The following is a 144179-nucleotide window of genomic DNA, read 5'->3' on the forward strand; positions in this document are numbered from 1 at the left end:
TTTTACAGACGCAAATTAATTATTTTTTTTCAAAAGTGCCGTGAGAAATCATTATCATAAAACATAATACTTAAAATGAAAATCGATGTTTTGTACAAAAACATTTACATACATAAATATCTAAGTTGGTTCTTCATAGGCTGTTTGTTGTTCTGACACTTTATTATGATTTTTTGTATTGCCATTTTGTGTCCCGATAGAGCAAATTGTTTTAAAATACATGGGAGTTTAATACTTATTTTTGAAGATAAATCATATATATGATATTACTTAGTATGCAATGATACGGTCTAACAGACGCCTTGCTCTATAAATTTTGCTCATTCATTAGTAAAATTTGCAATAATTTACAATTAGTAATAACTAATGATAAATACATTTGCCGGTATGATTTAAGATTGTATATTAACATTACAAAACTACATCAACTAAAAGAGATTGTACTAATATTACTATACAGGAGTATGTACAATTTACCGGGTCTTATTACAGGTTCATATTTTATATTTCCATTCATATTGCACTTAAATTTAATTGCTTGGTGATTGTTGTGCACTCGTACTCCAATGATATCTTTAATTGTTAATCATTAATAAAATAAATTTCTAGTTTCATTGATTCTATTGATTTTATTTGAGAACAAACTTTATAGATTGTACAATATCGATAAACATCAAAATTAATAATTATCTACAAAGCCTTCACAATAACACATTACGAGTACGAGTTAAACAAATTAAATCTATTTTCACTGGTTCGACCATTACCAATAATAAAATAACCCGACGAAATAAATAATTTAAAGATAACTCTATAAAATATTAAGTACTTAAATAATAAAATCAACTATCACATTTATCGAACGAAGCTTCTCTTCAATTATTTTGTACAGTAAACTACGCATCTATCGATGTATTTACAGTCATTAAATAGTGATGTACTTTACGATTCTAAAGTGAAGATAAAACGTTAACGTCACTAATGTCCGTTTGAATAGTGTTGCACAGCAGTCTATGTTTATCGATATCGCTAAATCGATTTAGTAATCGAGCACGCGTCGATCATAATTGCCACTGGGAGCGATCGCGCGCGAGGCCTCGTTTCATTTGGACGCATTCACGACAAGATTTGTAGCAGCCTCCTCGCTCGCGCCTATGCTCATAGCTTTCTTCTTCAATATACCCAAATCAGTCACGTTTTCTAGAAAACTCTTGTGCGCAGAAAGTACCTTTGCACTTTCAACGTCTTTCTTCAACTCCTCCATATCCCGCTTCAGTTTTGCTCGTCTGTTTTGGAACCACGTTATGACTTGGGCGTTCGAGAGCCCTAATGAGCTTGCGATTTCGTCTCTGTCGGCTGGAGAGAGATATTTTTGGTAAAGAAACCGTTTCTCTAGTTCAAAGATTTGGTGGTTCGTAAATGCTGTTCTGGATTTTCGCTTCTTCTTCGGCTGTGGCCTGTTGTTGAAGAGGTTCAGGTGATTCGACTGGCCGTCTGTAACAAGAGAGAAATGCAAAGTTAATCATGATACTAACCAATCAATGGGAGTATTGACTTCAAAGTTATAACAGCTTAGCCACTGGTATGGTGTTAAGTTTTCTCAATGTGACGAACTATAGTTACTTAAGCAATAACTTTTTTGACTCAATACAATAGATAAAGTACACTTAAAAATGATCAATTCTAAAAAGAGTTGTTAACTAACAGTCATCTCATCAATGATTATGACAATTTGTGTCTTAATGACATTAATAAAGATTTATCAATCTGATCGCTTTGAATTTTTTTTATCATATACGACTATTCAATGCTTTCAAGTGTCATCACGCTACAGCTCCATCGCAATCTGGTTTCTCCATTTTATAATTATAAACCTATACAGGTTTATAGATAAAGCAAACGCGTTTCCTCGTTATCAGGTACTAAAACATCATTCGAGTCTATGGCACCATAATAAAGAGCCCGCAGCGCTAAAATGTTACTCGGCTGTCGTAAAACATACAATAAAAACACACCCAGGAATCGTTACTTTTTAACGAGCACGCAATCACATACGGGCTGGCTTAAAACATTTTAGAGGCAAAACAATCAGCGCTGTTGTGGGTAGGCGTCAAAACTAAATAAATGAACGCGATAGCACAAGTTATAGTTGCTACAGGTACTTTCCATCAGTCACTTCTCAAGGACACTAAAATGGATTATTAGTATCTTGACCCTAAATCCTGTTTGTAAATGGGTTTGTTACGTTACTATAATTTATCACAAGGCATAGAAATTACCATTTTGTGAGACATGCAAATCTTTACAAAGTGTAACGTTATTTTAGGTTAATAAATAATTAGGGTAACGTATCCTTATTTGTTGTTTTAAGATACCGTAACTACTCGTAAATTAATCGTAAATTTATTAACATACATACATACATATGTTCACGTCTATATCCCTTGCGGGGTAGACAGAGCCAACAGTCTTGAAAGGACTGAATGGCCACGTTCAGCTATTTGGCTTAATGATAGAATTGAGATTCAAATAGTGACAGGTTGCTAGCCCATCGCCTAAAAAATAATCCCAAGTTTGTAAGCCTATCCCTTAGTCGCCTTTTACGACATCCATTGGAAAGAGATGGAGTGGTCCTATTCTTTTTTGTATTGGTGCCGGGAACCACACGGCACCAAATTTATATATTTAAATTTATTAAATTGGATTTATTCTCCTCTTTCTTTATTTTTCCAGTAGTTTCGGAGTACGCAAATATAATTTACTTACAATGAGCCATCGGTGGTTGCGCTTACAAATCCAATTTTCCCTCTAACGCTAATGAACATAACGGAAATGGAGATAGGAATAACAATGGCGTTATCTCTATATCCGGTAGTTCTGCCCTATTTCTAATATCTGCATTTGTTGGTTCAAATTTTGTAACGTGTAATTATTTTTCTAATTTGGAATTTTCACGGTGTGTTTTATCTTTGTTTAGACGGAATGTTCAATTATTTATGCTTCTATTGAATATTTTGCATTATCGTACTTACTTCTTACTTCAAGTTAAAACTTAAAAAAAAACTGAGTATTCACAAGAATAATATCTAGATTAGTAATGGATGCTTGTATGCTTCTTAACAGTCGACATAAGTACATTTTTTAATTAGCCTTTAAGAAGAAAACATTTTATCGAGGTATCTAGATAAATCTTATCTACTTATATACTTAACATGGTGTTAAAATATTTGTTAGGTTTGAGTTTTTTATTTGTCTAATACGAGATTTAAACGAAGAATTTGAGGGGAAGAATTCTACTCTGCCGAAACCCACCCGACACCGTCCTCCATCACAACCTGTGATGGTAGGTTCTTTTTATAAATTTGTAATTTTATACAAAATCGATAGGTAACAGTTTTTATATTTATATTATATAATATAAAATTATTATTTTTTAAAGACTTCAGTTGTAAAATCGTACAAAAAATATGAAAGTTCGTCCTTCAGAGATATTTTAAGATCGCATGGTAAGAGTAGCGGTGAACCGCAAGAATTAATAAAATAACTCTGTCGAATATCAGCCATTAAATTAATACTTCGCATTGTCGGATCATATGAAACCTCAACATTTAACATTAAATTCGTTGACACAGCCCACACCTTTACTGGTACTTGGTGGTCAAATATTAAAAAATATTTTTTCCAAAGAATATATAAGTACCTACGCTTTTAAAAACCTTAAATATTTAATTTGTGTAATGCGATAACGTTTTTACAAAATTTCTCACCAACTTGAAAGGTACAAAAGTATAGATAGCTACAGTCAAATAACACCAACAAATTTGTAAATAAATGGTCTCACATTTATTACACGTCAGATTCCTTTAGGTCACCGTCACAACCAATTTGAGAATTACAAAAGATTGCCAATTCATTTATAAAATACATGTTATACACCGCCGGCATCGAAATGGCACATCAGCTGTATTAATCATGGCCTAATCGCATCCTTAGCGAATGCGAACCTCAATTAGGACTGTATAAAACACCAAAAGTGCCAAAAAAGAGCTCCGACCAAAGACATCGTTAAGCCGACATCGCAAAAAACTCAATCCGACACGGCTTTGCGAGTCAGCCAAAATGCATCCGTGTCAATAAGTTGTTTATCGTTCTTCTACTTAATAATAGCGAAGACCAGTACATCCTCACCAGTATATAAGATTAAGGTTAGTACCATACAGTAAGTACCTTCAGTTGAATCATAGAAATAAGTAGCTGACGTATCCTTAATGTCCTACTGCCTGCAAATTCAACTGAAGGCATAGACAACAGAAAAAGGTTTTTTTTTAAAGTAAAGTAAGCGCCTTTCAACGATAGTAAAAAATACAAAATTATCCATATAAGACAACTTTTACATGGTTCAACCTTGTTAGTAATACGACTTAACCTATGTTAGTACTTCATCACTAATACGGACTTCGTCCTTTTAATAAGGGCCTACATTAAGTACTTATTCTTTTTATTTTTATCAGTCATCTTTCCTCAACCCAGTTCCATGAACTTCTAAATTGATTCAAAGATTGATAACCTCGGATGCACGGAAGATTCGATTTTTTTTGTCAATAAAGCAAAACACATTTGCCAACAACAGTCATTGAATTGTACTAAAGACAAAAACTGATCTCTTAAAAAAGCCTTGCCTTGTTTTTTTTTCGTTAGGGATACCTACCTACCCACATGAATTGTTTGGATACGCACGTATGATTCATGTTAAGCGTAAAATACTGAGAAAAGGCACGATTTTAGCATGTCTAATGACAAATTAATTAAAACGGCAAAGGGACAAAAAACGTGGAGAAACTCAGCAGTTATTAGGTGAACATTTTTTTTTTATTCTTTGAAGGTAGGTACTTTTGCACATAGATAATAAACTCAGTTTTAATTAGATACTCAGGTAATGCATATTTTTAAGAAGTTCTATCTAATAAGAGGTATTTAAAGCAAAATCGCACTTCTTCCTCCTGGTTGTAGTCCCGGTTGCATCCTCACCTTGGTGGAGAGGAGCCCAGGGTATGCCTTTCACCATGGATCCTAGTCAGCGACTCTCTTCTTACCTCCGCAACGTTTGCAGGAAAACCAAAGCCGTATTGGATCAATGGTTACACATCCAGTTGCCTGAATGTGCAGGTTTCTTCACGTTGTTCTCCCTCACCGTAAGAGCATCGGTTAGTATTCAAACTACTTAATGTACATAACTTTGAAAATAGTCAATACAAAACCGATGTGGGATTTGAACCTGTGCCTTTCTGCGCATCACGCATTTTAACCAGGCATATTAAACCATCTACGTTCTTAAAGCAAAATAGCACTGGCTGGTGATAAACCACCACTAACAAGTCGAATCTTAAATTTTTTTGCTTCACCGCACACCCTGTGACGCGAAGGAATCTATCAGAAAAAGCCTTTTCCATAGCGACTATTGTGGCGCGAAAAAAGCGTGGCGAATATTCTCGCGTGTGTTCCATTGATTTTTGAACGATTGATTGATTGAGACAAGGAGGTTAGGACGCGTTTACACGATTGGAATTGATAAAACCTGTTACCTGGTTACGGCCTTTGGTGATTTGATGACTTTCGCCGTTGTGGATTGTTTGGGAATGTAAAATAGAATGAGTGAAGACAAAAAATATTACTAGGGATTCACTTTCGGGGTAAATATGATACGAGTAAGAGCTTACTTAGTTAATATTATTATTTACCTATAACTAATCGACTGTGAACACATTGCTAAATATTTTAATGGCATGTAAAGTATACTTACGAGCTGATTTAGCAAGTAACACCAAGCTATGAAAACAAACTGCAGCTGATACTATAATCAGATTAACTATGAGATAAAAATGTAATTACGATTTTGATCAATGATATCTAACTGAATAAAAATGCAAAGTCCATCCGTATGCAATTATAGAAATGGGCCTTAATAAGTGGGCAGGTATTCTTAAAACTATTTGGATGTGGCTTGCATATTAATGAGTTACTACAAATGACCATAATTTTTCGTTGGTTTTCATACCTCTTTCGTACATGTAGGTTATAAACCTAATTACTTTGTTTTGATATAGGATTAATACATTTTTAAGTGACAACTTTAGAAAAGTGTTCAATAGGTAAATCAAATGGAAATTGTTTTTTTCTCTCATGAAAAGCAAAGTTTCAAGACTGTTACCGCCTCATCCGTGGAAATTTCGGAAAAAAGAAAAGTAGGTATATAATATGCGCAAAAAGAGGATTTCACTGAATCCCCTCGGGAAGACAAATTAAATGTAATGACAAATATTTTTTTCGAGTAACGGAGATGATATGAATCATAATGTAGGTCCTTTTGACGGCACCTACTTAATTACAATAAAAAAGAAAAAAATACAAGAAAACAAGTAATTTTTGAGTAATAGAGGAGATACGAGTCATTTTTTCAGCGCGGCTTTATCAAAACATCGCCGCGACTGAACGGCTGGGTTCCTGCCACGGCCGGTTGACGACCGTCGGGCGACAGTCGGCCCACTTTGTGTCGCCAAATGAGCTGTGCCATTCGGTCCTCTTAATTAGGTACTTACAAGTATCCGGTTAAATAGTGCTTTAATAAACACGATCACGATGAAATATATTGTTGGAATAATATTGGTGGCTTTCAGATGTTTTTGGTGTAAGGTTCAAAAATAGAAGAATGGGTGCGTTTATAAGGAGAACAATGGTAGGTATATATTTTCTAGGTTATAATAGGACTGAGGAATAGGATCACTCCACTTTTTTTCTGCGAATGACATAGGAACAAACTTAAAAACAGAAGTAAGGTAGAAATCTTCAAATTGTTCGTTAAATATTCTAAATAATACTTAGGTATTCGATTTGGAAGTTACGTAGCGAAACTTTTATTTTTATTAAACTAAAAATAAGAATTTATGTAATACAATTTTTTTCAATAAATATAAATAAACAATAAAACTGGTGCGTGTGACTATCCGACAAGAAAAACAAAATACATTTATTCTTATTTCAACCAATCGATTTGACAATCGAGTGATCACAGAATCGAATGAGAATGATTTAGTTGTGGTCATTTCTCGGTATTTGAATCGAAGATATTGGATTATCATTGTAAATAAGTTTTGTCTGGGAAATAAAAATATACTATTATAATTCTTATCTTTTAAAATTCACAAAGATTTTTTCACGATAAATGTTTACCTATACTATACAAAGATACAATACTACGATCAGAAGTAGAAGACTGTAAAAGTCAAAGAAAAAATGCATATTTTTTAAAATTTGGTATTGGCACATTCCAATTTCACTTGTCATTCTTTTAATGTTTTGTACTATTTTAAACGTTTTTATAAAAGTTGGAAAGCCAACCAATAAGAATCGGAATATTTTTTTGTCTATTTATGTCAAACCAACACTCTTGGCATTTGCAAAAAAAGAAACGTCTTTATAGATTTATAGTACCTAAAGAAATACAAGTTTGACATTTATTATAATTTGATTTGAAAGTGTTCTGATTTAATAAAGTGTACCGCTACTGTAACCTAATAAAAACTCTCACGAAATCCAAATGATTCACTTTTTTCAGGTTGTCAATTATAAAAAAAAAATTATAAGTAGTAGATTAGTAAAAGTAAAGTAAAAAAGTATTTATTTCGTCTCCGTAGGCACAGAAAAATTACAAAAAATGTACAAAATATTGGTGGAGACTGGCGTCTGTTAAAGACTCAAGCCTGTGTAACAGTACGCCATGCTCTCACAGCGGTTGAAGAAGAAGTACATACAATTCATAAGTAGAACAATTTTTCAGAAGGTTTACCATTATAAAGGGTGGTTAGTACGAACTTACGAGCTAAATTATATAGTGACGTGTAACATGTAATTTGGAGTGAGGGATAAAAGTTAGTATAAATTGCATAGATCTACAATAATATTTAATATAAAATAAGTCATGTGAATATAAGATACATACCAAGAAAAATAAATAACGAATCAGATAAGAGGATGTAGGAGATTTTCAGTTTCGTCGTAATTAAGGGAAAACAAATAGTTGAGGATAGATTTTTTACAAGAGAACGTAGAAAGTGTTACCAAAGCCAATTTTGAGTGAGCCTTGTTGTATAAAAAGGGTCCGGTAAAACAAGTAAATCTATGTGCAAATTTCGTAAAGAAGAGAGAAGAGGTAGCTACAAGACGGTTGAGTCGGTTCGGGTTATGACGAGTATTGCCGTGCTGTTGAGTAATAACCCGCAAGATGTATAGCTGTCGGACAGTTAATGAAATTTTTATATATTTTTTCATTTTAAAGGTTCCTTTGACATTATATATCTTTTTATTATTTTTATTCCCTTATAGCTTTCTTTTCCTGCGTATGCACTTAGTTCAGAATCTCAGACGCCAACAAAGTTAAGTAATTAAAAAAATTCTCGGTTCCAAAGTCGGTATATCGATGTTTTCAAATATTTTTTTTTCCACCAACAAGCTATTTTGATGCCTTTGAGGATTATGTCTAACCCAGGTTATATATAATTAAACCTACGCCCGCGTAAAACAACAATTCCGCTTATTTATGTTTTTACGCTTTCTTGCCATGCCAAATTTGAAAACTTTAGACCCAACAGTTTGATTTGTGTCCTCTATATTATTAAGAAGATGTCTGAGTCCAGCGTGATACATTTTATGGAGAAAAGCAACAGTCCCATCGATTCCAAAACCGTACTTTTAGATGGACCACTAAACTCTAAAAAATCTAAGGGCCAATCCGTTGAGAAAGACCAACGGGGCGTTACACCGAGGACGTGTTGTGGTAGCACCCAAAATGCTGTGTGAACTATGATGGCCGCCGTGGGAATGTGGTCAAGCTGTAACAGTTATCGAGATTATAGCTATTCCGAAATTATATCTATTATGATTCTATTAACTGGTATACTGGTAGCGAAGAAAAAATACAGTACCCGCGATTGTCGCAATTTTATGTCAATCAGTATAAGGCTTGTAGTCTTTTTTTTGGCGATGTTTAAGCAACCTCTTCTAATCTCAAAATATCAATTTCATCATTAAGACATTAAATAAAAGTGCTCTTTGAGTTTGTGACTATTAGCTCTATATAACCCCTAAGGAATAAAGACGTGATCCGTGTTCATGTGTGTACTATCAGTTGTCCATTCCTTTTACTAAAGCATTCTCATTTATTCTGTCTTCAAAAACAGAATTAATACTTATCGTGAAAAAATCTTTGTGAATTTCAAAAGGTAGGTACTTACATTATAATAATCATTTCAAGGGAGGAAACACGCCCAACAACATAAAAATACAAGTCCTTGTTCATGAATAACACATTTTATAAAATATATAACAAAAAATTGCACATGGTGATGGCCTTTAGCCAACTTTTACAAAAAAAAAAAAAATGTAAAATCTTAATTTAACTAAGCGAAGTAATAAACCCATTTTCAAATTAGTAATTAGCGTGTCCATGGGTGTCATAAGCCTAATTGCTTGTTTTAAACATGACTGCATTATTTGTATTGCACATTACACAATAGCATAGCTTTAATTAAATGTGACGATGTATTATGAGCGATTAATATTGAAACTAATGCTTAGGTATCATAAATAAGGCATTGATAAAGCCGAGGTCTTGCTGATAGTAATTAATAAACAAGCTGTTTCGGGATTCGGAATTTCGGGATAAAAGGTTCTTATTTTTCCGTGTATGAAGTTTCTTCAAAATCCGACTAATCATTTTTGCGTGAAAGAGTAAAAACATTTGTAAGGATGTGTCGACAGATTGTTACAAAATTTCGCATTTATAATGTTAGTAGGCTATCAAAAAGATGATGGACTAGGTGCTTACATTGCTCGTCATGTAGCGAGGAAAAAAATTGTGTGACAGCTGCTTTTTTGCCCGCGCAAATTGCAAATGTCAATATGTCAATCAAAGAAAAAGTTTACCTAAATGGAATTATTATTTAGGTGACAGGCTAGCAACATGGCCTCTATCTGATTTCTTGCATGAGGAGAATTGTGAATAAAGATGAAGCGACTGAAAAATACAGAGATCGTGGCAAGAGGAGAGATTTACATAGTCGCTGGCTGCCCCTCGAAAATATTATTATCCGCTATAAGTTTAACCGAAGCCGAATTCTCTGGGCCCACGCCAGAACGCGCCAATGTCTCATTACGCGCAATTAGTATGGCATAAATTAAAGACATTGTGTCGGTATAATTATTATAGTGAACTATTGTCTATGACTAACATCATAGAGATTGATATATGTTGCACTGTTAATTAAAACTGCCACAGCATAAGTTGCTTTGTAAAAGCTGAGCTGTGATAATGTCAAGCTCATATGATAATAATTATAATTATATAACTACTTATTTAAAAAAAATAGCTGCAAACCGTTCCCGTTGTTTTCGTTTCCGTAAGATATTACTGAAAAAAGGATATTATTTGTTTTACGGTTTACAAATATCATCAAAATTGGTCCAGTAGTTTTAAGTATATATATGAAATTTTATTTTAATGAATATATATTCATTACAAAAAATACTTATATAAACAAAAAAATTTGTCTTTTAAATTGTATTTTACAAGTTTTGTGGATTGCAATAGAAAAAATATCTAACAGATGTCGTACAGTGGGAAATTTTAACCCACGTAAACTAATTTGAAATACATAAAATTATTCCGTTCCACTAATAAAAAAAGACATTAGCGGTAACTTTAAAAGCAGGCGCCAAAATAGTATAATCCAAGGCAGTAAATCAAAGGCGCTTAGCGTGCGCTTACCTTACCATAGACAGCAATGCTTCCAAATTCAAATGGCATTCTAAAATTCTAATTTTGTTTTTCTCATAAAAACGGCCAGTGGCGCAAAAACTACGTTCGGAATACGAATAAAAACGTTGCACGCGTGGAGTACTGGCAGTTAGCGCAGAACCCGTGACTGAGTAACGACCGATGTTATCGTTTATGAGCGCACTCTTTAGGCATAGACAGGCGCTTGGCTTGCTGCCTACAATCTGTATCCCGTATTTGGTCTTCATTAGTTTAGCAATTACATTATTAAAGCAAGAACACTCCTTTTTTTAAATAATTATACTTAAATATAACTGAAACTGCTTCTTTGTCCTTTTACCACAAATGAAAAAATGTATGTTTATGCTCACTAACGTTATCACAATGTTTTACCATCCAATCAGTGCGAGTGTCGTTTACTCTTTGAAGTTGCTGAGCCGATAACTTTTTGTACCTCTTCAAGCCCAAGTAGTCAAAACAAACCATTTGGATACCCTTAACCTGCCACTTGAGTTTATTGCCTCCCTTTATTTTATGTTCTTCTAGCTTGATGCACGCGATTTCGTTCACGTGGAGTCATAGCTTTCAGTTTCATATGATGGAGATACAGGCACCAAAATTAATTAAAGGGTAATGTGGTACCCATAATTAACAGCTTCACAAGAATAATAATTATTTTTAAAATCTATCAAATTGTTTCAGGAATCAATAATATTGAGTGTAGGTTCTCCTATTATTTATTGGAATTTTTAGGCGATGTGCAACCGGTCACTATTTGAATCTCAATTCTATCGTTAAGCCTAACAGCTGAACGTGGTCTATAAGTCTTTCAACACTTCTGTCTCTGTCTACCCCGCAAGGGATATCGACGTGATTATATAAATGAATTAATGAAGATTCAATTTGACTGGGAAGTCTACAAGACTTGTTTTATAATAGATCTATCCACGGTTTTCTCATAAATAAGTACTTACAATAACTTTACTTAGGTAGAGAAGGAGATTTATGCAAAGTTGTAGGTATATGAAACAATGAGTGATCCAGCCAGAATACTCCTACGGAAGACAATAATATAAATTGATCAGGTTTATACAGTACCAACATTCCCCATAAGACTGAAAGGGAAGCCACGGCTACAAGTTAATAGGCAATAAAAATCAACTTGCCGTTTGTCCCCCTCAGAAGTAAATCCTGCATGTTTATCTTCGGCTCACGCAGTGGGTTGTCTGACTACTGTTGGTAAATCGGTTTACGGAGAATTTTATAGCTGGCTATGTTGTCATTGACACCGCGAGGAGTTGAGCAAAATGACGATATCTTATATCGATATATATATTATAATTTGACCATAGATCTAAGAATGTTTGAACGAGATTGCCGCGAGGAGTTGAGCAAAATGCCGGTTTGACCATAGATCTAAGAATGGTTTGAATATTGCGATGAATGTCTACTGTATTTTTTTAATGTTCTTTATTAATTAAAACAAGGACAAAAAATGTTTTTTTTAATTAAAAATAATACAGATGGAAGAAAGCGCTGCATATTTCTAACACTGTGAAAATAAAGAATAGATTTTTAAATGTAAAAGAAGTACTTGTTGATTTACATTCCATCACAAAAAAAAAATACAAGCGAAGATTAGCGACCCATAGGTGTCAAAAGAATTTTTGGAATTAACATAAAGTTAATGGTGCTATAGAGATAAACGTCGGAGATCCAGTTTTATTTTATCTCAATCAGACGGAGGCCGAATTTATAACTTTTCGCAAATAACTAATGAATAATAAACTAAAACTCAAATTAAGCTATAAACAAAAGAAACTCGATCACTTGTGTGGTAGCGTCAACATATAAATCACTGAACGCCAATAATGTGGGCAAAACCCCCGGGGACGAGCCCCACCGCCCCATGGCGGGGAGAAATGTGTTCGACGAAAACACTTCCTTTTGTCACATAATTGTCCAAATTGTTATTAGACAGAATAAAGACATATGACTGTGGGACGCGGGGAAGATTTGTCGACTTCTTGGTTTATTTGGTGGCGAGGGCTGCCAAATTGTGCGTGTGCAATAGTGTGCATTCTACTGAATTACTGATAATATTATGTCTGTGGTGTAGTCTTGTTTCTCAGCGATTTTTAATGTACGTCACAAATAAAAACGTCAGTATTAGTTACAAGCTGTAATTACACTTTTATAAAAAAAAATTGGGCTTTTTTTTTTCTAAAGCTCATCAAAATAGTAGTTCAACTAGTTCCACTATGAATGTTCTAAACTTTCGCTTACGTTCTGTTCTGGAATATGCCACTAATTTGTGGAATATTTTAGACTGCCTCTTCAAACTGATACCTATAAAAGATCGTGACAAAAAGCTGAGTAATTTAGTTAGCAAACGACTTGCTAAAATTGTATTGAAATTGTTATTATCATTTCTAATTTTCTTTTCTCAAATTTGAGTTGCCGTTGGAATAAATAATGTGATGTGTGTGTGACAGCCCTAGCGCTGCGACAAGACGGATATTTATAGATGAGAGATGTCGGTTTAATAGCGTGATTAGCTCGGTAATATTCGGGGATGCCGCTCGGAGTCTGTTTGACTGATTTATGTCGCCACTGAAGCGAGGCGGTTTCCTGTAAACGTTCTTGAAGTGATAGTAAACTTCTTTGTTTCTCGTTTCGTGACAGATGTAAGTTACTTTACTAGTTAATTTAAATTTTTAACTGAATCCAATGCAAAACGTTGCCGTATCAGCGCTTCGACAGTCATCATAGTGTCGTGTGTGGTTGTTTTTGAAACAAATTGCATTTATTTTTGCGTATGAAGTGCCGTTATCTCAAAAATTGGAATATTATATTATTACTAATATTATTCCAATTTCTGTGGCTGTTACGCTTATAAGCGCAGAAGTTTGCTATTCATTTGAAAAAGGCATTCATAGCATAATGCGCTAAAATTAAAGGCAAACAGTTAATTAGATCATAATATAAAATTACACTTTCAGATAGGTGATAATAATGACATTCGGTATCTATGACGAGTTATTTTCTGTATCTATTATATATAATTCAAATTCAAATTCAAAATTTTTATTCATTATTATAGGATATTATTATATCGCTTAATAATTGTCGTATGGTTTAACAACTTGGTTGACGTCAAATAAATTACTTAAAAACTAAGTTTACTGCCGCTTCCAAGGCGTCAGTGCAGAAGAAGCGGTAACAAACTGCACTGCAGCATTTTCATCAACAACGTCAACTTCACAAAATTAAATTATACTTAGAATAGAATGTGGACGGGAGAATACATTGTTCACGGGAGATTTATATATTTATGAGATTTAATATTGAAAAAAGAAAAATATATATATATATATTATGGATTGCCAATTTTAAAAAGATTTATGTACAGAGTGTACTGAAATTTTGATTTAAGTTCAAATTAAACTACAATTAATTACGAGGTTCCTGTGCCAAGCTCGAGCCAGATGTTTTTATCATTAAGGTAATCATCAGTCCTATAATAAGCCTTCCCACAAAGTACTTTCTTTACATACTCTTTGAATTTTCGGTTGGGCATATCAAGAACAGACTCCGGCAACCTATTATAAAATCGTATACAGTTCCCCATAAATGATTTACTGACTTTGCTAAGCCTATGAAACGGCATGACTAATTTATGTTTATTACGTAAATTTCTATCAGTTGTGGCACTAACTTTTTGAAAAAAAGAGGTATTTTTCCTAACATACATTATAAGATCAAAAATGTACTGGGACGCTACTGTAGGTATGTTTATTTTCTTAAAGAGTTGTCTTAACGAGTCTCTTGGTCCTAAGCCGTAAATTGCGCGAACGGCCCTTTTCTGAATTATAAAAATAGTTTGTATATCAGCCGCGCTACCCCATAAAAGTAAACCATAAGATAACAAGCTATGAAAATAGCTAAAATAAACAAGCCTAGCTGTAGCTACATCTGTCAATTGTCGGATCCTCCTAACAGCATAAGCGGCAGAGCTAAGTCTATTGGATAGTTTAGAAATATGAGCACCCCACTGTAGCTTTGCATCAATTATAATTCCTAAAAACTTTGTATTTTCAACAAATTCTAATTTCTGGCCTTCCAGTGTTATGTCAGTATTGGCCTGCCTTACGTTTGGAAGGGTAAATTTAATGCATTGGGTCTTATTAGCATTTAAAAGAAGATTGTTGGTTGAGAACCAGATAGATATGGCCGACAGTATATTATTAACCGAACTTACATTTTCGCTATGGCGATCTAATTTAAATATTAAAGAAGTGTCATCGGCAAACAGCACTATACCCGCCTGTTTTTCCACCATAAAAGGCAGGTCATTGACATATACCAAGAAGAGGAATGGTCCTAAAATTGAGCCCTGAGGAACACCCATTGAGACGCTTGATCCGCTTGACTTTACTCCATTAATATCTACAGTTTGAAGCCTATCAGTCAAATAGGATGCCATTAGTTTAGTTGATTTGTGGTCAAACCCATATTGACGAAGTTTACGCAAAAGTGTCTGATGATCTACGCAATCAAATGCTTTAGAGAGATCGCAAAAGACTCCAACTGAATCCTGTGAACTCTCCCACGCGTCATAGATTTGAGTAACAAGTGCTACTCCCGCATCAGTGGTGGACTTCCCGGCAGTGAACCCATATTGTTGGGAATGGAAAATGTTATTGATTTTAAAATATTGTTGCATTTGATTAAGCATCATCTTCTCAAACACCTTGCTCAAAACTGGCAATATAGAAATAGGTCTATAATTGCCAAGGACTGTTTTCTCCCCTTTTTTGAATAGAGGTATTAATTTGCTACATTTCATTAAATTTGGAAAAATACCCTCATCAATACATTCATTAAATATAAAAGCTAGATCAGATGCAATAATATCTATGATTTGACTTATGATACTAACAGACATACCCCAATGGTCTTCAGACTTTTTCAAATTAAGTTGTTTGAACGCCTTTAATATATTATCAGAGTTAACATATTTAAATTTAAAGACAGATTTGATGGGAGTTGTGTTATTATTAAGTAGGGTTTCAGCGCGCAATGGACAAGAGTCAACGTCAGAAGTTAGCTCCACAGGGATTTTTGCAAAGAAATTATCAAAAGCATTTACTATGTCCTGAGTTTTAGAAATACTTTTGTTACCGGATGATATTTGTTTAATACTGTCTCTATCTTTGATTTTGCCAGATTCTTTATTAATAATGTTCCATGTTTCTTTAATTTTATTTGGTGCGTTGTTTATTTTACTACTTATGTGCAAAGACTTGGCTTGCCTGCAAACTTTTTTAAATAATTTTGAATAATTTTTGACATATTCTACAAAACTGGGGTCAAAATTGTATTGTTTCTGGGCATATAAGTCATATAACTTATTCCTACTCTTGTGAATACCTAATGTAGCCCATTCACTGAACTGTAATCTATTACGAATATTGACTTGTTTCTGCTTGAACCTTTTTGAGTATTCAGCAGAAATCATATCAAATAAATTGTTATAATGTTCATTAGGATTATTTCCAGAATATGTTAAAGTATTTAATTGATTTGCAATGTTTATTTTAAATTTTCTTATGTTTTTGGAAGAAAGAGGTCTACACATAATTTTATCATTATTTAAATTGTTTAAGGACTCTTTCTCAAAGGTAACATATTGACCGGTGTGATCCGAGGGCAATTTGTGAATAATTGATTTCCGTATATAAAGATTATTGCAAAAAAAATTATCCAGACACTTGGCAGATGTAGATGTTATTCGGGTTGGTTCGAAAAAAACATACTCTAAATTATAAGATTTAAACAAATTAATAAATTGTATACTAACGGTTGATTTAACTAAAATGTCAATGTTAAAATCACCACAAATAATTAATTTTTTATTACATTTTGAGGTAACATGTAACACTTGATCCATTATTTTTAAAAATTGTTTAAATTCACTGTTTGGGGGACTGTACACACAAACAATTATATGATGATCTAGCTCGGCACAGGTCACTTCGGCACACCGCTCAACCGAAAGTCTGGTTATGTCTGTTCGCTCTTTACAGCGAAGACCGCATTTGATAAATATCATAGACCCACCTCTAATTGCAGACTTTCTGTTTAAGCAGCTCACAATATTATAATTGTTTAGGCTGAACATCATCTCCCCCTCCATGAGCCAATGCTCAGTCAAACATAAAATGTCCACATTTAATTCTTCTAAAACTAGTTGTACTTCTAATTCTTTGCCGGGAAGACCTTGTATATTTTGATGGATATATTCAAACCAATCAAAAGAAATTTGAAATAACCTATATAAATTGGCGCTATGTTGAACAGGAACAAATTTGTGCTTATATCTCTTAATAGTTTTACGACGTTTTAATGTACTGAAACGTTTAAACTATCACAAATGTTTTGGCGGCTAATAACACTAACAAAAACATGTTTAAGTGAACCAAACAAATCACTGCCACATGGTTCACACTAAAAGCAGAAACAAAACGCCCCACTGACAGAAATATTGGTGACATTGCATTCACATAAAAACCGACGTGAATTTTGGAAACGATCTCGTGAGGACTTTGAACCCTAATTTCTTTCATGTAAAGATAAAATTAGCTGTTCTTAAAATGCATTTTTGATGAATGTATTAGACGAGTAGATGTAGCAACGTTTTCAGTGTTTATTTTTGCATTTTTATCGTTTTTTTTTGTACAGAATTAGCCCGTCATTTCGCACTGTGCTTATAGCTGTCGAAGCGATAGACAAATTGCTTTGTCAATGTGGAACTTCTTATGTGGCCTTTGCTGACAAGATTGGTTTTGGGTGGTATTACATGTGTGGTCTACCAAACTTCCCAAAAAATAATTGTTATTTTTTTTTCTCTTGCGCAATAATTTTCCATAAAAGATTATGCGCATCACCAATAGGTACTTGTTACTAGTTAGTACTTGTGTTGGTAGTTAAGTACTTGTTACTTACTGTTATCAAAAGTTTTCTATCTAGTCATTAATTTCATTAATTCTTTAGGGACTATTCCAACTGTTTTTTAACCTAGGCTTGGTCTTGTAATAGAAAAAAACAAATTGTCGTTATTTCTCTCTCTCTCTCTCTCTCTATTCAGTTAATTTTTTCTTGAAATTATCTTTGAATCCAAATATCGAAATTACAACTTTTGTTCCCGCAATTATTTTCGGACATGCTAACAGTAGAACATTCTCAAACACGTGTCTTTCTATTTGAATCCCCGCCAAATCATACGTGTACGAGCCCCTCATTTGAGCAGTGCGTCTCTAATTGAGACATATTGTGAATCGTCTCGCCGCATTAACTCTGCGCTGCTATGATATCTTGGTAACGCTACTTGTTTATATCCCATGGTCTTTGCTATTTATTGATTAGGGACAATTAAAAAGAAAACTATAATTTTGAATTCGTCACATCTCTTACATTCATCTAGAGATGTTTCATGTCGTGTTGGTTTGGTTTTAAATGAAATTGCATCAAGAATACCCACCTAATCACATTGTACCACTGCATATCTTGAATAAGAAAATACGGTTCCCGCCAAATATGGCGTTTTTACGAAAAAGGGCGGGAATAAACGGTGCGGTGTCAGTGGGCAATTTAAACGTCACCAGCGATTTAGATTTATACTCTGTGTCGATTTATTGCGCCCCCATCTAGTGATGCTCCTGGTTGAACCGAAACAGTGAAATTTATGGTACTAACTTTTTGCTCGCGATTCCGCTCCCATGAGTATTTCTAACTTCGCAAGAAACGTAAGTACCGTTAGTAATGCGAAATTTTAGCATCCAGATAGTAAGTATACTCGTTTGAGATATAATGTTTCACTTCAAATTGATTCCATTTGTCACACAATCTTCCTAAACATTCCAAACAAATAGTACAATTCCGAATGGATGGTTAGTCGAATCATTTGTCAAACTCTTCCGTTAATTCGCTAGTGATGGGACGGCGCAAATAGCTCGTGTCTCGAATCGATTTGCGTCAAAATGTCAATGGTTGTTGATGAATTGATAAAATCAATACTGCCTTAGCAACGACACCAGCCTGTCTAACGAGTTTAAATTTGCCTCTTTGTGAGGTGAGGTTTCGTGCTTTGCAATGAGGAAGGTACCTAGGTACTCTTACAGAAATTGCGCTGTTAGGTATTCTGATTTCTGTGGTTTTAGAGGTCAATGACACGAATACTGATTTTATAGATGTTAATTTATAGGTATCTGTGTAATTATATATGTGTTAGTAGTAATTTTCAACACACTTATTTTTTTTACTTAGGAACAAGAAATGAATAAAACTACTTACTTGATTAATTTAAAGTAAAGATGATTGAAAGGATCTTGGCAAGTGGAAAAAATGGATCATCATCATAGATTTTTGTAAACGAACTAAGGTAACATACATACATACATACATATGTATGTATGTATGTATGTTACCTTAGTTCGTTTACATGTGACCATATGGTCACGTCTATATCCCTTGCGGGGAAGACAGAGCCAATAGTCTTGAAAAGACTGAATGGCCACGTTCAGCTATTTGGCTTAATGATAGAATTGAGATTCATATAATGACAGGTTGCTAGCCCATCGCCTAAAAAAGGATCCCAAGTTTGTAAGCCTTTCCCTTAGTCGCCTTTTACGACATCCATGGGAAAGAGATGGAGTGGTCCTATTCTTTTTTGTATTGGTGCCGGGAACCACACGGCACAAACTAAGGTAACGTAAACTAACATTCACTCGCACTAGTCAGCAAGTAATTGTAATAGATTGCAATCGATGGCAGCTCTCAATTCTCGATTTACGACTTATCCGATCCTGAATTTGTTTGCTAAAGGGACAGGGTTTGTCAAATACGTGACTCGAATTTGGGGTTCGAAATTAGAGAATTAAATATATCTACACACAAGCGACACGTTTGTAGCTGTAAATCGTTTGAATTGTTCGCACTGTAAAGTTTGTTATTTTGTTGTTTTGTCCGCGATTTGAATGGTCAAAAAAGTGTCTACCTTTCCAAATAGCAACTCTTAAATAGACATTAGATATGCGGTTGACTGAAGCAAAAACTAAAATCTCATTTTCTCCAGTGTCTGTGTGAATATCCGTCAAAAAGAACCTCCTCGCTTACGAGTAGATGGTCTGTTGATAATTCATGCTTATGGCAAGAATTTCGGTCTTGCGTTTAGCATTTTTTATCAATTTTCATATTCATGGTTTCTCTACATGACCCATATAATTTTGTAGTAAACATTGTTATATGTTAAAATTTTCATGATTGTAAACAAGTAGAAATCTGGTGTGGAAGTTAAAATAAATCATCAATACTTTCATGTCCATAGGTAGTTCAATAATAATTGAAACTTTTTATTTTTGTTCAGTCATTATGACTAACTGGCACACTGATACAGTACATTAACTGAATCTATCGTAGGTAATCAAAAATTTCTATCTCAAAATTGAGTTTCCACTACGTCGCGCACCTATCACCTTAATGATCTGCTTTACGCGTATCAAATGCCCCTCACACATAAACTTCCTCTCCGTGACTTCAGCAGAACGAATCGCATCACTAGTCTATTTACATTGCCTCAAACTTAAAGTAATCAACGGGACCTCGCCTATTTGAACATATCACGCGCACAGTGGATCACGCGGCGGATTTGCCAGACAAAATTTGTCCGACAAAGTGAAATTTCGTTAGCACGCGTTAAGGGGTGCAGGGGGTTGTCACCGGAGGGGCGTTTTCCATTTCACGGTCCGTTCGTCGCTGATGACACCGCATTCCGGCGAGCAAATGGCTCGACAAATGAAGTAAGGGCGCAGTCACAGACACGCCCAGCGTCATAACTGCCACACCACATCGCTCCAACTGAAAGGGAGACGATCCCGTTTCAAGTCAAAAGCCTCGTTCTGATAAATTGATTCACTTCAACACCGCTGTCTTGTAACTTGTCATTTTAGTGCGTGCGACTGTAGCAAACCATTTAGGTGGTTACCACGTGAAATAATACTTGAGTAATGGACTTCCCTTTTGTTTCGACGGTAACTCAAATACAAATGGCGAACAATGGAACTAAATTAGGGAGCAGCGTTGCTGTTATGTATCAAACTTAAACAACGCAATGCGGTGTCATTATACAAGTCAATTACACATTATGCTTTTAATTGTCAGTTGTAACCATTTTATGTTGAGAAAGAAACGCCTATCTAATTCCCAGTAATTGTTTAAGGCAGAGAAATAAATTTTATTAACATGTCGTGCATCGTATAAGACATGACGAGTCACTAAATCGTTATTTAAATGTTCATTTTGAAATCGGTGTACCTAAGTAACATATTTATGAAATCTGTAACAAAAGATTGACCTGATTTTCTGCTATTTTTAGTTTACTGAAAAATTTTATGACTGATACTTACTAATTTTTGAACTAAGATCTAGTTGGTAAACAAAAAGCGTTAAGTCGTAAATAATTCAAGACATATATTTCTTTTCAAGTCACATTCAACCTGGGTGAGTGTACTTACTATCTTCAAACCATAATACCTAGTCATTTTTAAGTACTGTTTGCCTCGCTGCCAATTCTAGTAACAATATGACATTGGTCAAGAATATTGCCTCTGCTAACTACAATCAAATACGTATTTACGGCTTGTGAGGCATATAAAAACAGTTCCATCGGAATTTAAATCAAGAGCATCAATTTACTCACTGGATTTACGATTGGCTGGCTTCGGAAGGTGTTTTCTTGTACCTGTTTCCACAATTGTCACGCCTGGTCGTGACAACTTGGCACCTTGCGTTGAATGTCTGCGGCTATTTGAAAAAGAAAAAAAAACCTCTTTGTTCGAACTATTCCGAACGTTAACCTATTAGGATCACTGTGCCCCGCGTGCTGTGTTATTGGTCATTTGACTGTGTTGGCATTAAGTAGGTAACTTTCTGTTGGATTGATGATAATTTATACACTTACACAGCCACTGAATCTAAAAATAGCCCTTTTAATTACTACTTTAAAATGAAATAAAAATTGTAAGCTCATTATAGAATTATATATTTAGAATTATACTGAAGTCCCTCGCATTTCAGTATAATTCTAAATATTAATTCCATCATTAAACCATCCAGGTAAACTTGGGCATAAAGTCTTTGTCTTCCTCGTAAGAAATTAAGATGTAATGTATGTAGTTATATAATGTATGTCAGATATACTCGTAATAAAAGAATTATTTTCCTCAAACATCCAAAAATATTAGGATTTCATTTTCCCGTTGGCTCTAGATTCGTCGAAAATAAAATAGGCAGTACATAATGATGAATGATTTCACCTGCCGGTATTCCTGATAATTTCCCGAGCCAAAGCGCGGCGGGGCGCTTCCCGCGGTGACAATTTGAAATTGGAATGCGATAACCGCCATTTTGTTTGATTCGAAACGCGCGCGGTTTCATGATCTGTTTTTTTTATTCCATGGAAACGATAGCTTTCTATCATAAAAGTAAGTGGCCCTAACTATAGTCGGCTGTTTGAAATAACATTTATTACATAAGAAGTAAGTACTTAATTATCTACAAGTGGCCTTTAGACTATAAAAAAAAAAACGTAGGATGTCCGTAGCGTTCTTAATTAGCAATTTTGTGGCAGTCATCGAAGTGAAAAAATTAAGTGTAGACCGGTTTTGATGAAACTTTATACAGAGCTTATAAGATACATAATAAAAAAATGTGTTAGCTATCGCAGACAGAAAAGAAAATATTTCACCCTGTAGGGCTACATACGTCACAAGTGGCGCGAATGACAGCTTGTTAAGTGTCGCAGATTAAAAATATCGCCATTAAATTCTTATAATAGGGCTGTCTGTCAACTGCCAGAAATACTAACTTCGGTATCGTGACATGATGACAATTTAACAGTGCACTTATTTTTACTTTCTCGTTGTATTAAAAGCTAGCTTTTACTCGCTGCTTCGCCCGAATTAAACCTACTTCCTAGTCTCAAAAAGCGACGTATTTAGCACCACCTATAAAAGAATATAAGATTTTCGCAAATCCTACTGGACCCGTATAAGTATAACCCAGGTAGAGAGTGGTCTACTTTTCCTCTGCATCTATCACTGATCGGTTGTTCGTTAAAAATTATACATATTTGCAGTTAGTTATAAACCGCAAGTTAGTTATAAAAATATTAAATTTATCGAGATTGTGAAGCCAGTTTATATAGGTACCTAATATTCACTATTATTATGCCTTCAAACACATTTTTAACTATTTTGTAGTAAAAATCAGTTATACTGAAGAGTGACTATCCCTATGTCTCTTCTAAAATGAAAAGACCAAATCGTTCAAGATGAATGGAGTTATGTAAAACAAAATGGCCGATTACTAATTAAACCGTCTCTGATGGAAATGTGCCAGAGATCCGGCGGAATAGTGGTTAAAACGGTTAGTCGCTCGTTTAGATCGGAAGATTGCCTGCGACGATTACATTTGGTATTTTGGTAGCCATTAGTATGGTACAGATAAAGATGAGTTGGTCTGTGATCTTGTTTTGAGCTAAGTTATTTTTGTATTTATCCTAACGACATCATGAATGCGTTTATAATAATATGCAAACATTAGATATGTTTAATACAACACCATGTCTATAAACGAATATCTAATAATTGGAGCATATTTTTTTTATGGCAATATACTTAGGCATTTTGGATTCCTAGAGGAATAAATATCTTGCAAAAACTAGTAACTCAGTAGTAAATAAGTGGAAAAGTAAAAAAAAGGAAAGAACTTTTTAATATCGCGTAGACTCCGTGAAGTTATGGTACCTACTTATGAGAAATTTATTTCACAAAAATAAAATTATAGATATGTACTTAGGGTTCCACGTGATGGAGATTCACCACAGAGATAAATTTTAATACAACCTATTCAGTGTTCGAATTTAACTTGATAACAAAAAATAAAGTTTTGTAATTTTTAGAAAACTACATATTTTCAAAGAAAAAAAAAATGCAAAATGTTACGAATTGTATTTTTACTGGATTTTACCATGGCACTCATTTAATATAGTATAGACAGAATATTAATACTTATACTTATATGTAGGTACCTATCATAGAACCTACTACAGTTTGTGATGTATGAACAATACAGATATAAGAACAGGTGCCAAGTATCCTGCCTGTTTGCTGGGTATTTAGCACCAATACGACGACCAGCTACGGTCTCTGAGAAATGGATGAACAAACAAAACAAACTAACACACGCCAATTTAATTTAGTATATTTTGAGGCCAATTCATGAAGAAAGCGACTTTTGGTCAAGGAAGTATGATTATAATAGGTCAATGTTTAAGATATGAAATAAAATAAAGAATAATAATAATATTTTATAGTTATTTAATGGGCTGTCACTATCCCAAAATATCAATTTCACTATTATAGGTAACCCTTTGCGTATAAAAGACGTTATTTGAGTGTAAGAACATACATATATATATATCTGTGTGCCTATAACGGAAAAACTTTATGCATTTTTTAGACCAAATAAACCTATGCTAAATTAATTGCTCAGTATTTTTTTATACACATTGCGCTACCGAAATACTTGCGATTATGTTGCGATTAATCGCAAGAGCGCGCACGCACAATCGTCTACCCGGCTGTCATTTTCCGACCCACTTGCCCGACATATTGCCCTTTTTATTGCTGTTTGCCCATTTCTTTAGTTCCCAAAGCCGGTGGCGGCCCCTTTGTTGTTTGATAGTCGATCGTGTGTGGTTTCATTTTATAGGAATTTTGGGTCATTTGGCAAAATGTCCTTTTGTAGGTAACTTAAATCTAGACTAGATAATTCCCATGAGCTCCACTCAAGTTAAAAATTAAACCTATCTTTTTTCCTGTTCGGGAAATATCAGGAATCAAGGATAAATCACCTACAGCTACAGCTTCTTAAGAAACACTTATGCTGAATTTATTTTTGTACTAAAAGTACAGTGTCCAGCCTCTATGTTGGTAGTGCAAATCTTTTATACCAATATTGACGAGAAAATCTAAGTAAAAATCTAAGTATAATGTGATTGAGAAACTACGAAAATGAAAAATAAAAAAACTCTACGTCGACATCACCACATTATAAAATGCGCAATCCAAAGGCGAGCCTAATGATCCCTTTAGGCGTGAACAATAAAACATTACAAGGGATTAGGGTCTTCATTCCTAACCCTTATAATCACACAATATTATTCCAAGGGGTAACAATCCCGTTTACACTGCAGCTTTGCTATGAGATCTCACACCGCTAGTGTTAATACAATCAGTAATGTATTGAAAACCTCATTTTGGAAACTGTGATTTAAAGGTGTCCTGCCATGCGGAAAATTGTTTTTGCTTAATAAAAATATTGTTGCAAGTGTCTTCTGTTTTTAATTGAATTTGGGGATGGAAAGGGGAAGCTTTTTGTTTGGAAGGTTCGTAGCAATGAGTATCATAAGAAATGTTACTTTATTAATTGGAAAATAATCAACCGAGATAAGTCACAAAGAAAAATTTACAGTAAGTACCGGGTACCGAAGCTGAGCGGCTCAGTGTTCAACTATCAAAATGTAAACATAATGGAAAACATTATTGTTCCTAAATGTTTAAGTATACATATTTATACTAAATGTTTTAGAAGCTAAGTAATACTTACTTGTTAATTGTTTTTTGTTAGGTAAGCAGAAATAGAGTCATTTTATGTCCTTCGATGCTAAAAATGTGTGGATTCGCGCCTTAATTTCTTACGGGGTAGACAGAGCCAATAGTCTCGAAAGACTTGAAGGCCATCAGAACGGCTTAATAAATGAATTGAGATTCATATATTAGGGGTTTAACGCATCACCTACTTAAAAGACAAAAATGTAAGTACGCAGTAGTGAGTTCATCGAAGTATAGGCACTTATACTATGTAGATACTATATTTTGGATTTGCATCCAGAGTTAAACCGTCATCGTCTAAAATCAAATAAAATTCTGATCCTGCGAGCGTGGTCACGGCTATAATTAATGTGGTAATGGAGGCTCGCGTGGCGGGTATCGCACAATCGCTTGCACGACATAGTCCGACAAATCACTGGAATTACGAACTAGCCCTCATTAGCAACGAGAGTGAAGAAAGTGCGTGATAGAACAACGCTGTAGGTTCCGTAGATTCAAATATTGGTGAAAAAAATATTATAGGTAGGTAATCATCCATCCTTTCAAACAAATATGATAAAGAAAAAACAATTTTTTTCGGAACGAAGTACCTAGTTAGTATCTATCTACATTTAAAAACCTTCTTACATCTTTTACAAGATTTTTTTTTAATTTCACCTGTTCCGATGTTCGTAAGCATAACAGTTTGTAATCTAATAAATTTGGTAAGCTAAATTTCACTTACTTCAATGTGTCTTATTGAGCTGAAATTTGGCATGTATCTTTATTATTTAGATTCACACGGGAGTGAAGTTCCACGTGATAGTGGAAGAAGTATTAGAACAAAATGCAATACATTATACCTACTTAAGTTACTAACAACGATTAGCCATCGACACTACAAGAGTAGGTACCTATAGAAATTGTTTGTTTCACCTCAGAGATTGAACTTTCTCATTGATATAAGAATCCCTAATAATAACCCACTTTTAAGGTTAAAATATACGAACTCATTATCCAAATCGTTTCTGAGTGATGTATGGTTTCTACGATTACGTAAATTTGGTTTTATATTGTTAGCGTTCACGATTTGTGGTCAGTGGTAGAAACAAGCCACGGATAAATAATTTGACCTCGTAACAATTGTTACTTTGAGTTTTTAAGAAGCGGACCTGCCTACTTATTATTGTTTCTGGGTAAGTAAGTATAGGTAAGTTTATCTAATTCGTTCTCTAACCGTTGTATTAACTTACTGTGAGTGATTATTATGATTGTTTATTTAGCCATGATAATTTTGTGACAAATAACACATGTTTTTATTATATGTACCTACATGCCAACATTGAAGATGGTATATCCATTTGACGAAAGTAAAGAATCATGTAACTTAATTCTATATAAGTACGTCGTAGGTGTTTACCTACTGGCAAGTAAGTAGGTATATGCATTTAAATAATTTATCAAAAGTATAACAAAGAGTAAAGAGCATTTATCACGAAGCTTTATTGTAACGTAGGTACTTACAGTAGGTACTAAATTAGTTCATCGCATAGACGGAGGCACCATAAAAGCGGCGCTGGCGCAGAAGATATTAGCGTTATTAACTCACAATAGAGTGTGGTGAGCAATAAATGAAACAACAACACATTGTGCGCCTCCCACAAACAAAACGACTTTTTTGATACATCCTACTCAAATATTAGGCCGGACACACACCGCCCGAAAAAACAGATAACGAGTGAACCGCTACCGGTCAAAGAGACCGACGGGCGACACACCATGGGCGTGGCGCGTCACGCACAAAACAAACTCAACGCGACACGCGGTCGACGAGGACGCAACATATGATACCCGCGAGCCAGACAGAGACGAAACAGCCTGGTGCTCTGAACATAGCTAATTTAAAACTGGAACATAATTGATGGTGCGCTCAAAACAAACAGATATGGCCGAGAAAAGGACGGTTGTATACGAAATCTTCATCGCCGATAGAGCTAGACGTTCTTAATTTAAAAATTGAAATATGCGACGGTGACTCGACAGTATTGCCAAATGAGGAATATAAATCCCTTATAGTTTATCCACGGTGATGATTATACACAAAATCAAAACAAAAGACAATGACAGAGCGAAATTAGTGGATGGTAATGAATGAGCAGCGGTTATTAGCAAATTGAGGCCGTTAAAATAGATTTAGCTTGCGGTAGCTTTATTCTAGTTCTAATTAATGCAGTAATAAATCTAGTGAAATCAAGTGGAGAATGAAATAAACAGCAGGAAGCCGAGATTGATAAAGTTGTATTTTTTATTTATCCATTTTGTCATAAAGCGGTACTCATAGCGTGGAGAGGTCAGATGGACTCATTAATCACGTGAAGGTATACTTATATTTTATTGCTTATAATTGTTATATCCAATGTTACATAGAAGGCATGTTACCAACTTATTTAAAAAAGTTCAAGGTATCAAACTTTATAAAATCAGTAATTAAAAGGCAAGTTCTCATTCATCTGAATTGGGTAGTTTTGATGAAATACAAGATTGTATATTAATTTCAGAATCCTTTATGGGCAGCATGTAAGTAAAAAAAAAACAAGAATCTTTTATGAATTATGGATACTACATAAAAGAGTTGACAATCGCAATTTCCTTATATCCTGTTTACACATACAAATATGTATCTACGATCGCAATATGAACTCCGACTCTACATTTCATCCATCACTAAATAAATATTAAAAAAAAATGCCCAGATAAAAAAGTACTACTTAACGACGTTTTTTGTGAGTCGCATGGCGCCAATATTTTGACAGGTTACTGGCAGGCTACAAGAAGCAGACCTTCCCGTATCAATATTATGAAATATCGTTAAGTGGGCGTCCGGCATAAAGATAGCGTCTGCGGCAAGCGCCTTGGTTGGTCTGTTTCCTATTATTGATCTTCCCGTAATGGGTGCTTCTTATTTTGTAATGATCATTTTATAAATAATCTAAACGCTGATTGGTTATTTGTTTAGTGTTATGCTCTTTTTTTTTCAGACGGGTTATTTGTATTTTGTTAAATTTTGTCGCGAATGGCATAATAATCAAACATTGCCCCCATCCAAAAGTTTTTTAAAGCAGCAATTTCAATTCGATTTAGGTATAAATATCTTAGTAATGCTAGGTGTCTAATTTTTTAACAAACAATCTTAGACACACATGCTTCAACAAAAATATTCATTCCAATGAAATGACGTTCGCATAAATAGATAAAGCATTTATCTTAATTTATGCAGGAAGTTGCGTATTTCTATTCAAAATCTGTTATGGGGTCCTTTAACGATGTTTATTTAAGTTTGGACAGAAGAAAAAGTATGGCCACACAGATTGCGCAAGTGCAACAAGGTTCTGAATAATGACCTTTTTGTTTAACTTTTGGGCAGAATACTAAATTTTATTTAACCCCCCGTTGTTAAAAAAAGTACCGACAGAAAAATAAACAAGTTTGTCAAATAGAAACACATAGACGTTGAAGCGGATCTCTTTAGTTTTTTTATTGTGACTTTGGTGAAAAATGTCAATGTCATCGACAAACTACTACGATAAAATACACAGTAGGGATTAGACTTCCTTTAATTTCTATTATTTTTTTAAATAACAAATCGTAATAACTTTACCAGATTTCTAAGAACAGGTACTTACCTACTTATAAAATGTGATAAATATAATTTTAAAACATAGTAAGAAATCATTGCTAACTGTGCTTTAAAAATAATAGTTGCAAATCAGAAAATAAAATGGCGGTAGAATCAAATCCAAATAAAAAACTTAACAAAAAAAATTACTTTAATTTTCAAAATCTTCTAAAGTGCGTTTCTGATTTCTTTTTCTGCTTTTTCCGATCTTATCTTGATTTTATCGCGTGAATATAGGTATCATCTCAATCGATCTTTCATTGTGGTTTTTACGATTTACTTGATTATCCTATTTCTTCACTTCAAGCAAAAAGTATCAACGAAGAGTCAAACTTAGTCTCTTTATTACAAAATGAGTTTTCAAAAAACATATACTAATAAAACGCAATAAACCTCAAAAAACTTAATGAAGACGAAGTTATTAAAAGATTCAAAGAAATTGATATGAAAGCTTGATATTTCACGAAATAGGTAACACGAGTAGGATACATTCAAATTAAAATAAAGATATGGAACATTATTAGTGAAATTTGGGGAAAGGGGTCAAATACCGTCTAAAGGACGTAACGAAGGCAGTTCACCTGTCCTAATGAGACGATATGTGATATGCATTATATCAGCGTGTGGCCCAAGAGACGAGAGAATATTGTTTTAATTTTTAAATGAATTTTTTACATTCATTGAATTAAATTGCATTTTAAATCGATCATTGCAAAGTAACTGAACTATATACGACTAACCTGTTTTAAGATACATAGGTACTAACATTAAAATATGTTGCCCTTCTAACGAGTTTAACTTATTGGGTAAACTGTAAGTGAAATGTAGGGATTTTTAGTTAAACATTGTAGATTCCTTTGTTGAACAAATAAAAACTGGCGAGTAAACAATATCTCTCTCTAAGTCTCAATTCTGAACGTGGCCGTTCAGTCTATGTCAGACTGTTGGTTTTGTCATGCCCATAGACAACAGAGTAAACAATATCCAACTCAAAAGCTCTGTATAAGTCTATAATAATTTAAAACGACTTCAATTCCTGCGAATCTGTCCATATGCAAACTGTGTGTGAACTACTCGCTAGTAATATTATCAATCGCTCGAAAATCGCTCTGCGGCCATGACATGGCGTCGTCTACATGTGCCAACTTACGACGCCCTCATAAGAGTTTAATACGTTGTTACGATTCATAACTTGTGTAATTTTGCAAATTAGTTTTGTTAAAATTTAATACGCAAACATGGGAATGGGCGAGCGATGTGGGGAGATGAAGAAATCGATTGTTTTTGCAACTTCTTGGATAATGTTTTTTATTAGTAGGTATGATATTGTTGAAATTATAAAAAATTCAAAATTTGTGTAAGACTCGCATCTTGTATATACAACATATAATACCTTAATTAATTTTCTTTTAAGGATTTGCGTAAAAGTCGGCAAACAAAAAAAATATAATATTTTTCACAATACTTTTACAAAATAAAAAAAAACGTTGCCTTAACCATTTTTTCATTAGGTAGGTACAGCAAATGTACGACGTTTAAAACTATCTCTAAAAATAATAAAGTCATGTGGTTCCAGGCGGTGGATTACCATAACGACCGATATAATTATATGATATAACGCAGTACTTGCACATTACAAAATGCCTGCGCAGAACATAGTCTCATTTGCGCGCGTTACATGGAAAATTACAAGTCACTACTAATTACGAAGTAATTATTTAAAAACAGAACACCTACATCGTTAATCGGGTGATTTTGAACTTTAATTATAAAGTGATAAATATATTTATCCTTTAACAACATAACTCTTTGTCGGCATTCTAGAGTAAAAATATTTTCAAGTTAAAGCATCAATTATGCGCCCTTTGGAGTGTTCGTAACAACAAAATTACCCGTAACAAGACAGGAGTGATGTACTAAATAAATTATTGCCGATTTTAAATTGACGCTAATGATGGCTATACTTCGGAATCGCGACTAAAGTAAGTCAATCAATTAATTAAAAAGTCAAAATCACTAAACACTGCATTCTATTTATTCTTGATTTTAATTGACTTTGAAAGTAACCGACATTTATTTAATACAATACAACTTGTACGTGATTTAAATTAATTTAATGTATAAAACAAGTAAAAATTGATAATAACGTTATAAGTGATCTTATTTTTGCTGCGAATTCCGATCTTGTATATGCAAAAGTTGAGAAAGCTAATACATTCATAGCAGAAGAATGATAAAGCTATGAGAAATACCTATAGTTAACTCTAATTTCAATAAAATCCTGGCTGGTAAATCATAATTAAAAATGAAATTTCCATACAATGAACACCAAGTTAATAAAGTACAGTGTAACTAGACTCGTGATATACAGAGAAATACTGCAACAGGTCATGCGACGCACGCATCGCCTTCGACTAATTATAGCACAGAGTAACCGAGTACACAGATACTTCAATATGAATGCCAATTACGCTGACCTTACTGACAGTCGTTAAGTGACCGTTAATAATACCAATTTTATTTGGTTTGAGTAATCTGTAATGGATGGCTCGTTTTCTTGTTAATAAATAACTTGGAGATTTTTGATGCTATTGCAAAATTTAATATTATTTTTAATGATAAAGTTGGAATAACACCTTATTTCATAGCTTTCAAAATTTCCAATTAGTTATCCTTAACTGTACAGCTTAACATGGCCCGTCTTCTGTTTTTTTGGTTTATTTTTAGCCGCGCTATATACATAAGTCCATTCATGGTAAACAATGGTTCAATGACCAAGGTTTAGGTCAGTATACAGCATATACATAATATAATTTAGTCAGAATAAAGTTTAAATTCTTCTCAAATGAAGCCTTTCTCTAAAAGCAATAATTTTTTTATAAACAGTTATCTATTAAACTGTCGATACATTGATTAGGACTAAAGAAGAAATTAAAATTATTTAAATTTCTCAGTCTTTTAATGAACAAACTTTCCTGTCGAACTTACAGAAATAATACTCAGAAATTGTGGATTTCATTATAGTATTAAAGTAAATAAAATTAATGTTGTTTATTATATTTTAACAACATAATTATCGTAAAAATTTTAATGGTCTTCTCGTTTTGTCTGGAATACTAGGTACATGAACCCATTCCGATTGATAGCCCATTGCGTTTTTAGCCCAGTTTATAAGCCTATGTCTTTATCGACTATTACATACTGCACAGGAAGAGAAAATACAAGATCTTAATAATAAAATTTAAGCAAATCCTCATAATTACTGAATTTTTTGAGTACCTACTTATTACAAATTTTACATTACACTCGTATTGTTGTTAGCTTAAAAATAATAGGTATAGGTATAGACTTTTCGTTATTCCTAGTAGTTTAACGTTGAAGGTAAGTGCTATAGTCAATTAACAACATTGTATGTGTAGAGACGAGCTCATATCTTTGTAATAATAGGTGTTAGCGTGAAGCGGAACACACTGTCTGACAAACGAACTTAGAAGAAAAAAAAAAGAAAAAAAAATATAATTTCTAAGCAAAGTTTAAAAAATATCTATGCTACACGGACAGACAGACCGGTAAAGAATCTGTAAGAGACCCGTTTCTTGCAATTTAGCTATGGAATCCTAACATTGGAGATATGTTTTTTAACCAAATTTCGTTTAAATTAACCAACAAAATCTTCGAAATTTCCATATAAAAACTGTTTTCTCATAAAAATGAATGACAATTAGACACTTTTAATAATAAAAAGAAGTTAACCGTTAAATGTTAATTGGACCATCAAGCCGTACAAGACAACAGCTGTAAGTCTTCCAGTTCTTACAGCTGTTGTCTCTGTCTACTGCTATCTTCCCCGTTACGAGTAAAGACGTGATATATTTACTATACTCCTTGATGTTTTTAATGATTATGCTTACCAAGGCATAGAAAGAGTGTACAATTTTCATTCTCCTTTCCAGTAGGGATAGGCAGAGTGTACAATATTAATTATTCTGTTATAGTGAAGACATAGGTATGTAGATAGTGTCATGCTCTCACGTTGCTAGAGCGCTACACGCAAGCAGATAATTGGCTAATGCTAAATGGATGTCAGACCAACGGGTATTGACCTGCATACGTCATTATTTGATGGTGACGCCATGTCACAGGAAATGGAGTGACAGGAATAAAATATTATGCTTACCAGGATGTGCAGGTTTTTTGGTAACTTTACGTGGTTTTTTTTAACATAGTTCTCGTGAACAACAATTTAATCACGCATAGACAGACAGAACAAATATTAGCATAGAAATTGAGTCACTGAGGAGAGGTTTGATTGAGAGGTTCTAAGAAATATGTATCTCTATAGTCTTATTTAGTGGATTTGAAAAAAAATGTAGTTATTTCTTACGGGCATTTTTATTGACATTTATTTGGGAAGTCGTCTATGAACAGACAAAGTTTCAGGAGAGGGCAGGACAATAAAAGTAACTGCTGTCGGACCTTCGTGGGCTTCTCTGACTCCATCAGACGGTCGGTTCATAGAGCTGACATGTTCCAACCCTTATAAATCCCAATTTTTAACCGCCACACCTATTTAAGATAAACTGTATTGCATAGACCTAATTGAGCCGTTATATCTAAGTACTTTGTAATTTAGACTAACACTGTACAACTAACTAATAGACGTTTACACAAAATATTGACAGTACAGAAAACCCAACAACGATAAGCTAAAAATAGTTCTCAAAAATTTTGGTCATGCGTAATTAAATTGTTTCTAAGGTACAAACAGTCACATTATCCCTTACGGGGTGGACTGAGCCAACAGTATCGAAGAGATCGAAAGTTCAGCTGCCTTAATGGTGGTATTAAAGGTCAGATAGTGACAGATTGTTTAATGGTAAATTGTTTTTAGACTATCTGAAAAAGAGATACCTAGACTCCCTGTTGCGGCTGATCTAAAACAAGCTGTAGACATGCAGTTTGGAAGCAGCCAGCTGATCTATAAGTACTTAGAGCTCATCAAAACGGGCACGACGAGTGCGACCAAAAAGGTTTAAAACTGCTCGCGCGCACTTGTATGACGCTTCACATCTGTACCCTCAATATGCCGGTCCGGTGTCTATAGTAAGTGGTTCTCAGTGATCTGGCATATGATCAGGCGCCCGGGGCCGCTCATTAGGGCCAGCTAACTATGTAATGGGCAAATACTGCTCCGGCTATTGTGCGAAATTGGATAATTCGCCAGTTGAACGAGAGGAGGTCAGCGTGTTTCAGGAAGTATAGTTTTGAATGATAGTTATCATTATATTTAGAATGTGAATATCAGTACAGGCTCAGTTTAAGAAATCGTAAAAACATATAGTCTAGTTTATTTCAAAATTATCAATTGTGCATGAATTGGTAAATATGTTAATAAATAAATAAAAAACCGGAGTAGACTTTTCTAAGTGGGCCACTGTAGCCTAAACTAACGAGCATAGCATAGCATAAGCTCGGATGAATGCTTGAATGCCGAATCAAGCTAAAGAATTATGGAGGAAGTTTAAAGATAGCCTCTAAGATTTACTTCTCCGGGAAATAAGCTTTGTTACCTATACCTACGTAACTACGTAGTACCTATGTATGTAAATAATACAAGCCATGTCATTATTCAAAGTAATAAAAGATCCCTAACCAGCCACTTCCCGTTTAAGCCGACTTAGCAGAGTGACTGCTGCACTAACAATATGCAATTACCAGTACTTAGGGAAACCATGTTTATCGTACTTGAGAGTGTCACTCCTTGAGAGCTGAGAAAATGGCGCTGTTGCAATGACATAATTTTATTTTTAATCTAGTTTTTTAGGGTTCCTTTGTCAACAACGTAGATTCTCTCCTTCCTTCTGTTGTTGACCTCACTTACATCTAAACCTCTTTGGAAAAGAGCCCGTGGGGTACACCTTTTCACCATGATCTTGGATTGAGCAAGTCAGGTTGTTACGTGAAGCGATCCCGACTGCCCTTTGCAATTAATCATAGAAAAAAAGTATTAACATAATGTGTTCTTTATTTTCATATCTGTTAATAGGTTGTAGTCAGCAATTGGGACGTAATGGTAGTAATATGATCTTTTTGGAGCAAATCCGGGTCCTTTCTGGGTTACGTTATATTTTATCCGTCTAGATTATTTTATAACACTTAAACAATATTGTCTTTTTTAATTTGGTAAACCCTTTGATAGTTAGTATTTACGTACCTATAGGTATTAATAACAACGTAAGAATTGACTTATATATATTTGCATAAGTATTAAAAAGTACCTAAGTGTTATTATCTCAAGAGGATCCGCGTCATAATTATAGGCCAATCAATAAACTAAACGATTACAATCTAAATTTGCATCGAAGATTGAAATGATAAAATTTCAAATTAATTGGTTTTGATACACGTATTTTTTTATGAAAGTAAACAACATTATTTTAACAAGTTAATAAACTCATAATATTGTTCAGCTAAATGTTAACACCTGATTGTCAACCAGACCTAAAAATTTAAGACATATTTTGGGTGCGTGCCAAAAAAAATGTGTTAGGTATATTGTTATGGGTCATGTTATAAATAAATTTTTCATTTATTATTTACATCAAAAATGAATTCGTGATGGGTTTATCGCATTGATGATAACATTAATGTTGGCTCTGTATAAAAATTGTTGAAATGTGTATTATTTACATTTGCAAAAATTTTATCATGTTACAATTATGTATTGACATCTGAAACTAAGTAACAATGACATTTTAATGTCATTTTAAAATGTTTTTTTTTTTAATTTAACCTACTTTGTGCGGAAGCGAAATATTATTACATTTTCTTTTTCACTTTCTATTCTTTTCCTTCTATTAATTGTTTTTAATAATATAAATTTTCATAAACAAATAAAAAATCAACATTAGCATGTCTGAAAAATGTTGCATGTTTTATGGTAGTACGAAAAATGTAGTAACAATAAGTATAACTTTTTAACTACATTTCTTGAGCTTCATATACCTATACTGCATGAACATTATAGCTATTATTGTTTTTAAACAAGAAAATGGCTTACTAGTAATGTAATGCTTTGGTAATTTACCGCTTTTAATGATAAGATACAGATTAAATTTTTTCAGTGCAAAGATTGAAAAAAAAAATATTATTAGTTGAGAATCGACCTAACTTTCTCTATTGAGATGTTATTCGGCCACCCAGCAATTATCTGTAAAAACTACCTTAACAGGATATTATAATACTGATAATATCTAATCGATAGTGTTGTAGCGTATGGTCGATCAATGTGGTCTCTTCGTAATTCGGGCGTGTTTTCAAATGCCTCCGGCTACGAACCAAGACACTTTTCACACCATTTGATTTTGAATTTGATCGATAAGTCATGTGTGTGGTTCCCGGCACCAATACAAAAAAGAATAGGACCACTCCATCTCTTGCCCATGGATGTCGTAAAAGGCGACTAAGGGATAGGCTTACAAACTTGGGATTATTTTTAGGCGATGGGCTAGCAACCTGTCACTATTTGAATCTCAATTCTATCATTAAGCCAAATAGCTGAACGTGGCCATTCAGTCTTTTCAAGACTATTGGCTCTGTCTACCCCACAAGGGATATAGACGTGACCATATGTATGTATGTATGTAAGTCATAAAAAGAACAAGTCAGAAAACAAATTTGTAATAACTAAAATACGACTATAGGGTCTAGATTTTATATTTCTGAGAAATTAGGAAAGTCAAGTCACCGGACAGATTTGAATTCTGACTAGGTAGACGTAGCACTTTAAGATATCTTTGTAATAAAATTAAATTTTGTATACGAAGAAGTAGCAGTAAGTAGTATATTTTGCACCATATTATGTCAAAAACTCAAAGTTCAACAATATCTACCAATTGGATCTTTCATATAAGACTTAATTTAAATACTAATCTGCATTCATTTCTTACAACGTGGCCCGAATTAAATTGATACCATATTGTGTCCAAAACCGAGTTGTGTGAAACGCCCATATACCCGAGGCGACGGTCGAAATTATTGTTTTTAAACTAGCTTCAATCATGTCGTAATGTGTTTTAAATATGTTAAGGCGTTAGTTCATTATAGTCGGCTCTTTTGAAGTGATCCAGAGATGCGTCAGCTAGCATTGTTTCTCGTTTATGTCATTTTTGATTCGTGTATCGAGTTTGAGTAACAAGATGATTGGGCTAACGTTCTTTGGAATACTTAAAGTGTCGTAGAGAATTTTTGTAATTCCTATTTAGTTATACCTATATGTTTTTAGTTTCATATTGCTATCTCCTTCCGAGAGTGGAGATTAAGATTTTCATATAAATGCAGAAAGTTTGACGTTTTATATCATCTTAATTCAGTTTTGTTTTTATTTAAGTATTATTATATTTTATTATATTAAAGTATTTACTATCTATTATAAGAATATAATTAGTAATTTAATACAATTCATAATTTTAGTTATTTAACTTGTCGTTTTTGTTATTTTTATGCTACTAAACGCTTTTAAACAACAGTTCAAACAAATATAAAATAGTAAATTTTTTGCTTTTACCCGGCGTGCAAGTTCCCATCCAAAAACCCATAAAGTATAACTTACTTAAGTTTATTATTTTTAATTAAAATCTCATCGCTCCCAGTTTTATTACACAACCTATTAGCATAATATTCAGATGAAGTGTCAACTCATTTATATTAGTCTCATTTTTAATTATACAGTAGCATGTTTTATTTTTAAAATTAATTAGGTCTTTCCAGTAAAAACCTATTAAATACACTCCGTCATAAATATTTTTGTATCGGTGGGAAACTTATAACAGAAGTTTTATTATATTTATTTCAAATAAAGTATGAAATAAACAAATATTACCAGTAATAATTCAACTTAATACATGACAGCAGTATCAAAAAAGTTTTTGGAGAACGCTCTATGAAGATATGGTATAATGAGTACATAATATTACTAAAACTTGATTTAAAAATAAAATCCATAAACTTTAAAAACAATATGGTGTCTAAACATTGAAGTCGGCAGTTGCCACACTGTCTCGGTCAGTTGCACAAATATTGCGCCATTGACCGATTACGACAAATTACGGACGAAAAAAAAACCACTTATCTCCCTTTTTTTTTATTTGTCATTAGTTCTCTTCTTATGTAAGTATCTCCTGTAAAAAGTATTTCGGACATGACATGAGAAGCCACGGTTCCACATCAGCACTAAATTAAATTCCCGTTCCGAGCGACAATCTCCAGATTATTCTGATCTTAAGCTAGGTATATTACTATAAAGTTTTATCGGTCACTAGTTTTCGCGTGAAAGAGAAACAAACAGACAAATTCGCATTTATAAAATTAGACTTTATATTTGCCTTCGCGTTGCCAGTTAGACGACATATTAAATGATAATAAATAATTCCAGCTTACGCTAATAATCGACTAATTTATGTATGTCCAATTTTGCTAATTAAATGCAAATCGTTATATAAATTAGTGTGAAAAGTATAAATTTATGTTAAATGATGACAGAGTATTATCAAACCGATGTTTGAATTTCGCCATCGTTGAATAAAAAAATTCTTCATCAACTTTTTATTCCGTTGACTATGGCACAGCTTACACACAGGCTTCTTTACTTCAGCGCACAATTTAACTTGCACGTAGCCCTAGTGACATTTCTCTATTCTGATTATTGATATATACCTATAGTATTATTGATATTAGACCTAGAGTATTTTACATGTTTTCCGTAAATTTCTAATCAAATCCAGGCAACACAAAATTATATTTACTGTGGCAACTTTTACAACTGCCTTATATGAGCCTTTTTTGATACATACAGATATACAATCACATCTATATCCCTCGCGGGGTAGGCAGAGCCAACAGTCTTGAAAAGACTGATAGGCAGTTTAAACTCAATAATACAATTTTATAAATCCTAATCATATAATTCTAATAAACTTAGATCTAGTGAGATAAAGTATTAACGGTAGTTTTATAACAGGTCTAGTTTTTATTATGTATGATATTATAATATACCTATTCTATGCAGTTTTCTATTTAATGCAGTAAAGAGTCTTACTTACTTACTATATTTAAAATTACGCTCTATTTTTCGTTGCGGTTTCTTTTTACAAATCAGCTAATCTTTGATAACATAAAATATAAGTGTAGAGACACTTCACACACTTCGCTCCAGCCTGACCAAAAGTTGACCTCGCTCTGCTCGTAAAACCGAAAGTAGCCTCAGCCGAGACGAGGCGCGAGGTGTCGACTTAATGGCGGTTTAATACCGGCGGCCTCTTCAAAGGCTCATCGGAAGTTATGAATGGACTCATTCCACTGACGTGGATACAAGTACGCTGGATCAAATATTTGGCACCCAATGTAACACGATCATCGCTGAAATCAAGTTTTTCTATTTGTATTCCACAGCGAAAACACGCTGGGTGCTTTTTTAGCAGCGGATGTGTGTGCCCCTATTGTACAGTACAATGTAAGTATTAAAACTGGCACTTTATGCAAATGGTCGCCATGTTACTTTGAGAAATTTTTGTGTGAATTGTGAAAAATAAAAACACTGCGCGTTATTGTTTTTTTTTTGTAATATCTATTAAAAATAGAGCTCATAAGAGAGATAATAGAGATCATAATTTGCTATCAAAAGCGGAGCGAAACTACATTTTACAAGAATTTCCATGTAAGGTAAGTGACGTTGTGTCAGCACAATCAGAGCCAAAAATAACAAAATCAATATCAAATTTTTACATCACCAATATGAAGTCCAGACTATAAAGGTCAGTGAGCCATTTTGATCTGTTTCTTGATGTTCACACGAGGAGACATAGGGTTGACACCACACGTTGACACATTGTCGTGTTCGTTTTGACCTAAGGCTTTAAGTGTTTATGTGTTTATCTTGTAAGCATTTTGGATGTAATATCTGTTAGCTGAAATTAAATGAATAAAGATAAGTAGATAAACTGTTTCGTACGGTTCATCGGCTTTACGAACATCTTATTGGTTTCACTGATTGAAATAATTAGTTGTTCTTTTAAAATTACAATTTTTGGCAGAAATTTTAATCGTTATCTTATCCATGTAAAAATTTTATCAAATTTGTATTTGCCACATTAGCCCTGAGCTAAGGCGAAGTACCGACAACTATAAGGTTGTCAACTCAACCGAAAAGAATCCATAAAACAGTTAGTATAATATAATATTAAAAGAAGACTGACTAAAACTTGCCACTGGCAAAATATAGTCCCTGAAGAAGTTTGATTGCCATAAGTCAGAAAATAAAAAATGGCATCTTTATAAAATACGAATGCCTTACTTTACAGTTTGTAATGAAAAAATTTTGACCAAATCCTATAATAACTACCTTTTACTTAATAAGGTTTAACTAGATATCTTTTTAAATGAAGAATACTTATGTCAGTGTAAAAAATGGCGTTAGGTTGACCGAACCCTTTAATATTACTTAATAGCGTTGTTCTTTCCCAGAAGAGGGCACTCTAGTCTGATTACCTTGAGCGTCGCGTCGGTCATAGTCGCTGGCTTACTAATTATCTCGTAGAAATGTAGGGAAAACTGTATGCAGATGTAAGTAGTTTGCTGTCGGTGTAACGGACGCCTTTTTATCGTTCCTATCAGGTACAGTTTGCAATCAAATAGCTTGATAGAAATGTAGATTTTTTTACGATTTATTTAGTTAGATATTAAGTGATATGACGAATTCTTATTATAAATTTATAATTTCTTTAGGTACCTATGTCAGATTAAAAAAGACACATCGACAGATTTAATTGATATGATACTTGCAAGTATTACCTAATAAACACTTAATTATACCTAATTCCTGATACCTACCTAATTAAAAACAAAAAGTTATCATTTCGTACCATAGAATAGTACGATTGCAATAATCATGAAGAAGTCATAATAATTAAATGGAGAATTAAATTTTTAATAAGGTTCTATTTTTAGTTCCATTTATGGTACAACTTTTATGAACATTAATAGCTTAAGTACGCACTTATATCATAAATTTAAAGGCCGAAGTGAAATTGTGTCTGTTTAAAGATAATTAAATGGGTAATATTGATGACATACTTAGACGTAGATGTACCTAGTTAGACCTCGCTAGTGAATGCAGGTATCTGATTATGGTAAAATGTATGGTATGGTGAAAAGTGACCAATAAGTAGATTTAAAAGCGCCGAAAAGTTGTTGGAAATGGATTTTAATTATGTCCTTTATTAAAGAGTTTTGTTCTTTTCAAATTCAAATCTTTCGTTCAGATCTATTTTCTCGTATAGGTATATCTTTATACCTATACGAATCGGTAATTAATACTGCAGAAAAACTTGAGACTTTCGGTTTTCAACTAGCATACATACATACATACATAAAATCACGCCTCTTTCCCGGAGGGGTAGGCAGAGACTACCTCTTTCCACTTGCCACGATCTCTGCATATTTCCTTCGCTTCATCCACATTCATAACTCTCTTCATGCAAGCTCGGCGGTTTCGGGTACTTTTGACCTGACCCTTTACCAACTGTTTCAACTAGCACTATAAGCAAAATAGCAGTATCTAGTTAGTTCTATATCTGTGGTTGTTCTTAGAGCAAATTACAGTTACTTGGTTCGTAACGTAGTAACCAAGCGGCATCACGCGCCCAACATGCGCACGCGACGATTGGGTAGGCCGCTTTTAAAACGAAAAGTTTAATAAGATGCTATGACTATACGTTGAAACGATAAATATCTCAAGCAATGAAGTAATCACCGTCAACTGTAATAGGGCTTGAGATAAATTCAATAACATATTTCCTCGTTTCTAAAAATTATTTTTGTCAGTTTTCAGTGTATTTGAAGAATGTCATGGAATATTATTATACAGATAAGTACTTACTTGATTTTTGAAAAAGGGCCTTTACTTTCTTGTCTATCTACGTCATCATAACTGTTGTTTGCTAAATTTTGGCAAAATATAGTTTTCGGGTTACTACTTAGGTAGGTATATGTTCTTTGATAATGTCAATCATCTTTTTGGCATAGGCCGATTTCTTATACGACAAAGGATCTTATTTCGGAATACCGTACCCAAGTAAAAGCCAAAATTTTTTTAAAATCTCATCTAGTATATTTTTAATTTCCCGCTCAAGCAACACCCGCTGTTCGTCATAACCAGCCAGTACGTGACCGCGGCGGCCTTTGATATCCATCCTTTTTTCTCTTACCATTTACACTTTTTTTCTTTAATTCATTTTTGTTATTGCCACAATATCAGGCGGGCGGCTACCGGGCCTGCAAAGGGCTGTTATAATTTAGTTTTATTTATGCAAAATAAAAGTGATATCGTCATAAAGATTTATTGTTAGGATGCGGGGTGGCCGCCTTTGTGTATCATACTATTAAGATGCCCACTGGGTTTTAATTTGTTATGGAGAGCATTTAGTGTTCGCATCGTGTTAGGGACATTTAAATTGGATTAAGCTCGCGGAGATTACTTAAGTATATCATACCGTTTGGAAAAAAATCATCGGTTTTGTCTTTCTAAGATATATGATAAAGTTAATTTGCAATTTTTTTGCAGTGATTTCTCCATTCATACTTCAGCTGAATGAAGCCTTTCAGCTTTTTCGAGATCGTAGGCTCTATCTAACCCGTAAGAGATAAGATGTGATATATGTATATGAGTATATTATGGGAATTATAAATAGAAGAGATTCTATAGGGTCTTACCAATTTCTGCCAACGGAATAGTAGGTATAAATATAGTAAAGTTATTCACTTTGAAAATGAATTAGTTCCGGTGGAAGAAATTTTTATCTTTTTGATTATTTAATGAAATATTGTGAACAATATTATTGTTTTTTTGTTTTTTTCTCTTTTCATATATTGAAAGACCTAAAGAAAATTTTTACTTAATTAACTTACATAAAGAAAGCTTTAATAAAAGTATATTGTAATGATCAAATGGAATAACATGAAATTATAATTTCTTTGTTACACCGGTGCGATTATAATCCGCGATCCGTTAACCAAAATGCATGAAATGCGGTTAAGCCTTTTGTTGCCACTTTCATTCGGTGGATCCTTATAATTTAAAAAGAATCAAAAGTTGCGTGTGCGCCGGTCGTGATGCGAACATAAGGAACGAATTAAATTCGAAAAAATATTTTTATGAAATAATTTCTGAATATAACTAAGTAATATTCACGCAAATTTTGTGTTTTACTTGAAAGTATGTAAAATAAGTACTTATTGCCTATAGGTACCTACTTTATGTGCCTCATTCAAGCTAGTAGGAGAATGTTATTAAAAAAAGGCTCTTTGTGAGTAACTCCTAAACTACGCAACAAATTCTGATCCGATTTGAATTTAAATGTTATTATTTTATTTTTTAAATATCTACGTCATGTCGTCGTTAGTAATATCTGAAGTGAATAATTTTATTAAGTAGATACCTACATTTGAATTGAAATAAAAATGTAAGAAGTAGCTGATGACATCTGTTACCTTTTTGTTTAATTTTGAAAATACTTTCATTCCGAAAGCAAAAGCCACTTGTTCAAAATGACATGCATTTAATACTTTGAACCTCATCTTTAAAAGCAAACACTATAAGTAGATAAGTTTGTTTGTAAACACTTTATTGCACATAAAATAAATATAACAAATTACAAAATAGTTAATGGATTTAGAAGAATATGTACAATGGCGGACTTATCCCCAATGGGAGTTCTTCCAGTCAACCAAAATGTAAAGGAACTACTGTTACTATAAGTAAGTACTGTTTTAATTGATCGGAACTGAAATTATCATAGACTGAAATAAAATTATCATCGTGAAAAAAGTATCCCTCTTGACCACAAAAGAGATCCAACACTTCCAGACGCTGAATTGTGGTGGCATCTCATTCAAAATGGCATTGGAGGTGCGAGTGAGAGGGCCGCGCGAGAGGGACGGCACACCGCGGCGGTACAAAGACGGCGGACGCCAAAGGCGGCGGTCCCGCTAATTGGAGGCCGCGGCGACTTCAAAGAACGCCACCATACAACATTTATATTAGGCAGGTACAGTGAGCACCGCATTGATTAATTTCATCCATAGACAATTAGTACGCTTTGTTGCGGGGTCAAGATTACGAATTGTGCGTTACTACTGGGGTGCTATTTTCATATTGTCCGCTTGTGATATCAAGGCCAGTTGAGCTTGAGTTTTATAGGAATGTTGTACAAACCTACTTAATTAGTAAGTAGGTTTGTACTACTACTAAAGTAATATTGTTTTTAATATAGAATACAATATTTAGTGGGAACTCCTTATTTCTCACAAATGTTTTGGATGTGTTTTTGCACAACTTTACTCGTCTACTTCTATTTGTTTGTTATAAAGGAATTGTTTTAATGGAAATAGGTGCATTCATTTCACGAAAAAAGCGAGGGTTAGGTCTCTTTGTTTGCGGTATTAATAATGTATTTCCTTATTAAATTTTATTACCATTCTTCTGTTTTAAATATCTCTTATAAAATATTAAATATAATTTTTTTAATAAAATAAACTAAAAATAAATAAAAACAAACCTATAAAAGTATAAACTAAACTGAAGACTTATTAACATCGTCCATGTCGCTAATAGATTTCCATCGCTTCATTACAACGCCTTTGACAAAACAACAACAGAAAACAAAAACTGTTTAATCGTCCACATTGGAGGAAGTGTCCCGCCAGTTCGAGCGTGTAACTCCTCAGATCCAGCACAAAGCAAAGCCGCATTGTGGACCATCACCTCATTCAGTCCGACACCCGTAACTGTTGACACTAAGTCCGATTGGATATGCCTTCTCTCATCTAACTTACCAACTTTGAACTTCAACTCTAAACACCTTAACGTAAAACAATAAGGTTTAAAGTCCAAAGTTGAGAACAAAAATAAAATTGTCCATGTTTCCTTTCGGATCTTTTGATAGGATTTGGTTGAGAAACAATGATTGCAAGGATGTGTGGGTTGACTCAATGTTATTGACTGCAGATGATAATGCGAGACAAATACAATTGTTTTTTGATGTTTGAGACCTTGAAGGTAAATGTGTGAGGATGCGAACTTTAGAACAAAGGATTAGAATTTAAAAATGTTTAAGAAAATATTTATAACAGTGTATAAAAATAAAATGACTCAAAACTGTAACACGCAGAACGATCTGTCAAAATAAAGCAATCATAAGCTGGTGATTAAGTAACCACTTTGTGTAGGTAGTAATACATAATGATTTATCAAAAACAAAAATAATAAAATGGTAAGGAACGAAATAGTAAAGGATGTCCGTAAATTATGAGAAAGTGTGAGAGGATGTGAAAGATGAATTATGAAGAAATAATAATAGTATTATAAGTAGGAAAAGCGAAGGAAATCCGTTAGTGCTAATGTTTATTTAATATTCTATTAGTTTTACATTATTATGAGAAATGATTTATATCCATTAGTTAAGTTTGAATGGAAACGGGCGAAGACGCAGTTTGTCTACGCCCAGAACACAAGAAGAATTACAAAAATATTTTAAAACATGACATGTCATGCAAAAATATGTCTGCCAGTCAGTCAATGACGTTGAGAGAATTAGGGGAGATGTTAAATATACAAAAAAGTAAAAATTGAAATCCTAATATTTGAACAAATTCAAAGATAAATTTTACCATTGAAATCATACTAAAAATAAGACTAGAGAAGACTTTTTTTTACAAAATATTTATAACGCAACGGGAAACGTAGACATGGAATACTAGAAAAATAAATTAATAGATATATATTCTGTGTGCATTTTATTATGTTTAAACATTTCCACCACCGCCAATCTCCTGTTTGGTTTTCTTCCACCCAAAGGTTGACTGGAAGAGATTGCATTAGCGATGAGTCCGCCTTTGTGCCATCTCTATCTGGTTTGTGCTGTTTTGTATGTTTTACTGTTATGGTAAAATAGTTTTATCTATCTATCTATATTTATTTATTGATATAACATTTGATATAGTTCCACTCATTCTAGCAAGTAAGTATATCAACGATTACATATAATTTTAAAGGGTTCAAAACGGCCTTTTCTAAGATCCTCTTCAAAGCCAAGAAAAGCGCACCTAATTATTAAGACACGAAAACTCCTCTGTTAAGTTTTAAGGCGTAAATTGTAACATTTTGAAACAGCATTCCTTAGTAAGTGGCGTTTAGGCGGCTCTAATTCATAATGAGGGCCTCAAACACGCTGATCTAGATAGCGGACGATGGCTCAATCAATGATCCATGGGATCTTGTATCTGAACAATATTATAGGTACGCGAGAGCGCCTGTTGTCGAACGGTTAAGGTGCCCGAATAAATGCGTGATGTAAACGAGAACAAGTACTTAAGTGTTATTTACTATGATTTGTATTAGTTATGACTCATTTTAAGCGAATTTAATTCTTTGTGACTTAATAAAAATATAATATAAGGTAGAAAAAAATTATGAAAAATTTTTTAGAAAATAGATCTATGCATTTCAGCAAAAAGAAATGTTTACGAGCAAATCAATAATGTTTTTTATGTTCGGAAGTTCTCAATTTAAACGTCGGTTTTGGTTACTCCTAAAAAGAAGAACTCATCTTTATGTTACGCGTGCGCCGTCAATGGCTCAATCAAACGAGACAAGATAGTGCTTAAGGCTATGTTGTAAGGAAAAAAAATATTAAAATTTGATGGAATTTTACAGAGTCCTGTCCTGTTATGGTGTTCCGGATTTGAAGTCTACAAGAACAATAAACTTACCTTCTGTTTATGGTACAAATTTTTATGTCTTGGAATAATTATGTTATGGTGAGTTCAAGTATGTATTTATTAAACACTCTGTTATCAAAGTATGCACATAGCAAATGAGTACTTGTCTGTGACACCGGAGGTACCGGGTTCGAATTCCGGCCAGAGCATGATGAGAAAATAACCTTTTCTGAATAGCCTGGGTCTTGGATGTTTATCTATATTAGTATTTATTATAAAATATAGTTTTAGTACTTCGAGGCTAACTCAATCAGTGTAATTTGTCCCGTATATATTTATTTATATATTGTCTATGTTATTGCAATAAATTTGAACTATCTACCTACTAGATATTCTGTTCAATGTTACCGCAAAAAAATAAGTATTTTTCTAATTCTATGCGCAACCGTCACTCATTGACCGAATCGAATTGCTACCGTGGTAGGTATAAAGTATAAACTAATTTAAATAGTCAATCAATTGGTCATAGTCCTGCGATAGCTGAAGATTTTGATTAAAAAACATGCTTCCAATGTCTTTAACATTACCTTTCATCAACAACCTCAAAAATTGAAGATCTTTTCAGTCTCAGAGAAAGATTACTAAGTATGAGTACTTAAATGTATCTTTCTTATTAGATGCTTCCAATTACATCCCCGTTACGAGGATAAAATATTATATGTTGTAATTTATTTTCTTCCTTCTGTTGCCAATTGGTTACCACCGATAATCCAAGCAACAGTTACATACAGGAATAAAAAAAAAAACAAGAAAAAGGAAACACAATTTTCTTCCCGTCTGGTCCGAGTTTCAGTCAATCAGACATATGTCCAGGGTCTGAAACCGGTTTCCTCACACGCTCGCGGCCGGTGGTCCATGGAACTAATTGCGAGGCATTCACCTTATTACATATCACGGGCTTGGATATCTGCGCGTTTAAAAAAAATAGAGCATCGCTTGTCTAAGTAAGGTAAAAAATATAAATTAAAATATTTTTTGAAAATAGAACTGCGTTTCACCAACTTTAAACTTGTTAACAAGAAAATTAAAAAAGTTTTTTATGTACGGGGGTGTTCTGAATTTAAATGAAATAAAATACATCTAAAATGTAAAAGAACAGATTTCATATTAGGAATTATCGAATGAAAAATAGGTGCTAACTTATATACTTTCTGCCAATATCGGTATAGTCTCCATTTCACTCTCATTTCACAACTTCATAGGTGACCGATCTCTTAGCCTTCAATCTGTTTACAGACGCAAAATCAACAGTTGCAAATCCGATAGGCTATTAATACTAAGGGGCTACAAACGTACGCCACGTTCAATCACTTCGACCAATGGTCGCTGGCAGTGTTTAATTAACCCGCCATTATTATTACTTACGTGCTCCTATTACCCATGAGATAGTAAGGTGACAAAATCGATAAAAAATATTGTTAGTGCTACTTTTTATGCATGTTATAAGTACTATTAAAAACTTATGAATATGCAATGGTTCATTAGAAAAAAAAATTAACTAACAGGTAGTTTTATAAGAGGAATTTTAAATCTAACCGAAACAATATTTTCTAGGCAAATGACCGTTTATTTTTATTTAACAACAGTAATGAATTTGCAAATACATATGTACAAAATGAAAAAGAAAATAAATAAATATATGAAAATAATTTCCATTGTACAACTTTTTCACAACTTTCTCTATAAAGCCTTAATTGTTTTATAGAAAAATATGTAAGATCCCTAAACTTTAAGATCACCGAGAAAAAATACAACTGAGGAAACAAAGAGTACAGTTAATAAATTTCATTTATCTTAGAACTCGATTTATCGATATCAAACAGCATCCCTAGTTCATTTCCAGCGCGAAGTCGATTAGTCAACTCTGGATTAGAACTACAATGGCCTATTTATATCCATTCGGCAGCCACCGTCGCCGCTATCGAGCAAATCGACTATTTATTACTCCACGAACGGCACAGCACTATTATGGGTATGTATAAGTAGTCTTCAGAGTTTAAATGTTTTTTCTAGATTACCTACATAAAATTTTATTAGATATTTTTTATAAATGTAAGAACCTGTAACCTGAAAAGGGGTATCCCTATTTTTGTAAAAATATTTTTAAATTCAAATATGTCCTAATGACGGTAACTTTTAAGTGTTTAATTTAATATTTTTTTTCATTTAACTATTAAATACTAATTTTGTTTTCAAGATTTATTTAATGATCGGTATCTTATTATGTAAGTTAGTACTATTTTTATTCGGTGTTGGACAGGAAACGGCGGACTGCAGAAACTTAGGCAAATATCCTTTAGCGGACTGATAGACAGCGGACAGAACTAATAATCGCATGAGAGCGAAATACGAAAATAATATGAGATAGATACAAATGAAACCTGATGATTCAATAATTGTGAGAAAGGACACTTCATTTACCTAATCTTCTAATTTAAATGCAGTACACGACGCAATCCCAATGCAAGTAATTCGCGAGCTGTCAAATATTTAAATTGCGGCTTCCTCGTCTCTGATTGAATGCGGTTAGGGTTGCGACGAGCTACGCAAATGCGCAATACTGCGGTCGAGCGTTGCGCACTTGATTCACGTCTCATTTTGACAGGTGACACAAGATTTTTTTTTTAAATGTTTTGTGCCGCTCATTGGCAAAGGCTTTCGCCCTGAATATGTTTTTGGGAAATTTATATGGAAACAAAGTTCCCAGCAATCACTAAGCTGATGTAAAAATATATTTCATCGTGAGCTCGAAAGAAAATTATATTATTTAAAGATGTCCGAGTAAAAAATTTGAAAGTACTGAATACCAAGCCCTTATGTTTAAAACCTTTTAAAAATATTTGAAAACATGATTCGCCGTATGAATATATGGTGTAATTAAATCACCGCACGTTATATATAAAACCCCATTAAACAAATGCTGAACAAATTCATTAGCTTATCGGCGGCCATTGTTGTAGTCTGGCCAATCAGAGCGAGCCGTGACATGTAAACATAATTCAATTAAGGATATTGTGACCCTACCTTATCGTTATCATAGGTTGTTATTGGAAAACAATGTGCTAAGTGCTAACTGGATTAAATAGTCGATAAGTTACCGATTGCTGCAAATCGAAACTTTAACTACTTATACAAATGTGCAATTTATGTCCACATATTTTAATACACTTCTTCTTCTGAAATTTAAGAGCTATTTAAATATGCACCTCTAACAATTAAGGGCATATTATTTATTCTATTATTTAAAAAAGCAATCTTTAAACCCTGACCATGTTTATGAGTAATCTCAGCCGTAGATATAGGCTTCCCCTAAATATATCTATCTACTTATCAAAAAAAATGTAATAAATAAAACAAATAAAATATAAAAAAGAAAAAAATATATAATTACATTTTTGTTTAGTTCTCATACAATGATAGACCATACGATAAAAGTTTAAGGTACTCTGTGACCAGAAAAATACAGTCTGATGTTTTAATAAAAAAGTAACATGGCTTCGGTTGAGTGGTCGAGCTGTCGACTCGATTCTAAAGCGATCGCTAAGTGACATATCAGTGGTATCGATTACCACTCGCTTCAATTGTTCTTTGTTCTTTGAAAACTCTACAAATGGTTAGTAGTTTGTTAAGGCGCAACACTCATGGATAAATATTATTCTATTTTTAAAACATAGTTATTTAGAATAATTATTTTGGTAGATGCTGTGAATAAATGTATTTCATATGTGGACAAAAAGTTTGAGGTTTTCCTAAATATATTTTTATATATCTCCTATACTGCGTGTCATGCATGCGTGCGGACTTGCAACTTATTTCATTTTTATTTTATTTTAATCTGACACTTCCAGTTTTGCATTTCGGTTCTTGTTCCAGAAATACTAATACCTATTGAATAATGTACATTATACTTAATCAAAATATTGTTATTCTTCCATCGCTTTTGATAAAAATGTAAAGGACGGTGCCTTAATAATCGATATTCAGTCTAAATTGAATCATCTTTTGTTCAATATACTTTTCTTTTTTCATCCGCTCACTCAGACGTCAATTTATTTTTAACTTTGAATGTCCATAATATGTTTTTATGTGAATGATGCCGATGACTTGTTTTGTTTATTACTTAATATATTCTAAACTTGTTGTAATTTTTATACCCTCAGAGTTGGCTCTTTGTATTACGGTATTATAATTAAAATGAAAACCAGAAAACACTATAGAAATAAATATTTCTTTGTTATAAATGACACATAATGTGCATACATATTTTAGAGATGGTGTTGACTTAATAACAGAAGCTGTAGAAAGAAAACTGCAATAATTTACAGATATTTTACATTTTTGAATCACGCATAAACATGAGAACGAATAAAAATGTCTCAAACGTCATTTTATAATAATTATTACCACCAAATAATAAATGAACAGAAAAAAATATTTTTAAAGTTCATACTGTCACAAGAATTAATTAAGTCGAGAGACAAATTCAAACGTTAAATATAATAATATTACATTGACAATTAATCACGTTTAATTTTCAATGTAATATTATTATATTTAACGTTACATTGACAATTAAAAACGTTAAATATAATAATAACTTATCTATCATCATTCTAGCGTTGTGTCCAAATTTTACAATTCTTATCTTGAAATGTGCAGTCTCAACTTGTTACATCGTTTAGAATGTCTAACTTTCAAGTTAGCCTTTTAGCGAAAAAATGAACATTAGTACTATGTGCCAAGAAAAATGCTTTTTAACTTGACATTCTTTTTAAGTGATGGGCTAATCTGTCGCTACCATAAATACGTACATATTATCACCTCTATATCTCTTGCACAATTATAAAGTAATATATGAAATGTCCTATTATGATGCCTTAATATTGGCTTAAGTGAGGATCAATTCTATACTCTCCTTAATTTCTATCAGCACTGTAATTCTGTAAAGCTTGACGGCGGAAAACTTTGCCGTAAATCAAACCAATTGCATACATTTGTATGTAAATCGGTGTAATTATAAAAGTCTTTATACATTTTAAAATTAAATTAATGTTAGTAATTTTTTTAAATATTCCTTCATATTGAGTATAATAAAAACAAAAACTTTAGTTTAAATTCAATGCAGTATGCAGGGATTGATGTAAAGGTATGGTCTCTGCCTATCATTAGGATGCCAAAAAAGGTTTTATAGATACCACTATTAAAACAATTTAGGACATACATTTTATATAAGCAAGGTGTGGCCCAAGTTCTTCCAAATTTGCCCCTCCCATCGACAAAAAAGACCCCCATAAGATTATATCGCACACCTGACCCCCAAAACTTACAAATATATAATTTGTCGGCTTAATGTAAAGGTAAGGAAAAAAATCAATCGATTCTGTTAGTTTAATCGATTACGTTATCTAAATCAATATCTTAAGGTTTGACTTGCATTAGGAAAACGAACTGTGTTATTTTAAACTCATATATTATATGAAACTACATTTTTATTACAGGTATGTTACTTACTATTATTCAAATGTCTGTAGAGCTTTCACGTTATTTTTTAATGACGAAATCGCGGGCAACAGTTAGCATAAATTTATATTTCAGTAAGTAAAATTAATTAACGATTAATGATGAATTTCGGGAGTGCTACGAACAATTGCTACGACGTAGCACATCTTTGCTATTATTTTGGGAGCTACAATCTAGTCTCTACGATATTGGCTACGGCGTAGCACATAATATTAAAAGTATTTTGGCATTGTCTTGTCTTGGGACTATTGGCTCTTTATAGTTCGAAAAATAAAATATTATGTAAACTGCTAGCTTTACAGCTCAATAGCGAGTACATGTCTTACAGTGAAACAAATTCGTATTGTACAATGTATAAGTAGTACTTGGCTGTATTGTTTAATAAGTATATTTTTATTTATAAGGATTAGAACAATACAGAAACTTGACACGCATTTATATTTCGAGGTTGATATTCGACACCTTTTTTCTTAGGATACACAGTTGAACGTGGCCTTTCAGTCTTTTGAAAACTGTCGGCTCTGTCTACCCCGTAAAGACGTGATTATATGAACACACATCAGAAGGGCCAGCTTAAAGAAATGAATATCTACTTACCTAAGGTAGTTTCCACATTTTCAAGGCCTTGTGCGGCAGGCTGACATCAATTTTGGCCAAATGGCCCGAAGGCGGCGGTTTATTTACAAAAACAGGGCTATAATTCGAAGGTCGGGTGTCCAAATGTGAGGTTATTAAGTAATGGACCCTGACGATGGCCGGCTGATGCGGGATAGTCGTGCGAACGAGAAGCGTGCGCGCTTTTAGAATTAATCGGGGTGGAAATTGGCTGCGAAATGTTAAAATAATAATCTAATCAGTGCTTTTTTCAGTCTTGATAAGACTGAAAGGCGGCCACGGTCAGCTATATGGCTTAAAGATGGAATTAAGATTTAAAAAATGACAGGTTGCTAGCCCATATATTGTCATGTTTATTCGCGTTATGACTCTATGTCTATAGTTATTGATCAGAGTTTCACAAATATACACAATTCCAATTGGTGGCAGACTCAATTAATTAGATCTATCATTTACAAGACAATACCATACTGTTCCCTTACCTTATGTTAAAGACTAATAGTAATGACATTGGTTTATAAAACACTCATTATGTTCTTTTAAATGTCTCTTTGTCTTTCATCCTCATGCACCCTGTAATTTTGAGCAGATTGCATACCGCGAAAAGGCCGCCTTTTCTACATTACTTTTTGCCAAAACCAAAACGATGCACCCTATACAGCCGAACATATCATCATCTCCTGCTCCATAACACAGATGGACCGAGATAGCCCCATGGAAGGATAATAATTAAATTATCAAGGGTCACACCACCTGCATCGCTCTATTATACCACGAGAGACAAAGACAGCTATATACACCTTGCTGAGTCGGCTTTTGTTTGGGGAATTGAGTAATATAATTAAAACGTTATATCGGTATCGATGTTATAGCACTTTAAGTGTTTATGTAATATATTAGTTACTAGCCAAATTCCCGGGGCTTTACTCTCGTAGGAATTTAAGTAGAATCGGAGCATCCCTAAAACTTTTATCTATCTCTATGCTGAAAATAGTACAAATAGGCAATAGTTTTTGATCTAATTCGTTACGATCTTGCATCAATTAGATAATTAATTTCTCTAATATTACCAAAATAAATTTTTACTCTATATAAATTTAACATACGTATTTCATTAAAGATTTTAAAGGATACCAATCTAATAGACCATTCAAATCAATTAGTCAGCTATTTCGGAAAAAGCTTTATTCTGGCGCACTGTGCGATTGGCCTATAATGGCGGGTGCCTTTGCCTTTTTTTGGGTTTTATTCTTTTTTTCATAATAGGGGTAATTCCAACGTGCCAGCTCCGACACCTTGGGACCCCACAGGTTGCATAGGAGTCATTTGCGGGATAATAAAATATAATAAGACTTAGTGCGCCGGGTGCTAAAGGTTTGTGTTTTTTATTGTTATTTTTGATTGCGTAGAGTTGCTTTCAGCTACTATGACTTTTAACTTTTCTATGTATATTAAAGATTTCTGTAATTCATATGCAAAATATTTTTAAAATAGTACCTACTTAATCTCTTACACACACACGACATACACTAAGACTCATTCTAAATATGTATACCTATAGCACCTATACGTATGTTTTTGTTCCCACTTACTTTAATTTTTTTGGTACATTAACGTTAGTTTAAAATAAGTAAGTAACTATACCTTTCACATGAAAGTCTCCAATATAAATAAGTACATTCGTCTTGGCCTACCTCTTCCAATGATCCTAAGTGCTTACTTCTTACCTATAAAGTAAGTATATACCTATTATGCTTTGAATTCCTAAATTATTAGCATATTTCCAGTGATCGTTCATACTTTGGTGACATATTTCTAGACCAAAGTCCAGGTCAATAATATATATATTATAGATATATAGATATAGTGACATTATTCTGTGTTAGACAAACGTTAAGACACCAATTAGCATAACATTATACATGATATGACCTCAAAAACATAATTTAAAATGTCAACTAGGGTTAAATTAAGTTGTTTATGTAAGCTAGGTATTTGTAATTGCACAATTGTTGCATTTATTTTTGTATTTTATTTTTGCTTTAGACATATATTATTTATATATTTGATCTAGGTACGGAGTTGATCTTTAATTCCTTACTAATATTTTTTAAAATACATGAAATTAAAAAATAAGCAGTAGTCTTAACTTTTCGCATCAACTTCTAATTATGTTAACCTGATGTAAGTATTACCCACACCAAAGTGTTAAATTTATGAATAAAAAAGTAAATGATGATGGAATAAAACATCAAAATAATTGCGTTTATGATAAAACTGTATGTACCCATTTATTTAATGCGCTCATTACAATGATATAGAGATATCCCAACAATAATATCTAATGTCCCGCCGAGTGGAGGGATGTTAAAAAAATATTATTTCCGTTCATAAACTAGAAATTACTTCCTCAATCAAGCCCATAGCCATAGGTGTTATGTCAATGACAAATGACTGTAGGCGCTTACGTTTTAATCTGTAGCATATGGAGCATAGACTGTTCCCGCCTTCGCGTTGACGCTATTCGAATTTCGAATTTCGAACTCTTTGTTAACCGCGTGATGTCTTCTTTTGTGCCAGTAACAATAGCTTTTTTGCAAACACCGTGTAAATTACGCTCACAGAGTCAATTTAATTTTTTTTTCGAAAGGGACCGTTGAATGACTTCGTGAAACGTTAGGGTCTTTAAAAGCTCATTGATTTGTTATTTTTATTAAGTGGTCAATTTAATAGACTGGCTGGCCATTCATCACGAACGAATATTAAAATAAAATGATTTCGAAAATGTACTTTTTTACTGTTTTTGTATAATCGATAGTTATTTTAAATTTTTCGTAGTACATACACATTCACACATGAAGTAGGTATTTAATAGGTATGTGAATATTTTTAAATTATTAAAATATTCACTTTAAATATTTTTAAGTAGTTGATTAATTTTATACATACATATACATACATACATACATATCGTCACGTCTATATCCCATGCGGGGTAGACAGAGCCAACAGTCTTGAAGACTAAATGGCCACGTTCAGCTATTTGGCTTAATGATAGAATTGAGATTCAAATAGTGACAGGTTGCTAGCCCATCGCCTAAAAGAAGAATCCCAAGTTTATAAGCCTATACCTTAGTCGCCTTTTACGACATCCATGGGAAAGAGATGGAGTGGTCCTATTCTGTTTTGTATTGGTGCCGGGAACCACACGGCACTGCCGGGAACCACACGGCACTCCGAGGCACACATTAATTTTATTTCTGAATTTATTTTCATTTTACGGTTTTTTTTAAATTTAAATACTTTGCAATTACTAATGATGCCATTACGGGCTTATAATGACAATTTGCACTTTCTTAGAATGCCCCACTGTCCAAAAGTTGTGACTAAAAAACAACATGCAGACACGTTAAATAATATGGCGGCCTGCGGACGCGCATGTATGCCGATCTTTCAATTACTTCGATACCGCTCTGTAATCATACCATAATCGTCTATTTTGGCACTGGCACCCTGCATTTCAAGCCATTGAAAAATAATATCTTCATTTTTCAATTTGCGAACAATCGTAGTGGCTGGAAAAACGTAAGCATTTTTTTTCAGAAGTAAGTAAGTACTTATCTTTTTTTACTGCGATTCAATCAAGATGAAAGTGATTATTCTGATAAATAATTAAGGCCAGTGCTGACAAGTTAAAAGACTTTTTTTAATTGGAAATTAATTTACTTTTTTATTTGCGTAATGGCTGGGGCCACTCGGATTGTGGCTTATTTTCGGAAGCTACCTATTCTCAAAAGTCTAAGAATTTAAAGAGCTAGATAAAAACTTAGGTTAATACTTACCCGGAATAAAATTCTACCTCAAATGACATTCGGGTTTTGTGGTCATCAACATTACATGCCTCCTAGCACTGCATAGCATAGGCAACGTAAGGGCACGTAGGTATAACTGGATGGCTCAATGATGGAATTTAAATGAAGAAAGTTAGTACCTTCAGGTTGCAAACCTATCGCCTAAAAACGTTGTAATTTCTCACTTACATAATCTAGTTCCACTTTGCAAATTAAAATACCGATATATTATATAAATCAAAATAGTGTTTCAATGACTATGTAGCCATCAAATACATATTAACGCATATGTAATGTTGGCAAATTGGTCTGTGCTCATTGCTAATGACGATTTTAATGATCAAATGAATGTCTATTGGCTGTTGGTGACCTGGATTAAATAAATGTTTGCTGTCAAAAGAAGGAACACACAATCGTAAAATATAATGGCTGTATGAATACAGTGTGTATTTAACAAATGAAAATTATGATAGCAAAGTGTATTTACAAAAATGGATTAGAAACTAAAGAACAAGCGTTGACGGCCCAAGGCATTTATCGACGCCAACGCGCTTACATATAATTATTTATAACGTCTTTACCCCTACGGGTCTTACAGAGTCAACATTAAGTTTTGAACAAGACTTCTAGCTAGACTTAATATTGATACGAAAGATAATACAGGTTTTCAGTACATCGCTTAAAAAATGCATACCAAGGCATATGCTAGTTAAAATATTTCAGCTGTATGTTGGGAGAAGTTACTTTTCTTTCATTAAACTTACCTACTAGATGTTAAATATAATTCTTTTCAGAAACTAAACTTTTTTAAATACAAAAGAAATGCCTAGAAGAAGAAAGATGTGTTTGCAGATAAAAGTAATTAGTTCTTAATTAACCTCAACGCTAGAAAGTTCCTAATCTAAGAACCTAATACTTTCAAATCGTGTAATTAAACACAATAGGAGCTAAAGAAAACACGAAGTACATTATAAGAGTAAGTAGTTTTTGAGTAAAGTTTTCGATAAAAATATTGTGTGATGAACCTTGTTAGGCCTATACAATATCTGATGCCTTAGAAAAAACTCATAAGCAGGTAGGTACTTACCTTCTTATTTCATTTTTAATTTAATTTGAATTAGGTATTTTCGGACGGAATTTAAAAGGTCTTCACGTAATATTTTGTCTTGGGTTAAAAATAGAAAGAGCCCCTTTATTATCATAGTTTATCTAATATTTTGGTTACAAAAATAGTTTTTATTTTTTTTGGAAAATTCTGGGATTAGCACTTACTTTAAACCTAAGGAAAATCATCTAGTCAATGTTTTTGCATAGGTACCATATATATATAGTACATTTATATACATTATAGGCAGCTAAATATTTAACTATATTAGAAAAAAATACGTTTCATTGGTATCATATCTGCCATAAACAATAAATCACAACAGTCGATATAATTAGTGATCAATTCAAATAAAACGTTGCATTAGGGTTGTCATTTCTTTTAAAATAGGTAGGGAACTGAGCCAAATGTGAAATAGGTACTTAATTGTGTTTAAAAATAATACTACCATTAGGTAGGTAATTAAAATAAAAAAAAATAGACATTGGCATTTAATAAAATTACAACCACCAATAATTCTACCCACGCTCGATCTCTTCGCTCTTCTGATAACCTTCTCCTTGCCACCCCTGCCCACCGCCTTGGATTCATGTCCAACTCATTCCAAGTGCAAGTTGTTGATGAATGAGTTACAATATTCCTACATGCCTACTTTATAATCTAGCTTAAGTACTTCAAACCCTTTTAGAATTGTATGCTTCCTTGCAGGTAAGGACCTTATTATAATACTCAATTGGAAACTTTTTGCTTTTCTAAATCGGTTTATTTGGTTTTATTACATATAATTATTTGAAATAGGAAACAAAAAAAGTACTAACCTGCATTATCAGCATTGTTTGCTTCGAAGGTCTTGCTGGTCATGTGGAACAGTGCATCGAGGGGCGTGTGTGGTGCTGTTGAGCCTTGCTGTGGCGCTCTTCGAGGCTCTGAACAGCAGTCTGACGCTGACGAAGATCTCTCCGACGCCGAGTCACAGCATTCCGCAGGAGCCATATCTCTCGGCCTTAAAAGTCCTAACGCTGCTAGTCTCCATCTTTCTCCATCTAATAACGCCGCTCCAGCTAGACGCTGCAGCCGCTGTAACCTCTCAAAACCCGACGCATCCCACGGCCTAACTATACGCGGAGGAGTTCGCGGACTGTGCGATAAAATGTCCAAAATTGAAAAACTTTTCACACCGTCTCCCCGTCGCTCCTCTGCCGGTTCCGATGCCATCTTCAAGCGCTTCAGCGGTCTGAAGTAGTCGTGAGGTGATGGCGACCGTGAAGGAGCCGGCGACGGACGCCCTACACTAATATCGTCTTCGGAACAGCTGTGTCCTGACATCGACTCCTCCTCCATCGTTCGATTCACAAATCCATCACACAACAGTCACAGATATTCGGAATGTTCCGCTGGCTCACAACACCAAGTTAACACGGGATACGGCTGACGGGTCGACGCGCCTCGGTCAACTGACGTGGCATGTGACAGCCCTGTCGCGGGCGGCGTGAATAGGCGTACACTATTAAGCTCCGGCCAATCGGAGCTCGCCGTTTTATTGCTGACGGTCTACGATTGGTCGGGGCTGGCTGGATAGGCGCGCGGGGCTGTCACAAGCCGGGCTCCAATAAAACTTTTTAATCCGGCCCTGGATTGGGGGGCGAGATTCGTGGTGTGATTAATTTAGCCGCTTCGAGGCGCAATGCCGAGCTTCGTGGAGGTTCGGGGGGAGTTGGAGGGGGAGGCCAGTTAATTACCGGGATGAAGACGCGATTCTAAACTACTTGCTCCATTATTTAGCGTCGATAAGGCCGACGTTTGTCACTGAAGAAATTGCCACTTTCCTTCATTTATACTTCATCGGCTAATTGTCTGAACCCACTGGATTGTAGGAGTACTAACTGTTGTAGATATACTAACGCAGTTGTTCGTATTAATTGCAGCTCGCTGTTCGTTTTGTCGTTTAGTTAGCAATTAATTTTCCAGACACAGTGATAGGAAGACATTAATTAAAACTGTTCAAACATACTAATTTGAACTTAAGTTACTTATTTAAGGAAAAATAAGGTATACCTAAAATTTAAAAAATATTATGAAACATAAAATATATAGTTAACATTTCATAAAAAAAATTTCAACCGTTTTTGACAAACACACACTCACTCATACCTACATCCTAACAAACTTTCGCAGTTAAATTATTGGATTAAGAGTAAGATTCACAGTAAGTAGTTACCTACTTACCTAAACTGTAAATAAGTAAGTGAGTTTTTTTCTTTTTTTTTTAAATGTCTGTTAACCCGAACCGCCATTTTGAAATGTTTACCTACCGTCACGCTCCGTGGCCCGGGGGAATGATGTGGAAAACTAATCTAATTTGACATTGAACTTTTTGTACAGTCACTGTATGTTGGTTTATTTTGGGGTGCAGCCACTCCCGATAGGGGATTAAAAATAGTTGATTAATTCTAGCGTTGTCTGTTTCTTTTTTATTGATAGGAAGTTAACTTAGATCTGACCGCGTCAATTTACACCTACTAACCTAAGTAAGTAAGTACTTATTTAAGTGTAAGTATATTCTTATAGGAATACCTAATGATAAACTCAAGTAGGTACTTATAAGTTGATGACAATCGGTATGTTTCTATGTTAGAGCCTGCCTTAAAATGTATTTCTTGTACTTACTACAAAAGCTGTTATATAATTTATTTTAATTAATTTAATTTTTTTACATTTTTAATTATACATATATTGTTTTTCTAGAAATTTACACATAATAATGATTTATTTTAAATTCCTAAAATAAAAAATATAGGTATCTAAACGCAGTTGTTACCTACCATATTCATTATTGCGAAAAACAGACACAAATTTCCAATAACAAAGAAAATTGAAATGAGTTTGTGCAATAAAATATTAGGTATTACCTACCTACTTATTTTTTTCAAATAAGTATAATTGACAATTAAATTGAGAAATTACTCCAACGGCCATCGCTAATTTGACACTCCGTGTTATTATAACTGATGTTATTTCCCATAAAATGGTGACCGGAACCGACGCCATATTGCCCGCTTTCCCGCCATTATTGACAATCATGTCGATTTCCGCCCCGACTTGATATTCGCTTTATTAATTTAAAATGTAATTGATACTGGCAATGTCACGGTTATTTCTTGTGGAGACAATTTTTTTATGTTTGAATTTCTGAATAAAAAGCATATGCCAGCTGCTGTATATTCCACGCAGAATTTAAAAAAATAAGGAAAACGAATCAAGGTATCACTTTTAAAGAAGAGATTAAATTTTTGAAGATAAGCTCCTTAGTAACTTGTCGCTATAATTTTTGATTCCCATTTCTTAAAGCTATCCATATAAGTATTTAAAAGAAAATATTTATCTACGCATTTTTCTTGTAATACATAATTCACTTTTTTTCATTCATTCAGCTTTAACTTAAGTTCTAATGCATATTATAGCATGCAGGCAATCTGCGCGTTTATGTCAGTCATATATGTATGTATAGGTACTTTTTAAATTTTAAAGTTCCATACCTAAAAAGTAAAGACGGGTCCCTATTACTAAGCATCCATCTGTCTGTCACCAGGCTGTCTCATAAACCATGTGATAGCTAGGGAGATGAAATTTTCACTATAACTAAAAATTAAAATAAAAGGTATATGAAAGGGGTCCCCGTACAATATAATTGTTTTCTTCTTATTTCTTTGCTCATTACTAATAACGGTAACAGATAAACGCATAAAATTTTCACAGAATAGTTACTTGTAGGTATATTGCAAATACTTAACAATAAAACTATTTAATACAAAAGGGTGACTTCCATACATCAAACGTAATTTTTAAGCAATTTTTTGATCAATTTTATAAACAGATAGAAACGTGAATATAAAAAAAAAATATTTAGGTACGTAAGTAACAACGTGTCGATGGATGGTATGGAGCACTTAGTTGGTAACCTAACATAGGTACATAAATACTAACATTAGCTGTAACATCCACATAAGCTGGTTTTATTTCTGAAAATTCTCACAAGAATACGATGTTCCAAGTCTAGTAAGTTAATATAGAAAAAAAAGAGATGACTAATAATTATGACTTACACTTACTTACAAACACAGGAATACCTTTAAGAAGACTGAATTCGTAGTACCTAAATATATATCATTGAATACAACCGCTAGCTTCCTTTAGTAGTACCCAATAATTACCAGGAAACTGCAATTATGACTTGCGACCACCCGCGGGTTTGTCCGGGATGTAAGTTAACAGATAGCTCATTGCGAAAGATATTTATATGTCCTATGTTTTATTAAAAATGAAATACTTAAACACAAGAAGACCCCTTAATGAAGTAGGTACGGGACACATGATATAGGGAATACTGAATCAAATGTAGATGGATTATTTGTTATGTGTGCAATTAAGGTTACAATATCCTTTTAAAGGGAGACTTAATAGAGTTATGCTAAAGTAATGTACAAAAAGCGGCCTTATCGCATTAGGCAATCTCTTCAAACTTTTTCACAAAGATAAAAGTGCCATAGCATAGGTATAATCTTCTTTATTTCAGTTCCCATGAGAATTTCTGGAAATTCTTCCTAAGCAAATGCCTACATTTATAGTACTTAACTACATAGGTATATACATATAATCACGTCTTACACCTTGCGGGGTAGACAGAGCCAATAGTCTTGAAATTACTGATTGGCCACGCTCAGCTGTATTTAACTGCATGCCGAATTTTTGTCTTATGGGTACTTAGTTCGGCCTGTACGTTAATAGATCAGTCAGTCACATTTGCGTTTTAAAGATATAACCAAGATTAAAAATCCATCCAGGCCAATCAGAAAAATTACCTTTATCAACATGCGAGATCCGAACGAACCTAGGAGCAAATGTTAGAGACAAGAACACCACACTGTTACGCCTTAGACGACCACAATTATTATTAAAAATCTGTCTCTATCAACAATGAAAGCCAAAGACCAACCACTACCCTATATTTTAGAGGTGGCGAACTATTTTGTACAAATTGATACCGGAAGTGAACCCCACTACCGTAATATTCCGAGCTATTCCGTGTCATTAGGGGTTTCTAGCACCCGCGGCGGTTCAACTGCGACACTCCCGTTATTGTCTTTGCTTTTGAATTAAAATATTATAAATATTTCCTTAATCTTACCTTTAGTAAGTACTTAGTATACTTTTTCAATCTTATAAGTAGATACTTATATGGTGCAAAGATGATTCATATTTCCATCCATCCAGTAGGTACATAATATTTTTCCTCCTGGAGTTAATTCCGGTTATATCCTCAACTGTCTAGGGTTAAACAGATAGAAACTTGAATATTAAAAAAAAAATATTTAGGTAGGTAAATAACAAACGTGACGATGGATGGTATGTTTGTTATTTACCTTAGTTGTTACATAACATACATTAATAGGTACTTACCTATATAAGCTGTAACATCCACATAAGCTGGTTTTGTTCCTGAAAATTCCCAAAAAAATGCGATGTTCCAGTAGTAGTAGCAGAGTAACCCGGGGTGTGGCTCTGACGCAATTATGGATTGAGTGAGTCAGGTTTTAACTCAAAGCCTTTACCCTTCTGACCTCCGCAACATTGCAATGGAACCAATAACCCTTATGAGATCATGTTAAAGTTGCATTAAATGAATTGTCCTATTCCCTTAGCCACCTTTTACGATCTTGATCTATTACAGTAGTCTCTGCCTACCCCTCCGGGAAAGAGGCGTGATTTTATGTATGTATGTATCTATTACAGATATCTTGCTTGCAGTATCTAACTCGTCGTCATCAACACGAGCCCATCGCGTTCGAAGTCGTAATTTCGGGGGCAGTCATTATAACACATCTCAATTTGGTTTCAACACATAAATTGTAATAAGAAGGCATGCGGGTGGCCGGGCGTGAGGTGGTCCTGTTTTTTTTTTAATTGCGTTGTCTATTAGGCATAGGAATGGATACATAAATCCAACTCGATTTCGGATTTATACGTCACGAATTTGGTTATCAATTTTATTGAATTATTCTGATTCGATTTAAAATAATTTATTCATAATTTTGAAGTCATCGATCGAGGTGTAAAATATGATTATGTAATTATGGTACCAGTTTTCCTGTTAACTTGATACTTAGTTTTAAAATATTTTTAGATTAGGTACTCAGAGTGGGAAAGCCTATACGAACGTCCCTTGATCAAATCGGGGAAGTCCTGGCCAAAGGTCAGGTCACAAGAGTCTCGAAACCGAGAAGCTTGCATGAAGGTAGTTATGAATTTGGATGAAGCTAAGCTTTGGATTAAGCTAGCTAAGCTAACAGGGATGGGATGTAGGTATGGCTAATGCAAACATGTAGTCTCTGCCTACCCCTCCGGGAAAGAGGCCTGATTATATGTCTGTATGCCTACTGATTTCGTCTGTATACGTTGTCCTAGTGACGAAACACATTTAAATTCGTTTGATGGTTGATAATAAAGATATTATATTTAAGTAAAAAATCCAATTATTATTGCAAATGTTGCTAGCATGATGATATACCTAATAATGCGACTGCCCTAATGTATTTATGGTATTTAACGTGTCTGTTACAGATAATTGAGCTATTACCGAATTTAATATTCTGTGCTTTTACGACGGAAATCCAAACTGTATCATTTTTCCTCAATCACACTAATTTCCTATACGTCCATATAACACATGTCACTCTGGTAACCATCATAGATCAAAAATAAAAGAAAGATACTTATGCCGATAAAAATTGGATTTATTTTTCTTTTCTAGTCTTAGTTTTATAATATTTTTTCTGATTTATATTTATAACATTTAAAAGTAAAGATGTTGTTCTTCAAATGCTTTGAATGTTGCAGAACTTACCTAAGTTATAATACCTAAGTACATTATAGTTCTAAGTCATGACAAAGTTGCTACAAAACCTAAACTTACGACTGAATTAATCAATATGTAACTTTAGTAGCTGGACCCAGAACTGAAATTCCTAGTTTAAGAAAATAAAAAAAATGTGATTTAAAAAAAGATGTGCCCAAAATCAAACCCGCGGTTCGAGAGTTATTGCGTTACAAACACCTACTTAAAAAATAATAGAGCTCACTTGGTTCGCCGCTAGGTCGATGATAATATTCGATGTGATGTAAAGTGTACTAAACTAAGTTACTTAAAGTTAAGGAATCTTCCTATTTTTTAATCTACGTCGAAACTTGCGGTCATGTTGACTTCGTGTGGTCGTCATCGATTATGACATGATTGTCTAATGTCACAGCCCGACGCGTTTCGGTAATATGGTATAATATCCCACAGGAAACAATTCTGTGTGAAATCTTTCACTTTTTTCGGATAATAATGATAACTTGTCTCATAAACAAATGGCGTCTTTAGAACGGTTGGTCTTAAAGTCTTTGATGGTTTATAATCAGCGCATTATATGTTTATTTTGCTTCAATAAAGTTGAAGTCATGGCATGACCAATAGACAGGTCAAGAGTACCTGAAACCGACGGGATTGTATGTATGAAGAGACTGATGAAAGAAAGGAGAAGAAGAAAGGAAGAGGAAGGAAGAAGACGGAAATGTGCAGGTATCGTGGAAACTGCAGGAATGATGTAGTCCCTGCCAACTTCTCCGGGATACTTTTTAAAATTAAACTAGATACCTTAGATGTCTTTTTATAATAGGAAAATATATTATAAGCTACCCTAGACTTATTTTTATTGATCCCCACCACAGCCTATAAAAGGAGGCGCTCAGTTCACAGCAGCCCCTTTCGCTGCCCGATTGTCGCCTGGTAAGGTTGTTGGTTGTGGTTGGCATCAATGAAAGTGAGTCTGTTCCATTTATTATTTTTGATCGATATTTTGGTTGAGTTTTGTTTTGATTATTAACGGTTGTTTGAAAATTGTTTTATAAAATAATTTGCTTTGATTGAAATAAATAAGGGTTTATTGTAATTGTCTTTTTTTAAGTTTAAACCCATTTGGTCGCTAAGATCAGAAGTGGGATTGGCTTTCGCTCACAATCGGCCTTGCAAACAACTTAAACAACCGTTAATTCCTAACAATTATGCCACGTGTTAACCGTAAACGGTCAATTAGCAAAACACCGCCTCGTTCGGAACTCGAGCGTAGTGGTCGTTGCAAAACTCTGCTGCATAGCAGGCACCGTTCGCGTTGTGATAGACCGCGTACACAGACCGGTTCCCATTCGCGTTATGATAGATCGCGTGCGCGCCGTGATAAGTCACGCTCGCGTTCACGTCGTAGATCGTGTTCGCACTCGCGTCCTGTCAGATCGCGTAATGATAGCACGCGTTCCCGTCATCGCTCGCGTTCTAAAGACAATCACCATTCACGTGAAAGGTCTAGGTCACGCTCGATTAACTTGCAACGTCGCCGAAGCAAATCACGTTCCTATCCTCAAGATAACTCTGTTAAAGTGGCGTTAAGCGCGATTATGTCACGACTAAGCGCTATTGAAGGAAATACTGCCAGCGGTCCACATGTCCCGTCCTCCATTCGCGGTACTACGTCTCCTTTGGATAAAAGTAACTCATGTACAACACAAGCGCTTGTAGATATGCTAGGCATGTTAACTAAAAACAAGCCCACCAATTATTATGTCTCAAATTTTGACCCGGCCATAAATAACTTTGAGGTGTGGTGCAATGAGGTGGAAAGGGCTAGGTGTGCGAATCGTTGGGATGATCTCGAGTGCTTATCACGTGTAGCCCATTGTTTGAGAGGTGATGCAAAGATCTGGTTGAACGAGTGGACTACCAATGACCGCTCGTGGTCTAATTTTGTTAAGGAATTTAAGTCCCTGTGTCCACAAAAAAGGAATTACGCGCAAATTCTTCATGAGGTGATAAATTCCACGTCTGATAAATTTAAATCATATGCAGAGTATGCGCGTTGTTCTTTACTACGGTTACGTGTCGTTAATGGATTAAGCGAAGAACTTATGGTACAAATAGTTATTTACGGGATTGGTGATATCCAAGTACGCGCCGCAGCTACAAACGCTGACTTGACAACAGAAAATCTAGTCTCATTTTTAGCTACTTATGTTAAACCTACCCGCAAATTTGATAATTGTAGTTTTGATAAACAAACGTTTTCAAATTCACACGCAGCTAAAAAGCGACCTCATGATTATTCTAGCAGAAACGAAAATAAGTGTTTTATTTGCGGCCAAACGGGCCATTATAAAGACAAGTGTTCGAAGAGGCGCGACATTACCGATAAGACCAGTGTAGGTGGTAACTGCCATGGTCAGGGCAGGCCGAGCGTTATATAAGGACTGTTCTTAATTTAATTCGTATAGAGAGTAACAATAAGAAATCTACATGGTCCGAGGCTTTGTGTAAAATTCAATTAGTCATAAATGTAACAAAACAAAAAAAAAAAACAACTCAGTATTCCGCTTTGTACTTATTAATCGGTATCAACGCGACTACTCCTGTTATACGTGCGCTGATCCGCGACGTTGCCGTCGAAAACTCTAGCCCTAATCGTGAGGCCATGAGGGAACTCTGTAGAAGCTCCGCTAAAGCCTCTTTAGATAAAAACCGGTATGGTCAGGATGCACGAGTAAATCGTCAGAGACACCCACCCAGAAAGTTTCAGGTTGATGATAAAGTTTTTGTCCACTGGGAAACTTGACCCTGGTATGAGGGGTCCATACCGTGTCATGAAGGTACTACCCAGTGACCGCTATGAACTGAAACTATTGAGCGGGGCGAGAGGCAAGACTTCTCAGGCTGCTGCTCAATACATGGTACTCTGGAAGGGCGAATGGTGTCCTGAGAGCTGTGCTGCATTTTTTGAAAGTAAGGTTCTCAATGAACTTTTAATTTGGTTTCTTTATGTTACAGTAGCACGCATGTGTATACGTATGAGTGTGTGCGCAAGTGTGAGGCGTATATCCGCCTTTCTTGAACAAGCTGCCGGTGAGGCTCTGTTACAAAATACTCCCGAGGCTGCGAGCGCTTTGGAGTATTGGGCTCTGGCTGACGCGCACCCATGAATGTGGTACGCGAGTGGCGGGCGCTGTCCTGGTGAACGTGTACGCAGTACGCGTGGCGGGCGCTGTCCTGGTGAACGTGTACGCAGTACGCGTGGCGGGCGCTGTCCCGGTGAACGTGTACGCAGTACGCGTGGCGGGTGCTGTCCTGGTGAACGTGTACGCAGTACGCGTGGCGGGCGCTGTCCCGGTGAACGTGTACGCAGTACGCGTGGCGGGCGCTGTCCTGGTGAACGTGTACGCAGTACGCGTGGCGGGCGCTGTCCCGGTGAACGTGTACGCAGTACGCGTGGCGGGTGCTGTCCCGGTTTACGTGTTCGATGAACGCGTATCAGCCGCTGTGCTGGAAGTCGTATACACTGTATGCGCATCGGGTGCTGTCCCGGCGGGTGTTGTCCCGGTTTACGTGTTCTATGAACGCGTATCAGAAGCTGTGCTGGCAGCCGCTGTGCTGGTTCACGTTATTAGCGTGTGGGGGGAACTTGTACAAGTTCAAGTATGAGTATGGATGAGACATTTGGTTAGATGAAGTATGCATACTTATGAATGTAAAGGAGTTTTCGTTTTGTCTCGAAAGAGTTATTATGTATGAGGGCCTTGTATGCGCGATGTATGACAGACTAGGCAATGGTGTACATCGTCATAATCCATTAACATTTGGTTTCTCACATAGATTACGACGACGATGACTCCAACAGCGCTGGCGAGCCGTCGCTTGCTCCTGCCGATCTCATGAACGCAGTGAGTGATGGCGAACAAGCTCCCGCCGTGCCTGCTTGCGCTGTCACAGAAGATTCCTCCAGTGCAGCCGAGGACGGTGCACAGTCAGGATAGGCCGTATAAGCTACCCTAGACTTATTTTTATTGATCCCCACCACAGCCTATAAAAGGAGGCGCTCAGTTCACAGCAGCCCCTTTCGCTGCCCGATTGTCGCCTGGTAAGGTTGTTGGTTGTGGTTGGCATCAATGAAAGTGAGTCTGTTCCATTTATTATTTTTGATCGATATTTTGGTTGAGTTTTGTTTTGATTATTAACGGTTGTTTGAAAATTGTTTTATAAAATAATTTGCTTTGATTGAAATAAATAAGGGTTTATTGTAATTGTCTTTTTTTAAGTTTAAACCCATTTGGTCGCTAAGAATATATATTTTTTACAAGTAGGTAGGTACATTTTAAACTAATGAGAATCTTTTGATGGAAATATACATACATATAGTCACGTCTATATCCCTTGTGGGCCAGACAGAGCCAACAGTCTTGAAAAGACTGAATGGCCACGTTCAGCTATTTGGCTTAATGATAGAATTCAGATTCAAATAGTGATAGGTTGCTATGTTATTTGTTGTTGTTGTTTGAATCTCAATCCTATCTTAAAGCCAAATAACTGAACGTGGCCTATCAGTCTTTACAAGACTGTAGGCTCTGTCTACCCCGCAAGGGATATAGACGTGATTATATGTATGTATGTATGTATTATAAAAAAATAATTTTGGGATTTGCAACAAATTCGTTATTGGTAACAAAATTTCTTCATGCAGCAATGAAATAGCTGCTCCCAACGGCCTGTCTGAAACATTCACCACCAAACTACTAAGTGCAGTGCACACAGACGATTGATATTTGATCAAGCAGTGGCGGAGTGAATTACGCGAAATTGCATTGTATTACAGCGAATGGCTCCCGGAATTGATTGCAGTAATGACTGTACAAATGCAGAACTGTAGCACTGGTTGAGTGAGTATACTGTGTAGAGCGCGCGAAGTCTCACGAAGTTACAATTTCACAATTTAAACTTAAGGAATAATATGGTGCCATGTGATTCCCGGCACCAATACAAAAAAGAATAGGACCACTCCATCTCTTTCCCATGGATGTCGTAAAAGGCGACTAAGGGATAGGCTTACAAACCTGGGATTCTTTTTTAGGCGATGGGCTAGCAACCTGTCACTGTTTGAATCTCAATTCTATCATTGGGCCTAATAGCTGAACGTGGCCATTCAGTCTTCTCAGGACTGTTGGCTCTGTCTGCCCCGCAAGGAATATAGACGTGGCTATGTGTATATGTGTGTGTGTGAATAATATGGCTTTAAAATGGGTTTGATTTACATTGGTAGATATTTTGTTATCACAACGTAATTACTATACTTATAAAATCTATTGTCACATCTTTTGGTTTAACAATATTGGTTGACGTCAAATAAAATACTTTGTTGCTTAAACTCTACTAACTACTAACCAAAGCAAGAAAGTTACTCTATGGAAGTAGGTATTACAGCGTTTTGCTGTTTTAGCCCTAATAGCAATCTAATAGCCACTGATAGGTTTACAGCGCCATTAGACGTAAATTTGAATTGAAAATATCAATACCTAAAGGCTAGTACGTAACTAGGTACCTATTTGATGCATCCGCGGAAAACTGAATTCCCTACTGTTTGCCATTATCTGGTAGAGAATGCTTTCGGTTAAGGATAAGTTTACCAGTTACCTACAGTTTTATTTTATTAAATGAATGATTAATAACTAATTAATATGTCACAGATTTATATGACAATATCAGTTTTTTAGATTTCATAAACAAGAAGTTAGTTAAATATACATAGTTTAAATGTGTAAACACATTACTAGTGTTCTTACTAATATATTATGTTTTTCAATAATGATTAGGTGTGCACTTTACCACTTACAATAATTCATACCTTATTGGCAAACTTTACTTTGAGAAAGTTTATATTAAAAGATGTTAATCCCAATAATTTTAAGATCACAATGTACAATGCAGATCATAAATAAATAAATATATTCGGAACAGGAATACACAGACAAAGATTTGTTTTGTGATATATCATTGATACGAGATTCGAATCCGGGACCTCCGGTGTCACAGACAAGTGCACTACCGCTGCGCCACAAAGGCCGTCTACCTAACTACCTAGATCAGATCGCAAAATAAGCTTAGTTCAAATATATTTATAAGTATTTGTATTTCCTTGCTGCGATAAACTATCTAACTTAAGGCCCTTCAATATCATGTCATCGATCTCCAAAAACGTTTCAACCATTAACCATGGTTATTCATTACGCATTGGGCTTTGTGTCCCAATCAGATTGAGTTGTCTGACTGTGTCATCCGTCTCAATGGTGACACTAAATGATGTTAGTGCATCGTTCATGGGTAATTATAACACGCGTATTGTGTAGGGTGACCATATTTTGCAAAATTTGTGGATGTAAGAACAAATGCAGCTAAAGCTACAATTCTTGGCTGATTGAATTCTGAAGTATGATGTGATTGTGCCACCATAAAAGTGATAAATTTTCGAAGCAAGTTAAGTTCATTATCTCATCAACTTTCAAGAAAATATTAAAAATATTATTTTGCCTAGTACCTCTTTTATGAATTCAAAATTTAAAGTATACTATGTCAAAATTGGGCTATTGTTAAGAACTAGTATAGGGATATATTGGATGCGGATACGAGAAGGGAGAATAGTCCGAGGTCAAGAAGGATGATTTGGAAAAATGAAATAATAAGATGATTGATAGGACAGTAAAAATGAGATACTACCTACATTCGACAGTGCGATATGGATGGCTATAAATTAACTATGTACGAGTTTTTACTATGAATAAAACAAGTTCCTGTTCTCATTTAGTACAATGTCAAGCGAAAGTTTAAAAGTAGAATAAAATAAATTACCTAATCATGAGACCATAAAAGAGTAAATACGAGAGTTACTTATAAGTATGTATGTATGATGAATAAATAGAACTAATAAACTTCCAAATCCCATAACTTATTTGACCTATATTTTAGCCGAGTATCATGGTCACCCCTTGCCATCTGCGGGCCACAATACGTGATTAGCCATTATAGCCATCTCGCTCGCATTGTCACCTTGTCGGCGAGATGACGGGCGTGTCACCAAGTCCTCACTTCAACACACCGCCTTCCGTATTTGGAGAATTGTGTTTACTCCGCTTTATAGTGGTCGGTATTAATTCATTGCATACGAGTTGGCATGAGAATAGAAATATGATTTAAAAGAATTGAATTTGACCGACAAAACATATTTTATATATTTAAATTTTGTGTTAGTAAATAAGTGCCGTGTTGTACCCGGCACCAATAGAAAGAAGAATAGGACCACTCCATCCCTTTCCATCTCCATCCCATGGATGTCGTAAAAGTCGACTAAGGGATAGGCTTAAAAACTTGTGATTCTTATTTTAGGCGATGGGCTAGTAACATGTCACTATTTGAATCTCAATTCTATCGTGAAGCTAAACAATATTTTTTAAAACTCTACTTTTACAACTATATATAATATTTTTTACTTACATAAATATAAACACGTTTTTATCGCTTATGGGGAAGACAGAGTCGGACCAAAGTCACTAAATCAGAACAGTCTTGAAGACGAAGAAAAAGAAAAGAATGGCCCGTTCATTATTTGCCGTGATATAAAACGATACAAGTTGAAGATCGTCCCTTATTTTTTATTTGTCTTCAGTAATAATAATGCCACAAAAATATACCTAACATGGTAAAGAGGCTGAATGCCACCGCGTCGCAGTCATATTTATTGCCCTTTACAAATATTAACACAACCAAATATTTTTATGGTGGCGAAAAATTTTAATTTTAAATGATATCTCAAAAAGGTCGAATGCTAATTTTCACAGTGGGCCGCCTAAAACGTGTGTCAACAGTTTATGTAATTTTTTTTTGTTAAAATACTTATAGGGTTTTAAAACGCTTCTGTGTTATGTTAGGGCCTTGTTATATTTGCAAATTAAAAAACAAATTATCTAAATTTCAGGAATAAATTGTAGCTACTAAACTTAATATTATATCAATTGTGATTTTCTTTATTTATATCGAAAACCTATTCTTGGTATTTAAGTATGTAAGTATTCGGGAAATTCCAAGAGTATAATTTGGTGAATTCGAAGTAGGCATCTGCTACCAGAGACGATTTAGAAAATAGAATTACAGCAACAGTCAAAAACTTTTTTACTACAGTGCTGCTTTCTCACGGCCCTTCTATTGGTATTAAGTAAAGATGAGTTAGAACACTAATGGCTGGCTGAGCCAGGAAGAATTTCGTAATAGCAGTTCTAGCAAATGCTGGTAACATTGATTTCAATCAAGCTGCCGACCGTAAAAGCTGTTAATCTTAATCAAAATAGGTAAACTAATACTCTGTTAAGTTAACTACATAACTTTGAAGCCAATAACTGAAAACGCAATCAAGAATAGGTCCCTACATTTTGGTGAGAAAGATCATTTAAACTTACAAAGTAATGAATTTTCTTTAAATGTTAATTCGAACCTGTTATTGCCTGTCATTGTTACATGTAAAATGGGCGACTAATCATTCCTGCTTTTAATTCAGTTGGGTAACACTCCTAAACATGAAAGCGACATTTACAACACTAGTACGCCAGCACCACCCCAAAAATATTTAAACCTTAGATTTGAACAAGAATCGACTGTTGATTGAGAAAGACCATCGCCACCTTTGCGCACTCACCTATAGAATGGTAATGTGACATCCTGACGACGTCCCATTCAATAATGACATCCATACGATGACAGATGACCTGTCATTGAATGGACCTGATTGATACCCGAGAAGTTCCCGAGATTCCCATAGGTAGCAAAGACATGGCAATGTTATCATTTGGCTCTGACTTGGATGGAGTATTTTGAAATCTATTCAACATGGAAATGTAAATACCTATATACACATGTAGTCACGTCTTTTTCACTTGCAAGGGAGACAGAGCCAACAGTCTTGAAAAAACTAAAGTGTAAATACAAATATTAAAATGCAAAAGTTGTTTGTAAGTAAGTGCACCGATTCTATTATAGAACCGAATATTAAGACTTGTCGAAACGTCAGGTAAATAGTAACCTAAATGGACGAGCTTGCATGAAGTGTGTGATGAATCTGGATGAAGCGAAATATGTAGTATGCAGGGATTGTGACAAGTAGAAAGATGTAGTCTCTGCCTGCCCCTCCTGGAAAGAAGCGTGGTTTTATTAATATTTTAAAATAAGACAGTTATTTCTGTTGACAGGAGATATGTATGAACTCTTTAACACGTACACAACACGCAAATACTACTTTCACGCCGTTTTATCCATTACGCAATAAACAGAGCCAGTTAAAATTTATAAGTTCTCGGCAATAGCAAAGACCCTTACAAACTAACTCAAAGTAATTATTAGTATCTATATCTATGGCTGTACTTACAATACCTAATATTTCCTCACCTATTTCCTAGGTACTTTAATGTACTGTGAAAGTACTACGCATTCTTGTAGTGGGCGGAAATGGTCTGAAAGGGCATTCTCGGAGGCTGCGCGGGCGATTAGAGGTGGCTGTGTCGCTCCTCTCATTAGGGCGATCCCTAATTGCGGGATTGCGCTTACAAACGCGCCGCGGCCTTTCATCTCGCCGCCGTGTGGTGAGACCATAGTGTGGGGGCAAGCGGGCAACTTAGCTAATAAGGAATTCCCGTAAATTTGTAAATTCCAATAAGATTGTGTTCATTGTGCTTGGAAATTTAAAGTTTTTTATAATCAAGTAGGTATGGTAAAAAAGAAACAAAAGATAAGGTCCCGGAGTTTTTTAGAATTGTTTTCTTTTTTGACTTTATAATATTTTATCTCGATCTACCTATGGTAAGCAAAATGAGGTCTGAAGTGATGGAAAGCTCAATAAATCTGTAAGTTATTGGCGGAGCCATCCCCAAGCTGACTCCAAGCCTTACTCTTCTTTGTCTAGTGTATTTCGAAGTTAACATTAAGTGACAATCAATTGCTTCTCTCGCCGCGAAGATTGTAATGACTTTTACCTTTACTTTTTATCAAGGCAAAAGCTAACAATAGAACTTGATTTTTTAACAAACATATATATAAGTAAGTAAGTATGTAGGTACTTATGTGAATATGATTTTAGATTGCCCAATTCTCTCTTTATTATTACTAATTTACATTTCAATTATATCCTATATGAGATCAAAAATAAGAAAACGAGTCATTCATTTATTTTATATGTGTCCTATCAGTTAAAGAGTGATATCGCTATCGCTCATGACTTCGCGGATACCCTATACCCACCCACTCTATTTGAAATCGTATTGTTATGCCATGAAATTTATTTCGTTAACAATTCTCAACTCTATCTCAACGAAATAGGATTAATGTTATACGTGAGAGAATTATTATGGGTGAAGAAGTAATTTGGTCGGGCAATAATTGTTTTTATTCATTTATTGGTCTGCATAGAGGCAGAAAGGTGGCCTTAATGGCCTGTCTATTAGCAGCATGAGAGCTATCCTCGTGTTATAGAGGATTCGTACTAATTTTATTATGTTAACGTCGGTTTTTAACTTTATTGGGCTTGGAATGAATGAGATGTGTAATAACTTAGATTTAAGTGATCAAGAAGTTGAGTTTTTTGGGCATTTGGAAAAAGTGGGGAGGCGTGATTTTTTATAAATGCAACACCTTCTTAGCAGTTGTCCACATCTCTCTTGAGAAAAGCCAGGAATCCTTGTAAGACTGAGTTTTAAGGTTCGAATATATTAAATCAACTTGTCAGTTTAAACATGACAAAATAACATACCTACCCTGACAATATCTGTCGCTGTATTTTTCAACTTTTCATAAAAACGTACTAAATAGAAATTTCTTTTTTTCTATCGTCTATTTCACACTGCTGTTAACAGCTCTCGAAGTATTAGGTTAATATATCTATCTATCGATGAAATACATATAGAAGATAGAAGATTATGTATAAAATGTAGGAACATTTTATACTTACATGTAAATTTCAAGAATTTTCACTGCAGACCACCGGCGTATATATGACAAAATAAAGAGACTACAGAGTTACATTAAATGATTTTAAGCAGGGAAACTGTTTCAGTCAGATCATTAACACATGAAAATACTTATTACTTATTACAAGTAAGTACTTCGCTACTAGGTAGGTATGCTATCTAAGAAACCAATGTGCCTAGCAGAATTCAGACGTGGATCCCAATTAGGTAATAAGTCGTTATTCAGGCCCTGTCGTACCTCTACCGCTAAGCTCCACCAGACCACTATAAATCGTAGACTAAAGCAAACCTAAATCCAAGTTTTTAATCCATTGAGGACTAAAAACCAAGTTTTTAGTCCTCAATGGATTAAAAACTTGGTTTTTAGTCCTCAAGCCCGGATAAAATACTTATATGGTTTTGGGGCGCTTTCCAACATTTTTGTAGCGGTGAAGGTTGTGAACCTGGAACACGCGACTACAAGTGTGAAATGTGTAGGCGTAGAGTGATTAACTCTGTATTCTCCATATTTTGTGTTGTGAGTTACTCAATCGTAATATCATACAAAGACGGTGAATAAGTGCGGTTAATTCATTAGACCCTGAGTTTTGTTAGTCCAGAGGCTAGCTGGGTGGGTCTCTTTGGTTTTGGAATGGATCTTTAGGTAGATAAGTACTTACTGGGAAGTGCGAGTAGTGATTTTACTGACATCTTTTCCAGGAACAATTGCAGATGATAATATGACTGGTAAGATAATAAATAAGCACCTAAAAACTTTTTTATACTAACTAGAGTTAGTCAGTCTCCAATTTTACATAGGTACTAGCGACCCGCCCCGGCTTAGCATGGGTAGCATTAATGGAGTTAATTACCTTCCTCAGAAGACCCGATTTTATTTTATTTTATTTTTTATTTTATTTATTAAAGACCAACAGCTTACAATATTAATAACAAGTTAACAGTTATACAAAACGAAAAGCCAATTTACAGGTCTTACTGTTAGAATTTGATTAGTTAAGTCTCCCAACTTTACCAAAATATTGACATTTCCAACATTTCCAACATCAAAGGCAGAAAATCCGACCACAACTTTCGGAGATTAGCGCAGACAGACAAAGAAAATAGGGGTAATTTAAAATATGTAGTGATAATAGAAGGTGAAGATAATTTGGTGAAAATTCATAATTTCGAATAATACTAACATACCTTATTGTTGTAAGTAGGTAATTCATCATCGTCTTTTCTTTGTCCCCAAATGTCTACTCCTTGGTGAAAATCCATGTAACTAGTATAGGAAGTAACAGTCACTTTACAATGGAAATATGTACTTACTTACCCAATGTTAGGCAACGATAGGTACAAAATTTTAATATCATTGCTTCTAACTAAACACTCAATCTTACAAAAGAACTCATCTACAAATATAAACAAGTCAATGCCTTGAAGACAACGGTGTGAAATACCACGGATATCTATCGGATCTTCCCAAAGGGCACCTCAAGGCGGCATTGTATAGGGACCACACCCGACGATAATGTTCAAATGCATAGATACCTAATAATTTGATAGAATACAGGGAAAATAACTTTGAAAACTGTGGGGATAGTATTACGAGTTTTACTGATCAAACGAGTCCAGGAAGTAAACGCAGATTTGTTTGTAAGTTAATTAACGTTATAATACCTAGTGGTAACGCGATGACACTAATACATACCTACATATACATATATAAATAAATATATACTGGACAAATTACACAGATTGAGTTAGCCTCGATGTAAGTTTGAGACTTTTGTTACGAGACCTCCGGTGACACAGACAAGCGCACTACCGCTGCGCCACAGACGAACGTACCTCCTACATATAATCACGTCTACATCTCTTGCGGGATAGACAGAGCCAACAGTCTCGAAAAGACCAATAGGCCACGTTCAGCTGTTTGTATTAATTAAAGAATTGAGGTTCCAATAGTGACAATTTGAAATTGTGTTATATTGAACGACGATGAATGCGTTAACTTGCTAGAAGCGTTTGACAAGTAAAACTAGCAATAACCCCTCTGTGAATTTAACGAGACTGTTGGGTGAATTTAACGTCTTATATTCTGTTATTTTATAGACTGATTCAGTCTTAAAATATTATCTTCTTCTAAATGTGGAGCTCAGTGTCCATCCTTGACCAAAATCGAGTGCAATGGGTAAGTTAGATTTTTCACATATATCTACCGCAGCTTCCGTCTGAAATAAGCTAACATGCAGATTATCGTTTTAAAGCAATATGTCTACATACATACATAAACCTAAGTATCTTTTCGGGGTGGACAGAATCAACGGTCCTTTAAATTATTAAAATAAGTACTACGTTCAGCTGTATGGCATAATGTTACCTATTATAAGCGTGATGTTAGATAATGTATCAAAATAATTTACTTAGGTAAGTAAGATTTTTTTAATAATCAGTTCGCGAATTTTAATATACCTAAAAATCTACCTATTAATCTACGAATACTAGACGGATACTGTAAATTTTACTTATTCATACAAAACAAAAACAAATAAAAGAACTCATGAAACGCACGAATTGATATTTCATAACGACAAATAGCTAATAGCAGAATTACTGACTAAATAACTTAATGTTCTTTACCCATTGACCAATATTTTTTGATCTCCTATAATGCATTGCGTCCCCTCTTAAAATTAGGAAACAACTTAATAAAAAAAAGTAAAAACCAATTTAAACTCTATTATATTATGATAAGAACTAGATAAATGAAAAAGGTATGTTTGTCGATGGTATAAGTAGAGGCATGGTAGGTCATGCAATGTTGGTTATATAGCCTGTAATACCAAATCGGCCCCATTACCGCGCTTATTGCGGCAATGACTTCAATAATGGAAGGTACAGAAATTGCTCCATGAGAAACATGACGTTATATTTTAATTTATTTATTTTAACGTTACTTTGTGTCACAAAATAAGGGTGACGCCATGTTAAACTATTAATCTCAAAGGTAAGCCCTTGCCGTTCCGTTTGCCATAATAAGTAGATACAGTTTTAATTAAAAAGATAAATGGACAAATTAAATTAGCTTTCGTTTTTATTAATAGTAGCACGTAGAACTTTATATCTTTCCTTATAGGTGGTAAAATCGAAATCCCTAATTGATGAATTATTTTGTATTACAAAAGTTGAACATAATGAATCGTCACAATGAATAAAATAATTTTAATCGCTTAAGTACCTAATTGTTGATAAAAAAGGTACCTATATTTAAAAAAAAGTTTTTGTTTTCGTTTTTAAATAATATAAATATTTAAAAAAAGAATAGAATTTTAGGTGTGTAAATAAATTAGGTAGTGAATAATAATCATGAAAGGAGAGGATTTTTCTGTATTGGCCTTATTTTATAGCAATGATATCGGCCACAATTTCGTATCCTATCAGTAATAGGTTTAATTCGGTACTATGTTATTTGATGGTATTCAAGTTTGTACGGGTAATGGTTTATTAGTTTTAACGTTTCAATTTTGGGCTTGGGAAATAAAACATCCCTTATGCAATTACAACTTATCCATTTTTAAGTACGAGTACCTACCTACTATACTAAAGGAGCTTTTCTTTTTAATAAAATTAACTACTTAAGTAGTTGGTATACAACAGGTACCTACATATGTATAACAAAACAGTAAAACATCGAGTTCATTAAATCACAAAAAACTGATAGGTCGCCCCCAATCAGTTTTTTGTGATTTAATGAAGAGTACTTACCTAACAGAAAGCAAGAAATAAATTTTGAATTATTTGTCTGTCTGTCTGGTAGGTAGTAGGTACGTTATAACTTCGAAAATTCTCAACGGATTTGAAAGCGGTTTTCACAAGTGGATTATAATTTGGAACGATGTCTTAGAAACTTTCTTGCTTTAAAATCGGTTAAGAGAAAAAGAAGTTAAATAATGATAAGAACACACTGCAGTCATTTTTGAATTTCAATCAATTATTTATAATACCTACTTATTATAATTAAACGCACAAAATTAGGTCTGGATATACCACAGGTTTTGCGAAAAGGGACATCGCTCTCGTGGGAATTTAGGAATAGGTAATATTAGGTAGGTGGGTATACCTACCTAATATTACCTATTCCGAAATTGTGTACCAAAGTGTCATCAAAATCCTTCCAGATTTCGCGTGAAAGAGTAACAAACATACCTACATTCACACACCCTTACATAGGTACTTTCACATTGGAATAGAAGGATAAGAAGACGACCACTAGACGACGAAGACGGTAATTTTAGTGCGCGTCACTTTGCTAACATGCAATTAGAAACGCAACATTTGTCAAGCATGAGATTGGCGGTCCGCTAAGTTTGTGTAGAGTACTACTTCGCTACCTTATCCCGCTTATAATGAGCGACCAGACCACATCATCAGACCCATTTATTTCTGTACCTTTACGTACTCACCTCTTTTACTGACTGAACTATGACAGACCTGTGTGCGTCGGAAGATGATAACATCTATTTTCTAAGTTTCAGTACAATATGACATTTCTATTCCGATTTCTATAATGCCCTTATATTCTTACATTGTAACTTAATTTGACTAGTTTAAAAATCAACCAACCGAGTAAATACTAAGTGCAAAGCAAAATTATATAGCAGTTAAAGTTACCAGTTATCTATCTACTATAGAAATAGCTATGGTTTATTGTCATTGTATAAACCTGCGAAGCAAGGTAAATGCGCGTGCAAATTATAACTCGTATCTACTCTATTTACGTAAATATTCCCTTTTTTATGTAAGTAGGTACTTACGAAATCAAAGGTAGTCAACCAACTGAAAAAATTACATATCTACCTAATAAGTATTTACCATTTTATTTTTTTATTTATCGTACCTATACCATAAAAGTTTCCTACTTATACGTTACGTATTACATATACAAAACGTTATTGTGTCTGTAAGTATGCCTTCTTCTTCCTCCTGGCTTAAAGTCCCGGTTACGTCCTCACCACTCGAGAGAAGTCCGGGTTGAGTCAGATATTTTGAGTTTGAGTCTTTACACGAAGCGACTTCCGTCTGACATCAGCAATCTTTGCAAAGGGAACCTAAACCGTATTGGATCACATGATTGCACACCCAGTTGCTTGAATGTGCAGGTTTCCTCACAATGTTTTTCCTCGCCGTAAGAGCATCGGTTAGTATTCAAAGTAATGTACAGTACATAACTTCGAAAATAGTCATTGATACATGGCCGCGGTGGGTTTCGAACCGGTGTCATTATGCGCAACACGCATTTTAACCGGGCACCCTTCGATAAGTTATTATACTCTAACGAAGCCACCTTACCGATTCGACCACCGACCCTCATAAAGGTAATCAAAAGGTACTATTGTAGTTTGTACCTATATACTTATAACTTTTTTAAATTTTCAAGTTTTCGTCAAAAATCGCGAGGAAACTCGAGGTATTCCGTCCTTGGAAGGCGCGCATGATAGGTAGGTAGTTTAAAAAGCTTATTCTAATGGATTTTTTAGTAAGTACCTATTTTTAATTGAATGATGATAATTTCGGGAAATCTATTAAATATTTGTGCACCCTTAAACTTCACAAGGAACATACATGCTACATTTTAAATATCTAGCTACTACAAATGGTTTGAGCTGTGTTGATATCTCAATCAGTAAGTTTTATGGTCGTGGACCTAACTACTGTTCGCTCTGTCTCCCCCCGTAAGGGATAAAGACGTGATTATGACGCGGTCGGGGAAACTTTGTCATTTACTGCCATCTAGGAGATTTACAGTGGTAAAAAATAAGAAAAATTGTGGACACTGCCATCTAGTATGTAGTACTTGAACTAAGTCTGTGATTTAGAAACGACTTCAAATCTTTACTTTAAAAAGAACATGTAAATAAATGCCAACTGTCAACGTCAAAACACAAATGTTAATGTTAAAATCAAAACGTCACTTGGTAACGTCATTTCGTTTTCATTTCATTGAAAACTTGTACCGCAGCGGGAATGTAGAAAATCTCGTAATCGTTCGTTGATTCAAAGTGATTGTACCTGAGCAATACGCGGCCTTATATAAATAAATTTCGCCTATCACAATGCCGCCAAGTAGCTTACGGGTAGTGTACGCGTTCGCCAGAGAAATGCACCCGAAAAATAGTGATGTGTTCATACAATATGGGACTGCGGGATTCCGCACGAAGTAAGTGTTTCTTGTTAAATATATCGCATTTCGTTATAATTGACATATTTAGGTCATTTTGCAATAGTTCAAATAAGTATATGCCCTTTCTCTGCAATCTATGTCACGTAGGCACATTTTGAATCAACCAATTAATATAAAAACTTTGTATCAGAATGAGTCACATATAAGACACCGATTTATAACGGGAAGTAACCGTCAGCGGGTAATATGGTCAATGACTTCGAATTATCTATAAGGCAAAACAATGAGTAGAGGTTATTTATACATTCACAACACTTGAGTTATGATTTTGCATTCAAATAAGTGTAGAGGAGTGGTATCTACCTATGTTGGGCATTTATGAAAAAGTCCTTGTTATGGTAATTTGTGAAATGTCAACACCTTTTGGCCTTGGATAAAATTAATTAGTTTTGTATGTGTAGTAGACACATCCAATAATTGCAACTTATTTATAAAGTCCAGCCTGTTTATTCACAAATGATTCACATACTGGTTCTGTAAATGTGACTAGAATTTTAATTAGTTATTATGGTCTTGATTTAATTACTATAGGCACATAATAAATCTTGTGATTAGAATACATATTCACTAATTATAAGAAAATATTTAAAAAAATTCTGTTCTATATTATAAAATCATCAATTTCATATAAATACTTCTTACTAAGTTAAAAATATATTTTGAAAGCAAATGAAATAATAATTAATACTATATTAATAAATCTTAAAAAAAATTGGTGCTCTCTTGGCACAGCGCCATTCAAGATTAGGAGACTCAAGCTACTACTAAGCAACTGCTATGCTTACTTCTCCAGGACTAGGACACACTGGACAAGATTTGGTTTAGTATGAAAATTAGATAAGTAAATAGGCCAAAAACCAATACCCTTTGATCTGGCTAAGAGTTAATAAAATTTATGTATGTTGGACTGACGCCAACCACTTTCAGATCAATTTCACTGTTTGTGCATTTTCATTACATTGCGGTGTATTTGTAACCTATTTATTTTAATAGCTGCTTATTTTTGAGTTTTAAATCCATCATAATATTATAAAGAAGAAAGGTATGTTTTCTTGTTTGTAAAATATGAAAATCAAAAAATGCTGGACTGGTCTTAATGAAAGTCATACTCAAAGATTAGATTTTAAAGGGCTAGAAGGCTAGTTTTAGAACTCAAAATCCCCATGGGAGCAAAGATTTCACCTTACTGCATCCTTTTTTATTGGCCCATAATTAATTTATTTATTTTGTCTGTATAATTATTAATGTTAACAAGATTCCTGAATATATTAATACTGCTTAAAACAGGAATAGGACGACTGTCTCCTTCCCATAAATGTCGTAAAAGACGACTAAGGGATAGGCTTATAAACTTTGAATTCTTCTTTTAGGCCGTGTGCAAGCAACCATTTGAATCTCCATTCTATCATTAAGTCAAACAGCTGAATGTGACCTATTAGTCTTTTCAAGACTTGGCTCTGTCTACCCCGCAAGGAATATAGACATGATTATATGTATATTACTAGTCTAAATTAATAGTTTTAACTTTGTGATCTTCCTCCCTCCTGTGAAACTCACACTAAAAGTTGTAATGGATGTAAATTAAACATAACAGAATTAAAAGCAATGTGATAGTGTTTTATCACTGAATACATACAATTTGCGCATTTATTATTGAACTGATAAGTTTCCTTTGAAGTTCGTCAAATATTTATAATTATAATTTGTTATCTACCAAGTTATTTTATTTGTAACTAGCAGCTTACTGAATCTTCGCCGGCGCGAGTTTAGCGCCATTTATAAAAGAATACAGGTTTTTTGGAAGTTCTACTTGTATATATTTTTACCAGGATGAAAGATACCCTATGTCCTTCTTCACATTCTTAAGTAATATATGCGAAAATTCAAGAAGATTAGTTCAGTAGTTATCTACTGAAGAGGTAAAAGAAAATATTTATAGTTTGACTAGTAGTATGTTATTTATGTATCTTTTTACTATTTTCTCACAAAATTCATATTTTACTGTAATACACAATCACGTCTTTATCCCTTACGGGGGAAGACAGAGTCAACAGTATCACAAAGACTGAAAGGCCATGTAATGGATTCAAATGTTCACAGGTTAACCCATCACCTAAAACACTGAATACATGTGGAGAAAAATAATGAAATAAATAAGAAATTATATCTTTATCCGCAGACTTGCTATTTCTCGTGACTTCGTTCACCGTAAAAGTTGACTGATAAAGCTAACCCCCCTGTATTGCCGATCGATTTTTGGCAATATCTTTAAGTACAGACATCGTCAGTTACTATTTCATCTATACTAATATTATAAAGGTGAAGAGTTTGTATGTTTGTTTTAACGCGCTAATCTCAGGAACTACTGGTACGAATTGAAAAATTCTTTTTGTGTTTGGCTATATAACATCCCGCTGCAATTATTAGGAGCAAAGAAATAATGGAAAACGTGAAAAAAAAACGGGGAAAATTATTCATCCTTGAGGGCTTCAATGATATCCAAAATAACTATTCCACGCGGACGATGTCGCGGGTACAGCTAGTTATATGTATAGATGGATAACAAGATAATCTAAAGTTGTATCTAGGGGGTATTAGTTCCATAAATAGATGTCGTCGATGTTAATTGGTATTAATTATAGAATGTTTCGTCCACAGAGCGAATCTGCTGGAGCATGTGGTCTACCGCATGGGGCTTCTGGCCGTTATCCGGTCGCGGGTCAAAAATGGTAGGTGCTATTGTTAAATAAATACTATTGTAGGAATGATTTGCTGCTTGATCGCCAAAAAAAAATTAAACTTCTTTGAAACCGCCATAGAAATCAAAAAAAAATCTACTTATATTCCGTTTTCTGTTGCTGCGGCGCAATAAATTTAAATTTAACAAAGAAATGTACAAGAAGTTAAAGTATTAAAAAAAAACCTCATATTTTTCACATGTTTTGTCGCTTTCACTATGGAGCAAATATTATATTACTTTAAATAAATTCCTATGCTGCATCTAAATATTGTTCATCTGTCCTTTAAATTCACACTTTGACTTTTGAATGTTACAAGATTTTGCAAATGTCAACATTCACTAATAGTAACATTCGGCTTTTATGTTGTGTTTTTGGACTTGTCAATTCAGAGCCGAAAAGCATGCACATGGGTTATTTATAGTGCCATGGATCAGATCGTGGCCTAACAGTCTTTCCTAGTCTGCGGGCTGTCTACTGTCTACCCCCCCAAGGGATTTTAACGAATAGAATAGAATAGATTTATTTTCAAAATTGGATACAAGGTATCACTTATTGACGTCACATCACTTAAATCTAATTATAACTACTACCGCTTCCAAAGCGCATGTGTAGAAGAAGCGGCGGAACAAACCACACTGCAGCATTTTCATCGGACGTCAATATACAAATATAGATCTCTTAAATCTAAATCATGGACGAATGCACATTGTCTACATAAAAAAAACATGAATGAATGTAGAACTAGTTATTTCAATACGAATATTTCTTCAAATATATAAAGATAAAATAAAATATGTACACACTGTACAAATTAACTGTGATTATATGTATGTATGGATCAGATAAATCAGAATTATTAGTAGGCTTCTGCTATTTAAGAATATCCGCAGAAGCTAGGCTTAAGGTCAAAACTAGTTACTATTTAGTACTAGTTAAGTGTAAGGAGTTTGCTATTCATATCTTTCAGTAGCCTCCACCATCCAGCAGACTCCTTTCTGAATACGTTAAAAATTTTCTTATAAACTTATATTCAATTCATTAGTTTGTTTTATGTCAAGGTCGCACAATCGGAATGATGATCACCGCGTCTCACAATCTGGAGCCCGACAACGGAGTGAAGTTGATCGATCCTGACGGGGAGATGTTGGAGGAGAGCTGGGAGGAGATCGCCACCAGGCTCGCCAACGTCAGGTGATACACGATGATACGTTTATTGGTGTCGAATGTGACAATGTGACGTCACATTCTATGGACAATCGAGTGAAGTTAGTAAGGATCGCGAGTCGCGACCAATCCCCTTAGAACTGTCAAAGGCTCTCTCATCTTCTTACTCTCTTTGTATCATATAGTTAATCTCAAAGCTAGATACAGATAGAAGACAAAACATTGTCTTTCAACATTCTTGAAATCATTAGGCACGCCAATGTCAGATAATGCATATTGAGGAAACCTGCGCATTCAGGCAACTAGATGTGGTAGCCATAGTCACGATTCAGTACAGGTTAGGTTAGGTTAGCACCTTAATGGTTGCAGGCGCGCTTGTGCCAGGCGCGCCCTCCCCTAGCGGGTAGAAGTGAAGGCCGACGGGTCACCCCATTGGCCGCTCCGTGGAGAGCGGCCGAGCCGAGGCCGCCGTGGAAGCGGCCGCCGCGTCAGGAATATAAGCGAGGGCAGCTCACACTCCTGGCAACGAAGCGGTAGGCGATGGCACCGTGTGGTTTTAGTGGGTTTAAGCCCCACATAGGTAACCCGTCCGGCTTCCCGTAGCCGGCCGGGTAGACGAAGGTCTTTCCACACGTAAAAAAAAAGCACTTTAATGTAAAGGTTAGGCGGATGTCACTTCGTGTAAAAACCTGATTTACCCAACCCAGGAACATGGTCAAACGCACAGCCCAGGCCATGTGCACATGTGCCCGGGACTAACGATAGGAGGACGATTTATATTTACGTTATATTTGACAACCTGACATCAAATCATTAGGGAAGTTAATTAAAAAATGCGACACGTTTGTCAGAAATCAGTTAGATTCATAATCAATAGCAGACAGGTTTTTACTTCTGACTGTACATTTCGTATAAATACGCGAAGGCACTTTGATCCCGCAATCAGTTTTAAAAAGTGGCCTCATTTGGTGTTAATAATTGTGCTAAATGAGCAAAACGTTAAACAATTTGAACCTGTTTATTTAAGTACTCGACAATGTTAGCTCATTTAGAACGAATCGTTAATCAATTTGCAGTCACCTATTTACTCGAAAGTACCTAACCTGATTTATAAAGACAACAAAGCGGTCACTGACACTAACTTATAACCTGTTTTCAATTAGACCATTAAGGTATTACTAAATCGATGGATACCTATTTCAAAAGAATAAAATCAGTCCATCGACTCAAAGGAGCATTTCCCACGCGATTTATTCAATTGACGCGCATTTAGAAGTTCTGAAGGCGCGCCCGAAGATATATGACGCGTCTAAAAGTCAATTACTCTCTGACAGGAGTGAACTATATGTGGAGCGGACGGAAGTGTTACCCGGTCACTGGACGATTGAATCGCGGAAATATTTTCAAATTCTACCTTATTTGTTTAGATAAAGTCTTCTTTAGCTTTATGTAGACGTGATAAAAATATTCTGTAGATATTTACGCGTAAACATTGTTATTATAGACTGCTTGTTATTTATATTTTATAGATACATTTTGAAGTAGGGCCAGAAGATCCCCTTTGTTATCATAGAATGTAGAGAATAAGATACCGCCGGAACTTAACTTAGTATTATTATTAACCATACTTATAATACTAATATTATAAAAAGAAAGGAAAATCCTAAGTTTTTCCTTAAGATCTCACAGGAATGCCCCACAAAGTGATTTTATAATTCGCTCTTTATGTGTGCTAAAGTCTTAATTAAATTTTGATGAATCTTTGTATAAGCAAGGAAAAATTGTACTGAAATCTGAGGGGTTCCTACGGCAGAAAAGTTAAATTGTTTAATTCTTTCTTGTTACATACGGTATAAAGCTATCACAATCAGGGCAGACTGACGCCGTTTCCACAGAAACACTCATAACAATACAAATGACACTGGTTTTCCCGGAAGGAGTGAGTGGGCGTTTGATATCGCGCGCCCACCTTTTGTAGTATGACTATTATGAGCGATTTTTACACAACCTTTGCCATCTATCACATTTCATAGTCTAGTTTAGCCTATCTATTCTTATAAAAGATAATCTGTCTCAATACCAATCTGTAATATCAACTTCATCCAAAACAATTTCATCCAAAGCAGTTAGTGGTTTTACTTTCATATACAGATAATTTTTTTCACGTTTTTTCACATTAATGTTAATAGGGTTTAGTATGTTAACCAATAATTCCGAGGTTGGAGCGTAATTTCTTATAATTCGTACGTATTCGTCGCTGCAAATGTTAAATAATCTAGACTCTTGGCGATATTGCGCACGGCAGAGTTGAAACGCTACGCTGCGGGCGACTTAAAATAAATTGTTAAGGAAATATCGTTTAGGTGAATCGGACACTAAAGATAAACATAAGTAACAACAGTTAGTATGTCAATAGGTCCATAACACGCTATTTTCAGTCTACGCGCTCCATCGTTTTCATGCCTAGGACGTGAGTATAACTTTATTTTCCTGACTATAGTACGCGCAGTGTAATATTTCATAAGGATGTGATAAAATTGGTGAAACATCATCAAGATTCTAAAATCACCAGAACACGCAGAAGAATAGTAAACGCACAATCGTTAAATATTTCTAAATTAACAAAATTTTTAGCAAACAATTGCACTTTCACCCAAATCAATTCGGAAGGACGCAACCAGGGCAAACGCATAATGCGCATTCTATGCCTACAATAGTTACTCTTAGTGTAGATCATAAAAGTATATGGACTGACATACAGACCGGTCTATTCAACGAAACTGAAAGGCCTTATGCGTAAAATTGAAAGTTTATAAGTCATATTACGATCATATAAAGTATGTAATAGTTATATGTTTTTGAGACGACAACGAATTTTGTTGTTATAATTTTATTTAAAAAAATTCATGCGAAATCTTGAACTGATGAACTTCTGCCTACGTATTTATTTTATCATTTATTTATTTTCATCGCCCGCCGTTCCAAGATAATGCTTTTAGCATTAAAGTTTACCTAGTGTAGCTTTAGGGCTCATTAAAATTATAATTTAATTAACATCAACATCATCTTGTTATTTGATTTTAGTGACAATGACTTGGAATCAACAACGGTCGAGATCATCAAACAAGTGAACGCTGACATGAGCCTCAAGGCCAGCGTCTTCATCGGAATGGACACCAGGTACTATCTTATTTATTTATTTTTTTTTGTATAAATAACAATTTGGAGTTCATAAAACTCGGTACTTTTGCTGTCTATTGTATATTTTGCCCAGCTAATCAGTTATACTTATTCCACTGCAAAACGCAAAAGGTATTCTTTCTTTTTAGGACTTCGTGTAAGTGAAAAAAAAGAACTAGTATTATTAGAAATGCGCAAATTTAGAGATTTTGTATGTGACTTGCACGCGAAATCTGCTCTAACAGGTAGCGCAGTTAATATTTAGATCATTCAACAGATATTGAAAACTAAAGAATATTATTGTCCTACATTACGAAGGTATGGATGGGGTTATGGTAATCAATGGCGGATGTTTTATGCGTTATCAATGGCTCTAGATAAGACAATCAGTTTGCCAAAATTTGATCGATACCAAGAACTTCTTCAACATAACTGATACTGCGTACCTATTTGTTTCCCTGTTATTTTGAAAATATTGTAGTGAGAATGTATTAGAATGTTTTATATCGATTTATTTACTTTTTTGCTTGATGTCTTGTTGAACCTACTTTAATCTCACAATTACATGAAAGAAGTCTTAATTTCGTTTTTATGAGCTGTTTGACTTTCTTGAGTTTATAAGCTTATTTTTTTTACTTTACTCTAGTGAATGGTATTATGTCCATAATTGTGTGTGCAACATGTCAAAAAATCAGTAATTGAACAAATAATAGTAATACCACAATCGTTAAAAACTTAATGCAGACAAAATATGATTTTCCAGATACACAAGCCCCCGCCTCGCCGCGGCCGCAGCCAATGGCGTGATAGCGCTCAAAGGCACGCCAAAAGAGTTCGGGATCGTCACGACGCCGATGTTGCATTTCTGTGTCAAGTGCCGCAACGATAATAAATATGGCACACCTACTGAAGAAGGTAAACTATTATACACTAGTATATTCTTTATTTACTTGCTAAAAGTTACAAATATATATCAAATGATCCTCTTGCCATTATTCCTGCATAATTCTGGCTTTATCTACATTCAAAACTCTCTTCATGCAAGGTTAATACATAAATACACTTAAAAATATTGTTTGTGTTTTTACCAAAGCATTTGACACGATTAATCTTCTGAAAGATGTGATAAAAAAATAAGTTGTCTAATTACTGTGCATAGCTAAAACACTGTTAATGAAATGAGACCTTCTAAACAGTTGATATACTTCAGAAATTCTATCATAATTTAATGTTAAACTGATACTATACTTAGTCCACCCCATTGAAAAATAAAGTTTATAATTGCTATTACATACATCAAGATTCTTACCCGGAGGGGTAGGCAGTAGGCAGGCACTACATCTCTCCACTTACCACGGCCCTTGAATACTTTTTTTATTAGCTTGGTATTATTTGATCTTTCTTATATTTCAGGCTATTACGAGAAGATAGTCGGCGCTTTCAAGGCGATCTGCCAGAAACTGCCAGTGTCTGGCGACTACAACCCAACTTTGTACGTAGATGGCGCCAACGGCGTCGGCGGGAAAAAGCTGAATATCATCAAGAAGAGTTTAGACGGAGAATTAGATTTGCATCTGTTCAATTTGGGCGGCAATGGCGGGAAGCTTAATCTTAATGTTAGTATATCTGCTGTCACCCACATATGTGAAGTCTTTTGCCCTTAGGGGTATATAATAAAACGTAGATATGTATTTGTACAATCGTTATAATGTTCACGTTCTATTAATTGTCAGTGATAAATTAATAAATATATAAAACTGAAGATGTACTGAAGTTGAAGGAGAAAAATCGGATAACAAACCCTGGGCTACTAAACATAGTGTAGGGTATAACTGTTCCCTGTTGCAAAAATAACTTACTTAAACTAAATAAACACCTTTGTGTGTTTATTTAATTTAAGGTAGTTATTTCTACATCTTTATGTCAGAGAATCACCTAGTCGAGTCTACTAATAGGGTCATGAAGGTCCGGCTGGAGCAGATAACCACCATCACTCCTGGATCCTGGGAGGTAGCAATCGCTACGAGTATTTAAATAAATAACAATGTTAAGACAAAACGATTTCATATGTTGCAGAATTATTGTGTTGAACATCGTCATATTAATTCTGTTTTGGTTTTAATTTCCAGTGTGGAGCGGACTTCGTAAAAGTTTCCCAAAGCCCACCGGTGGGCGTGGAGCACGTTCCGTTCCAACGAGTGGCCTCGCTAGACGGAGACGGCGATAGGATCGTATACTATTATTTGGATGACGAGTGAGTATTTCTTTCTCTCTTCTTCCTCTTGGCTTTAGTCTCGGTTGCATCCTCACCACTCTGGAGACGAGCCCGGGGTATACCATTGACCATCTGTCCTGGATTCGGTGAGTCAGGTTTTTACACCAAGTTAGCAAAAAGTTACCAAAACTACTATTAGGGATATTTAGTTTTGGTTACTTAAACGTTAACGCACTAATGTATTTAATAGTATATATTTTTAATTTTCATTTAAATTAGGTTGAATCGCTAAAGTTTTATCTTTAATACTTGTGCATTTCCAATTGAGATTTTAACCAAAATAAAATACTATACTTACCTATGTTTATAAAAAAAAAATATATATTTTAAATTCTCAATTCTCGCACACTATTTTGAAGCGCTAACTCATTTTTTTATTTTATTTTTCGTAAGATACGTTAAGCCTTTGGTTCCGGCTATCATCAGCAGATAGCAGTCATAATGCCATGTCCGCTGCTTTTCAAATCTAAAAAATATTCACACCATTGTTGGCTACTTTTACACCCACGATAAACAAAGATACCTTTACAACTCTGCCATGGAAGTCTATTCACAATCACTTAACTGAAGCAAGTTTGTGCCGTGTGGTTTCCGGTACTTTTGAATACAACCACACATTCATAAAAAGCGATTTATTGATAGGCTTATAAATTGGGATTCCTCTTGTAGGCGATGGGCTATCTAGGCTGCGATGAATCTCAATGCCATCATAAAGCCATACAATTGAACGTGGCCTTTCAGTTTTGTCAAGAATGTTGGTTCTGTGTATCCTGCAAGGAATGTACCTAGATGTGACTATATGTATGTATGTATGAATTTTTGCAGGAACAAAATGAACCTCCTAGACGGCGATCGCATTGCCACTCTTCTGGCGAGCTACATCGCGGAGTTGCTGAAGACTTGTGACGCGACCGATCTGAACATGGGCATAGTTCAGACCGCGTACGCTAATGGCGCGTCTACGCAGTACATTATAGAACAGCTGGTATGTGTTTGAATGATTTTCTTTATGATTACAAACCTGTTTATTTTTTTTATACACCTACTGTTATTTTTAAATGCATTCTTTGTGTGTTTTTAAACGAGATTTCTACGTGTTAATTCATCTTGCTCAATATGAACAAAGCTCACAACCCAAATTGATATAAGTAATAATTTGTGTCGAAAGTTAGTTTCTATAATATATTGTATTTCTATATTTGTTACTTTCTATGTTTGGTATCTGGTATGTGTAGTTTCATTAATATACGCTTTCGACTTAATTCACGATCTTGTGGAAGCTATATGGGAAATAAAAATGTCTTGCCTTATCGAAGTAATCTTAAAATATATGTAGTGAATAATTTGTTATTAGCGCGTATTTACTTTATGGTTAAAGTATATGACATGAAAGAGTATACCAAATTATTATTACCGAAATTCGTTTATGATTTCCGTCGTCCGTGTAAAACTTAAAATTTACGAAACAAGGAACTTATCCACCATTCCAGAAACTTCCAGTAACGTGCGTGAAAACTGGCGTGAAGCATCTCCATCACGCGGCCCTGGCTTACGACATAGGAATATACTTCGAGGCGAACGGCCACGGCACTGTGGTGTACAGCGAGACCGCCAAGAAGACCATCCGAAAGATAGCTGAGGAAGGGTGAGTGAAATTGTATGTCTTGAATGAGTTTATTTTTTAGAGTTCTTCTATTCAAGAGTTCTAGAAAGTTCGGTCGAAAAGCGTTAAGAGGATATTCTTTGTGGCGTTACTCCCGGTTTAAATACTTCGAGGTGAACGGTAACAGAACTTTTGTATACAGCTAGAATGCAAAGAAGACAATCAGGAAAAAAATCTGAAGAAAAGTGAGCGAAATCGTATAATTTTGTACCTTAAAATGCTTCTTGAAATTTTGTCTCTGACAGATTACAAGTTCTAGGTTTACCTCTCGAACTAATTCTCTGGATCATAACAGAGAATCCGAGTATGTGGTCATTGGGAGTATAATTCATATCCAGACATAAGACGGAACGGATGTAGCGTTTCTATTTAAATGTTTCGAATTCAATTTCGTCTTTGGTTATCAAATTATTATTTTATTTCCAAAATAAGTTACACTTTTCGCTCCTCCCTTATTTATTGTATCTTCTTAAACTTGGAACATATTTTAATACAATAACAAATGTAAATAAAATGACTAGCCGCTTTCACAAAATAGTGGGTTTCGAGATTCGATTCAAATGTAGAATAATATTGTGTTCGAATTTTGTACTTGTAATCGTTAATTTTTTTTTTCTATCAATATTTTTTTTTAATTATCCAGTGAGCCGGAACAGCGCAAAGCGGCCAGCCTGTTCGTCAAGTTCATAGACATGACGAACGAGACGGTGGGCGACGCGCTGTCGGACCTGTTCCTGGCGGAGAGCGTGCTGCGCGCGCGCGCGCTGGCCGCGCCGCGCTGGCGCGCCCTCTACGCCGACCGCCCCGCCCGCCAGCTCAAGTGCCCCGTGCAGGTATTATCATTATTACAATAGAATAGATTGACGGGTTCTTGGGATTCTTTTTTAGGCGATGGGCTAGCAACCTGTCACTATTTGAATCTCAATTCTATCATTGAGCCAAATAGCTGAACGTGGCCATTCAGTCTTTTCAAGACCCCACAAGGGATATAGACGTGACCATAAGTATGTATGTACATTACGTAGAAAAGATTTATTTTCAAAATTGGATACAAGGTTATTATTATTGACGTCACATCACTTAAATCTAATTATAACTACTACCGCTTCCAAAGAGCATGTGCAAAAGGAGCGGCGGAACAAACTACACTGCAACATTTTCATCGGATGTTAATTTTCAAATTTAGATCTCTTAAAACTACATCGTGGACGAATGCACATTGTCTACATTAAAAAACATGAATGAATGTAAAACTTACTATAACAATACGAATATTTCGTCAAATAAATAAAGATAAAATAAAATATGTACACACTGTACAAATTATGTCAACACCATGTCAAAAATGCAAAAACATTTAAGAGGCCATTATGTCAAGCTCGGGCCACACATCTTTAATGTATTATTATTATTCTCACAAGTACCTACATTATACATAATTTTATACTTATTTATTTAGTATCGTTAAGTTAGAATCTCATACTCACTTCGAGACTAACTCAGTCCGTTTAATCAGTCCCTCATAAAATTTAATATATATTTGTTTACCAGGACCGCAACATCATAAAAACGACGGACGCGGAACGTAAATGCACGTCTCCCGAGGGACTGCAGACCAGGATCGACGAGCTGGTGGCGCGGCACACCAACGGGCGGGCCTTCGTGCGGGCCTCGGGCACCGAGGATGTCGTGCGGGTGTACGCCGAGGCGGACACTACACAGGTGAGAGTCGTTGTGGTCTGTATGACTATAGTACTCATTAATACATACATACACATACATATGGTCACGTCTATATCCCTTGTGGGCTAGACAGAGCCAACAGTCTTGAAAAGTCTGAATGGCCACGTTCAGCCATTTGGCTTAATGATAGAATTGAGATTTAAAAAGTGACAGGTTGCTAGCCCATCGCCTAAAAAAGAATCCCAAGTTTGTAAGCCTATCCCTTAGTCGCCTTTAACGACATCCATGGGAAAGAGATGGAGTGGTCCTATTCTTTTTTGTATTGGTGCCGGGAACCACACGGCACTACCTTATACGTCGTCTCGGCAATAATCGGCGGCGAAGAATAGCGCTACCTATCGCCGTATCCAACCCAATGTAAACTCAATAAAATAACAACTTTATTACAAGTACATACATACATACATACATACCGTCACGTCTATATCCCTTGCGGGGTAGACAGAGCCAACAGTCTTGAAAAGACTGAATGGCCACGTTCAGCTATTTGGCTTAACGATAGAATTGAGATTCAACTAGTGACAGGTTGCTAGCCCATCGCCTAAAAAAGAATCCCAAGTTTGTAAGCCTATCCCTTAGTCGCCTTTTACGACATCCATGGGAAAGAGATGGAGTGGTCCTATTATTTTTTGTATTGGTGCCGGGAACCACACGGCACTACCTTATACGTCGTCTCGGCAATAATCGGCGGCGAAGAATAGCGCTACCTATCGCCGTATCCAACCCAATGTAAACTCAATAAAATAACAACTTTATTACAAGTACATAAATATTAAAATCTTAAATAATTTTAAAAATTAAGCCAAATAGCTTTGGTCTATTGGTCACGTCGTGATGTAGTTATAAGACGTGATTACATGTATTTATGTACATTAATTTTAAAATCCAATAAACAAAACTGTCGTACCTAAGTGTAATAAGTCTCCTGCTATATCGCTTATAATATTAGTACAATAGCGGACAGTTCATACCAGATCGATTGTCTCTACCTTTCTATTTAACCTATAAGTGAAAAAGACGTGTATGACTTTATTTCCAGGCGGCCGATAAGTTGGCGGCAGAAGTTGCGCAGGCGGTGCACGACCTCGCGGGCGGAGTCGGCGACCGCCCGGTGTTGCCAGAATAAATATCACAAAAATGTTATAAATTTTAGATGATACGGAAATTGTATGAAGATGGATATCTACAGAGAAATTTATAATGTTACGGAGAAGAGAAAGGTAAAAAAAGCGCAAAAATCACAAATATTTTAATATTTAACAGAAGAAATTGAATTACTGACTGACATATAAACGCACAGCCCAAACCGCTGGGTCTGACTTGAAATTGGGCGTGTGTCAATAACTTTATGTGTTTTAGCGGTGCACTAAGAGAGGATTTACCGAAATTCCCGCGGGAAAGGGAATTATGGTGATTTTTCATTTTACGCAGGTGAGGCCGCGGGCGTCCGCTAGTCAAATATATGGAAACACAGGATAGATTTACAATAAAAAAAATATATAACAGAGCAAATCAAGGTATGCAAAGAATCAAAGCTCTGTGGGTCTTATTCAAGCACGTTAACGAGACATGTGTTTTATTTTCTTTCCCTTTCTATCGCTGCGGTTAACCTCAGAGATAGAGAAAGACAGAGGAAATGAAAATGTTTTATCAACGTTCATGAATACGCCTGCTGGATTATAATAAGACTTAGTCAATGGTCTGAGCATAACGTCATCGATCATTTGTAATCGTAACATTCGCCTAGTCTTTTTATTTAAATTATAATTCATTATTTTTGAACAATCTCTTAATTCATTCACGTTTTTTTTTTTCATAATAATTATAATTTTAATAACAATTTTGACAAATTATATTTAATTAGCGTACTAAGTAGTTAATACTTTTTCTTATTTTGTATTTTTTTTTTGTAATCGAATTTAAACAAATCTTTTAATAATTAAATGTTGTTGAATTTATTGTAACGCATAGTAACATTTTAACTTGGTTCAATTTTTTAACATTTTATTCTATGTCATAATCGTAATCAATATATTCTTCCTGTGGTCGTTTTTCTATATGCGAAATTATGATTAAACGTAATGTTTGTTATACACTCTTTTTTAGACAATTATAAACTTTGAAGTGAACTTTAGCTGGTTTTCTGTTAGTGTTGTTGGTAGTGACCCCAACTCTGTTATCACTTTAAGGTTTAATTAACAATCAAACATTTATACACTTATACATTTTAATTTGTACACTTAAAAATGAAACAATAGGGTACCGGACAACTTTTCAGATTGTGTTTAAAAATAATCTTTATTTATTTATATATCCATAATAAATAAATCTTTTGGAGTATTTAAAAACGTCAAAAACGTAATTTATTTAAAATTGCCGCGAAAACAGCACTTTACGTCAATTCAGATCGCGTGACGTCATATGTTTGGAAAACAAACTACAAGCCCTATTACAAGTGATCAGTGCTTGGATAATTTAAGTATTTTCTTGCAGATCTAGAAACATGCAATACCCATAAATATCTAACCTTTAAAATCATAGGAAAAAAAACATATGTGAAAATAACTTTGTAAACAATGAAACTAGTTTTAGGTTATGTTTTCGTTTGTTATTTCTTCAATCATTTCTGTTGTTAAGATAAACAAAAAGGGGTTGAAATACCTACACAAATGTTTTCACATTGCTAAATTCAGCAAAATAAAAGTCGGTATTAGTGGCAAAGAAACTGCCGACCATGAAAATATCAATCTTTTGGGAGATTTCTATTGTCGGCTTGTAACCTTGTTCCATGATCAAAGCTTGATAAGCGGCTTCAAGCACTTGCGACAACTTCTGTTATGAGTAGTCCTTCAATTCGTAACTAATTACAATTAAATATTTTTAGAAACATGCAAATTAATCGTAGAATAACTCGAAATAACATACAAAGCAGTGTTGTTTACTTATCACTCATTACGTATGACGTCACCCACTGTGATTGGTGTTTGGGTTCTTACGCTGCACAGATAAAAAATATTGGATTTTTGCAACTTTATTTATTGATTTAAAATTATAAATCATTGTTATTTCTTAAAAATCTTTATTAAGTGATGTTCTTGTATAACAAACTTTATTTTAAAACACAACTTAGATTTTTTTTCGATTACTGTCCGGTACCCTATTGTAAGTAGTAAAGTCGCATCTTACCTTAACACTGCCTGACTAGTGGTAGATATAATTAGGTATAATTAAAAAATAAAAATCATATAAAATTAATCGATTTTTCTTATAGATTGTATTGTTCTTGAAATGCGAGATAAAAGACGTTGTATGTTGTGTAGATATAAATTTTTAAAAGAATTATTGTAAAGTAAATTCAAATTTTAGGTATATACGAACAAAATTTTTGAATTCCAAGTTTTAAAAATTTATTTTCACACTACAATTGAAAAACAAAACGATGAAACTAAACGCATGTTTGAATCTTCAATGACAACAACATAAAAGTAGAAGTACTTAATACAAAATCATTCCATTTTTGAAAAATTATGTGTGTCAAGTCTCATTTTTCGCAGTGCAGTATGCGATTAGCTTTATTATAAGTATTCGTACACTAAAGAATAGATTTTGTGATAACATCGACGTGAGTACTCCAAATAAGTGGTTATTATGATAAGTGATGTGATAACGCCCGCATCGTATAACATGCTCAATCGGTGAATTGCAACAATTAATTTGAACTTTATCACAATTAAAACAATGTAGATTTTTGTATACTACTCTCTTATTTGTACATTGGAAAAACAATGTGTTTTACTAATGACTGTGTACTTTACCATAAATTTATAATTTTGTCTTGATAGTAAAGAACAAGGGCTATTAAATTTTATCCATTTTGTTCTGCCTACCCACTATCTTATATTTTTAATTTTATAATAACTTTTTAATTTTTAATTGGTGTAATAACTTTTTAATGTAGCTATAGTAGGCAAGAACTTATAGATCGTTGTTGCAAAGACATGTTTTGCGTAGCATAATTATTCTTAAACAATAGAATTGTTATGTCTAAAAGTTAAAAAAAGACAATTATGTACTTTGCTCCCGGAAGTAGTTACGGTTTTTCAAAACTAATTCAACCATGGACAAAAAAAATTAAATAAAAATCATTGAGAGATTATAGTTATAAAGTTAATATTTTTATTCAATAATGTCTAATAATTATAGTTCTAACAATGTTGCAGTCGTTATTTTCCTAAAGCTTGGCACAATACCTAATACAAAATCATAAAAATCTTTTTATGTTTTGCGATAAATAATAACGCAATCGTGAAGTGTGATAACGATTAATTCCGTGTGCATTTAATGAACAGATGTAAGATTAAGTACCAACTTCATTTAAAATGTATTTTTTGAAAACAGTCACACACAGTCTCTTTAAATTTCTGATTCTTGTAATCCTGTTTTGGGATTCATTATTTAATATCAATGGTCTGAATTTTGAAGATGCGTGAAGTTGGTATATAATGAGGTGCTGATACTGTTGTGTAAAGAAATTATATTGGAATTGGCTATTTTTCTATTTGTAGCGTAAATATTTATGTAAAGAGAGCAATTTAAATCTGTGTAATTTGTCAAAAAAAAAAAACCGACGACGAAGCATTTTGTTACATTCGCGAATGGTCATAGTTGAAAAGTTCTTTCGCATATCGTAATTTTCACGATTCGATCGCTTTCCACTTGGGTTTTAATTTCTCATTAACAACATTATTACCACATTGAAGGAATTTTTATGCCAATCCTGAAATAATGATTAAAAAGTGCGACAATATACAAAAATACCAATTTTTTAGTGATGACCATTTGCGAAAGTGCTCAGAAGAGTGGGGTCGGATGAGATTCGGATGCAGTTCATATCATGTTGTGATCGTGGCTGGTGTCATTCTGTAAATGTTATAAGGGAGTATTCGAAAAAATTGAAATTTTGAACCTCTTTGATTTTTTATACGTTTCGTCTTTTCCTACGCGCGCGAAATTGATACTCTTTGGTGGATGAAAAGCATCAATCAGCATGTAGAAAATACGTAAAAGTCTAATAGAGGCTGTATCTGGATTAATGAAAAAATTGAAAGGCCCAACTGGATTATTAACTCGAGGCGTATGTCTTATCTCTTACTATAACTCTGCAGGAAACCTAAAGGAGATAAAACACGACTTGTGATCGTAATTACGCCCGCATGAGGTCTTGGAAATCTCCTGTTTATAGAATCAGGGAAAATATATTGTTCCGACTTATGGAATCAGCCCACTAGCAATAGTAAACTATCTGCACCTATCCATGATCTATAATTTGAATATGGTTTTTGTAGTCTCAGTTATAATATAGCTTCTATTGCTCGGCTTGTGTGCAATCGTTGAGAATGTGTGATTTTATTAGCTATTGTTAAACGTAATCAATAAACCAATAATAAACTATATTTTTGTTTTATTCGTACCTAGTATTTTTGGTAATTTCTAGGTATAAAAATAACTAGGTGTGATGATGATACTTTCGAAGGTTTCTATCTCTCTGACAAATTTAATCGAAGTCAGCCTAGATAGCACAGCAGGCACCTGAACCATTGGACCACCGATGTTCTCACTCACTATTGTGTCATCTGTTTGCGTGGAAATTATTGAGCAATCGTTATGAATTGGTAAGTGCGATTATTATGAAAACAATCTCGTAATAATGGACTAACGCAACGAACCTTGTTCAACACACTTAGAGTACTTACGTAGGAAACTGACAAAGAATATTTTTGTTGTTTAAGTTTTTTTTAATACAACAGCTGATTAAGGATGTGCACTTTTAAATACCTCCAGCGCCTGAAGGTTGTGAAAAAAAAGTAAAAATAATTTTTATTGGTCATCATTTAATGAACAAAACCATAATCTATGTAGAGACTGACTTATAATATTTACTTAACATGTTAATAAGTCCATTTTAAACAGTACCAAATATTTATAGTTAAACAAATGAAACATCTCACTTTTAGTAATTCTAATCTAGTATTGAAACTAGTGTGTAATATTTAAACATGTGATTATAAAAAAATTTTGGAGATCAATTTTTAATGTTAATATTTCTGTTTTAGAAGCCAAGCAATTGTAAATGCCTTGGATGAATATCAAAGTTTTGCACGGTTGGTAATTTTTCTACATGAGTGAAATATAAAAGTATTGTGACTCGTAAATTTATGGCTTTAATACAACTATGCAATTAAAACGCAAACTAACGAAGTGGCCTGCAAATAAACATGCCCTCTTTACACAAACAAATAGGTACCATAGGGTGTTAAGTTTACAGGCAACTTTAAAGTAAGCAACAGTGTGCATTATAAAAAAATGCGACTTTCATAGTATTTCAACTTATAAGTATTATGATTTCATATCATAAACTATTTAACCCTTTAACTTACTTGTAATAAATGCTGTCAATAGGAATGCTTGAAGGATTTACTGTTTCTGTTATAAGTTTAAAAAAAGGATAGGTTAAACACTTGCTATAGAATGAGTCTATGTTAAGAATAAATTTAAATGTCCGGATCAATGTGATAAAAATCTACAAATCACACAATGAATGGTACAAATAAAAAAAAACGCGGAAAAGTTTAAGAAATCCCGATTAGGATTAGTGCCACTGTACAAATTCTTCTAAATCCAATTACTATTTTGTAATTTGTTTTATTTCTTTTTATGTGCAAGGGTGCAAGTGCAAAGAGTTTACAAATAAACATTAAACAAACTTCAACAACATTTGACATAATTGTTACTCATTAAATTTATTTTCTGTATTTGTATTGGCATAATTATATCCTAGCATCTTAAAAAAAATCTCAAAGATTGATTAATTGAACTATTATAATAAAATACTATGATTAACATGGTACCTATTAGATGTCATACTAATTTTGAAATTTACAGTAATATCTTAAATGGTAACATATTTTGGTATTTAATTACATAGAAGGCACTTAATCATTTGCACTATAAATGTAATATTGGTATAATAACCATAAATAGGTACACATTATTTATTAAATATTTTAGGAATTCTACCTATATACACCATATATACATAGTCTATCGATAACAATGTTATGTGAGATGGCAACATTTTTCTAATAAGGTCTTATTACTTCAGTGAATTAGATATACAATACAACTTTCAATAATTAAAATATATGATTTAGGATCTTTGAAAAAGTAAAGGACATTTAAAGCAGAAGTGTGTAGAAAAATGAGAAAAACTAGTTTTAAGGACAAACAGAAGAAGAAATTAATGGTACAGTCAACAGCATATCATCAAGTTACCCAAATTCACTGTGAATATTCACCCCTATTGCAACAACAGGTTATCTCTGAAGGATAAGTGACATGTAGTTGACCATACTTAAAGAAATATGTATAAAATTATAAATTAATTTAGGAAATCATTCAGCTTAAATCTATACTTTTGTAACATAACTACTTGGTATTATTTTAAATGACCATGATCATTATTTCAATGTAAACTTAATAGTAATACTCTGTTTAAACAATATTTAAGTATGGTTATTTAATTAAAAAAAAAACAAAAGTACCATCATTTTGCACTTGGCTTATGTATCTATTTAAGACAATTGTATGACTATTGTAAACAAGACATCAAATTGAAATATGTAGTTGTATACTTAATTATAATAACATTTAGGACATATTGCTTAGTGTGATGAATGTAGCTGGGTGTGGGCATAAATAAAAATATTATTTCTTTCCATTTTTTCATTCCAACATTTTGGAATAAAATATGAGATTGTTAGATATTTTTCTTTAAATTTTGAAAAGCTTTGATGATGAATTAAGACAAAGATATTTAATGTACTAGGTAACCAGTCAATAATTAAAAATCTTAGGTGGACATTGCCTTAAAAACATTCACATTTTACAGGCAGATTCAATCAAGAAGGCTGTATAAATTTTTCCAATAAACTTCTATGGGTTATGATTAAAAAAGGGTAAAGGTGAAGAAGATCTAGGATATTATTAAATATTGTATAACTTGCCATAACAGGTTCTGTGAATGTTTGGTTGTGTGCTTTTCTACAATTAGCTATATCTTTTACTTTACATTTATTGCCAAAAGTACATATCATTCTTAACATAATTTACTTAAAAATGATTATTTTACATCCTTTTAAAGAAAGACACTTAGAACCATGTCCCACATATGTCTTGAAATTGTTACATCTTAGCTTAATAAATTTGTACCTAAGATAGAATTGGCCCTAAGTATGGTGCTTGATCACAATAGAAACATTTTGGCGCTTCAGTCTCCTGCAATTCTACTACATTAGAACTCACTTCATTGGACACATGGTAGTAGCGACACCTTCTTGGACCAATACCCTTGATTAATGTGTCATAAGGTGGAGAGAGAATGTCAAAAAATGCTGCTGGCATATCCAATGCCTCTATTTCATGGAAATTAGATACAGTAGGGGTCAATATACAGGTCTCTGCGTTCGCGGCGCACACTTTGTTTTGTGCAACTTTCGCGAATAATCTTCTACGTTTATGAAAACCTTGAGCTAATCTCGCCGCTTCGTGTTTGGCCCTAACAGCAAAGTCCACCTCGTTCATAGCCTCTTTCAATGGGTATTCCGAAAAACTCCTTATTTTCACAGCACCCACAATAACTTTTAAAAGTCCGTGCATATGAGGGTGGTCGTGCAAAGGCATCTTGAACCCCGGTTTCAAAACAAATATACTCATGTTCATCATACTATTTTGAAATACTTCTATGTACGTACATGGCGCTTTATCTGGCTTTCGCCACCACTCCAATGACCCTAGTGTCTGGTCGAAGCCTAAATCTTCTGCTTTTAACTTGTCCATCATCGATTTTAATTTATTTAAATTGGTCGAGAGTTCATTTTTGAATTTGTCATCGAAGGTTCGTAGGGCTTGACGATAAGTTGATATGATAGGTGGCACATTTACGATTTCCATGTTTGATTTTACTTCATCTTTAATATCCATATGAATTTTGGCTGCACGATAACACGAAAATTTAGTAAATGGGCTTGTAAAACTGAAAAATAATCGGCACGATAACAAAGCCCCTCTGTCAATAAACGTCATTTTCAATTTTGACTGGTTTTGACGTTTGTGATGCGTTCAGTTCCAGGTTTCAAAGAACGTTCGTATTGCAATTATTTCTTTATAATATACATTATATAGTATGTATACTAGCTGTCACGGCAATCGTTTTGGCCATTATAAATAATTTTAAAGTAATTTCTAGTTAAAAAAAATGTTAAGTGTGGACAACAACCCTTATCACTAAAGGGTTTCGGAGCAGTACGACACGAATATTGTGACACGAGAATTTTATTACTGTATTTAAAAGTAGGTTTTTATTTTTTTTCTTCTATGTAGATACACAGTTAATGTAGAAAGTATACATAGAAAAAACCGTTTTAAAATAACTTCAAGTACATAAATAAAAATAAAAACGATGTGCATAAAAAAGCCCCATCTAGTGGCGAATAGCAAAGTCGTCAACGGAAGACATCTATTGAAATTAATGAGAACTAAAAAAGTGACATGGTTAGTTTCATTACTTTAAGCTAAAGATGGCGGTAGCAACCGTTTAATTTTTTTTGTTATTTATTATAGATAGAACGCCCGTGGCTTTGCCCGCGTTTTTACCGTTCCCGTGGGCACTCCTCCCATAGTGCATCCCTAGATCCACAAAAGGACGAGCTCGGTTTGTCAGTCAATCAGCCACTCAATAACGAAAGAGTTTTATGTAAGGTACTAACCTATATAGATTACCGAATTTGTAGTAAAATTTAAGGGATAAATAATGAATATGTTTAAATGAAAACTATATTTTTAAAGCTACCTTGGTAGGAACCTCAAATTATTTGCGATAATAAGTATTTTAACAATGAAATGTTGAATTCGACCTAGCATCAGTTCGTCATCCTCATGAATGTCGTGAATCCGCGACGTGGATCCCGCAGGAATAACGTATAACACACACATTTCAATGCAATTAATTAAAAATAAACCGCACTTACCCGTTGAAATGTGTGGTCGAGCCGACCGCGGAGGTAACGCGGGCAACCAGATCGCCACTTAAATAAATAACTCGTACATTTCGACTGTTAAACCGTTTTATCGATTTTCTAACAGTTTTGTCTGCGTTTTATCGACTTCTCCGTGCGTCGATTAACATCCAACTCTAAACAGATAAATTCATCAATAGCATTTAAATAGAATGCCAGCGGGATCATTGGAACAATGCTTTGCACCTACGAAATATTGTGACAAGATTAGTTTTCCTGCGAAATTTAGTAAGTAGTACGTTATCGTGAAATTATTGGGTTCTAAGATAGTTTGTTAATACTTACTTTATTGCACCATTACCTAAATATAAAATAGAACAGATATAGTAAAATTGTAAGACAAAGCGGCCTTATCAAACTGAAATATCTTCCAGGCAACCATTTATGTACTAAAGAAGGAATGAGACTAGGTACCTAACCAAATAACACACATAAGAGAAGACACATGTTAATAAAGTAATTTACCCCTACGGAGCAGACAGAGCCAAACGGGGCAGAACAGTCTTAAAAACCTGTATTTACAATCTACACGGGATGAGACCAGCATGGAGGACTATATGAATGTCCTATTCTCTAAGTCTCCTTTTACGACATATATGGGGAAAAATGGAGTGGTTCATAGTTACTCAGTCAGTCTGTTGCCTGTCTTTTCCTTCCTATTTATTACTAATTAGATGAACACCATCAAAGCATCACAAGAGTGCTTCTACGGTCACGCTACCGCCTGGCGTTTGTCTGTTTGTTTGTCAGGTGGCGGTGGGTGGGCTTCCCAGAAATCTGTTTGGTAGCGGATTCCTATTAAAAATCGGAGAGATTATACGAATACAACTTTAATTGCGCCTATGGTGTAGCGGTTAAGATGGGTGCTTAATTTTTTTTTAAGAACTTATCATGTATGTAAGTAACCGTATGAGTTAGCCCAACTAGTCTTGTAAAGTTTGTAAAATAAAATATCATAATGTTTTATCGTTTACGATAAAAACTCGATGTTTTTTGTAATGTAATTATGTTCTGAATCAGCTGCAATATTAAGTATACTATCACCAGTCAATTTCGTACGTAAAATTCATAACTTTGGGCACGGTTAACTCGACGTTACTCTTCCTACGCCCACGGTCATCATCCGTCGTAACAGCAATAGCTAGTTTGTTAGTGCTCAATATTGTAGTTCACACTTCCTTAGCAGTAAAAGTAGACAAGAGACTCTTTGAAACGCTCAGTACTTACGTTTCAAACGATTAGGTGTCTATGGTCTGTGCTGAAGCAAAGACAAAAGACCCTGTGTTGCATAGAAGTGTTTATTGAATTAGGCTGAGCCGTTAAAAGCTGTGGATGTTGTACTAAGTAGATGTATCCAAAAATAAAGTCCGCTTTAACTAAATTTTGAGTTTACTAAAATATGTCAGTAACTACATATATTTTATCTTTCATCAATATTGAAACTAAGAAATATATATTATTTATGAAAAGCGTTATGATACCTTGGTAATTAGACGAGATGGGTCATATTAGGACGTACTTACCTTCACCTAGATTATTTATCACCTACACGATACTTAGGGTTGAAAGAATAGTTTAACTTAATTAAAATCAAAAATATAAATTGAAAGTTAAAACTTCTTGCATTTTTTGTTATTCAATATTGGCTTAGGCATTGTTCTTCTATCTCACCTGATGGTAAATGACGATGAAGTGAAGCATTCACGAAATTAATTTAAATGAAAGCACGCATTTGTAGCAGTGTTACAATTTACTATTCTCTGTTAGATCAGTACATTGTCTAAATAGTTTATAACCGTTTACTTATAATTCTATCTTTATACATTTTTAGTTATTTACAGAAGATTCCTCTTAGAACAAATTTTTCGGAATTTAGGGCGTTTATTTATAAATTTTCATAACATCATAAATACCATAATTGAAGGGCTTACGTTAGCTTGGTAATAAGGGTCTTGGTTGTTCAGGCTGGGTAACGATGTTTTACTTCACTGTTTGTAGATGACCATTAAATTCATACAAATGATACTATATTATGTCCTCGACTCCATCGACGTTAAAACACAAATTCCAATCCAGTTTTGTAAATCTTTTCTTAGTACACCCCTAGAACATTACAGAAATTTACTCTTCGGCCACACACAAAGAAAATATAATTTTCAATCTTTAGCCAGTAGCTCGGGCTGTTCGTTAACGTCAGTCAGTCAATCAATTTCCTCCTCCATATAAATACTCCAAAGCAAAATTCTCACCGTCCTCCAAATGGACTGGGCGACTAAACAAGTTAGTTACGTCACGCGGATTCATCAAACAATGGAGGAAGTTGATGTAATGAGCTACATCATAAGACCGTAGTGGACAATTGATCAAAAGATGTAGTTGTCTCGAATCACCCTGGACGAGCGCCAGGGCTTTGATTCTTGTAAACGTAGGTTAAGGTGAGATACAGAGTATCCACCTATTCCTATTCTCATGACGTAGTGAGTTATTTAACATTGGGATAAATCCGCCATAGTACCTACCTACATATTTTTTAAATTCAATATATTATTGTTCTGAATTTGAAAACGCGACTTATATTATAATTTTTTTTAAGTAAAATAATTTAAATGGACGAGAAAAATATAACAGACTAAGTTTTGCCCAGGACATTATCGACAGCCCATTAGTATTTGAGTTTATACGATAAATAACATACCGAAATACAAATCTCTTCTCTTTAGATACCGAAGGAACTTTGAACTGATTTCAATGATGGCTCTGTGTCAAATTACCCTGTACTTTCAGAAGCGTAATGTAGTGTTCTTAGTACAACAGTAGATGCGATGCGTGTTTAAACAACCGGGCGGAAACGCTCAGCCTCTGTGATCGTCCCCTTGTCTGTCTGTCTGTGCGCGTTTCCGGATTATATTGTTTGGGATTGTCTTTATTAACTCGACGTGTAAATTTGTTTGAGACTACTTAGTTAGTTGGTACTTTTTAGAAAATTAATGGGTTAATTAATTAACAGCAATTTTTTTTTAATTTTATTAAAGTCTTCTTTGTTTTAGATTAAGAGATTTACATAGACTTCCTTACAAGAAATGACCTTTTTTTTCCTCCTGGCGTTAGTCCCGGTTGCGTCCGCATCCCCCTGTAGCAGACCCAGGGTGCACCGGGTTCCCGGCACTAATAGAAAAAAGAATAGGTTCACTTCATCTCTTTTCCATGGATGTCGTAAAACGCGGCTAAGGGATAGACATAAAGTGGCAGATATATAACTTGGGGTTCTTCTTTTGTGATGGGCTAGCAACCTGTGACTATTTGAACCTCATTTCTCTCTCTGATCTTGGCCAATCAGGCTTTTCGAGTCTATTGGTTCTGTATACCTCGCAAGTGATATAGACGTGTAAGTATATATGATAAAAAGCATTGTCCTTCAGGGAACTTTATCTGAAGACTTGAATTCTTGTAAATTTTAATTAATTTTCTTTTTTTTATTTTGATACATTTCAGTTTCAGTTTAATTTATAATTAATAAAATAAGTTTATTTATAGTAATTAAAAAAAGTCAGGTTTTACACGAATCGACTCCCGTCTGATCATTGCTGTAGAACCTGACCCGTATTGGATCATGGTTACACAATTGCCTGGATGTGTAAAAGTATGTACGCATTAAAATAATGTTTTAACTATTATATCATAAAGTTTTACTTCAAGTAAAATAAGTAGATATAATTAGATGATCTTGTTTGTTCATATGATACAAAATAACCGGTTTTTTTTTTCAGATTTTCTCAGATACATATCTACTCATACAGTTTCATAAACAAAATAACCACGTCCCAGCCTTGTTCAAACAACTCAAAATACTCAGGACCGTAATAACCTCGGTCTCGCAGGTCTTCACACATTTAACCGAAAACTTGTAAAACTATTAAACTCTCCAGACTGGATCCTAGCACTCCTATTATACATAGAGCGCGCATTTGGCTAGTCAGAGTGAAGATGTGAATAGTCCTTACCTATATGACCTTGGCTATCAGTAATGCGCTAAAAAAGTAGATAATACACACACAGAGACATCACGCCTCTATGTCTTATGGGGAATATAGCACCTAAAGTACCTAAGACAACTCAAAAGTCATGATTCGCTGGATGAGTTAATGAATTGAGATTCAAATAGTGAGAGGCGTACTGTAGAAATGTAGATCTTTTGTATTTTTTGACAATGGGGAAGCAATAGCCAGCAAAAGTAAGTACTACGTGCGTCTGCGATTGTTAACTTCAGTCAGTAAGTGTCCTTTTCTTTATACTTTATTATTTAATACACACTCTCGTTGATACGAAAGACGTTCTATACTAACTCTACGGCCAAGATTCTATGTAAACATTGTGTTTCCAGCGACAAAAAAGAAATATTTTTTTAATTACTCGTCACGTGTACTAGCTTCTCGGAAACTTGTTAATTATGTATGTGTTGTAAACTAATAAAATCTAATAAAAAATCGACGTGAGTGAACCAGATCTCAATATGGGGTGATATGCGTTTGTTTTGCTTCCTGTGAATACTGAAAACACCTACATATTTTTTTTTACACACTTTAAATGTGATCTTTCTAATCGACTGCAAAAAGAGGTTTGCTACTAAAAAGTTTATTTAAACATAACTGAAGCTATGTAGATGGTAAAAAGTTGGACTTTGTCTCATTGAAATTCGCCAACGGTTAGGCTGACTTAATTAATTTCGAATATTGAAATAGTACATCATGATCATCGCGTCATCAAGTGTATATAGAAGTATAACAAATAATGTGATGCCCTAATGAGGGGGTTGTACGAAACTGAGAAGACTGTTCAGCCATCTTGGATGTATTGAAAGCTGTCGAACTCTTAGATAATGGGAATATAAAACAGCCTTATCAAGGATTATTAATACTGACCAAACGCTTACACATTAGATATGTTTTGTATAAATGCTTATAAGTTGTTTCCATTCACAGTTTTTTTAAGGTGATTTCTTTAAATATAGGTACCTGAAACAGATAATTAACCTGCTATTAAATCTGTTAATTGAACACAAAAGATCCATCTAAATGCATATTTATGTCCAGTAGCAGAAACTTTTGATGTGTTTCCCCTACCTGTTTATTGAAGTCGGAAGTACTGATGGAGCGTTTGGTAGAGACTTAGTACTTGACTGGTTGGTAAAAGTGTGAAGTGACTAGGGCAAATTATTTATTTTATGGTTCATCAAATCTGTTGACTTGAAATATTTTTTTAGGACGAGGATATTGATGAGATAGCTTACGCCGACGACTCTGGCCGTTTAAAATAATCGTTTATTCTGTTTCCTTAGGAATTTTGAAAAGTACTTTCTTAGTGATCCTCTACTAAATCTTCAAGGAACATGCATTTTTCCTACGCGTAGAAGTTTCAACTGTACCTACCTTGTCATCAGTCAGTCACAAATAAATGAGTTTTATTTGTACTTAATCATTGATAAATCATGGGCAGTGGCATGATAGTTAATTTCTACCTGCTAGACTATTACTACACAAAAGACTAAAATTTGCGAGCGCACAAATGCAGCTTCATACAAACAGACGGTCGAGCTGTTGTCTATGGGCGTTTTATTTTTAATCAAAGCGCGCACGTGTGGCTCAAATTGTTTGGATGGGGTTAATTCCGTCCGCACCGATGCTTTGTGGTCGCCAAACTAATTGATTTCTAAACGATTTCGTGAGTATAAGCGTTGTCTTTGAATACTGGCCGGTAATAATTGAGTTATTGTATTCAATTCGATGATTAAAGAGTTAGCGTTGTGATCTTTTTTACGGCCGGTATTATACCTTACCTTATTTTTAATCGAAGGATTTAAGTTCAGAAGATAATACAGTTTTATTAATTTTTGAGGAAACTAAAAATATGCTTATGGAAACGCCTGAGACTTAGCTCACAGGTAATTGAAATACCTAATTTTACCTACCTACATAATTTTGATTGATTTGTGAATGATTAAAATAAGGACCTTCTTTATGATTTCTCTGATGCGGCTGATATTGTAATCGAGCTTTCTATGTGCAAATTTCTAGTCTATTAATAAATTAAAATAAAACAAATCTGCCAACATCCAATAGTTAAGACATAAAAAAAAATGCTATACAATAAAAGCAGGTAGGTATAGGCAATGTAGTATCATTTACATATAAATCATCAAATTACTTCTGGCGTTTAAATCCAAAATATGTTAGGTTAGTGCCTTAATGATCACTAGATTCGTTAACACGAAAATAGCAGAAAACTCATATATACTTAATTACAATGAATATAAGCATCACTAGTTTCCTCAAAATAAAATTATCTTCAAAATTATTTACATAAGAGTGTATAATCACCACTATTTTTAACTTGCGTAGGCATTTTTATTGCGTAATCATGGCGATCGTAGGAAGTAATGTTTACTTCAATCCACTACATTTAAATTTATTCACATTGCCCGTTGAAATATTAGCCAAACATAACATTATACGCGCATACGCTTTTTATTATCGTTAAAATTCTTTTGTTTCATTGCCATCAATGCCTGGTTACCTGCTGAAATATAGTTACTAGGTTTACAAGCGGCATTGGAACTGGTATATTTAAATTAAACAATGGACTATTGTTAAAAGATAGTTTGGGTAATGTCGGACTTTTATGGTGTCAATTAATTAGTAGGTGATGGATCCAGGCTATGCCATTGTATTTTGTAACTGAAAAACTGTGGGTTTAATTATGAATACATTCTGAGTTACTGCAGAAAGATTTATTTCTTCACAGTTACAAAGGTATTTGACTTTTGAAGATCATAATGGAATTTCTTTTGTTAGTTGATAGTTTAATAAGTAAATCAGCTGTGTAATAACCGGATCTATTTGTGAGAAATTATAAGAGTATCTACGTTTAAAACTATTGAAAATCACTTAAAAGTAGTCTCAGAAAGTTATTATTTTATTTATTTTCTGATGAGAAGTCGACAAATTAATTCACCACAAGGGTCCAAACATGACCTTTACGGATCGGACGGGGATTTTGTTTTATATTGTATTACACAGATTGAAGATAATGATGAAAGAATTGATGATAAAGTGTAGCCAAATGAGGCGCCTTTTCATCTGATGCTAAAGTGAGATTGGCTTAGGATAACTATATATTAATGGAATGATAGAGGAGACCTCAGTACAGAAGAATTAAGGAATACTGACTTTTCACCTACCTCTTTCAGAATTCTGTTGCACACATTCTGTAACACTATAAAAATATGAAACCAATTCTTATATTGAGTCATAATCGTTGAATTTGTAAAATATGAATATTCGAATCAATTTCATCGAAATTGAAATTCGAGTCCATAGAGTCGCAGAAGATGTGTTTTTGCATTCAGTTATCTATACCACAGCAATTGAATACAAAATATATAAACAACTATTCCACTACTCAATCGACATACTATTTTTCACAGAATGTAACCCCTGAAGCTGTGTCCAGTCCACCCCATTTGGAAAAAATACATGACAAAATAAGTAATAATTAAATGGTGTTAATTATCAACCAAATATATTTTACGAGGCCATATAACGCTGTGAAACATTTTGAATACAATTTATTTGAGCTACATGTGTGTATGTTTGTTTGTTCTGCGAGTGTTCGTGTCGCCGCCGGTTTTTTTAATTGTTTTACGACAATAATAAAAGCGAATACGTTTATTTAATCTTTATGTTGTGGGGAACAAGATAACTGTTGATGATACAAGTGATAATCGTAAAGTTGATGTAGATTTTAATTTTAATTAAATGTACGCTTCAAATTTAATTGTAAAGAAAATTTCTACATGGATAAAAAAATTGGTTTAATAAATGTAGATATATTTTCTTTTTAGGCTTCCATTTATACACTCGAAATTAAAATTCTCATTCCGATGTTTTCCTCTATATTGGGTGCTAACTTGTAAATGAAAAATAAAAAAAATGCAACTGGCCACCAACACTACAAATTCGGAAATCAAATCAGGTTATTTGTTTTCATTTTCCCTCCAACCTGGATCATTCTATTGTTTGTTCTGCTAGCGAGCAATTAAAATTCGTTCCACAGAATAAGTAAACTTTTTGACATTGATGCGCTACGGAGAATTACTAAACTCAGATGAGGCATTAGTCATGTTCTCATTTTGAACTAGTCATTATAAGATCATGTTACATTTAAATACAGTTTCAATCACTTTATTTTTCGTCTTTGTTAGGTATACAAAAATCCTATGGCATGCTTAAAAGTGGAAGGTTTCCTTGCGATGTTTTCCCTCACTGTATGAGCATCGGTTAGCAATTAAACAAAGATAAATATTCACACATTTGTCCGAATCAAGCATTCGATTAGAACTAACACGCTGTTTTATATACTTATTCAAATAAATTTTTTACTGCATGTCAATAAAGAACTTCAAAAACGCATGTGAGTTAATGATTACAAAATGGTTTATCTTAAAGACTGTCTGTCTGTCAAAATATACCTACGTGTGTAGCTTCAATATTAAATTTTTAATTTCATTGTTTTAATAAATAAGCCTGTGTGTTTGTTTGCGTGTCTGTCTGATTGATGGCTGATTGTTTCTTTAGAAAGGGCAATGCTCAAAGAAGGAAGATAAATATTTCGAGAAACTATTTAGAGGATGGACTGCACTATTTTATAGCAATGCTGTGCTACTAATAGGTTAGGTATATAAAATGTATCTTTATTTGGTAGAACTTTAAACTCGATAAAAAAAAGCGGTGAAATATTTTTCCAAGCCGTAAGATTTGACAGAAAATATCATTACATTAAAATTATCTATTCTATCTGTCTTCTACTATTTTCATTCGAAAACATAGTTCTTGTATTAATTCGTAGGGTGGACGAATAGAATATTACACATGTTTTTATTATTTCAAATTAAAATACCTACTTCAAGAGACTATAACCATTAACGAATAAACCACGTGACAAAAATTACAACCTTAAAATTAAAATTTAAATAAAATGAACTACAAGATGTCACAAAAATTGTCTAACCACGGAGCAGGACCTCTTTTTAAAAGTAGAAAACTCTTTTAAAAGTAGAAAACGCTCAATACCGATTGCCAGCCAGTACGTGCTCGCCTTCGGCGGAAAGAAGGCTAATCAAAAGAGATTCAATAGGCGGAAACATGGCGGTGCCTCGAGAATTACCGGGAGGGGGGAGAGGGGAAAAAAGTGGAAATAATTCGTTAATCGCGTAATTGGAGCGCGCTACCGAACCGGAAAACAAATTTCCTATTATTGATGGTTAGGGTTGGCACTGTTTCGGAAAATGCTATCGCTTTGTGAAAATTATTGGTAAAATTAATCATTTTTTAATTTGACAGTTTACTTCTACATCTTACGGTGTCCTAGGCTAGCATGGCACGCGCGACGCCGTTTTAATTAACCACCCAAATTAAACTACGGTAAAAGCTGTTTTAGATGATTGTGCCTATTTCTTTAATGCCTTTTACAATATTCAATGAGTCTTATTCAAATTGGTTTGATTACCCGGCAAAATTTTTGTTACTTAAAACCATTTTGTATTTTGTAGTTGGTCTTTCTGATAAAATTTAAAAATTATTAGAAGCACACGATATAAAAATTTCACCTATTGACAGCCCTAACAAAAGAATCGTGACAAAGTCGAACAGAAAGTGTAGGTAGATAATTATCGGCGCCTCATTAGGGGCGATTGTCGTCCCGTCCCGCTCCCCCGCCCCGCCCCGCACACCTGACCAGACTTATTGGCTATTGGCCACTTTCTCCAGGGGTGATCTTTTGTGGCCATTAGGAAAATTTTTATTTGACACTTGCATAATTTAATACGTTTTGGTTTTCCATAGGCAGAAATATATATATTTGCATCAGTGATAAATCTCTCTAAATTTGAAAATTTAGAAATAATTACATAAGTACGTAGACACATATAAAACTTTCTACTGACCGACAGGTAAAGGAAACTCTGTGCTTATAGAATATATTTTTGGAAAATCTAATAATCTAATTTGTTCGTTCAAGAATGTCATCTTTGAAGAAGCCTATGGTAGACCTCTGGCAATAAAAATGATTAACAAAATAACTATTTTCATCTATTTACATTGTTATAAAGATTTTTGTCTCATTAACACGCGTCTAGAATGTATTGTATTTATTGCAATGTTGTAATTTTATAAATTCTGTACTTTTTTTGGGCATTAAAGTTTTAAATAAATTAATAATTTAGGGTCCTACATGTATCATCGGTTACAGTTATGTTCTTCATTTTATTATCAAAAATCCATATTAGACACCCTGTATATAGCCCACACTTGAGAGCTGAGACGCCATGTTGCCTCAGCTTTTAGCCGCCGACGACCAACTCTCACGACTTTTCACCTTTTGCTTACAAAAGTCGGACTTATTGCAAGTGTTTTATATCTATGGATAGTGTGAAAATAGGGAGCGTTGGTGGTCGAATCGGTAGTGCCCGCTAACATGCATGATACGCATTAAGGCAAAGGTTTAATTACAGCTCGGTCATGTATAAATGACTTTTTTCAAAGTTATAAACATTAGTTTGAAAACTAAGTAGTAGAGAGTTATGAATGTGGATGAAGCGAAGGAAGTATGCAGAGATCGTGGCAAGTGGAAAGAGGAAGTCTCTGCCTACCCCTCCGGGAAAGAGGCGTGATTTTATGTATGTAATAGTGAGGAAAATCATAGTGAGGAAACTTGCACATTAAGACAACTGAATGTATGACCATGATTGATCCAATACGGGTTAGGTTCCTCTGCATAGGTTGGGGAGGTCAGATGGAAGTCGCTTCGTGTAAAAATCGGACTTAACCGAGCCATAATCGTGGTCTTAAATGCACCTCGGGCTCCAGTATAGACAGCTGAATACGCAGAGTAGGTAACCGGGATAAGTATCATACATACATACATACATAAAAATCACGCCTCTTTCCCGGAAGAGTAGGCAGAGACTACCTCTTTCCACTTACCACGATCTCTGCATACTTCCTTCGCTTCATCCACATTCATAACTCTCTTCATGCAAGCTCGGCGGTTTCGGGTACTTTTGACCTGACCCTTTACCAGGACGTCCTTAATTTGATCAAGTATCATATATATAATAATGTTTTATAGCACTATAGACTTTTCATAATAATTTTTAATCTTGATTTTTGCAGGTGTAACGTACCGTTATACCATCTATGTTGTTAATACTGTAACCCCTCTGACGCAGGATAGGCAGGTACTTACTTGGCTACTGCGCCATTAACCCGGTTGCAGGAGTGTGGTCTAAATGTGGCCGTAATAGACCACTTGAGTTTCGCTTGCCCAATTCAGAGCCACTTCTTTGCGGTACACTCGTGTGGTGAAATATTTACTTTAAAATAGGAATGATTTTAATTTATTTGTTTATTGTTGCATTCTTATTTTAAAAAGCAATTGTTTACTAGCTGTTTTTTTTTGGTGGAGGTATTTTCTCTTTTTTTTTTCAATGAGAAATAAATGGAGAAAAAACTAAGAACACACCTTATTGGCACTTTTTCTTGATAATTGCAGCGTATAGAAACTACACTATATGTCATCGTTTGACGCAATAAAAGTTTCAAAATATAAGTTATTACGAAATAAGTTGTATTACTTATATTAATCAGTGAAAGATTTATTGAAATTAGAAGCACAGATACTCTAGACAAGGTATGTTACTCGTACATTTACTTCAAGCCTAACATACACTTCCTATTTCTTCTACATCTCAGCAGCAGAAAATCTCTGGGCAAAGGATATAGTTACCTACTTATAATTCTATAAAAACTTTTTTAAGACTTATCTTCACGCATGTACATTGCGGATTCTTTTGGCAGCTGTAGTGTTCTTTGCTAAGTTTTTCCGAGCACTCGCTTCTTATCGTAAATCATTCCTGTAGTGGCTCCATCATTATTTTACGACTAGTGATCGGTCGGCCCACAATACGGTTAATTGGTTAGATTATTCAATTCATACATACATATGGTCACGTCTATATCCCTTGTGGGGTAGACAGAGCCAACAGTCTTGAAGTTTCTTAATGATTGACGACATGTTGCTAGACCATCGCCTAAAAAAAGAATCCCAAGTTTGTAAGCCTTTCCCTTAGTCGCCTTTTACGACATCCATGGAAAGGAGATGAAGTAGTCTTATTTTTTTTATACTGGTGCCGTGAACCACACGTCTCAATTTAATTATATCAATAAAATAATTTTGGTTTCATATATGTTGCACTTTAGATCAGGATCACTTCATTTTATTTCCGTCGATGATGTAAAAAGTGGATTAGCAGATTCACTGCAAGCATTAATGCTGGTTCCTGGATCCCCTAGTCGCCTTCTACGACATCCATGGAAAAGAGATGGAGTGGTCCTTCTTGGTCCTTCTTCTTCTGGAGTGATTCTTTTTTATTTTAGGCATTATACTATTTATAAATGATACAGGTATTAAGCGTGCGCGTTTAATACCAGCATTTTATTTTTAATAAGTAAATGTGTGTAGTGGTATGTGTAGGCAAATAAAAATAAGTGTTTCTTTCTTAAAAACTGTGTAGCATTTATTTCACCACCACAGCTTCTGTGCAATGTCACAGGCACAGATAAAAAATGTTAGTGAACATAAATAACGATATGAGGTGAAGTGCCACTTACACGGGGTTTGGAGGGAGTCGTGTTGCTACTCCTTTTGTCAGGTTTCAAAGGGTTGGCGACTTTTTATCGATATCGATACTTTACACATTAGTATTATTTTTTTTATAATTTTATATTTATATTACACAAATATACTTAATACAACGGGTCGAAGATGGTGATCTCGTAAAATTAAGAAAATACTTTTTCATTATGCTCGTATAAATAAAATACTTTTCATTATTCTCGTATCTAAACTATACACCGCTGTAACTTTTTATAAATGTTTGGTAAGGTTAAGACGTCGAAAATTTCAGATCTATTATTTCTCATATTTTCGAAAAAAAATAAATAAAACATTCTGATAGAATATTTTATTTCAAATGCTTAAATTTGAAATTAGTGGCAGTATCAAAATATCGATATACCCACATCACTAGTCTGCACTTCGTCAGCACTGTAAGTGGCGAGCCATCTAACCTATTGACCTTATCTTATAGTTTACATCGTAAGAACAACCCTTGACGATGTTTTACTTCACAGAATTTGTTTTGGCGTCATCATTGGTGGTTTCCAATACATTGTGAATAAAAAAGTATTGCTATAGTTATTAAAAAATACATAATAAAAGGTGTACAAGTATTTGATAACGTTTATCCCCAGTTACGGAGCCTCTACGGCGTAGAGAGAGCTCGTAGCAAATGCTACGGCGTAGATATTTCGTAGCAAAGCTGCTGTTTCTATTTTACATAAATGTAATTTATTTTAAGTGGGAAGCTTTGAAAACTAGTTAATTTAACATGTTATCATATGGAAATAAACCTCCTTTTTTCTTAGTTTTTGTTTAAATAACAGATTACCTACACAGATTGGGTTAGCCTCGGAGTAAGTTTGAGACTTGTGTAACGAGATACTAAACCAGTGATACTATATTATTATAATATATACTTATTTGAGGTAAACAGCTAAGACTTAGGCCAATCACTGAAAAAATTGTTTCTCATAATACTGTGACCGGGATTTGAACCCGGCATCGCCGGTGTCACAGACAAGCGCACTACCGCTACGCCTAAAGTCGGATAGAATAAAAATATAATTTTAATATCTCTGTTGTTGTCCATTTTCAATACATTTTCATCGATTACTCTCGTTATATGTTTTGTTATAGGCACATATGTATAGTTTAACCATTTAGTGCCAAGTGTATGTATGAGAGCTATTTTGTGCCTACTCTCTTACGCAACGTTCATTTTGCTAATACATTTCGATTGATCGATGGGTCTAGACTCAATTGTATTGTTTAGTCTAGATTGTACCAACATAACCATATAAACTTAAACATTTTGTAATAGGTCATCATCACGTGGCGTTTTTAGGTGATTCTAATAAGGAGCTCTGGATCCGCTTATAATTACGATCTGTGAATTTGTTAACGTGGAATTTTTATTTCAGTTTATGTAGAATAGACTTGGGATTTTCCTTTAAGTCTTTCGACATTGTTAGCTCTCTCTACCTCGAAAGGGATAAAGTTGTAATTATTACATATTTTTAATTTATATCTATAAAATAAACAATAAGTAAAATCTATTCAACAAAACAGAAGGATCAAAGGGGCAGCAAACTGTAATAAATAAACTAAGAATATGCCCCCGTAACATGGCACGCGCGATGCAGTTTTTATCGCGAAATGCTATCGATGTAAAACGGGTCAGCGATAGTTCTCGCGCGATAACAGCGTCGTGCATTCCATCGTGCTATGGTGGTGTGGCCCATTATTGGTGAACTAGGGAATCCCTTTGTTCGCTGCCTGGCGAAATGGCCCTGGGTTGAAGGTTTGTGCCAGGCGCGCCCTCCCCTAGCGGGTAGAATTGGAGGCCGACGGGTCAGCCCGCAGGCCGCTACGTGGAGAGCGATCGAGCCGATGCCGCTGTGGTCGCCGTGCCGGGATTATGGAGTCAGGGTAGCCCACGCTCCCGGCACCAAAGCAGCAGGCGATGGCGCCGTGTGGTTTTACTGGATTCAAGCCCCATGTAGATATGTTTTTTCTGCTTCGTCTTTCGGCCGGCTTCCCATAGCCATCTAGGTAGACGAAAGTTCCACACGTTAAAAAAATTAAATCCCTTTGAGAAAGTCCTAGTATTGTAACCACTTGCTACAAGCTTACTAAACTCTAAAACATCGTGAGTAGTATTGACTCTATGCTTTAGCCTGAGTTTTATAATAAAGATATTCGGATTCCTTCCAATACGTTATCATCTGAAAGTCAATGCCACGGCAGTCAACTCCAGACTCATGTCGTACTACTTCAATCTTAAAACCAATTTGTTCTTGACATCCATTAAAAACAAACTACTAATTATCTCAACTATGACTACAGAAGCTTACTCAAATTATCGCTCCTCTTCTTATTAAGTCTTTATATGTACAAATTAACCTGTACTTATAAAATACAAGGGAAAAATAACTCTAAAGTTTGACGTTAGGGTAGTTTTTAAACTTCTGGGAGGGCTTTCAAGGGTCACACAATATAGCATTGAGATGGTCAGGCTCCCACGATTCTTTGACATGTCACAGATGTTCACGATTATAAGTGGTAAGTATAATGATAAATTAGTGTGTAACTAGAAAAAACGTGCTTAAATTGATTAAATCGGAGATCTTTTAGTGAAAATCGTATTGATTTATTTTAAATACCGCTGTACACCATTTAAATCTACCTGGCGTTAAATTGTTATTTTTAAAAATGAGAATCCAACAGGGCCTATTGAGAATTATCTTTTTTTTAAACTGTTGGGTATAATATGGTATACAAAAATTTTCAATGAAATGCAAAGGTTAAGTTATAAAGTGCAGGGAAAACTGTTATGAAACGATTCAATTTTGATCGAAAAATAACTATGTCGGGATCGTGGTAAAAAAACAAAATGCCGTCAACTATTTATAAGGTAAGTATTAAAAATTCTGTACGCCGGTAAAAAAACCTTTCCTTGCATTAAATACACATAAGGTTGAAATCATCTCTCTTTTCTTATATCATTTTAATGATTCATTAGCCTATTATATCTATTAGAAGGTAACCGATATCAATGTTAGCAAAATTTGACGGGTCAGATGGCGCCCCTCTTAAAAGCCGAATCGGCTTGGCTTTCAAGAGGGGGACCAATCGGAGTCAAGTGATTGTTGAACGCAGGCAAATCTGTGGATATTGTGTCATCCATCACTGTGCTAGCACACTCAGTTAGTCCGGGAGGTTAACGGCTGGAAGTACATACTCTTTATGAATTTGACCACTATTATATTATTCTAATTTGTTTGTTACCTGGACCTTCCCCATCCTGGCTATAGTCCCGGTTGCATCTTCACCACTCTGGAGAGAAGACCGGGGTAAGCCCTTGACCATGGTTCCTTAATTGGGTGAGTAAAGTTTTCCGACTTCCGTCTGACCTCCGTAACTTTTGCAGGGGAAGCTAGCATGTTTTGGATCATATGGTTACACATCCAATTGCCTGTGTAGGTTTCCTCACGATGTTTTCCGTCACCGTAAGAGCATCGCTTAGTTATCAAACTAATGTAATAACTCCGAAAATAGTCATTGGTACCAATTACTATTTTCGAGTACCTACATGGCCGGGGTGGGATTCGACCCGGTGCCTTAATACGCAACCACGTTTTAACCGGACACCTCATCAATTCCACCACTGACGCTCTGTTCTTCATCTACTGGACCTATCGTCGTATAATTTGGTACACACAATGACGAAGTAGTAGTGGTACTGCAAAGATAATAATGTAGTACTCAAGGAGAGTCGATGTTAAACTAGTTTAGACATATAAATGTAATTACGCTGGATTTTATATCGCTGAATTAGAAATCGGAATAAAACAAAATAATAGTAGAAACGCCTTGTTGTACTTAAAATTATTTAGGTAGGTATTTCTTTATTTATTTAAACTTAATTACACAAAATACAAACGAATAGCACAATTGGCGGACTTAATGCTTAAAACATTATCTACCAGCCAACCATTGGGTTATAATATTTTGATTTAAGTGATAAATTTGGCAATTGTTTTCTATTGCCTCTCTGACTAAAATATCAAATGCTCTCCGGTTCTGAGTTTTGCAATATTACACTTTAATGTGTCGTTTGTTTGTTCTGATTATTGTTTTTATACGTCACAAACTGTTGTTTTGTTGTAATAACAATAATATAGAATAAAAAACACCAAAGATGATGATAGTGCCGTGTGGTTCCCGTCACCAATAGAAAAAAGAATAAGACCACTCTATCTCTTTTCCATGAATGTCGTTTACAACAGTCTATTCCATATTCGCATTAAAAGGCTAATAAACTTGGGATTCTTTTTTTATGCGATGGGCTAGCAACCTGTCTATATTTGAATCTCAATTCTATTATCAAGGATAACAGCTAAACGTGGCTTACTGGTCTTGGTTGGCTCTGTTTTCCTCGCAAGGGATATAGATGTGATTATATTAGGTATGTATGTAAACAAACATCAAAGAGCTCCCGCGGCTCCGCCACATAAAATGAAAAATCCCGTTCCCTCGAGAATTTACAAAAATTCTCTCTTGTCGGATGCCTACGTCATAGCAAACTACCTGCACGCCAAATTTCAGCTTAATTTGTCCAGTAGTTTGGGATGTGCATTAATACAAATAGATCAGTTAGTAAATCAACCACCTTCAACTCTCACTTCTTCTTCTTTATACTATTTATTCTAAAAAATTAGTTTTTTTATTTTACCACCCTATTTCAATCTATGTCATAGACTGAAGTCTATGTCCTGTGACAAGGCCTAAACTACTTATATTTGTACCAAGTAGCATCAAAATTAGTATAGTGTTTTAACTGTGAAGATGTAACAAACAAATAAATTTACCTACTTTCGCATTTATAACATTAAGTTGAGCTATAATAATTTTTTATTGTTAACAGCATTATTTTTTATTTAAATTGTCACTACTATATCTTCAAAGGCGGGCTACGAAGACTTTAAATTAAAATCATTTTAAAAACATAATTAGAAAAACGTGCCCGACTTTTTGCGTTAAAACGTTAATATTTTAATGTGCTATATCATCTTGCAAGCTATTATAACCCTTTCAGTGCATAGGCGGCGTCAGTGAAACTCATGTTTGTTTTAACTCAATTTTAGTATCGTGTTACCGTTCTGTAAAAAATCCGCGCGCGCTCGTTCTGGGGCATTGCTTCTCAAAGTTTTATGCCCGGGACATTTGACAGGTTAATTCAAATCCAGTCATTTAGTTCTCTGTCGAATATTAAGTGGACCTTATGTCATAATTAAACAGATCATCGTCTGGTCTGTTCAATTCAATTTTATTTTATTTGCAGTTAATAGGACTGCAGCGTCTTAAGATCTTAGACAGTTGGCATTATCATGTAATGTGACAAATAGCCGAAATATTTTCCCTAACCGACGAATATTTTCAAGACAAGGACGTATGCCTCGTCCACATTGAGGAGAACTGGTCAGCGGTAGAGCATTAGCGCGGACGACGGCTATTAAGTAATAGTTCGGTGGTGCCGGTGCCGGATGCGACTTGTAAATATGTGAGCGGCGGTGACGACTAAGGGATGCGTGGAGATGGCTTCTGTTAAAAAAAATGAACGAGGCTTGGGTGATGCGGATAGACAATTTTTGTCAGGCACCGCCTTGACCTTACTGAGATTTCGTGAATCTTTTTGAGTCTATTCGCTCAGTAGGTATACTATGTAGGTAAGTGATCAAGACGTGATAAAATGTATGTTATGTACATATGTTAAGTACTACTTTCGAATGCTAAATTGAAAGATTATCTTCCTAAAAAAGATATCCGTAATACTTTTACTTGAATATGTCTCATTATTTTTAAGCATTTATAGCAGGAAAGATGATTCGCGCCCGACTGCCACAAAGGAAAGATCTTCCATTAGACTCGGTGTTATGCCTGGAGAACCGCGGCTCAAACGATATTGAGTTGTTTTCTAAATTCTAAATTCGCATTTTCAAAACGTTTGAATTTTTTTCCATGTTTCGAAATACGTACATAAAATCAAGCCTCTTTGTAGGGGTATAGGCAGACTAGAGATAAGTAAACAAATTTCATCATAAGCATTTACTTAGATGAGATTATTTCTAGTTGGCATTTTCTTTACAAAACATGTTGATGTTTAATCTCGATTAAAAAGTCGTATATTTTAAGGTGTATGTATTGATAAAATATTTTCAGTATCGCCTCTACGCATTTCGACTTCCGCTTGAAAAGCGCCAATAAATTAATTAGATAACATTAAAGACGTCAATCGCTTGTCTTGTAAATCATAACCTCATACATCATGCTTCGTATCGACAACATCCTGATTCACTATTAACGCCTCTAACGACCAGCCAGATCTTAAGATTAGAAAAAATCGGCACACAGATTTACGCCTCACACTAAAATTTAATGTAAACAATGTTTTTATTTTCGAGTTTAAAATATAAATGAGCATCATTGAGGACGCTGTTTTCAATGAGTTTAAAAAATTAAAAATAGTGTTAATGGATGCACGGAACCATTTTATGGGGTAATGCACGGAGGAAGTGTCTTGACGACCTTTTTATCTAGCCGTTTAATGTGAAAAGAGGTTTTATAAGCGTAATTACATGTTTAATGTTTTTAAAGGAGAACGCAATTTGTCGGTAAAGCACGTGTGTACGGGGGTTAATGAAAGTGTAAACCCGCCTTTTTTGTTCTCGAAATTGCTTTAATGTTCAAGTTTTATCGCTTTATAATTTAGGTAGGTGCGATAATTTTTAAAAATAGGATTTAGGTACTGTTACTTATCAAATACATGTTATAATAGTTTTTAAGCCATTTACGGCCCTCAAAATCAGCAAGTTTTCAGCCGATAATCCAAAATGCCAAAAGACGTGTTTGAGTGAAAAAATACAAAATCCAAGTTTTCATGCTTCAGACCACCAACATTCAGACGGTGTCCTCAAAGCATTAGAGACAGTTGGGATTTGAAGTGACCGAAGGGTGGTCGACGCCTATACCGTCTAGACTATTGGCTCCTACCACCGGACGTAAAATTTGATACGAGTGTGTTAGGAGCGAGTTTCGGCTAGATTGCGACTATGATATTTAAAGAAGAAATTGATGGAAATACGTATTCATTGTAGTACAACTAACTGGATTCCTGGTGAGAAATAATCACTTATTCAATAACTGTTAACTAGTTTTTCTAAGTCTACTAACTTTCTTAAAATAAATATTTTTATAATATCGAACAAATTATTATTATGATTTGCCTTTTTACATTATCACTCCCTATATTATTCATCCTCATTTAACTAATGGGTTTTTCCTCAAAACAAATGTAATAAAAAAAATGTAGGTATTTAAAAGTAAACTTCAACATTTAAATTTTATTTTGTCGCCCGAATCTCGACTTTCGACTCATTACCGACTTTACGATAAACGTCCACAAGTAGTAGGGGCCAAGATTGCGCAAATGTGGTGCATTTTTTCTTCCGTCGCGACTCCATTCAATATGTTTTGGCTGGCAGTTAAGTGGCGTGGCAAATTTACTAATTTGCTTTTTTTGTATTTTTTTGTATAAAGGGGTAAACATTTAAAAGGTTTAAGAAGGTCGAAATACTCGAACTTGTATATTAGTAAAATAAGATAATAATGACTATTTTGGATTCTGCGTCCTTATTGATAAAATAACTACGAAGTGAATTATTTTTATTATTATATAGTATTATATATATATAGTATTAAGTAATTTAACTAAATTACTTAATACTACCAATGAAAAAGACCTAACCTAACTAGGTTATCTTCAGAAAAACTTAAAATAAAAGCAGATTATAAGATATCTTTAGTTACAGGTTTTAGTGGGTCGTAAGCCTGTTTGTCGCCTATGAGACAAGAAAAGAGACCTCACCCGTTGAAATGCAAGCCAAATGTGCGCAAGCGCCACTGTATGTAAACATTGCAGTGGGAAAGCAATTACAATAGCAATCAAATTACATCGCTTATGCTTTATTATGACAAGTTACGGACATCCATCCATATACGTATATTATCCTTCTAAAAACTCACTACAGTTTTCTGAAAATACAGGGTAAATTCAAAATTTTTATTCATTATTATGGGAAATTTCAAAATCACTTAAAAATTGCCGTGTATTGTGATTTCATAAAATAAGTTGACGTCAAATTACTTAAAACTAAATTTACTGCCGCTTTCAAAGCTTCAGTGCAGAAGAAGCGGTATCGAACTGCACTGCAGCATTTTCTACAAAAATGTCACCTTCACAATTATCTAAAGTTAGAATAGAAATGGGGACGAGAGAACATATTGCTATGATTAATTAATTTAATCAAAATTTAAACAATAAAAAAATAATTATCAAATTTAAATACATTCTATTTTTGAAAGATTAAAAAATGAAAGGAAATAATGATTGATTTTAAATAGATGTAGGTATGACCTATTGGAATTCGATTTCGTCCGCGTATCTTACCGATCTATTAAATATGGGGGTTGGATCCGCCGAAGAACTATTACGTCGGGAAGGGATACAAGCCCACAAATTTTGTGTTCATATTAATATTAAGTGATAAGTTAAATTGTATTTGATAGTCTTAAATAGACTTTTAAACCTTTTATCATGAATACTGAAGTCAAAATTGTACCAATCTATTTAAAAGAAATAGATTCGTAAACCGAATGTTCTCAAAATATTAATTAATAACCTAGACACATTAGAGTTTATGCCTATTTCCCAGAGGATCGGTCAGTGACTACATCTATTTATTTGCTACAATCCTTGCACACTTCTTTGGCATCATGTCATCCATACTACATTCATTCATCAATATTTTCATACAAGCGACGAGCCATTAGGCTTCTCTTAATTTTTTACCATAATATTTGTAGATACTTTATAAATACTAACTTTGCATATCAATAACAGCTATAACAATATGGCTATAATTACAGCATTTGATTGCAATGATAATGGCTTCCCACTGCGCTGTTTATGAGTTTACAACAGACAGTCATACACAATGGCGCTTCGCATTTGGTCCACATATCACATTCTCAGCTAATGATGTTGGACCATTGTTGATTATTGCCAATAGTCATGAGAATTATTCAAAATTATGACGTTGCATGCAATTTTTGTTTGGTGAAATCTAGTTGCAAAAAAATATGGTTGAAAGATATAATAATTTTTTTAATTTCTCATTATAGTCGATATAGCTGAACGTAGCCTTTCAGTCTTTGTGAGACTGTTGGCTCTGTCTATTCCGTAAGGGATATAGACGCGATTATAAGTATGTTTATTACATATACGTGATTGTTTATATACATATTGTCAATTTCATCTGATCGAATCAATCTAATTCTGCATATTCTATAGCAAATAAAACAAGTGATTATAGCCCGAGTTTGGCTCATCAATATCTTAATTGATTAAATACCAAAAAAATCAGACATCTCAAATTTAAAAAGATTCAAACAGTGATAATTATTGGCCAAATTAACTCTGAAACAAACGACTTACTTAAAATTACTATATCCCTTGCGGGGTAGGCAGAGCCAACATATTTGCAAATACTCACAGGCTCCGTTCAACCAACGACTAGATATGTAATTTCATGATTTTGCTTGTAGTAGAGACTGAAAAAAAACATTAACTGACTTTTCGGAAATCAATTGACTTGAAAAAACGTTGTCGGTGTACACTGTGTGGATGTTGATTGTCAGAAATTTTATAAAGAAAGTCAGTCCAAACCGCTGGCTAAATATTTGTAATTTGTTAAATTGACGTAGATTCCATAATGTGGTTTAGGAGTGCACTATGAGAAGATATCTTGAAACCACCACGGGAACGGAAATTATCATAAAAGGCAGGCGAAGTCGCGGGAGTTCTAGCGACTTTAAGGAACCCTTTACCAGCTAATAGCTAACGATTAAAGCCCAGTGCACACTGAAGACGCGACAGGGTGTTTGTTTACCTGATGACATTTCCGCCGCACGTGCGCGTAACGCGAGCCCGCCGATGCTAATGTAGACTGGTGGTGTGTTAGACGGTTTATTTAGTTCGATATTTGAATTGTTTTACTTTTATTTTGTGTTGAGATTTCTTTTTTTTTAAGAAACAGACCTTAAGTTAGTATAGTTTCTTGTATATTTATATTTTTTTTTTGTGTACATTAATTGGTTAATCGTTAAATGAAATATATTATTTTGTCTTATTTTTAATAGAATAGAGACGGTGATGTTACAATTTTGAATATATTAATTATTAGGAATTTATTTGAAATTATTTAAAAATAAAATTGGTATTGAAATAAATACTTCCCATATCGTAATAATTAACGAACTTATATTTTCTGCCCATATTTTAGTTACAGTTTAGTTAGACTCTTAACAAAGTTTTTTTTCATACTTTTATGTACAAAAATAGTATTAAAACTTTATAATCTTTGATGTATATATTTCCTTGCTACTTAAAGTTTTATCGATAACACAACTTCCCATCCCTACACTCCCTAAAGAGGATGAGCGGTAATGCAGTGTTTACAGGTTGGGCACAACATCGTCTGTTAATTGCGCGCGTAGTGACTGAATGGTCTTATTTAAATGTTAAGCGGGTAGGATTACAAACAATAATAGACAAAATTGTTTGTGGTTCTCTTCATTTTTTAATTGCAAATGAGCAGTAATTTTTTCACACGCTTTTGGATAGTGCTTACTGAGCTAGTACCGTAGGATATCTTCATAGAACACGGGGTTCGTCGATAATAATTCAAGAGTGATTAAGGCAGGTTTTTCTACGAAGTAAGAGTATGTTTAACATACATTTAGGACAAGATTGGTCAAGTCATAATTCCGTCTATCGGCCTGAATGGAACGAAAAATACCTTAATGTCCCAAGACTAAGGTTTTTGCTCAGTGCTTGCTTGCTTGAAACGTTGGATGTAGGTCGTCTACAACAGAGCGAGGTGGAAGTTAGCCTACGTTCAGCAGTGGATGGTGGATGGTGATAATGACTGGATTGTATTGAAGAATCGGTGACGTACAGCCGCGTATAGCGAATAATGCCGTTATTTCCCGTTCCCGTGAGAATTAAAAATTGAGCGATATCAAATAAAGAGAGGATCAAAATTCTCGTAGAATAAGGAATCAACATTTGACGACCTCTGTGGCTCAGCGGTAGTACGCTTGTCTGCGACACCGGAGGTCCCGGGTTCGAATCCCGGTCAGGGCATGATGAGAAAAGAACTTTTTCTGATTGGCCTGGGTCTTGGATGTTTATCTTTACAAGTATTTATATATAAAAATATAGTATCGTTGTGTTAGTATCTCGTAACCCAAGTTTCGAACTTACTTCGAGGCTAACTCAAAAAAAAAAAAAAAAACATGAAAATATCAAATCTCTAAACCTAGTGGTTGGAGCTGTGAGTTGACCCTGACAGTTTGTCAGTCAATAGGTAACGCGAAAAAATTTTATGTTTAGAGATGTCTTATATAAAAAGAAACGAGTAACAATTTCTGCTGGCTTTCACAAGTGTGGAGTCTTAGGAAATTGTTGTAGCGGAAGTAGCAGCTCCGCATTTTCATAATGTCGCCGGCGCCCTCACGCCGCTTTCATATGTTAATTTTATTGACGAACACGTCCGTGTACAGTGGAGATGGACTGTTTGGAATTAATAAAAATAGAAAAATAAATGAATACAACTAATAAACTAATAAATAAAAAAAATAAGGATAGGTCCACTCCTTCTCTTTCACACAGATGTCTTAAAAGGCGATTAAGTGATAGCTAGTTTATGAAGCTAGCAATCTGTCACTATTAGTATCTTATTTCTATCATCAAGCCTAAAAATTTAACGTGGCCCTATCAGTCTTTTCAAGACTGTTGCCTATAAGGGATATAGACGTGACTATATGAATGTATGTATAAAATAAAAATCAATAAAATAATAAATAAATATATTCAGCACAAATTACACAGATTGAGTTAACCTCGAAGTAAGTTCGAAACTTGTGTTACGAGATACTTACCCAACGATACTTAACAATTAAAATATTAAATATATATACTAAACTATTAAAATTATTACTATTAATAATGACCTTTTTAGGTCAACTTTTGTATTTTAATATATCACTGTTTCTGAAGTCCAAATCCTAAGCATACCTAACCATTAAAAAAAAGAAAACTTACTATTGCAGTGTTTGTTATAGGTGACTTCTTAGTTAATTGTAAGAGATTGATAGTTTAATGTAGGGTTGCCATCTCTAAAATTTGGAAAACCGGACAAGACGCGTGAAAACCCCGGATTTTAGAGTCCGAAAGCCGGACATGTTAACAAGATCTTTTAAACATATACAATGCAATAAAAGACATTTGAATATTAAACAACAAATCAGAACATTTTTAAAGTTTAGACCTACAGCAATGTAAGCGGCCCAATTTTTTTTATTTATTAATATTTTAAAACCCGGTCTACAAATGAAACCTTCCTCGGACGCTCCCCGGATGCCCTCTAAACTAGGACAAATCCGGGGAAACCCGGACGGATGGCAACCCTAGTTCAATGTGATAAGTATTATGAGTAAGTAGGTAAGTACCTACCACCTAGTATTTATCTTTATACCAATATGTACAGTACACTACTTAGGAGATACCTGGGCCACTAATACACCAATCAAGGGTAGGGGTAGGTAGCAGGTTTTTCCTGAGCCTACCGTACTAACAATAAACGTTTAGTTGAACTTTGACTTAAACATTTGCAATTTTCTTGATACAGGTAAATTTCTGTAAGTAGCTGCTTTAATTTTTACCTTTAATAAATACAATAATATACTCACGTCTATATCTTTTGAGGGATAGACAGAGCCAGCAGTCATCAATGTCTGAAAGGCCACGTTCCACTTATTTAAATAGCCATTTTAATCTTGTTTTGACGAAAAATAACAAATTCCTCTCCACCCTTACAAGCAGACTTCGAGCAATTTGCAGAGCGGTGATTTCACATTCTTCAGTTCGTCAAGAGGCTTCAATCGACCGTCTTAACGACCTGAGAGCTGAGGAAACTTCTGGCACTAACTACAGACTAGGGTTTCACGCTCCTTCACAAACTTCTTCGTCTGATTTGAATAGATTTCTCTACAGAATGAAAAATACTTGAACCTGTCGGGAGAGATTACTTGCAGATCTAATTAACAATTTTCAAAGCGCCTATATTCAATTTTATTGATCACGTGATAATTGGTAATTTTGTATCTCCTCTGCGTGGTTATGACTTGTCAAGAGTATTTCACAATCTGATTTTATTATTTTGACAGAAGTCAAAAATAAAGAATAGAAAAAGTTGCATCTACGACTCAAACCGCCGAGCTTGCATGAAGAGAGTAATGAATGCGGATGAAACGAAGTGAGTATGCAAGTGGAAAGATGTGGTCTCTGCCTACCCCTCCGGGAAAAAGGCGTGATTTTACGTAGGTATGTATGTATGTACGACTCAAACTTACTGAACGAAAATTCATATTTATATCCTTAAATTGGATACAAGGTAAATTGACGTCAAATATTACGTACTACGCGTACTTACGTACTACTAAGTAGGCCTACTTAAAGTTACTGCTCACATGATTACGAGTATTATTATTGCCGCCCACATACATAAATACAATCACGCAGAAAGACCTAAGTACATCTTACCAATTGCCACAAACCCTGAATATTGTGTACAAGAGAATCTTAATTGTAATCTGCAGAATCAACACTTATAATCACTTCACTACATATTATATAGTACAATCCCCCTATTTTGACTCTATGTATGCGCTAATCTCGGAAAGTTGTGAACGGATTTTATTCCTGTTTGAAATGTTGATAAAAGCTATCCGTGCGAAGCTGGAGGGCCCGAATGGAATGATAAGAAGTAGTAGGATTGTGATATTTCTCTGTCTGTGTTGAAGATACCTACGCCAGGACGAGAGAGAGCCAAGAAAGTATAGCCAACCTCGCTATACCCTCGCAAAGGGACGGGAATAAGAAACAAACTACAAAAGTAAACTGCTGGTATTGCACCTTTATTAGACTCTTACTAATTTTGTACTATTTACATACGTGCCAATGCATAAACTACGAACATTTATTCAACCACTTAAACATTATTTACAACTACAACGTAATCAGCTAAACAATAAAAATTCTACTAGCTAAATCAAAATCTTTGGCTAACTCTAGCAACATTTGGTTTTTTTTTTTGCAACAAAATTTAACTAAAATATGTAATCGCCGCCGCAAAAACAGACCAATCTAATATCGAACCATCATTATCCTATACAAAGATTGTGGAACATCATTTAATTGCATAAGAAATTCTATTATCGAATTTCAATTTTCCACTTCAATGTTACTGGCCATACTTTCATTACTGTTTTCATTGATGTCTATGGTTTTACTTTTTTCTACCGTCTTTTCTTTATTCGTTCCTGATTGTTCCGCCGCTTCTTTTATACTGTCTGTCCTACTTTCAGTCTGGCTTCTATCTAAGTCACATGGCAATGGCATTCCAAACGCTGGGTGTCCGGGGTAGTACATATACGAAAGAGGTAAATTTGGATAGTTTACGCCTAAATGTGGACCATAGAGCGATTGTAAAACAGCCTGATTATACGATTCTTGTAGTAACGCTTTGTATTCAGGATTTTTCGTGAAATCTACACCGTAAACTCCCGCAAAGTGCTTTAGAATCGGTGACCCTTCTAGTAAAGGTGGGGCAAAAAGTGCTGGATTTATAGTTTTCCCTAACATGGGAGTTTGATACGCTTTCATATCTGATAAAGTCGGTTGTCCATTGTTATTGACTAATACTTTTACGGCGACTTTCCTCGCGTGGTTGGCCGCCGCCGCTGCTGCCGCCAACATTCCGTTTTCTTGCATTTGCAACTGCTTACGTTTCGTTTTGTATCTTCTGTTCTGAAACCATATTTTGACTTGTGTCTCCGTGAGTTTGAGACTGACGGCCAAGTCGGCTCTTTCGGGTCCTGAGAGGTATCTTTGTTGGCTGAACCGCCTCTCGAGTTCGTATACTTGTGCGTGGGAAAATGCGGCGCGAGATCGCTTTTTACGGCCTCCATTTTGGGTGTACTCGCTGATGGTGAAGTTTGGTGAGGCGATGAGTCGTGGGTCGCCGGAGGAGGGGGGAGTGGAACATTTTCGAGGTTCGTAGTGGAGGTTGAAGGGCTTGTAGCTGATGTCCGAGCTGGGAGAGTTCCGGCGTGTTGGAGATCCCGTGTTGGATGAACGGGAGTCGTAGTCATCTGTAACAAAATTAATAGGTTTAGTGATGGTGATATTGTTAAATAATAGTTGAATCTCAATACCTAAATTGGTGTATCTACCACTTAAAATTTGTAGTGGAGAAGTAGTAGTGGAATTATTTTTAATGAGTTATTATAAGACTAGAAAGTATTTTCGTTGCAATTTTTTAAATACTTAATCCAAAGACGAAAAATAATGTTACTGAATATCCTTACAAATCGTTCCATAAAGTTACAAATTTTCAAATTTCCGATCATTAGGCCGCGTTCACACAGCCAGCGCCCGCTGAACGTCGCGTCACGCCAAGCGCGTATAAAGCGATACAATGGATCCATTACGCAAATTGTCAAATTGTGAAAGGATCGCGTCGCGGTAACAGTGGTTTTGCGTGTGGTGTCACTTTGGGGTACAATGAAATCTTTTGCAGTTGGAAATTATGTCGAAGTTATTCAATTTTCATTGTGAGTTTTAATAATGGTTGATGAGAAATACTATACTGGTTATTTTAGTGTTCGAAAATAAAACTGACAAACATATTTCATGTTGTACCCATGGTCCCACCGGTTTGTCCCTCTAGTGGACCACGGGATATTACCGTGTAGGTACTCTTGGCCCTACTGCGTGTTAAGGTAATGTCCATCATACTCTTAAGGGTTTACTTAAGGGTGTTAGGTAGGTATTTAGTTCTTCTTATTAAGATTTTCAAAATTCTTTGTAGAGGTTATATGCTAATACATAAGTAACGATGTTTGATTTGATTAAATATATTTAAATTCAGAGTACGCAACTTAGTTTATAAAAATATTATTAGCTAAAACTTTGATATTATAAGAGACCTACTTCAAATTCTATAGATATATCTGTTTATAGAAAAACGAAGCCTTTCTTACACTTACTACAAATTTGAATAGCAAAACATGACTCAAACCTTTCACACATTAAACGTCGCAACACTACAAAGTCCGCCCCAACAAAACCTAAACAAAATGCGCATAATTCTAAGGGCACGTGCTATGAAAGAGCACAACTAGTAATTACTAAATTGAATGCTTCAATAGCTTTTAAGCGTCATTACTTATAGTAATGAGGGAGTGGAGTAATCCAAGTGACGGCTAAGTGGCGACGTCGCCGCGCAGCACGGCTAGTGTGAACGCGCCATTACACCGCTATTGTTGCCTCAATAATTATTGGCTGGCCGCATATTCCTTCTTAATTTGAATGTAGATCCGAATTTGAAATGAATGAATTTAAATCGATGTCATCGCTTTATTTTGTAGCAAAGCAAGCGATAATTAGAGTGCGTAAAAAACAAAAATGAAACTGCTAGTCATTGTCATCGCAAAAATAAATAATTCTAATAACTATTAAAAATATTTCTTCTATGAGATAGAGTTTTAGGCGATCTTTTGATTGAAAAAGTTACGTGTATTTTCATGCAGTTTTTTTGAGTATAGGTAGATTTTCTGGTATATAAGTAAGTATTTTTCATAATAATTCTATGATTAATTGAACGGGTCAAATGTTAATTCTGCAAGAGGAAAAATTTATAGCTTGCTTTCTCTTCCTACGTTTCCTACGTGCAAGTATAAATTGCAAAACAGTTATAATTATTTTGGGTTACAATAACAAGTTCCCATGATTGCACTGTCTGTCATAGCCAATTTACCTATTTCAAATGCTTTATAGAAGTTTACACCGACGGCGACGGATTAAAAATTCCGTTCTATTTTTGAATTGAGATTTTGAAGCATTGCTTTTATAATTTCTCTTTTTATTCTTTGTTTTAGTTTAACGTTCCTTTGGTTTTGGTTTGATGTTTACATAACAAAAATTTCATGTGCGTTGTACATAATTAATGATATCAATTAATGTCCGAAATAAATTATAGTGAATTTGAAACATTTAATACATACCTACATACTTAGGACATACATGCAAAATTATAAAAAATCTAAGGCTTTATATAACGCGCATATCTGACATTAATTTGAAAATTGAGCTAATAACTACAGCACTAAGGAATATTTTAATTTTTCTGCAACTCCTTTAAAATTCAGTCAGGTGGATTACTTAAATAATAGTGGCTCGAAATACAGCTTCATGGTAGGTAAATGTCTAAAAAAGGGATACATATTACTACAACGAGGGGTCAACTTGCCAATTTTTTTCTAAATTAAATATAATTTACCTGAAAGTTCTGTGACTGGATAAAGGTTCTTCCTGGACATGTCCAAAGCTCCATCATCGCTATAATCTCTATAGCCGTTACAGTCGTCATAATATTTCAAAACTTCTTTTTTGGCCGACTCTTCTTTGTTGTAACAACTGGCAGTTTTCCCCATAAAAATCTTCCCGCCAAAACTCGCATCCTGACAAAACATTCCATTTTCAAAATCGCACCGTTCATTCTCTTTTGTCAAAATATCGTTTATCGAAAAAGGTGTCGTCAAATTCGTCTTTTCGCAATCTTGCAACGTCATTGAGTCTTTATAAGTTTTTAAATTCGGTTCCATTTTTAAATTCAAATACACACGGAATTACGGAATCGACATGGACACTTTATCGCGCGTTTCTGGGTTCGCCTTACCGCAAAAGCGTTCCTCAAACGAATAAACTTCGGTGATAGATTGCCCGCCTGTTTGACGCATGGTAAGCCTTTGAGAAGGACGGAAATAGAAGTTGGTGAGCGGTAGATAGGGTGCTAGAGGGAGATGGCAAGATATTAGGGCGGACGTTTTTTAAAAAGCTCCTGAAGTAGCGTAAGTAGTGGGGATCGTTGAGTTTTTCTTAAAGATGTTTACGTGAATGCGATTTGATCGCTTAGGCCGCTGTTACGATTGTCCTCCTGTAGTGAATTGGTGTCAAATCGATTTTCCCGAAAACCTTATGACACAAACATCCTTAGGAAACCTGTATATTTAGGAAATTGGATGTGTAACGATAATCCAATATGGGTCAGGTATAAACTGTCTTGCCTAATTCATAATCATGATCAAAATGGTGCATCTTGACTGATTTACTTACCATAAAAAGCATCTTTGTATACAAAATCGTATTAATTTATCTTTAAAGAACTGTAGCATTAGCACTTACCTAGGTAATATTGGATGAAATTTCAGCCATTTGCTTCAACGTAGAGATTTTGCTAAGAACAACACCCAATTTTGGGAGTTTGGAAAAAAATTACACTCCACCTATACATATCTTAGAAGATGATGGCAGTTGATTAATTCCAATATTAAGCCAAAAGTAGGCCAAATGCTATGAAACGGATACCGTGATAAAATTTAAAGTTTAAGATAAAGGGAGGTATCTAATGTAATATGGAAATAATAAAGCTTCCAAAACATCTTGTAATATATATAATATTTTATAAAAATACCTTAAAATGCCTTATGACACGTAGGTAACGTGCCGTGTAGATCCTATTGAAAAGGCCCACTCCATCCTATGGATATCGTAAAAGGCGACTAAGGGAAATGCTTATCTGATATTCTTTTAGGGATGGGCTTGCAACCTGTCATTATCTAAGCAATTCCATCATTAAGCCATATAGTGCTGAACATTGCCCTTCAGTTTTTCGAGATAGTGGGCTCTGTCTACCCCGTAAGGATTAAATATGTAAGTAAGTATATGTATGTTTATATGTATGTAATGGCTTCAAATTTCTCAATAGCCAATGCAATACAACCGCATCAATTCTTCGCTATTTCGTAGCTTCCAACTTCCTTAAAGCGCCCACCGTTAACGCGTTGCTTTATCAATAAGTGTCGGAGGAGTGTCTATCCGTCCCTCTCTCGCATAGCGACACCATTCTAGCCCCTATATGTCGCGTCCCTTTCACTCATTAGAGCCCCATTTAAAACAGCCAATAGCAGTACCGCGACGTCTGTGGTTGACCAATAATAGAAGTGGGTGAGCTGAAGTGTCAACATAAATTTTCTTTTTTAAATTCAAACTTGGGAAATTGTTCCTCTTCTTTTGAATGGCTATCGTTAAATTGTGTTACGTGCCAGTATCTCGTTCAGATTTTGTATTGAAGATTACTTGTCGCCTTGATGAACGAAATATAAGTCACGTCTGTTACTGTCCTTACGGGGTAGACAGAGTTTACAATTTTGAAAATCCACGTTCAGCTTTATGGCTTAATGATGGACATGAGTGACACGTTGCTAGTGAGATAGTCGTTTATACGAAAAATCTCAAATTTATCAGCTTCCCCTGATATTTTACATTTTCTCCATTTTTTTATTGCTATACTTTAAAATCATCGCCCGTACTGACTGATATCAATCAAATTAATTACGATTATTTAATCCAACCGTGCCCTAAATAAGTTAAAAGTGCTTTGGCCTAAGGATCATAACGTCGCAATCAATAAAGGGCACTTACTGTTTAATATTTCATTGATGGTGCAGCCGAGAGGATATCGGATGTTTTGAGTGGCTGCCACAGAGCCATGCATGGCTAGAAGTCCCTTTTCATTTAGGCATTTAAGTAATTAACTTGAGAACCGCTCGAAACACCCCGTTAATAAGTACCTGTTCCCGCGGGAATTTGAGGAGGTCTCTTTTGCATCCCTACCTGCGTAAAAACCTACATGCGTTTCGAGTCTTTAGACTCAGTGGTTTTTGGTCGTGCGTTGTCATTCAGTAATGGAATTACTTATATATAAGTATAAAACTTTAAAGATTAAAACAAACAAATTCGCGGGATTTTTAAAACAGTGTCAGGTAAACTGCTCATTCTTGATCAAATCGGGGACGTCCTGGCGCAAGGTCAGGTCAAGGGTAACTAAGTAAAAGCTTGCATGAAGAGAGTTAAGAATATGGATGTGTTAGTATCGCTCTTAGACATAGGTACATAATAATCACGTCTATATCCCTTACGGGGTCCACAGATCCGATAGTCTCGAAAAGACTGATAAGCCAAGTTCAGCTGTTTAGTTTTATGATACTAATGAGATTCAAATAGTGACAGGTTGCTATCCCATCACCAACAAAAATAATCACAAATTTATATGCCTTTAGTCGCCTTTTACAACATCCATGGAAAAGATATGAAATGGTCCTATTATTTTCTTATTGGTGCCGCGAACCACACTTAGATTTTCATCTAATTTTTTTTTAAATAAATTCCTTTTTTGCTTCAAATGTAAACAATTTCAATGAAAAAAAAAAAACTGTTGTACTAAAAAACCCATGGCAAAAATTTAATTCCAAGCTGTCTGTCCCGTCTTAACTCTACGCGGTCAGTAAGAGGCCATCCGAAGTGCCATAAGTGGTGTTTGCGGTGTCCATCTATGTCGGTGTTATGTCGATGTATTATATCGATGTCGATAATCAATCAGATAACTCGAGTGGTTAACGCGGGCGGAGCTTATAACTAGGGCAAATGAATAAATATATAATTCTCAAACTAGGTATAATGTACTAACTAAATACAATAACCAGTTTGACTATAAATAATAAAGTTTTAATCTTGTTCCCCCTCCTGGCGTTACAAACAACAAACATACACATACATTTAGTCAACGTCTATATCCCTTGCGGGGTTGACAGAGGCAACAGCCTTGAAAAGACTGAAAGGTCATGTTCAGCTTTATGGGTTTATGATGGAATCGAGATTCAAATAGTGACAGGTAGGAACCTGTCACTATTTGAATCTCGATTCCATATTCCCATTCCTCTAGTAGGTGATGAGCTAGGAAGCTCATCGCCTAATAGAGGAATACAAGTTTATAACCTTAGTCGCCTTTTACGTCATCCATGGGAAAGATAGAGAGGTTCTATTCTATGGTGAACCGTGAAGATTAGTGCAAAAATGATCTTTTGTACAACATTTTTGGTTCCTACAATTAAACTATTTTTTCAAAGGTGGAAGAACTAAGTATTCGTAGCTCGTAGGCGCGTAGACCCATTTGTAGTAGCTCGTAGGCAAACTCGTAGCTGAAAAAAAAGTTACTTTTATACACGCTTTTTCAATTTCTTTTTCACTCGTAGGTCAGTAGAAAAAGATTACATCAAATGAATATTTTCTCATGGTTTTTGGAAATATTTTTTATTGTCATTACTGTTACTAAATAAAAACTAATAAAAAGGAACCTGAATGTAAGTAATCATGATTCAAGCTAGGTATTAAATGAATGATACTAAATGAACCCTGTATAATTATTATTTACCTACTGGGTTCCTTTTTATTAATTTTTATTTAGTAACAGTAATGACAATTAAAAATATTTCCAAAAACCATGAGAATATATTATAAAAAATAATATCATAAAAACTCCTTTAAACAAACCAGAAGACTGGAAGCAAAAAGCATATAATTTTATTATATGCTTTTTGCATTATATGGTTATTAGTAGTGACATCTAGTGCAATAAAGTAAAACAGTTTTACCAAAAAAGTAACAATAAGGCATTTTGTTTTAATGTGGCTATTCCTCACTAGATGTCGGGCTGGGGCATTTTGTGTTGTTACCACACGTCAATAGATGGCGCTAGCTTAACTTTCAAAATTTAAGTGATGCTTTTTTGCCCAGAGCTTTATTCCCATAAGAATTTCACACTTCATTTACCGAATTTCCAAATAAAAACAATCACCTTTGCAAGTTTTAAGTTACAACCTCCGTCACTAAACTTCGAGGCTTGGGGTTCACTTGTAGATACAATATTACCTACCTAATTCTCTGATGTTGTAATTTTTATGTGCAATAAAGAGTATTCATTCATACTTTTCTATTAAATTTTGTCTACATAGGTACATACATATCTCCTCACAGAGCAAAGTCCTATCTACGCTCTGTGCTCCCCCGACACCCCTGACACAATCCATGCGCTGTCAGTCTGACCGCTGAACCTCTGTAATTGATACGATAATCGCCCCTCTGTTTCATTGTAAGCAAACCACAGATTTATGATTCATTTATAGAGTCAAATACTAGGGGCTAAGAATAATACAGAAGAGTAGGTATGGGTGTTTACATGCTATTCCAGGAGAAAAAAAAATACTATAAGAGGTAACTAGCGACCCGCTCCGGCTTCGCGCGGATAGAATTAATGATTTTCATACAAACTTTCATCCCTAATTTTTAGAAACTTAGTGGTTCATTTTTGAAAAAAAAAGAATAATTAGAACGCAGATCTTTAACTAAATGCATCCTAAACATGCGAATCGGTCCAGCCGTTAGCTGTGAAACTGGAATAGACAGATAAAACTTTCGCATTTACAATATTAGTAAGGGAAAGGCAAGTGAGAGATGTTCTTTGGATTAATCTGGATTCCGTCAACTATGTAAATGTATCCAGGATTGCGGCCCCACATGAACTGTTAGCCGTTGCCCGCGACTTCTTCCGCCGTAAAAGTTCACTGACAATCTCATACCCGCTTTTAACCCCTTCTCCGTAGCGTTTAGGCGTGAAAGCGTAACAGACAGACAAATTTACTTTCTCATTTAAATATAATATTAGTAGGGGTTTAATATTATTTTTTTTTTTTACTTAAGGTATTTATGTGTGATGGTCGTTCATATCGTGATCTCTGGTAGTGGACCAGCAGCTTCTCTGCTCTTGCAAAGTCAATAAAAGACAGGGATTTGGGTTCAATCTTGGGACGTTTCTTTTTGGAAATGGGTAATTGCAAACTGTCACAATTTGAAGTTCATGACCTTTCCGTCTTGTCGAGACTGTTGGCCCTGTTTACCCCGTAAGGGAAAAAGACGTGATATATGTTTGTAAGTATGTAAATATTTCAGTTAATATTTGTTCTAAAAATAGGGATACAGATGGCGAAATATGATCACATTGTTTTTATTATACACTTAGTAAATCTCTCACAACTGATTCTATTCAAGATTTTTTACAGACAATAACATTTAAATCGTTAACTTAGCCAATTCCGGGAGCTATTTACTATAGCTGAACCTATAATAATTTGACGCCAAAGAAAATAAAACGTTTCCCATAAAACTTTAATATGAAAAAAAAATTACATTTCCAAATGTTCCTTGAAATTCGTTGGTTTTTTTCTGCGCCGGCGCCGGCGTCAACTGTGTTCGCAATATATCACGAGCAAATTTTACGCAACTTTTAGATGACCTTTCTTTTTTGCGACAGATGGCGACGCATGGGGTCATGTGGCATGTCAGTCTACCACAATAGGTAAGCTATCATTCAATGTGTTTTTTATTTTATTCACGTTAAAAACATCATGAAGCAGTAGCAATGCTTGTTCAAGCGATGTCATATCCAAGCTTTCGGCGCGGCATTTCACGAAGTTTAAATAAGTCTTATCTATTTTCAATCTTTAGGATTTAATGAAAAAAAAATGTTTATTCGTGAATTAACCCTCTCACCGTGAAATTACCATGGTCACGGAGCTGAGGTAAGTAGTTACTTTACTGAATGATCTGACTTTCCCACTTTTGAATCGTGGTCCCAAGTGAATTACGGAATGCGCCAATTGGGACACAAAATAATCAAGGGTTTTAACCATTATTCCCAAGGCGGGTAATGTGAGGCAGTAGCTCACGCGGCATGTAGGTACGGTACGGTGTCTCTTGAATGCTGTACTATATAACAAATTGGAATTGGTGTATCTTATTCATTCCATGAACACTTTTAATCATTATTACCAAGATTAATAATTAATTAACTTTCGGGTGGCCTCAAAAGAGTTAAAATTCTCCTATGTTCACGCGGAATTTTTTCGACAGCGTTCCCTAAATAAAAATCTAACCTAAAAACTGAAAACACCGAATTGATTTCACTGAAAAAAAAACACAGACCACTTCAGATCCTGTATTTGTCGCGGGGCGTCCGGGGGCGGCGTATTGACAAAATGCCAATGTAATTTATTGGCGGGCCGGCGCCAAAGCGGTTTTTTTTTGTTTTTTTTCCAAACCCTAAGCCGTGACGACGGATCCGACCTCAGCTGACAGTGATAACGCCAGTTTTCTTGGCTTTGACAACTGTTGGGTTATGCTATTACTATTGGTTCTGCGGTTAGCAAAAAAATTATGCCGTGAATTGACGTAATGCAATAACGCTCTCTTTCCCCGTCTACCTTGATACCGCAAACCTAGATAGGTGACTCTCCAATCCATCACTACCAATATAAATAAATGTGAAATCGTGTAAGTGTGTTTGTTCGTCTGTCTTTCATGCCAAACGCCAAGAAGGACATACATAGACTAATTTTATAGGTAAAGGTACATTTCACGGAGCGAAGCCACGGACAAAATCAAGTAATTAAATACTTTTTAAGGCAATAGCTATCAATCAATCAATATCTGAATCTCAATTCCACCATTGAGTCGAATGGCTCTATGCATCCCCCCAAGCGATAAAGACGTAAGATACCTATGTAATTCTAATACTTTTCGTCGTGGCAAAGGGTATCCATGGTGTAACTGCAATGCAATGAATCGCCGGCCGGAGGAACATTAAACTGTGCACATGTAGTGAACGCTGATAACGCTGAGAAACCGCGGCAGTGCACGCCTGAGCAAGGTTAATGGCACATTATTCTATTTATTTTGCATTTAAAAAGGAATAAGTACTTACTTGATCTTAACCGGCAAGAAGCGAGATTGCAGTAGACTAAATATTAAGTAAATAGTAAGTAATATATGGACCTCATAACTTTTTACTGTAGTAAAATTGAGTAGCTGACTAGTTTTTTAGGGGATATTTTTAATCGTAATAAAATAAATAATATTTTCTGTTGTGTGCAGAGAGAGAGAGACGATGCGTTAATTGTTTTGTAATTTAAATAAAATACATGTAATTACACACCATAAAGAAACATACGTAGGTATTAACACAAAAATGCAAAGCTCACGTGAAAATTCCGACAAAAGGTGAAATACATACCTACATAGACAAGAGTTCGTATATTGAGTTTATTCAGGGTGAATTTAAAAGGTGTGATTAAATTTAAATTATTGGAAAAATACGTTTCAAAGGATTTATTTAGCTTGGTTTAGATACTTTTATTTGCCAGGCAGTGTACAGCGACGCTGCAACAGGAGTCCGCGCGTCCAAATAAAATCTGATGGGTAATGGAGTAGGTACACACGCAGGCTCATGTGGGTGAACATGCGGATTAATATGACTATCCGCTAATATTATAGAGCTCGTACGTAAAAGTTCTCTTTCGCAAAATATCACGACAGGGACTTAGAATAAAATTTAATTATCTAAGCAAAATACCTATTTATTTTTTAATTAAATGTTATTGTCATATTATAATTTTTCATGATGACTTATGATTTAAAACTTGTTTCTAAAAATTAGATCCCGGCAATTTTTTGGATTTATTGATCTTTTTTATTTTTAAAACATATATTTTAAGTTTTTTTTTTCCTTGTTTTTTCGTCTCAATACTGATCTTATTTGTGTGACTTATTTTTTCGTTACCATGATTCAATTTCTTATTACAAACGCTAAGAACGCCTGCGTCTGTGCGCCCTGGGTGCGTGGCATCGGTCTATCGGGCCAGATCACCTTCCACACGAGATAACCTTAAAAGCATCACCGATATTAATACACACATCAAATACATCAAACGTTGGTACGTCACGCTTCGGACAACCAGGGGCGGACTTGAAAAAATTGCGATTTGGTTTTGCCAAGGAATCAGAATTCGTGTTAAAAGATTTGCTTTAGTTAGGTCAATATGTGCGATTAGATTTCTCGAAATGGTCCTTTTTTATTCATATTAGAGCGCGGTTTTCCTGACACTATATGAATGGAAATGAATTTTTTATTGTTTCTCGGCGATGTCCAATTTTGCCCGTTAACGGAAATCATACTACGAATATCAAACAAGAGACAAGGCGTTGGTAGGAATTCAACGTAGGTCACGTTGAATATTTTCATTTCGAGCAATTCTTTTTCTTTCGAGTAGTGGCCGAATCCGAATAAGTAT

The 144179-nt window shown here is 34.6% G+C and overlaps 4 protein-coding genes across 4 annotated transcripts; 1 reads left to right on the plus strand and 3 right to left on the minus strand.

Annotated features, from left to right (window-relative positions):
* Positions 1 to 1102: 1102 nt before the first annotated feature.
* On the minus strand, positions 1103 to 59482 carry LOC106130701 (homeobox protein Nkx-3.1-like). The gene is made up of 2 exons (XM_013329602.2): positions 58960 to 59482; positions 1103 to 1494 (listed from the first exon to the last, which is right to left on the minus strand). Exons 1-2 carry the CDS (start codon positions 59480 to 59482, stop codon positions 1103 to 1105), a joined length of 915 nt encoding a protein of 304 aa, XP_013185056.2.
* Positions 59483 to 82013: 22531 nt separating this feature from the next.
* On the plus strand, positions 82014 to 96520 carry LOC106130728 (phosphoacetylglucosamine mutase). Its single transcript, XM_013329633.2, has 12 exons — positions 82014 to 82256; positions 84939 to 85009; positions 86080 to 86212; positions 89270 to 89365; positions 90129 to 90280; positions 90779 to 90981; positions 91495 to 91619; positions 92466 to 92625; positions 93131 to 93285; positions 93947 to 94136; positions 94855 to 95025; positions 96086 to 96520. The coding sequence occupies exons 1-12, from the start codon at positions 82153 to 82155 to the stop codon at positions 96170 to 96172; spliced, it is 1647 nt and encodes a 548-aa protein (XP_013185087.2). The 5' UTR covers positions 82014 to 82152; the 3' UTR covers positions 96173 to 96520.
* A 2539-nt stretch (positions 96521 to 99059) lies between these two features.
* Positions 99060 to 104187, minus strand: LOC106130729 (2-aminoethanethiol dioxygenase). The gene has a single exon (XM_013329634.2). The coding sequence runs from the start codon at positions 104185 to 104187 to the stop codon at positions 103315 to 103317; it is 873 nt and encodes a 290-aa protein (XP_013185088.2). The 3' UTR covers positions 99060 to 103314.
* A 27815-nt stretch (positions 104188 to 132002) lies between these two features.
* Positions 132003 to 135843, minus strand: LOC106130695 (homeobox protein bagpipe). The gene is made up of 2 exons (XM_013329595.2): positions 135437 to 135843; positions 132003 to 133247 (listed from the first exon to the last, which is right to left on the minus strand). Exons 1-2 carry the CDS (start codon positions 135759 to 135761, stop codon positions 132319 to 132321), a joined length of 1254 nt encoding a protein of 417 aa, XP_013185049.2. The 5' UTR covers positions 135762 to 135843; the 3' UTR covers positions 132003 to 132318.
* Positions 135844 to 144179: the final 8336 nt, after the last annotated feature.

The sequence above is a fragment of the Amyelois transitella genome, chromosome 23, assembly GCF_032362555.1.
Source record: "Amyelois transitella isolate CPQ chromosome 23, ilAmyTran1.1, whole genome shotgun sequence".
Taxonomy (NCBI): Eukaryota; Metazoa; Arthropoda; class Insecta; order Lepidoptera; family Pyralidae; genus Amyelois; species Amyelois transitella.

What these genes read in the sequence shown, in the direction of transcription:
- LOC106130701 (XM_013329602.2), bottom strand. Translation starts at nt 59,482, where the DNA reads ATGGAGGAGGAGTCGATGTCAGGACACAGCTGTTCCGAAGACGATATT. An exon ending in AAACAATGCTGATAATGCAG is followed by an intron (nt 1,495 to 58,959) that starts GTTAGTACTTTT and finishes CTCTTGTTACAG; the next exon opens with ACGGCCAGTCGAATCACCTG.
- LOC106130728 (XM_013329633.2), top strand. Translation starts at nt 82,153, where the DNA reads ATGCCGCCAAGTAGCTTACGGGTAGTGTACGCGTTCGCCAGAGAAATG. An exon ending in ACCAGGCTCGCCAACGTCAG is followed by an intron (nt 86,213 to 89,269) that starts GTGATACACGAT and finishes ATTTGATTTTAG; the next exon opens with TGACAATGACTTGGAATCAA. An exon ending in TTCATCGGAATGGACACCAG is followed by an intron (nt 89,366 to 90,128) that starts GTACTATCTTAT and finishes ATGATTTTCCAG; the next exon opens with ATACACAAGCCCCCGCCTCG.
- LOC106130729 (XM_013329634.2), bottom strand. Translation starts at nt 104,187, where the DNA reads ATGACGTTTATTGACAGAGGGGCTTTGTTATCGTGCCGATTATTTTTC.
- LOC106130695 (XM_013329595.2), bottom strand. Translation starts at nt 135,761, where the DNA reads ATGGAACCGAATTTAAAAACTTATAAAGACTCAATGACGTTGCAAGAT. An exon ending in TCCAGTCACAGAACTTTCAG is followed by an intron (nt 133,248 to 135,436) that starts GTAAATTATATT and finishes ATTTTGTTACAG; the next exon opens with ATGACTACGACTCCCGTTCA.